Raw genomic sequence first — 144,179 nt, 5'->3', positions numbered from 1 at the left:
GTCCAAGATCTTGTCCACCTGGATGACGGCGTCCTCCAATGCCTCAGCGAGCTTCGCCGCGAGCACGACAAAGTCGCTCTTTGGGATGGCCAGAGGCTCGCCGAACCCGTCCCGGTAGAGGGTGTGGTGCGCCGAGCGAAGCCTGAGCTCAACATCAGGGAAGCCGACCAGCTCCGCGACCTTCTTCTTCTCGGTCGTGGCGAGGGCTTCCCCCTTGGCATCAAGAAGGGTCTTCCTCGAGGTGATCTCCTTCTCCTGCTCCTCCAAGCACGCCTCCTTCGCGCCCAGGCGAGTTTCCTTCTGGGACAACTCTTCTTCCCGGGCGGCGAGCTTGGTCTTGCGGGCCTCGAGTTCTTCCTCCCGCAGGCGAAGCTGCTCGGCTAGCCTGCCTTGTCCTTCTTGGAAGGCCTTCAGGCGAGCCTCCGCCTCTTCGCAGTGTTTGGCAGCCGTCGTGGCTCCTTCCATCGCCTCCTCATGCACAGCTAGAGAGGATTTAGCTTCCTTCAGCGCCTATTCGCGTGCAGCACGAGCGGCCTTGGACTCCTTCTCGCCCTCCGCCATCACGACCGCGACCTTGCCCAGGGCAGCAAAGGCCGTATTCAGGACACCCTGGACGTATACCGGAGTCCTCTGGATCTCCACTTGAGGAGCCTCTAGTGTTGTCGCAGGCGGTGTCGTCAGGGAGGCAGCGTCACGAGGGACAGGGGGCTCCGAAGGTTGCTCGGAGATTGCGAGCATTGGCGCATCAGCGGACTGAGGGCCCTCAAGAGCCTGCCCCTCAGGCAACGGCGCCGCCACGACAGCCTCAGGATGCTTCGGGGGCTCGGGGGGCTCGGCAACCAAGTCCTGAGAGGTAACCACGCGAGCCTCCCCTTCTTCATCGGTAGGCTGCAATGCGTTGGGGAGGGCCGACGGTGCGTCAGGAGTCGCCTTTGGCTTGACGCTCGCCTTCTTCCTCTTCGCCCCCGGCGAGACAACGTCCGTGGACATCAGGCAAAAAGGGAATCAGCCATGCGCGAACGATGGACGCGCGAGGCGTGCCAAGACAAGTCACTTACTCTTCGACGTCGACCCATCTCTTCTTCCTCTCCGCCCCAACGATGGCACGGGCGATAGGGCCCCCCATGGAGGGGGGCGAGCCTGGCGCCTCAGACTTCCCACCGGCGGAGGCAGGATGCGCCAAGGGCGACTTAGCCCCATGCTTCCGGGGAGCGAGCACGCACGTGGACCGCGTGGCGCGCGAGGCCGACGCGGGTCCCTTGGAGACTCCGGTCAGGCACGAGGAGATCACCGCAAAGACTTCGCCGGTGATCTCATCATCTTCAAGCTTGCGCAGAAGGACAGCCTTTGACGGGGGAGGAGCGCTCGCCGGGCAGTCTTCGACGGTCTTCTCCGAGTCCTCCCCACTGGAGGTGTCGTCCGATGACACCTCTACCGGACCAGAGCCCTCGGCCAGGAGGAGCCCCTGCTCATCGAAGACAGGCAGCGCGGCGATCAGATCGGACCGGTCGTCGAGACGGTACAACGACCCCCACAGCCTCGGGCATGTCACCAGCGTCATCGCCTGACAGGATCGCCACGACCCTGTTCAGCTCCTTAGTAGGAAGGTCCTGGGACCGGAGCTTGAGCTCGCCGTCACCAAGCTAGTAGTCCCACAGGGGCCTGGAATGGGCATGAAGGGGCGCCAGGCGTTGCGCTGCTTCCAGTTGCTCAACAATTACCAATTGTCTTGCAATGGCCCACCAGCGTGTGGGATCGCGGTAGTTTTTGAGGGTAGAGTATTCAACCCAAATTTGTTGGTTCGACACGACGGGAGTGAAAGGATATTCTCCAGTATTAGCAGTTGAGTTGTCGGCTCAACCACACCTGAAAGATTAGTATCTACAAGTAGGATATAAGCAGCAAAGGTAGTATGATAACAACGATGCTAGGAAAGAATCTGTTGATGGCAGATTATTCCTAACTGAAGTATCAATGGCGCCAGAAAAGTATTGTAGCAGGTAGTAGCAGAGTAACGAGTAACAACAGTAGCAAGGAACAGCAATAGTGACAGCAGTAGCAAGTAGCAGCAGTAGCAAGTAATAGCAGTAGCAAGTAACAGTAGTAGCATCAGTAGTGGAAGCAGCAGCAGGACAAAGCAAGTAACAGTAGCAGCAAGTAACAGTAGCAGCAACAGTAGTAACGGCAGAGCAAGTAACAGTGGCAGTGGGACAAACTCATAGGCAATGGATCGGTGATTTGTCGGATGACATTCATCATGCAACAGTTATAACATGGAGAGATATGTGGCTAGCTCCTGTTCGTCAATGTGATGTAGGCATGCATTGCGTGTGTAGTCATACGTGCTTAGGGAAAAGAACTTGCATGACATCTATTGTCCATCCCTCCCGTGGCAGCAGGGTCCAAATGGATACTACGGGATATTAAGGTTCTCCTTTTAATAAAGAACCGAACCAACGCATTAGCACTTGGTGAACACATGAACTCCTCAAACTATGGTCATCACCGGGAGTGGTTCCGGTTATTGTCACTCTGGGGTTGCCGGATCATAACACATAGTAGGTAAATACAACTTCAAGATCGGATCTAAAACACACATATATTGGTGACAACATAATAATTTCATATCTGAATTCATGGCACTCGGGCCCTAGTGACAAGCATTAAGCATGGCAAAGTAGTAGAAACATCAATCTCAGAACATAGTGGATACTAGGGATCAATCCCCGTCAAAACTAACTCGATTACATGATAGATCTCATCCTACTTATCACCGCCCAACGAGCCTATGAATAGATTACTCACGAATGATGAAGAGCTTCATGGAATTGGAGAGGGAAGAAGGTTGATGATGACGATGGCGACGATCTCCTTGATCCGAAGCCCAAAACGGACTCCAGATCTGCCCTCCAAGGTAAGAACGGGATGTGGCCGCGCCTCTGGATCGTGAAACGCGATGAACTCTTCTCTCCTGATTTTTTCCGGGACGAAAGGGAATAAATAGCGCTGGAATTGGGGGCGGCAGAGCCACGTGGGCCCCACAAGCCTGGTAGTCGCGGCCAGGGGGAGGCCGCGGCTACAGGGCTTGTGGCCCACTGGCCCGTCCCCTCCGGTGTATCTTTGCGCAGGTATTTTTCATATTTTCCAGAAATATTCTCCGTAAATTTTGAGGACGTTCCGAGAACTTTCATTTCTGCACAAAAACAACACCATGGCAAATCTGCTGAAAACAGCGTCAGTCCGGGTTAGTTCCATTCAAATCATGCAAATTAGTCCAAAACAAGGGCAAAAGAGTTTGGAAAAGTAATACGGTGGAGACGTATCAACTCCCCCAAGCTTAAAACCTTGCTTGTCCTCAAGCAACTCAGTTGACAAACTGAAAGAGAAAGAAAAACTTTGACAAACTCTGTTTGATCTTGTTGTTGCAACTACGTCTAACTCATAACCAGAATTTCAGCAAGATCACGAGTTAACCACATAAGCAAGTTACACATAGGTCTCACGGTAAACTAATATCAATGACATAATCAGCTAGCGAGCAAATAATAATGAGTTTCAGATACCAACAATTCAATCAAAACAAGCATGAAGCAATATGAATAGGTGGTATCTCGCTAGCTCTTTCTGAGACCGCAAAACATAAATGGAGAGCACTTTCAAAGATCAAGGGTTGACTAAACATTGTAATTCATAGCAACGAAGATCCAGTCATAGTCATACTCAATATCAATCAAAAGCAAAGCATAAAAATGACAGAGGTGCTCTCTAATTGGTGCTTATATAAGAAGAGGATTACTCAACAGGAAAATAAATAGACAGGTCCTTCGCAGAGGGAAGCATTGATTTGCAGAGGTGCCAGAGCTCAAGCTTTGAAAACAGAGATAATAATTTTGGGTGGCATGCTTTCACTGTCAACGCAATGACCAAGAGTTCTCAATATCTTCCATGCTACCCATACTATAGGCGGTTCCCAAACAGAAAAGTAAAGTTTTAACTCCCCCACCACCAATCAATCACACTCCACGGCTAGCCGAATCCTCGGGTACCGTCCATACTAACATCAATCCGGGGGGAGTCTTGTTTTATAGTTATGTTTTCGATTTAAGCGTGGAACTGGGCATTCCAATTACCGGCCCCTTTCTCTTCAATGACAGTGAATAAACACATGTCGAGGATAACACGCCTAACATGGAAGATACCAATAGCCCAGTGTCACCACATGAGCGGTTCGGGCATGCAAAACATATTATTTCTTGAAGGTTTAGAGAATGGCACATGCGAATTTACTTGGAACGACAAGTAGATACCGCAAATAGGTAGGTATGGTGGACTCTCATGGAAAAACTTTTGGGTTTATGGAAGTGAATGCACAAGCAGTATTCCGCTTAGTACAAGTGAAGGCTAGCAAAAGACTGGGAAACGACCAACTAGAGAGCGACAACAGTCATCAAGATGCAATGAGTCTGACTAACATTGAGTGCAAGCATGAGCAGGATATAAATCACCATGAACACGAACATCATAGAGGTTATGTTGATTTTGTTTCAACTAAATGCATGAACATGCGCCAAGTCAAGCCACTTGAATCATTCAAAGGAGAATACCATCCTATCATACTACATCATAGTCATCTCAAAATCTATGTTGGCATTCAAGACAAACCATTATAAGCTCCTAGATAATTAAGCATGGCATCAGAAACTATGATCTCTAAGTTGTCATTGCAAACATGGTTCTCTCTCAACAAAGCTGAATCTGGAACGACAAGCTAGTCATATTTACACAAAAAAAATAGATAGAGTTCATACCATCTTTTCCAGTCTCGATCGCTTCATCATATATCATCATTATTGCCTTTCACTTGCATGATCGAACGATGTGAACAATAATAAGAGTGCTCGTGCATTGGACTAAGCTAAATCTATAGGCAAACACAAAGGAGAAGACAAAGTAATATGGCTCTTTAAAAAATGAACACGTATGCATGCGAGAGCCACTAAACGGTGTAACCATGGTCTTCTACCTCAACTCAAAGAAAAAGAAAACTATTTACACGGGAAAGCTCCCAACAAGCAAAAGAAGAAAGGAAAATCTTTTTGGGTTTTCTCAAAAGGACACCAAACAAGAAAACAAGAAAACAAAAATAAACTAGCATGGATAATACAATGGCAAAGTGTAAACCCCGACTAACAAAGTGAAAGCATAAGCATGAATGTAAAGTTGGTGCAAACATGTACTCCCCCAAGCTTAGGCTTTTGGCCTAGCTTGGTCTACTCCCAAGGTGAGTAGTAACCGTCTGGAACCTCCGGAGTGGACTGAGGGTGCCACTGCTGTGCGAGCTCCTCCGGTTCCCACTGATAAACTGGTGCCTGGTACTCGACTGGTGGCTCAGGCGCGGGCACCTGTGGTTGGGCAAGGCCCCAATACGCGTAGATGTCCGAGGGCATAATAATGTACCTGCCTGCATAAAGGTTGAACAAAGAAGGAGCAGGCAAAGTAATAGTCTCTCAAGTACCCTGACTAAATACCAGGTTATAAATCATCCGTCTACTAGCATCTCTATCCAGAAAATCATGGCGAACCATGCTGTCATAATCCAGATATTTCTCAGGAAGAAGCATTTCTTCTTCCTCGTGAAGTCTAATAGGTATCTCAAAGTGTCTAGCAAGACGAGTAGCATAGATACCTCCATAGACGACACATTTGGAACGGTTTGTGTTCAACCGCTGAGCTACTATAGCACCTAGGCGATAAGTCCTATTGTTATAAAGGCCTTCACGCAAAACCGCAAGGTCTGGAGAGCTAAGTGATCCAGACTCCCCACGGCCAATCAAACATTTTCCCACAAATAATGAGAAGTAGCATAGGAAAATGTATGCTAGCAATTCTGGCGCGAGACACTCCTCTCTCCTCTCCGACAGCAATAGTATCTATGAAAGCCTCCAAGTCCCATGGACGAGGATCATGAATATCCCCAACATAAGGTAATTCGCACACATTGCAAAAATCCTATAGTGTCATGCACTGGGGGATATCGTATAACATGAACTCAACCATAGGAGGATTCTTCCTCGGATAAAAGTTGAAGCTTTGAACAAAAATATTGGTGAGGAGGAGGTATTGTGGGCACTTATCTTAAACGAACACGGTAAGACCTGCGTTCTCCACCAAGTAATAAAAGTCTTCATAAAGCCCAGCGGCGTGCAAAAATTCATCTCTTGGCCACTCGCACGCTTGAACTTCTGTGACTCGAGGAACCAGGTACTTGGGGTAGTTCTTCTCATCCTACTTGGGGTAACGGCTTGAAGAGCCTCTCAAGAACCTCCTCATCTTTTCCCTTTTATAACTCTGAAAAATTCTGAAATTTTTAGAGACTTCGAAAGAAAAGTGAGTAAGGATTAACCCAACCCGTAGCAACTACTCCTACTAGTGCCTAGAGACCGTATCACACGCTAAAACTACTTGGGACCAGCTAAAATCAACATTTCAAGCTCAAAAACAGGGTCACCAAGGTAGCAAGAATACGTGAAGGATAAAGCACTAGAGTAGAAACTAATTGGACCAATGGAGGAGTCACTTACCAAGGAGTAATTTACCCACAACGGTTTCGGAGAATGGTGCTTTGAGCAAGGAGATCGAAAATCACAGCCAAATGAGCAAGAACACGGGTTTGAGCTACGAAACGATTTTTTCTGGAGGTAGAAGAAGAGGATGGGAGCTAGAATGAGTGGAGGGGGTCCCTGTGGGCCCCACAAGCTTGGTAGCCGCGGCCAGGGGGAGGCCGCGGCTACAGGGCTTGTGGCCCACTGGTGTGGCCCCCAGGCCAGCTCTCAGTCCGAGTATTTTTCAAAAAATCCAGAAAAAATCATATTTGATTTTCAGGACCATCGGAGAACTTTTATTTTCGGGGTACTTTTCTCCCAGATGCTAAAACATAAAACAGGAAAAACTAAACTAAATCTATCATTTTTCTTCTAAGCAACACAAAGTGAAAGCTTAAAACAGAGGTATGTGACTCCTTGATTCATCCATTTCATGGTCATTGAAAGAAATCCATCAATGGGGTTGATCAAATCACCTCGACAAAACTTTTTTGAATCGCAAAAGGAAACGGAGAATTGTCGAATAGCCACTAAGTCACCTCAATGGGGACATGAATCTCCCCAACAAGCAAATCATACTTCATCTTAACATGAGGAATAGGCCATTCAAAGCTCCCAATAAGAATCGAGGAAGTTTTTTCGATAGCATTGATGCAATGTACTTGATATCGTTTCTTCGGAAAGTGCACTGTATGCTCATTACCCTTGACGTGGAAGGTGACATTGCCTTTGCTGCAATCTATAATAGCCCTTGTGGTGTTTAAGAATGGTCTTCCAAGAATGATCGCCATGGCAACATCCTCAGGAATATCCAGGATAACAAAGTCCGTCAAGATAGTAACGTTAGCAACCACAACGGGCACATCCTCGCAAATGCCGACAGGGTAAGCAGTTGATTTGTCGGCCATTTGCAGAGAGATTTCAATGGGTGTCAACTTATCCAGTTCAAGTCTATGATAAAGAGAGAGAGGCATAACACTAACACCGGCTCCAAGGTCACATAAGGCAGTTCTTACGTAGTTTCCTTTAATGGAGCAAGGTATAGTGGGCACTCCGGGATCACCAAGTTTCTTAGGAGTTCCACCTTTGAAAGTGTAATTGGCAAGCATGGTGGAGATCTCAAGATCTCGTATCTTCCGTTTATTGGTCACGATATCTTTCATGTACTTGGCATATGGAGACATTTTGAGCATATCAATTAACTGCATCTGTAGAAAGACGGGTCTCAACATTTCAATAAAGCGCTCAAAATCCTCATCATCCTTTTTCTTGGATGGCTTAGGAGGAAAGGGCATAGGTATCTGAACCCATGTCTCCCTTTCTTTACCATGCTTCCTAGCAGTGAAGTCATTCTTATCGTATCTCTTAGGTTGTGGGTTATCAGGATTAACCGTAGGTTCAATCTCCACATCCTTATCATTGCTAGGTTGAGCATTATTATGAACATCAATGTCCATATTGTCACCAGGTTCATGTTCATCACCAGATTGTGTTTCTGCATCACACGCAGAAATATCATTTGGTTCTTCAGGTGTGACAGTATTTGGTGAACTGACATGTAGGTTTCTATCATCCTTCTTCTTCTTCTTAGGATGACTGGGTGTAACAGCATTAATTCCTTGAGAATCTTGATCGATTCTCTTAGGATGGCCTTCAGGATACAAAGGTTCCTGAGTCATTTTGCCTCCTCTAGTAATGACTCTGACAGAGTTGTCATTTAATTAATTGAGCAAGTCATTCTGAGCTTTAAGTACTTGTTCTACCTGACTAGTAATTGATACGTTTCCATCGTATCTACTTTTCCAAACTCTTTTGCCCTTGTTTTGGACTCTAATTTGCATGATTCGAATGGAACTAACCTGGACTGACGTTGTTTTCAGCAGAATTGCCTTGGTGTTATTTTTGTGCAGAAATCAAAGTTCTCCAAACGTCCTGAAAATCTACGGGGAGCAGTTTTGGAAAATATAAAACATATCTGCGCCAAGTTCCACCTGAGGGGGTGGGCCAGTGGGCCACAAGCCCTGGCTCCGCCACCACCCCCCTGGTGGCGGTGGGCAGGCTTGTGGGGCCCACACGGCTCTGTCGCCCCCAACCTCAGGTCTATAAGTTCACTTTCGTCCCAGAAAAAATAAAAAAGAGAAGTTTTCGTCGCATTTACGATACGGAGCCGCCGCCACCACATGTTCTTCATCTCGAAGGCAGATCTGGAGTCCGTCTTGGGCTCCGGAAAGGGGAAATCGTCGCCATCGTCATCGTCAACCTTCTTCCCTCTCCAATTCCATGAAGCTCTTCGTCGTTCGTGAGTAATCTATTCATAGGCTCACTGGGCGGTGATGAGTAGGATGAGATCTATCATGTAACCGAGTTAGTTTTGATGGGGATCGATCCCTAGTATCCACTATGTTATGAGATTGATGTTGCTACTACTTTGCCATGCTTAATGCTTGTCACTAGGGCCCGAGTGCCATGATTTCAGATCTGAAATTATTATGTTGTCACCAATATATGTGTGTTTTAGATCTGATCTTGCAAGTTGTAGTTACCTACTATGTGTTATGATCCGGCAACCCCGGAGTGACAATAACTGGAACCACTCCCGGTGATGACCATAGTTTGAGGAGTTCATGTGTTCACCAAGTGCTAATACGTTGGTCCGGTTCTTTATTAAAAGGAGAACCTTAATATCCCGTAGTTTCCTTTTGGACCCCGCTGCCACGGGAGGGATGGACAATAGATGTCATGCAGGTTCTTTTCCCTAAGCACGTATGACGACACACGGAATGCATGCCTACATCAAATTGACGAACGGGAGCTAGCCACATATCTCTCCGTGTTATAACTGTTGCATGATGAATATCATCCAAACAAATCACCGACCCATTGCCTACAAGTTTGCTCTGCTGCTGCTACTACTGTTGCTACTATTGTTACTTGTCTTGTTGTGCTACTGCTACTACTGTTGTTACTGTTGTTACTTATCTTGCTCTGCTGCTGCTACTACTGTTGCTACTGCTGTTACTTGTCTTGCTCTGCTGTTGCTGCTACTATTGCTACTGTTCTTACATGTCTTGCTCTGCTACTACTGTTGCTACTACTGTCGCTTGCTACTGTTGCTACTTGCTACTGCTGTCACTACTGCTTTTCCTTGCCGCTGCTATCGCTCGTTACACCGCCGTTACTCGCTACTCTGTTGTTACTACTTTGCTTGCAGATACTAATCTTTCAGGTGTGGTTGAATCTGACAATTCAACTGCTAATACTTGATAGTATTCTCTCACCTCCCGTCGTGCGAATCAACAAATTTGGGTCGAATACTCTACCCTCGAAAACTGCTCTGATCCCATGCGCTTGTGGGCCGTCAACAACATTCTCCTAGTTTTGATTGTCGGGGAGTGCTAGCAGCATTCTTCTGGTGCCATTGCAAAGGGGAAGAACAGTTGGCATCAAGCATTTTTCTCGCGCCGTTGCTGGGGAGGTATTGCTATATTCTCTGAGTCCTTGGAATTTATATCTGTTGATCACTATGAAGAATCTGAAGGATCCGAAGACCAAAGTCTTGCCCTCAACTACGAGGGGAGGTAAGGAATTTCCATCTAGCTCTACACTTGATTCACCTTCAGTTATGAGTATGTTTGCGACATCACCTCGTGCTAGAAATCTTGATATGTCGCGTGTGCCTGATACTGCTAGAGATGCTATGCTTGATACTGCTTTGCCTGATGATGCTAGAGATGCTATTTTGCGTGATGATGCTATGCTTGATACTGCTAGAGATGCTACTTTGCCTGATGTTCCACTATGAGTGTTCCTTGATGCTCATATTGCTAGAGTTACTGCCAATGCTCGCGATGCTTCTGAAACTGCCGATACTATTGAGATAGAACCTGCTTTTGCTCCTGTTAGATCTAGCTCTCCTAGATATGAATTGCCTGATATACCTGAGGGTTACGTTATGGAGGGAGAGATAGCTGAGGATTTTCTTGCGTGTAAGGATGGCTATGACACTGAGAAATTACTTCTCAAGTGGAAGGAAAAATCTCGGGAAGCTAAGATGAAATATGACCCGAAGTTTGCCACTTCACCTATCTTTATCACCGATAAGGATTATGAATTCTGTGTCGATCCTGAGATAATCTCTCTAGTCGAATCTGATCCTTTTCACGGTTATGACTATGAGACGGTCATAGCCCATCTTGCCAAACTACACGATATAGACACCCTTTTCACTAATGAGGAGAAGATCCGCCACTACTATATCCTTAAGTTGTTTCCTTTCTCTCTAAAGGATGACGCTAAAGCCTGGTTCACCTCTCTTGCTCCTGGATGTGTGCGTAGTCCCCAGGAGATGGTCTATTACTTCGGTGAGAAATATTTCACTGCCCATAAGAAGCAAGCTGCCTTGCAGGAAATATACAACTTTGCTGAACTCCAAGAAGAGAGTCTTCCACAAGCCTTGGGGAGGCTCGTCCAGCTACAAAATGCTTTGCCCGATCACCCTCTTAAGAAGAATGAGATACTTGATATCCTCTATAACGGACTTACCGATGCCTCTAGAGACCACCTAGATAGTTGTGCCGGTTGTGTTTTTAGGGAACGAACTGTAGAACAAGCTGAGACCCTACTGAATAACATCTTGATCAATGATAATGCTTGGACTATTCCCGAACCACCTCCTAAGCCAACTCCAAAGAAAAGAGGTATTCTATTCGTCAGTCCCGAAGATATGCAAGAAGCCAATAAATCTATGCAAGAGAAAGGCATTAGATCTGAAGATGTCAAAAATCTACCACCTATCGAAGAGATCCATGGTCTCAATAACCCGATACAGGTAGTAGAAGTGAATTCTCTGCGTAGGTTTGATGAGAGTGATATTCCTTTTGATAAACATGCTAGCCTATGCTTTGATGAATTTGACAACTTTGTTGCCAAACAACAGAGTTTCAATGATTATGTTAGCAGACATTTGGAACAAAGTACTCGTATGCTTAGCCATTTAAGTGTTTGTGTAGACAGAAATGTCAATGATCTGAAGCTTCTCAGTAAACATGCATCTATGATTACTACGCAGGTAGAACAGGTACTTAAAGCTCAGAATGACCTGCTCAATGAATTAAATGACAACTCTATCAGAGTCATTACTAGAGGAGGCAAAATGAGTCAGGAACCTTTGTATCATGAAGGTCATCCTAAGAGAAGTGGTCAAGATTCTCAAGGAATCAATGCTGATACACCTAGTCATCCTAAGGAGAAGAAGAAGGATGTTAGAAACCTGCACGCCAGTTCACCAAATACCGTCACACCGGAAGAACCTAATGATATTTTTGCGTCTAATGCAGAAACACAATCTGGTGATGAACATGAACCTGGTGACAATATGGACAGTGATGTTCATAATAATACTCAACCTAGCAATGATGAGGATGTGGAGATTGAACCTATGGTTAATCCTGATAACCCACAACCTAAGAGATACGATAAGAATGACTTCACTGCTAGGAAGCGTGGTAAAGAAAGGGAGCCATGGGTTCAGAGACCTATGCCCTTTCCTCCTAAGCCATCCAAGAAAAAGGATGATGAGGATTTTGAGTGCTTCGTTGAGATGATAAGACCCATCTTTCTGCAGATGCGGTTAACTGATATGCTCAAGATGTCTCCGTATGCCAAGTACATGAAAGATATCGTGACCAATAAACGAAAGATACCAGATCTTGAGATCTCCACCATGCTTGCCAACTACACTTTCAAAGGTGGAACTCCTAAGAAACTTGGTGATCCCGGAGTGCCCACTATACCTTGCTCAATTAAAGGAAACCTACGTAAGAACTACCTTATGTGACCTTGGAGCCGGTGTTAGTGTTATGCCGCTTTCTCTTTATCGTAGACTTGAGTTGGATAAGTTGACACCCACTCAAATTTTTCTGCAAATGGCCGACAAGTCAACTGCTTTCCCTATCGGCTTTGCGAGGATGTGCCTGTTGTGGTTGCTAACACCACTATCTTAACATACTTTGTTATCTTGGATATTCCTGAGGACGATGCCATGGCTGTCATCCTCAGAAGACCCTTTTTAAACACTGTAGGGGTTGTTATAGATTGCAACAAAGGCAATGTCACTTTCCATGTCTACGGTAATGAGCACACGGTGCACTTTCCGAAGAAATGATATCAAGTACATTGCATCAATGCTATCAAAAAGACTTCATCGATTCTCATTCGGAGCTTTGAATGCCCTATTCCTCGTGTCAAGATGAAGTATGATTTGCTTGTTGGGGAGATACATATCCCCATTGAAGTGACTTAGTGGCTATTAGAAAATTCTCCGTTCTGTCTTGCGATTCGAGAAGGTTTTGTCATAAGGACTTGATCAACCCCATTTACGGATTTCTTTCGATGACCATGAAATGGATGAATCAAAGAGTCACACACCTCTGTTTTAAAGCTTTCATTTTCTTTTGCTTAGAAGAAAAATGATAGAATTAGTTTAGCTTTTCCTGTTTCCTGTTTTAGCGTCCCGGAGAAAAATACCTCGAAAATAAAAGTTCTCGGATGGTCCTGAAAATTTAGTATGATTTTTCTGGAATTTTTAAAAAATTCTAGGCCTCAGAGCTGGCCTGGGGGGCCAGACCAGTGGGCCACAAGCCCTGCCACCGCCACCCACCCCCGTGGTGGCGGAGTGCAAGCTTGTGGGGCCCACAGGCACCCCCTCCACTCATTCCAGCTCTCAGCCTCTTCTTTCACCTCCAGAAAAAACTGTTTCGCAGCTCAAACCCGCGTTCTTGCTCATTTGGCTGTGATTTTTGATCTCCTTGCTCAAAGCACCATTCTCCGAACCGTTTTGGGGAAATTACTCCTTGGTAAGTGACTCCTCCATTGGTCCAATTAGTTTTTGCTCTAGTGCTTTATCCTTCGCGTATTCTTGCTACCTTGGTGACCCTGTTCTTGAGCCAGAAATGTTGATTTTAGGTGGTCCCAAGTAGTTTTAGCATGTGATACGGTCTCTAGGCACTAGTAGGAGTAGTTGCTACAAGTTGGGTTAATACTTATTCACTTTTCTTTCGAAGTCTCTAAAAATTTCAGAATTTTTCAGAGCTAAAAAAGGGAAAAGATGAGGAGGTTCTTGAGAGGCTCTTCAAACCGTAACCCCGAGGAGGATGAGAAGAATCACACCAAGTACGTAGTCCCTCGAGTCACAGAAGTTCGAGCGTGTGAGTGGCCAAGTGATGATTTTTTGCACACCGCCGGACTTTATGAAGACTTTTATTACTTGGTGGAGAACGCAGGTCTTACTGCGTTCTTTAAAGATAAGTGCCCACAATACCTCCTCCTCACCAATATTTTCGTTCAAAGCTTCAACTTTTATCCGAGGAAGAATCCTCCCATGGTTGAGTTCATGATATACGATGTCCCCCAGTGCATGACGCTGCAGGACTTTTGCAATGTATGAAAATTACCTTATGTTGGGGATATCCGTGACCCTCGTCCACGGGACTTGGAGGATTTCATTGGTTCTATTGCTGTTGGAGAGGAGAGAGGAGTGTCTCGCGCTAGAATTGCTAGCATACATTTTCCTGTGCTTAGGTACTTCTCACTATTTGTGGGAAAATGTTTGATTGGCCGTGGGGAGGCTGGATCACTTAGTTCTCCAGACCTTGCGATTTTGCGCGAGGGCCTTTATAACGATAAGACTTATAGCTTGGGCGCTATAGTAGCTCAACGGTTGAACCTGAATCATTCTAAAGGTGTTCCCTATGGAGGTATCTATGCTACCCGTCTTGCCAGACACTTTGAGATACCCATTAGACTGGGAGAGGAAGGAGAGATGCTTCTCCCTGAGAAATATCTGGATTATGACAGCATGGTTCGCCATGATTTTCTGGATAGAGATGCTAGTAGACGAATGATTTATAACCTGGTGTTTAGTCAGGGTACTCGAGAGACTATTACTTTGCCTGCTCCTTCTTTGTTCGATCTTCATGCAGGCAGGTACACTATTATGCCCGCGGACATCTACGCATATTGGGGCTTGGCCCAACCACACGCGCCCGTGCCCGAGCCGCCAGTCGAGTACCAGACGCCAGTTTATCAGTGGGATCCAGAGGAGCTCACACAGCAGTGGCATCCACAGTCTGCTCCGGAGTATCCTGGAGCTGGTTATTTCCCACCTTAGGAGTAGACCAAGCTAGGCCAAAAGCCTGAGCTTGGGGGAGTACGTGTTCTCACTGACTTTACATTCATGCTTATGCTTTCACTTTGTTAGTCGGTGTTTACACTTTGCCACTGTATTATCCATGCTAGTTTTTTTTTCTTGTTTTCTTTTTTTGTCCTTTTGAGAAAACCCAAAAAGATTTTTCTTTCTTCTTTTGCTTGTTGGGAGCTTCCATGTGTAAATAGTTTTCTTTTTCTTTGTGTCAAGGTAGAAGATATTGGTTACAATGTTTATTGGTTCTTACATGCTTACCTGTTTAGCTTTCAAAGAGCCATATTAATTTGTCTTCTCCTTTGTGTTTACCTGCAGATTCAGCTTAGTCCAATGCACTTATTATCGTTCACATCGTTCGATCGTGCAAATGAAAGGCAACAATGATGATATATGATGAAGTGACTGAGACTGAAAAGCTGGTATGAACTCTATCTATTTTGTTTTTGTAAATATGACTAGCTTGTCGACCCAGATTTAGCTTTGTTGTGAGAGAACCATGTTTGCAATGACAACTTAGAGATCATAGTTTCTGATGCCATGCTTATTTAGCTGAGAGCTTATAATGGTTTGTCTTGAATGCCAACATAGATTTTGAGATGACTACGATGTAGTATGATAGGATGGTATTCTCCTTTGAATGTTTCAAGTAGCTTGACTTGGCGCATGTTCATGCATGTAGTTGAAACAAAATCAACATAGCCTCTATGATGTTCGTGTTCATGGTGATTTATACCCTGTTCATGCTTGCATTCAATGTTAGTCAAACTCAATGCATCTTGATGACTGTTGTCGCTCTCTAGTTGGTCGCTTCCCAGTCTTTTGCAAGCCTTCACTTGTACTAAGCAGGAATACTGTTTGTGCATCCACTTCCATAAACCCAAAAGTTTTTCCATGAGATTCCACCATACCTACCTATTTGCGGTATCTACTTGCCATTCCAAGTAAATTTGCATGTGCCATTCTCTAAACCTTCAAGAAATAATCTGTTTTGCATGCCCGAACCGCTCATCTGGTGACAGGGGGCTATTGGTATCTTCCATGCTAGGAATGTTGTCCTCGACATGTGTTTATTCACTGTCATTCACGAGAAAGGGGCCGGTAATTGGAATGCCCAGTTCCACGCTTCAATCGAAAACATAACTGTAAAACAAGACTCCCCCCGGATTGATGTTCGTATGGACGGTACCCGAGGATTCGTCTAGCCGTGGAGTGTGATTGATTGGTGGTGGGGGAGTTAAAACTTTACTTTTCTGTTTGGGAACCGCCTATAGCATGGGTAGCATGGAAGATATTGAGAACTCTTGGTCATTGCGTTGACAATGAAAGCATGCCACCCAAAATTATTATCTCTGTTTTCAAAGCTTGAGCTCTGGCACCTCTGCAAATCAATGCTTCCCTCTGCGAAGGGCCTGTCTATTTATTTTCCTATTGAGTAATCCTCTTCTTATATAAGCACCAATTAGAGAGCACCTCTGTCATTTTTATGCTTTGCTTTTGATTGATATTGAGTATGACTATGACTGGATCTTCGTTGCTATGAATTACAATGTTTAGTCAGCCCTTGATCTTTGAAAGTGCTCTGCATTTATGTTTTGCGGTCTCAGAAAGAGCTAGCGAGATAGCATCTATTCATATTGTTTCATGCTTGTTTTGATTGAAGTGTTTGGTATTTGAAACTCATTATTATTTGCTCGTTAGCTGATTATGCCATTGATATTAGTTTAACGTGAGACCTTTGTGTCATTTTCTTATGTGGTTAACTTGTGATCTTGCTGAAATTCTGGTTGTGAGTTAGACATAGTTGCAACAACAAGATCAAACATAGTTTGTCAAAGTTTTTCTTTCTCTCTCAGTTTGTCAACTGAGTTGCTTGAGGACAAACAAGGTTTTAAGCTTGGGGGAGTTGATACGTCTCCATCGTATCTACTTTTCCAAACTCTTTTGCCCTTGTTTTGGACTCTAATTTGCATGATTTGAATGGAACTAACCTGGACTAACGTTGTTTTCAGCAGAATTGCCTTGGTGTTATTTTTGTGCATAAATCAAAGTTCTCCAAACGTCCTGAAAATCTACGGGGAGCAGTTTTGGAAAATATAAAAATATCTGCGCCAAGTTCCACCTGAGGGGGTGGGCCAGTGGGCCACAAGCCCTGGCTCTGCCACCACCCCCTGGTGGCGGTGGGCAGGCTTGTGGGGCCCACACGGCTCTGCCGCCCCCAATCTCAGGTCTATAAGTTCACTTACGTCCGAGAAAAAATAAAAAGAGAAGTTTTCGTCGTGTTTACGATACGGAGCCGCCACCACCACCTGTTCTTCATATGGAAGGCAGATCTGGAGTCCGTCTTGGGCTCCGGAGAGGGGAAATCATCGCCATCGTCATCATCAACCTTCTTCCCTCTCCAATTCCATGAAGCTCTTCGTCGTTCGTGAGTAATCTATTCGTAGGCTCGCTGGGCGGTGATGAGTAGGATGAGATCTATCATGTAATCGAGTTAGTTTTGATGGGGATTGATCCCTGGTATCCACTATGTTCTAAGATTGATGTTGCTAGTACTTTGCCATGCTTAATGATTGTCACTAGGGCCCGAGTGCCATGATTTCAGATCTGAAATTATTATGTTGTCACCAATATATGTGTGTTTTAGATCCGATCTTGCAAGTTGTAGTTACCTACTATTTGTTATGATCCGGCAACCCCAGAGTGATAATAACCGGAACCACTCACGGTGATGACCATAGTTTGAGGAGTTCATGTGTTCACCAAGTGCTAATGCGTTGGTCCGATTCTTTATTAAAAGGAGAACCTTAATATCCCTTAGTTTCCTTTTGGACCCCGCTGCCACGGGAGGGATGGATAATAGATGTCATGCAAGTTCTTTTCCCTAAGCACGTATGACCACACATGGAATGCATGCCTACATCACATTGACGAACGGGAGCTAGCCACATATCTCTCCATGTTATAAATGTTGCATGATGAATATCATCCAAACAAATCATCGACCCATTGCCTATGAGTTTGCTCTGCTGCTACTACTACTGTTGCTACTGTTGTTACTTGTATTGCTCTGCTGCTGCTACTACTGTTGCTACTGTTGTTACTTGTCTTGCTCTGCTGCTGCTACTACTGTTGCTACTGCTGTTACTTGTCTTGCTCTGCTGCTACTATTGCTACTACTGTCGCTTGCTACTGTTGCTACTTGCTATTGCTGTCACTACTGCTTTTCCTTGCCGCTGCTATCGCTCGTTACACCGCCGTTACTCGCTACTTTGGTGTTACTACTTTGCTTGCAGATACTAATCTTTCAGGTGTGGTTGAATCTGACAATTCAACTGCTAATACTTGAGAGTATTCTCTCACCTCCCGTCGTGCGAATCAACAAATTTGGATCGAATACTCTACCCTCGAAAACTGCTGCGATCCCATGCGTTTGTGGGCCGTCAACAACATTCTCCTATTTTCGATTGCCGGGGAGTGCTAGCAGCATTCTTGTGGTGCCGTTGCAAAGGAGAAGAACAGTTGGCATCAGTAATCATAGAGGCATGTTTACTCAGAAGCTTGAGATCATTGACATTTCTGTCTACACAAGCACTTAAATGACTAAGCATACGAGTACTTTGTTCCAATTGTGTGCTAACATAATCATTGAAACTCTGTTGTTTGGCAACAAAGTTGTCAAATTCATCAAAGCATAGGCTAGCAGGTTTGTCAAAAGTAATATCACTCTCATTGAGTCTACGCAGAGAATTCACCTCTACTACTTGTATCAGGTTATCGAGACCATGGATCTCTTTGATAGGCGGTAGATTTTTGACTTCTTCAGATATAATGCCTTTCTCTTGCATAGATTTCTTGGCTTCTTGCATATCTTCGGGACTGAGGAATAGAATACCTCTTTTCTTAGGAGTTGGCTTAGGAGGTGGTTCGGGAATAGTCCAAGCATTATCGTTGATCAAGATGTTATTCAGTAGAATCTCAGCTTGTTCTATAGTTCGTTCCCTAAAAACACAACCAACACAACTATCTAGGTGGTCTCTAGAAGCATCGCTAAGTCTGTTATAGAAGATATCAAGTAACTCGTTCTTCTTAAGAGGGTGATTAGGCAAAGCATTCTGTAGCTGGATGAGCCTCCCCCAAGCTTGTGGGAGACTCTCTTCTTTGAGTTGAGCAAAGTTGTATATTTCCTGCAAGGCAGCTTGCTTCTTATGGGCAGGGAAATATATCTCACAGAAGTAATAGACCATATCCTGGGGACTACTCACACATCCAGGAGCAAGAGAAGTGAACCAGGCTTTAGCATCATCCTTTAGAGAGAAAGGAAACAGCTTAAGGATATATTAGTAGCGATCTTCTCCTCACTAGTGAAAAGGGTGGCTATATCATATAGTTTGGTAAGATGGGCTACGACCGTCTCAGACTCATAACCGTGGAAAGGATCAGATTCGACTAGAGATATTATCTCAGGGTCGATAGAGAATTCATAATCCTCATCGATGATAAAGATAGGTGAAGTGGCAAACTTCGGGTCGTATTTCATCCTAGCTTTCACAGATTTTTCCTTCCACTTGAGAAGTAATTTCTCAGCGTCATAGGCATCCTTACACGCAATAAAATCCTCAGCTATATCTCCCTCCATAACATAACCCTCGGGTATATCAGGCAATTCATATCTAGGAGAGCTAGATCTAGCAGGAGCAAAAGCAGGTTCTATCTCAATAGTATCGGCAGTTTCAGAAGCATCACGAGCATTGGCAGTAACTCTAGCAATATGAGCATCAAGGAATACCCCTAGTGGCATATCAGGCAAAGTAGTATCTCTAGCAGTATCAAGCATAGCACCATCACGCAAAATTGCATCTCTAGCATCATCAGGCAAAGCAGTATCAGGCATAGCATCATGGATAGCAGTATCAGGCATAGCATCTCTAGCAGTATCACGCATAGCATCTCTAGCAGTATCAGGCATAGTATCTCTAGCAGTATCAGCATAGTATCATCAAACATAGTAGCATCATAAACATCATCAATAGTAGTAGCATCTCTAGCATCATCTAGCACAGGCGACAGATCAAGATTTCTAGCACGAGGTGGTGTCGCAAACTTACTCATAACTAAAGGTGAATCAAGTGCAGAGCTAGATGGCAGTTCCTTACCTCCCCTCGTAGTTGAGGGCAAGACTTTTGTTCTTGGATCTTTCAGATTCTTCATAGTGATCAGTAGATATAAATCCCAAGTGACTCGGAGAATATAGCTATCCTCCCCGGCAACGGCGCCAGAAAATAGCTGCTTCCAGTTGCTCAACAATTAGCAATTGTCTTGCAATGGCCCACCAGCGTGTGGGATCGCGACAGTTTTCGAGGGTAGAGTATTCAACCCAAATTTGTTGGTTCGACACGATGGGAGTGAAAGGATATTCTCCAGTATTAGCAGTTGAGTTGTCGGCTCAACCACACCTAAAAGATTAGTATCTGCAAGCAGGATATAAGCACCAAAGGTAGTATGATAACAACGGTGCTAGGAAAGAATCTGTTGACGGTAGATTATTCCTAACTGAAGTATCAATGGCGCCAGAAAAGTATTGTAGCGGGTAGTAGCAGAGTAACGAGTAACAACAGTAGCAAGGAATAGGAATAGTGACAGCAGTAGCAAGTAGCAGCAGTAGCAAGTAGCAGCAGTAGCAAGTAACAGTAGTAGCAACAATAGTGGCAGCAGCAGGAGGACAAAGCAAGTAACAGTAGCAGCAACAGTAGTAACGGTAGAGCAGTGGCAGTGGGACAAACTCGTAGGCAATGGATCGGTGATTTGTCGGATGACATTCATCATGCAATAGTTATAACAGGGAGAGATATGTGGCTAGCTCCCGTTCGTCAATGTGATGTAGGCATGCATTCCGTGTGTAGTCATACGTGCTTAGGGAAAAGAACTTGCATGACATCTATTGTCCATCCCTCCCGTGGGATACTACGGGATATTAAGGTTCTCCTTTTAATAAAGAACCGGACCAATGCATTAACACTTGGTGAACACATGAACTCCTCAAACTATGGTCATCACTGGGAGTGGTTCCGGTTATTGTCACTCCGGGGTTCCGGATCATAACACATAGTAGGTAACTACAACTTGCAAGATCGAATCTAAAACACACATATATTGGTGACAACATAATAATTTCATATCTGAATTCATGGCACTCGGGCCCTAGTGACAAGCATTAAGCATGGCAAAGTAGCAGCAACATCAATCTTAGAACATAGTGGATACTAGGGATCAATCCCCGTCAAAACTAACTCGATTACATGATAGATCTCATCCTACTCATCACCGCCCAGCAAGCCTACGAATAGATTACTCATGAACAGTGAAGAGCTTCACGGAATTGGAGAGGGAAGAAGGTTGATGATGACGATGGCGACGATCTCCTTGATCCGGAGCCCAAAACGGACTCCAGATCTGTCCTCGACGGCAAGAACGGGATGTGGCAGCGCCTCTGGATCGTGAAACGCGATGAAATCTTCTCTCCTGATTTTTTCCAGGACGAAAGGGAATAAATAGCGCTGGAATTGGGGGCGGCAGAGCCACGTGGGCCCCACAAGCCTGGTAGCTGCGACCAGGGGGAGGCCGCGGCTACAGGGCTTGTGGCCCACTGGCCCGTCCCCTCCGGTGGATCTTTGCGCAGGTATTTTTCATATTTTCCAAAAATATTCTCCGTAAATTTTCAGGACGTTCCGAGAACTTTCATTTCTGCACAAAAACAACACCATGGCAAATCTGCTGAAAACAGTGTGAGTCTGGGTGAAAAGACGTGGATGTCGCCTAGAGGGGGGCGCTTTAAAATAATTATGGTTTAGGCTTGAACAAATGCGGAATAAAACTAACGTTTAATTTGTCAAGCACAAAACCTAAAACAACTAGGCTCACCTATGTGCACTAACAACTTATGCTAAGCAAGATAAACAACTAAGTGATAGCAAGATATATGATAATGAACAGTATGGCTATCACAAAGTAAAGTGCATAAGTAAAGGGTTCGGGTAAGAGATAACCGAGGCACGTGGAGACAATGATGTATCCCGAAGTTCACACCCTTGCGGATGCTAATCTCCGTTGGAGCAGTGTGGAGGCACAATGCTCCCCAAGATGCCACTAAGGCCACCGTAATCTCCTCACGCCATCGCACAATGCAAGATGTCGTGATTCCACTAAGGGACCCTTGAGGGCGGTCACCGAACACGTACAAATGGCAAACCTTGGGGGCGGTCACCGGTACCCGTACAAATTGCTCACGACAATCTCCACAACCTAATTGGAGACCCCGACGCTTGCCCGGAGCTTTACACGACAATGATTGAGCTCCGAGACACCACCAAGCTTCTAGGACGCCAAAGCATCCACGAAGAACAATATCTAGGGTACTAAGTACCAAAGGTAATAAGCTTCTCAAACTTCACTTCCACGAATCACCGTGGAGAACTCAAACCGGTGCAACTAATGCAATGGCAAGAACACACGAAGTGGACAAGTCCCTCACACTCAAATCTCTCCACAACAACAAAAGCTATGGAGAAATATGAGAGGAAGAACAAGGAGCTCACAAAGAACTCCAAGATCAAGATCCAACTGGTTCCCCTCACATAGAGGAGAAAGTGATTGGTGGAGATGTGGATCTATATCTCCTCTCTCTTTTCCCTCAAGAACAAGCAAGAATCATTGGAGGGGTTGAGAGTTAGCAAGCTCGAAGAAGGTCAACAATGGGGGAAGAACACGAGCTAAAGAGATGAGGTGCAATGGGGAAGAAGACCCCCTTTTATAGGTGGGGAAAATCCAACCGTTAAGCCTCACAGCCCGCACAGAGCGGTACTACCGCTCATGGAGCTAGATGACGATGATCTTGGCTTCCTCAAGATGGACCACCTTTCTTGATTGTGTTGGCTTGATGAAGACTATTTGATTGCTCCCCCATACACACTATGGGTGAGCCGCTCTTCAGCATATCTTCACAAGACCATTGCCACCACAATGGACGGCAAGCATCAAGCATGATATATTCGTGTTGATCCACTTGAACTTGCACACCGCAATCTTGATGACGATCACCACTTGACGTCACCCTTCATGGGTTGTATGAGATCTTACTTTTGACGCAAGCCCATGGAAGCACACCTAACCCCCACATAGAACTCTCACAAAGACCATGGGTTAGTACACAAACCCGTAATGGACAATGCTTACCATACCATGGGATCACTTGATCCTGCTTGGTACATCTTGTACGCTTTGTGTGTTGATCATCTTGGTTTACTCTTTGTCTGGGATCTTGATCAACCTTGTGTCTCTATGGCCATTCTTTGGATAATACCTTGAATACCATCTTGGTCATCATATAAACTCCTTGAACCCAACATATGGACTTCAAGAAGTGCCTATGGACAAATCCTATAAATATAACTTAAGGCAACCATTAGTCCATAGGAATTGTCATCAATTACCAAAACCACATATGGATATATATGTTCTAACACCGGGTTAGTTCCATTCAAATCATGCAAATTAGAGTCCAAAACAAGGGCAAAAGAGTTTGGAAAAGTAGATACGATGGAGACGTATCATGCGCCAAGAATTCCTTCACTATCATCCCACCGGCCAACATCTTGGCACTTATGTCGCGGGAGAAGCGCTCTAGGATGGGCACGTCCCAAGGGTCGGAGAGCTTTGCTGAGATCCACGCGGAAGTCTTCTCCGGCAGCCCCTTTGGCTCCTCCAGCCGAAGGTTGGCGTCCTTGAGTCTCATCAGAACCCAACTGTACCTGAAGTTTTCCACCTTCTTCTCGGCCTTCAGGAGCAAATTGCCGCTCTGGGCTGCTACGAAGGAGACGCATGCCGACAAATGGGCGCCGTCGTGCAGGCGCAGGCTAAAGAAATGGCGGAAGAGGGCTAATGAGGTACGCACGCCTACGAAGGCCTCACAGTAGAAAGCAAAGACGGATAGGAGCAAGATGGAGTTGGGATGGAGGTGAAGGGCATGGATCCCATAGTGGTTCAGGATGGCGGTGAAGAATGACGAGAAAGGCAGCACCAGCCCGGCGAAGATGCTATGGAGGAGGAAGGGGTATACCGCCTTCGACGCATGCCGCTTTGTTGTGGCGTCGGGCCAGATCAGGGTCCGCCCATGCTCGTTGGACTCTGTCGCAGTCCATGGGAGCACACGGGTAGTATCCACATCCTTGGAGAGGGCACACTCCAGGAGCAGAGGAGCCGGGGCAGGACCTTGCGTCTCTGTCTTCCGCTTGCCGACGGGCGCCATCGCTGAACCGACAAGGGAACGACGCGGTACTCGATCTGGGGGACACCAGTTGGAGCTGGAGACCGAGGAGGAAGAGCGAGTGCGGGAGAAAGGAAAGCAATAATGGACAGATGCAATGAGTCAGGTTCCAAATAACTCGGGTGAAGACAGAAGGCAAGGGAGACCCGACATCAGCCGCGTGACGCACCGGCCTGGCCCACGGGCATTTAGGGCCCGCGGCACTTCAGCCACCCCCAAGGCTTCGTCTAGAAGCCAGCCCGAGCATGCCTTGGGCCCGGGGGCTACTGTCGGCGTTCTAGGAATGGGGGTACCCAGACCTGCGTGGCTGTGGCCCAGGGCTGGCCCACTTCATCAAGCAAGCACCATCAGGCACGATACCACTCAAGGCAAGGTCCTCGCGAGGGGCCAAGCCTCGCGAGGAGGAACAACATCAAGACCTGCAGGGGGGCTCATCAGGACCCCTCCAGAGCGGCGGATATTCCAAGGCGAGGCCCAGCCTCAAGAGTCAAGGATGACACGGAGGAAGGACAAGCGAGCAGCAGACAGCGGAACGGAGCAGTTTCCCCGTTAGTGCAAAGGGGACAAGGACGTACCGGGGTTCCCAAGGCATCTTCCAAAGGTTTCCTTCCTGGTGCAACAAGTCCATCGCCGCCCGCCAGCAGGACAAACGTCATCCCTGGACCCGTCCCTGCAGCGCTGGCAGCCACTTTGCCGGCGAAGACCACCTTTGGACAGGGGAGCATGTTCCCGTGTTCCCCTTCAAAATTGGTTGTTGCGGGATCCCTTCCCGCTGAAACGATAAGGAAGAGGACCGGGGCCGCCACTATATATAGAGAGAGTGGGTTACTTTGTAGCGGCCCCAGATTGATTTATTCGCCCATTGGCTCCACACAAAGGCCACCCAGCTTCCGGAGGTCCTCGGATACTATACTAGCTCATCCACCAACCTCCACGAGAGGCAATCCACCAAAGCAGGAGTAGGGTATTACGCTTCTCAGCAGCCCGAACCTGGGTAAACTGTCGTGTTCCGTGTCTTCCTCACCATCGAGTGAGTTCTCTGCCATCCTCAGTGAGTAGCAAGTTAGGTGAGGCGAGCCCGCGAGAGATCTTCGTACAAACCCCTGAGTTCGAATCTTTAGGGTTTTGTGGAGCCCGAAATCCGACAAAAATAATACGGTGCATGAACAAATTACTGTCGAGCAAATGATAGAAAAGCAAATAATTATGAAGATATCCAAGGCAATGATTATGCATATAGGCATCATGTCCGTATCAAGTAGACTGAAACGATTATGCATCTACTACTATTACTCCACACATCGATCGACTCATGCGTGCATCTAGAGTATTAAGTTCATGAAGAACAGAGTAACGCATTAAGTAAGGTGACAAGATGTAGAGGGATAAACTCAAGAAATATGATGAAAACCCCATCTTTTCACCCTTGATGGCAACAATACAATACATGCCTCACTACCCCTACTATCACTGGGTGAGGTCACCGCAAGATTGAACCCAAAACTAAGCACTTCTCCCATTGCAAGAATTACCAATCTAGTTGGCCAAACCAAACAAATAATTCGAAGAGACTTGCAAATATATGAAATCATGCATATAAGAATTGAGAAGAGACTCAAATAATATTCATGGATAATCTGAACATAAACTCACAATTCATCAGATCTCGACAAACACACCGCAAAAGAGTATTACATTGGATAGATCTCCATGAAGATCATCAAGAACATGGTATTGAAGATCAAAGAGAGAGAAGAAGCCATCTAGCTACTAGCTATGGACCCGTGGGTCTGTGGTGAACTACTCACACATCATCGGGGGGCAATGGAGTTGATGTAGATGCCCTCCGCGACCAATTCCCTCTCCGGCGGATTACCAGAAAAGGCTCCCAGATTGGATCTCTCGGGAACACAGCTCCCGGTGGCATAAAAGTATTTTCATTGCTCTTTTTTGTGTTTCTGGGATATTTGGGATTTTATAAGTCAAGAATTAGGGTTAGGAGACCTGTAGGGGGCCACAAGCCAGGGGGCGTGGCCACCCCCCAGGGTGCGCCTTACAGGCTTGTGGCTTCGCGACAACTGCCTTGCCCCCTACTCCAAGTCTATTGCGTGTCTTGTGGTCCAAGAAAAATCTTTCCGAGGATTTTATTCCGTTTGGACTCCGTTTAATATTTCTTATCTATAATATGAAAAAACGTGGAAAAAACATAAACTGGCACTAGGCTCTAGATTAATAGATTAGTCCCAAAAATAATATAAAACAGCATATAAATGCATATAAAACATCCAAAACATATAATATAATAGCATGGAACAATCAAATAAATATGTTGGAGATGTATCAGCATCCTCAAACTTAATTCGTGCTCATCTTCGAGTAGGTAAATGATAAAAACAGAATTTTTGACGTGGAATGCTACCTAACATATTTATCCATGTAATATTCTCTAATGTGGCATGAATATTCAGATCCATAAGACTCAAAACAAAAGTCTATATTGGCATAAAAACAATAATACTTCAAGCATACTAATAAGGTAATTGCTTCCTTTCGAAATAGCATGGTCTTAGAAAGTTATCACTACAAAATCAGATGATCTGGCTATGCCTCATCTTCACCACACAAAGTATCTAAATCATGCACACCCCCGGTGAAAATCAAGCAATTGTTTCACACTTTTTATGTTCTCAAACCTTTTCAACTCTCACGCAATACATGAGCGCGAGCCATGGATATAGCACTATAGGTGGAATAGAATGTGGTGGAGGTTGCAAAAAGAAAGGAAGAAGATAGTCTCACATCAACTAGGCATATCAACGGGCTATGGAGATGCCCATCAATAGATATTAATGTGGGTGAGTAGGGATTGCCATGCAACAAATGCACTAAAGCTATAAGTGTATGAAAGCTCAAAAAGAAAACTCAGTGGTTGTGCAAAAGATGTGTACCACTAGTTTTGTGAAAGTGACAACATAGGAGACTCTCTATGAAGAAAATGGTGCTACTTTGAAGCACGAGTGTGGAAAAAGATAGTATTATTGTCCCTTCTCTATTTCTCTCATTTTATTTCTTTTCCCTTTTTCTCTCTTTTTCTCTTTTTTGGATGGGCTTATATGGCCTCTTTTATTTTTTATGGGCTTCGCTCGCCTCTTCTATTTTTTGTAAAGTCCGAAGACTCATCCCAACTTGTGAGGGAATCATAGCTTCCATCATCCTTTTTTTCACACGGGGCAATGCTCCAATAATGCAAAATCATCACACTTTTATTTACTTACAACTCAAAAGATTACAACTCGATAGCTAGAACAAAATACGACTCTATAAGAAATATGGAAGTGATGGTGCATGTCATAAAAACGAGACGGTGGTGTTGCATGGAAATATATCTCGGAATGGCTATGAAAATGTCATAATAGGTAGATATGGTGGCTGTTTTGAGGAAAATATATGGTGGCTGTTTTGAGGAAGGTTGGTTTAATGTACTGACGGAAGTTGTGCGGTACTAGAGAGGCTAGCAAAGGTGGAAGGGTGAGAGTGCGTATAATCCATGAACTCAACATTAGTCATAAAGAAGTCACATACTTATTACAAAAGCTTATTAGTTATTGAAGCAAAGTATTAGACGCATGCTCCTAGGGGAAGGGTTGGTAGGAGTTAACCATCGCGCGATCCCGACCTCCACACAAAGGTTGACAATCATTAAACAAGTCATGCTCCGACTTCATCACACAACGGTTTACCATACGTGCATGCTAGGGGAATCACAAGCTTCAACACAAGTATTTTTTCTAATTCACAATTACTTACTATCATGACTCTCATATCACCATCCTCACATCTCAAAACTATATGCAAGGAATCAAACTTCTCATCATATTCAGTGCACTTAATATGAAAGTTTTTATTATATCCCTCTTGGATGCCTATTATATTATGACTAAATTCATAACCTAAATCAATTACCATGTTTTTTAAATAATTCTCGAAATAATATAAGTGAAGTACGAGAGTTTAATAATTCCACAACACTGGCGTGCTCTAAAAGATATAAGTGAAGTACTAGAGCAATATTGCGTAGCTCAAAAGATATAAGTGAAGCATAAAGAGTATTATAATAAATTCACGATTCAGTGTGTGTATCTCTCTCAAAATATGTGTGCAGCAAGGATGATTATGGCAAACTAAAAATTAAAGACTCATATCATACAAGACGCTCCAAGCAAAACACGTATCATGTGGTGAATAAAAATATAGCCTCAAGTAAATTTACCGATGGATTGAAGACGAAAGAGGGGACGCCTTCCTGGGCATCCCCAAGCTTAGGCTCTTTGGTATCCTTGAATATGTCTTGGGGTGCCTTGGGCATCCACAATCTTAGGCTCGTGCCACTCCTTATTCCGTAGTCCATCAAATCTTTATCCAAAACTTGAAAACTTCACAACACAAAAGTTAACAGAAAACTCATGAGATCCGTTAGTATAAGAAAGATAAATCACCACTTAAGTACTATTTTGAACTCACTATTTATTTAGATTGATGTAATATTTACTGTATTATAACTTCTCCATGGTTCATACCCCCCGATACAACCCATAGATTCATCGAAATAAGTAAACAACACAAAGAAAACATAATCTGTCAAAAACAGAAGAATGTGTAGCAATCTATAAACTTCGAATACTTATGTAACTCTAAAACTTCTTAAAAATTAGGAAGACATGGGAAATTTATAAACCAATCTTTTGTAAAAAAATCAGATCAAAAGCACGTTCCAGTGAATATATAAAATTCCTGGACTGAGAGCGAAATTTTCTATTTTTCAACAAAATCAACTTGCAAGCACCATAAACCATCTGAAAGGTTTTACTTGGATCAAACACTAACTAAAACAATAAAACACAATTATTAAATAGGCAATAATACATGTAGCACAAAAAAAAGCAAAACAAATAAAATTGGGTTGCCTCCCAACAAGCGCTATTGTTTAACGCCCCTAGCTAGGCATAATGTAATAGATCTAGGTATTATCATCTTTGGTATGCAATCCATAGGTAGCTATCATATAGATTCATAAGTTAATCTTATTTTCTTTCTAGGAAAGTGCTACATGCCTTTCCTTAATGGGAATTTGAATCTAATATTAGATTGCTTCATGTCAATAATTGCACCAATCGTTCTAAGGAAGGGTCTACCAAGAATAATAGGACATGTGGGATTGCATTCTATATCAAGAACAATGAAATATACGGGCACATAATTCCTATTAACAACAATAAGAACATCATTAATCCTTCCCACAAGTTTCTTAATTGTGGAATCCGCTAGATGCAAATTTAGAGAACAATCATCAAATTCATGGAATCCTAACACATCACATAAAGATTTTGGAATTGTGGAAATGCTAGCACCCAATTCACACAAAGCATGGCACAAATAATATTTAATTTTAATTTTAATAGTAGGTTCCCACTCATCATAAAGTTTTCTATGTATAGAGACCTCCAACTCAAGTTTCTCTTCAAAAGATTTCATCATGGCATCCACAATATGTTTAGTAAAAGCCTTATTTTGACTATAAGCACGTGGATAATTTAACATGGATTGCAACAAGGAAACACAATCAATTAAAGAGCAACTATCGTAATTAAAACCCTTAAAATCCAAAAGAGTGGGCTCATTGCTATTTAAAGTTTTGACCTCTTCCATCCCACTTTTATCAATCTTATCACTAAGATCTATGAACTCCGAATCATTGGGACGCCTCTTAGCTAAAGTTGACTCATCTCCAGTCCCATATTTTCCAGGATTTATGCTAGAAAACAAAGATTCAATAGGTGTCATACAAATCACTTTTAGATCTTCATCAATATCATCACGAGAAAACACCTTTTCAAGCCATTCACGCTTAGCACGTATTCTAGCACTTATTTCTTTACACTCATCAATAGAAATTCTGATAGATTTTAAAGACTCATTAATATCATGATTGGGTGGAATAGATCTATTTTTTAAATAATCAATCTGAAGAGAAATTCTATCAACGTTCCTAGCCAAATCATCAATCTTGAGCAATTTTTCTTCAATCATAGCATTGAAACCTTTTTGAGAGCTAATGAATTCTTTAATATTATTCTCAAGATCAGAGGACATCTTATTATAATTTCCATAAGAATTGTTGTATGAATTACCATAATAATTAGAGGAATTACTAGGAAACGACCTAGGATTAAAATTACCTCTATACGCGTTATTACCAAAATTGTTCCTACCAACAAAATTCACATCCACAGATTCATTATTATTTTCAATCAAAGAAGACAAAGGCATATTATTGGGATCAATAGGATCACTCTTACTAGCAAACAATTTCATTAATTCATTCATCTTTCCACTCAAAGTATTTATTTCTTCCATAACATGCACTTTTAACTAGTAGGAGATCTTTCGGTACGCCAATGAGAGTAATTTGCCATACTATTATCTAGGAGTTTAGTAGCTTTTCCTAATCTGATTTACAAAAAAGTGCCATCCGTGGCTGAATCTAAAAGATTTCTAGAAGGAAAATTCAACCCCGCATAAAAAAATGTTTAATCATCCATAAGCTCAAACCATGCGCGGGGCAATTCATAATCATTAATTTCATCCTCTCCCAAGATTGTGCAACATGCTCATGATCAAGTTGCTTAAAATTCATTATATCGTTCCTAAGGGAGATAATCTTAGCGGGTGGAAAGTACTTGGAAATAAAAACATCTTTACACCTATTCCATGAATCAATACTATTTTTAGGTAAAGATGAAAACCAAGTTTTGGCACGATCTCGTAATGAGAAAGGAAATAGTTTTAGTTTAACAATTTCATTATCCACATCTTTCTTCTTTTGCATATCACACAACTCAACGAAAGTATTTAGATGGGATGCGGCAGCTTCACTAGGAAGGCTAGAAAATTGTTCTTTTATAACAAGATTGATTAAAGCGGCATTAATTTCACAAGATTCTGCACTAGTGGCGGGAGCAATCAGAGTACTAATAAAATCATTATTATTAGTAGTGGAAAAACACATAACTTTTGGTATTCTCTTGAGCCATCGTGACAAAGCAATCTAGCAGACAAGCAACACTACAGGAATCAGCTTCTTTGCCGTCTGCCATCACAGACGACAAAGACTAAATCCCGGATGGCAAAGACAAAACAACAGACGGCAAAGAATCTCACGGCCGGCAAAATTTCTGCGTCAGCCTACGACGGCATAGGACCTTCTTTGCCGTCTGTCCCCCCAAAGCGGACGGCAAAGCTCTTTGTCGTCAGCTTTCCTTAGGAGCAGCCGGCAAAGTGCTCGAGACGGCAGCCGACAAGCGTTGCCTCCATTAGGGGTTAACGGAGGCTTTGCCGTCTGCCTCCCCCTTATTCTTTGTCGTCTGCCTCCCCCTTATTCTTTGATGTCTGCTCCCCCTTACTCTTTGCCGTCTGCCTCCTCCTCCTCCCCCCTCCACTCTTTGTCGTCTGCCTCCTCCTCCCCCCCTCCTCTGTGCCCTCTTCTTTGCCGTTTGCCCACCCTGGAGGCAGACGGCAAAGAGCCTATATAGACACCCCAGGATGCACAGCTAGGTGCCATGTGGCACCTTTGCCATCTGCCAGCTGATGGCACAGGTCTTTGCCATCAGCTGGCAGATGGCAAAGAGCCCATATAGTACCTGTTTTTTTTTGTTTTATATTATTTGACAGCACACACACACACACACACACACACACACATATATATATATATATATATATTTGACATCACATTTATATAATTCACCACACATATATGATATATAGTTCACCACACATATACTTGCCAACACATATATATAATTCACCACACATATATGATATACATATAAATCAATGTACATCCCCATATATCGAAAGAACCAACATACGAAGTATTGCAATGTTTATCCATATATACATATACATATAGTTCGACATTGTTCATCAACTCAAATGAAACCTAGATGATATACATATAAAGTTCATCCATCGACATTGTTCAACTCCATTAATGCCAGCTTCCATGCATGTAGTATATCCAATCTGCAAAAATGTGAATAAGAAAGTCGGAAGAAAAACAAAATATGATGTTTTTCAGCTAATTATGCCATTTTTAGCGGAAAACAAGCTAAGAATATAATATTCATGAGCTAACCAAGGTTCTTATGCCATTTTGAGCTTATTATGGCATTTTGGAGCTAAATGGGTTAATTAAAGCAAGGATAATATGAAAGATGAGAAGAAAGAGGAGGAGGAGGAGAAGAAGAAGAAATCAAGAAGAAGGAGGAGAAGGAGGAGAAGGAGGAGGAGGAGAAGGACTAGAAGGTCCTTGGCCTTCTCCTTCTCCTCCTCCTCCTTCTTCTCTTCTTCTTCTTCTTCTTTCTTTTCATTTTTCCTATTTCTTCTCCTCTTCTCCTCTTGTTGGACCTAAATTACCTAATTATGTATTTTTGGAGATAAATGGGCTAATTATCCCATTTTAGAGGAAAACAAGCTAAGTATATAATATTCATGAGCTAACCAAGGTTCTTATGCCATTTTGAGCTTATTATGGTATTTTGGAGCTAAATGGGCTAATTATGTCATTGTTGTGGAAATTAAAGCAAGGATAATATGAAAGAGGAGAAGAAAGAGGAGGAGGAGGAGAAGAAGAAGAAATCAAGAAGAAGGAGGAGAAGGAGGAGGAGGAGAAGGACTAGAAGGTCCTTGGCCTTCTCCTTCTTCTCCTCCTCCTCCTTCTCCTTCTTCTCTTCTTCTTCTTCTTCTTCTTCTTTCTTTTCATTTTTCCTATTTCTTATCCTCTTCTCCTCTTGTTGGAGCTAAATTACCTAATTATGTCTTTTTGGAGCTAAATGGGTTAATCATCCCATTTTAGAGGAAAACAAGCTAAGTATATAATATTCATGAGCTAACCAAGGTTCTTATGTCATTTTGAGCTTATTATGGTATTTTGGAGCTAAATGGGCTAATTATGTCATTGTTGGGGAAATTAAATCAAGGATAGTACGAAAGAGGAGAATAAAGAGGAGGAGGAGAAGAAGAAGAAGAAATCAAGAAGAAGGAGGAGAAGGAGGAGAAGGAGGAGGAGGAGAAGGACTAGAAGGTCCTTGGCCTTCTCCTTCTCCTCCTCCTCCTTCTCCTTCTTCTCTTCTTCTTCTTCTTATTCTTCTTCTTCTTCTTTCTTTTCATTTTTCCTATTTCTTCTCCCCTTCTCCTCTTGTTGGAGCTAAATTACCTAATTATGTCTTTTTGGAGCTAAATGGGCTAATTATCCCATTTTAGAGGAAAACAAGCTAAGTATATAATATTCATGAGCTAACCAAGGTTCTTATGCCATTTTGAGCTTATTATGGTATTCCGGAGCTAAATGGGCTAATTATGTCATTGTTGGTGAAAGTAAAGCAAGGATAATATGAAAGAGGAGGAGAAAGAGGAGGAGGAGGAGAAGAAGAAATCAAGAAGAAGGAGGAGAACGACTAGAAGGTCCTTGGTCTTCTCCTTCTCCTCCTCCTCCTCCTCCTTCTCCTTCTCTTCTTCTTCTTCTTATTCTTTCTTTTAATTTTTCCTATTTCTTCTCCTTTTCTCCTCTTGTTGCAGCTAAATTACCTAATTATGTCTTTTTGGAGCTAAATGGGCTAATTATCCCATTTCATAGGAAAACAAGCTAAGTATATAATATTCATTAGCTAACCAAGGTTCTTATGCCATTTTGAGCTTATTATGGTAATTTGGAGCTAAATGGGCTAATTATGTCATTGTTGGGGAAATTAAAGCAAGGATAATATGAAAGAGGAGAAGAAAGAGGAGCAGGAGGAGAAGAACAAGAAATCAAGAAGAAGGAGGAGAAGGAGTAGAAGGAGGAGGACAAGGACTAGAAGGTCCTTGGCCTTCTCCTCCTCCTCCTCCTCCTCCTTCTCCTTCTCTTCTTCTTCTTCTTCTTCTTCTTCTTCTTCTTTCTTTTCATTTTTCCTATTTCTTCTCCTCTTCTCCTCTTGTTGGAGCTAAATTACCTAATTATGTCTTTTTGGAGCTAAATGGGCTAATTATCCCATTTTACAGGAAAACAAGCTAAGTATATAATATTCATGAGCTAACCAAGGTTCTTATGCCATTTTGAGCTTATTATGGTTTTTTGGAGATAAATGGGCTAATTATGTCATTGTTGGGGAAATTAAAGCAAGGATAATATGAAAGAGGAGAAGAAAGAGGAGGAGGAGAAGAAGAAGAGATCAAGAAGAAGGAGGAGAAGGAGGAGGAGGAGAAGGACTAGAAGGTCCTTGGCCTTCTCCTTCTCCTCCTCCTCCTCCTTCTCCTTCTTCTCTTATTCTTCTTCTTTCTTTTCATTTTTCATATTTCTTCTCCTCTTCTCCTCTTGTTGGACCTAAATTACCTAATTATGTCTTTTTGGAGCTAAATGGGCTAATTATCCCATTTTAGAGGAAAACAAGCTAAGTATATAATATTCATGAGCTAACCAAGGTTCTTATGCCATTTTGAGCTTATTATGGTATTTCGGAGCTAAATGGGCTAATTATGTCATTGTTGGGGAAATTAAAGCAAGGATAATATGAAAGAGGAGAAGAAAGAGGAGGAGGAGGAGAAGAAGAAGAAATCAAGAAGAAGGTGGAGAAGGAGGAGGAGGAGAAGGACTAGAAGGTCCTTGGCCTTCTCCTTCTCCTCCTCCTCCTCCTTCTCCTTCTTCTCTTCTTCTTCTTCTTCTTCTTCTTTCTTTTCATTTTTCCTATTTCTTCTCCTATTCTCCTCTTGTTGGAGCTAAATTACCTAATTATGTCTTTTTGGAGCTAAATGGGTTCATTATCCCATTTTAGAGGAAAACAAGCTAAGTATATAATATTCTTGAGCTAACCAAGGTTCTTATGTCATTTTGAGCTTATTATGGTATTTTGGAGCCAAATGGGCTAATTATGTCATTGTTGGGGAAATTAAAGCAAGGATAATATGAAAGAGGAGAATAAAGAGGAGGAGGAGAAGAAGAAGAAGAAATCAAGAAGGAGGAGGAGAAGGAGGAGAAGGAGGAGGAGGAGAAGGACTAGAAGGTCCTTGGCCTTCTCCTTCTCCTCCTCCTCCGTCTCATTCTTCTCTTCTTCTTCTTCTTATTCTTCTTCTTCTTCTTTCTTTTCATTTTTCCTATTTCTTCTCCCCTTCTCCTCTTGTTGGAGCTAAATTACCTAATTATGTCTTTTTGGAGCTAAATGGGCTAATTATTCCATTTTAGAGGAAAACAAGCTAAGTATATAATATTCATGAGCTAACCAAGGTTCTTATGCCATTTTGAGATTATTATGGTATTTTGGAGCTAAATGGGCTAATTATGTCATTGTTGGGGAAATTAAAGCAAGGATAATATGAAATAGGAAAAGAAAGAGGAGGAGGAGGAGAAGAAGAAATCAAGAAGAAGGAGGAGAAGGACTAGAAGGTCCTTGGCCTTCTCCTTCTCCTCCTCCTCCTCCTCCTTCTCCTTCTCTTCTTCTTCTTCTTCTTCTTTCTTTTAATTTTTCCTATTTCTTCTCCTTTTCTCCTCTTGTTGGAGCTAAATTACCTAATTATGTCTTTTTGGAGCTAAATGGGCTAATTATCCCATTTCATAGGAAAACAAGCTAAGTATATAATATTCATTAGCTAACCAAGGTTCTTATGCCATTTTGAGGTTATTATGGTAATTTGGAGTTAAATGGGCTAATTATGTCATTGTTGGGGAAATTAAAGCAAGGATAATATGAAAGAGGAGAAGAAAGAGGAGCAGGAGGAGAAGAACAAGAAATCAAGAAGAACGAGGAGAAGGAGGAGGACAAGGACTAGAAGGTCCTTGGCCTTCTCCTCCTCCTCCTCCTCCTCCTTCTCCTTCTTCTCTTCTTCTTCTTCTTCTTCTTTCTTTTCATTTTTCCTATTTCTTCTCCTCTTCTCTTCTTGTTGGAGCTAAATTACCTAATTATGTCTTTTTGGAGCTAAATGGGCTAATTATCCCATTTTAGAGGAAAACAAGCTAAGTATATAATATTCATGAGCTAACCAAGGTTCTTATGCCATTTTGAGCTTATTATGGTTTTTTGGAGCTAAATGGGCTAATTATGTCATTGTTGGGGAAATTAAAGCAAGGATAATATGAAAGAGGAGAAGAAAGAGGAGGAGGAGAAGAAGAAGAAGAGATCAAGAAGAAGGAGGAGAAGGAGGAGGAGGAGAAGGACTAGAAGGTCCTTGGCCTTCTCCTTCTCCTCCTCCTCCTCCTTCTCCTTCTTCTCTTCTTCTTCTTCTTTCTTTTCATTTTTCCTATTTCTTCTCCTCTTCTCCTCTTGTTGGAGATAAATTACCTAATTATGTCTTTTTGGAGCTAAATGGGCTAATTATCCCATTTTAGAGGAAAACAAGCTTAGTATATAATATTCATGAGCTAACCAAGGTTCTTATGCCATTTTGAGCTTATTATGGTTTTTTGGAGCTAAATGGGATAATTATGTCATTGTTGGGGAAATTAAAGCAAGGATAATATGAAAGAGGAGAAGAAAGAGGTGGAGGAGGAGAAGAAGAAGAAATCAAGAAGAAGGAGGAGAAGGAGGAGGAGTAGAAGGACTAGAAGGTCCTTGGCCTTCTCCTTCTCCTCCTCCTCCTCCTTCTCCTTCTTCTCTTCTTCTTCTTCTTCTTCTTCTTCTTTCTTTTCATTTTTCCTATTTCTTCTCCTATTCTCCTCTTGTTGTACCTAAATTACCTAATTATGTCTTTTTGGAGCTAAATGGGTTAATTATCCCATTTTAGAGGAAAACAAGCTAAGTATATAATATTCTTGAGCTAACCAAGGTTCTTATGTCATTTTGAGCTTATTATGGTATTTTGGAGCTAAATGGGCTAATTATGTCATTGTTGGGGAAATTAAAGCAAGGATAATATGAAAGAGGAGAATAAAGAGGAGGAGGAGAAGAAGAAGAAGAAATCAAGAAGGAGGAGGAGAAGGAGGAGAAGGAGGAGGAGGAGAAGGACTAGAAGGTCCTTGGCCTTCTCCTTCTCCTCCTCCTCCTTCTCCTTCTTCTCTTCTTCTTCTTCTTATTCTTCTTCTTCTTCTTTCTTTTCATTTTTCCTATTTCTTCTCCCCTTCTCCTCTTGTTGGAGCTAAATTACCTAATTATGTCTTTTTGGAGCTAAATGGGCTAATTATCCGTTTTAGAGGAAAACAAGCTAAGTATATAATATTCATGAGCTAACCAAGGTTCTTATGCCATTTTGAGCTTATTATGGTATTTTGGAGCTAAATTGGCTAATTATGTCATTTTTGGGGAAATTAAAGGAAGGATAATATGAAAGAGGAGAAGAAAGAGGACGAGGAGGAGAAGAATAAATCAAGAAGAAGGAGGAGAAGGACTAGAAGGTCCTTGGCCTTCTCCTTCTCCTCCTCCTCCTCCTTCTCCTTCTCTTCTTCTTCTTCTTCTTTCTTTCTTTTAATTTTTCCTATTTCTTCTCCTTTTCTCCTCTTGTTGGAGCTAAATTACCTAATTATGTCTTTTTGGAGCTAAATGGGCTAATTATCCCATTTCATAGGAAAACAAGCTAAGTATATAATATTCATTAGCTAACCAAGGTTCTTATGCCATTTTGAGCTTATTATGGTAATTTGGAGCTAAATGGGCTAATTATGTCATTTTTGGGGAAATTAACGCAAGGATAATATGAAAGAGGAGAAGAAAGAGGAGTAGGAGGAGAAGAACAAGAAATCAAGAAGAAGGAGGAGAAGGAGGAGGACAAGGACTACAAGGTCCTTGGCCTTCTCCTCCTCCTCCTCCTCCTCCTCCTTCTCCTTCTTCTTCTTCTTCTTTCTTTTCATTTTTCCTATTTCTTCTCCTCTTCTCCTCTTGTTGGAGCTAAATTACCTAGTTATGTCTTTTTGGAGCTAAATGGGCTAATTATCCCATTTTAGAGGAAAACAAGCTAAGTATATAATATTCATGAGCTAACCAAGGTTCTTATGCCATTTTGAGCTTATTATGGTATTTTGGAGCTAAATGGGCTAATTATGTCATTGTTGGGGAAATTAAAGCAAGGATAATATGAAAGAGGATAAGAAAGAGGAGGAGGAGAAGAAGAAGAAGAGATCAAGAAGAAGGAGGAGAAGGACGAGGAGGAGAAGGACTAGAAGGTCCTTGGCCTTCTCCTTCTCCTCCTCCTCCTCCTTCTCCTTCTTCTCTTCTTCTTCTTCTTTCTTTTCAATTTTCCTATTTATTCTCCTCTTCTCCTCTTGTTGGAGCTAAATTACCTAATTATGTCTTTTTGGAGCTAAATGGGCTAATTATCCCATTTTAGAGGAAAACAAGCTAAGTATATAATATTCATGAGCTAACCAAGGTTCTTATGCCATTTTGAGCTTATTATGGTATTTTGGAGCTAAATGGGCTAATTATGTCATTGTTGGGGAAATTAAAGCAAGGATAATATGAAAGAGAAGAAGAAAGAGGAGGAGGAGGAGAAGAAGAAGAAATCAAGAAGGAAGAGAAGGAGGAGGAGGAGAAGGACTAGAAGGTCCCTGGCCTTCTCCTCCTCCTCCTCCTCCTTCTCCTTCTTCTATTCTTCTTCTTCTTCTTCTTCTTCTTCTTCTTCTTTCTTTCTTTTTTTCATTTTTCCTATTTATTCTCCTCTTCTCCTCTTGTTGGAGCTAAATTACCTAACTATGTCTTTTTGGAGCTAAATGGGCTAATTATACCATTTTAGAGGAAAACAAGCTAAGTATATAATATTCTTGAGCTAACCAAGGTTCTTATGCCATTTTGAGCTTATTATGGCATTTTGGAGCTAAATGGGCTAATTATGTCATTGTTGGGGAAATTAAAGCAAGGATAATATGAAAGAGGAGAAGAAAGAGGAGGAGGAGGAGAAGAAGAATAAATCAAGAAGAAGGAGGAGGAGGAGGAGGAGGAGAAGGACTAGAAGGTCCTTGGCCTTCTCCTCCTTCTCCTCCTCCTCCTCCTCCTTCTCCTCCTTCTCCTTCTTCTCTTCTTCTTCTTCTTCTTTCTTTTCATTTTTCCTATTTCTTCTCGTCTTCTTGGAGCTAAATTACCTAATTATGTCTTTTTGGAGCTAAATGGGATAATTATCTCATTTTAGAGGAAAACAAACTAAGTATATAATATTCATGAGCTAACCAAGGTTCTTATGCCATTTTGAGGTTATTATGGCATTTTGGAGCTAAATGGGCTAATTATGTCTTTTTGGGGAAATTAAAGCAAGGATAATATGAAAGAGGAGAAGAGAAACTTACCGTAGTGGTCATCAAGGAGGATAAACACCACGGTTGCTCGCGGCGGCTTCGTTTGGAGACGGTTGCCCTAGAGAAGGGTCGTGCGATGCCGCTCTGGAGTTATTCTACAGAAAAGATATTTTGCAATGTCTCAGTTAGCATGATGACACTCAATTATTAATACTAGTTTAGAATGAAACTCACCGTGCCAATCAAAGAGAAGACGGGCATCGGCGGAGGGACCTGACCACTCTTCTCGCACAGACCCTGAAGAGTGGGTCGTATTAGTTAGTAATGAAACAGACATTACACACATGATTTGGCTAATGTGAAAAAAAACATACCACAAAAAGCTCGTACAGGGCCCATTGACCCGCCTCATTCCGGGCCCTCTCCTCCTCAATCAATCGTGCCGTGGTCTGGTCCCTCTCATCAAGAGCATCCTGAAGAGCAGCCTGGCTTGCCAATCTCTCTTTCTCAAGAGAAGCCTGGTTTGCCGCTCTCTCTTTCTGAAGAGCAGCCTGAAACACCATTCCTCGTTACCACAGTAATGATCTATGGTGACACACATAATGAAATGGATGAAAGTGTTCTTAGTCCGTACAACTAACCTCGATGGCAAGTTCGACTGGCCGTGGACGACGCGTTATCTCAGGACAGCTGCTCGACTGGCGCGCCTTGATCTCCGGAAGAGTGAGTGGACAACGTATTATCCGATCTCCAATGGCTATCGAGCCATGGGGCCTCCCGCCACCAGATATCATCACCAGCTCTGGATCCAAAGGTTCCTGGCTAGGGTTAAAGTCATCCCCTTTCGTAGCCTTCCCCGCGTCCCTGTATGCCACGAGCTTCTGGTGGGATGATATGTTGGTGAAGTTATTGGGATCATCCAGGTCAGACTCAGAGAATGCCTTCGCCTTCTTGTACGAGGCAGTATGGGTCATGCCATAAAGGTCGTACAAGTGTGGCATCTCTGTCATATTGTGATGCGCCTAAAAGAGAGGAACAAAATATTAGCATCAAGAATGAATTGCATGAATCATGAAGCAAATCACATACCCAGTTTCGTCCAAACTGAAGTAAGTTGGCGCTGCCTTGATGATGTGGCACACCAACCATTTGGCTACGCCGATCCTTCGCATTCTCGTGGACGGCTCGCCAGCTGCCTGTGCACCACTCATCAACCAACGCCTCCCAACAATCCATCTTATCTGCACACCATCTCGGGGGCACCTATAAGTTATTAGAAAGAATTTTCAGCGCTACGCCTATGAATGAAATCAAGAAAACTACGTAGAAGGACTTAAGAATAGGTAATTACCTTCATGTATTGCTCCTTCTTCAGAAACTTTCCGCTGCAATCCTTCTCCTGCTTCTTAATACCACGCGTGGCGTAGTAATCTCGAATAGCATGCCGCTGAGCCTCGTGGCGCAAGTTCTATAGTAACCGCCTACACTCGGCCTCGAGAACCCTGGCCGCCTCCTCCTCATATCCATCCTCACACCTATAGAAGGTCTGTAATCAAACGTGAAAACACCGATTAGTACAATAATTAGCTATACTGTTAATTATAGATTCTGTAAAAGGATAATTTACCCAAAAGCTCTTGATCACCATCTCGGCCCTCGTGTGGCACAAGACACCATCTATAATCTCCTCCGGCGGGGCCTGCGCAGCCTGGTAGTGCTCCTAGGAAAATCCTAGTGTAGGAACCTGACCCTCACCAGGCAACGTGTCAAACCCCGGGAAATTTGTCCGGCAAAGCACACCAAGGACGGAGTTCGGCCTGCGGACTCCAAGAGGCTGTACCCATCCCCTGCAGTATGATAAGGTCAACGCATTAGATATTTGAACAAACTTGAAGGAAAAAGCTAAAAAAAGAGTAAATTTACTTACCTATCTCTTCAGGTTTAATCACCGGCCTCTGCTCGCGGGTAGCCGACGCGACCGGGAGACGTGTACTACCATGCTTGTACACGGTGGCCCCGTCCACCTGCACATCGCCCTCACTATCCGTAAGCTCATCCCCGCCATCCCCGCCCCCTGAGCCACCCGGACCCTGGGTCCAATCCGGCAACTCGGTACGATCTGGCCAGGTCTCCCATCCGGGCCTCTCCACGTCGGGTGAAGCCTCCGGAACCGTAGTCTCCTCCGGCTGCTCCTGGGCCGAATGCACCTCGACCCGAGGCTGCTCCTTGACCGGAGTCTCATGGGACGAATGCCCGTCAACAACAGGCTCCTGGAACGGAGTCCCCGTAGCCTCCTCCGCAAACGGGTCGACCATACTAGTCCTATGCTCGGGTGAATGAGCTGGTGGTGGTGGCGAGGACGGCTCAACAGTCCTCCTGGATCTTCTGCGGCCACCACCTCTTCCTATACCCTTCCCCTTCTTCCCTACCCTACCAGCACCTCTCCTAGTGGGCAATGCCGTCGACGAAGAAGAACCCACGGGTGGTGTCGACAGACTGTCTGCCAAGGCTCTACGGAGAGATAGGGGTGGAAGGGAAGTACCACCCCTCGTGCGGGGCGCCTGGGAAGAACCCGTTGAGCGATCTGGACCAGCGCCCACCATCTTTCCACACTTGGTGACCTGCCATGATAAAGATTAAAATAAATTAGTACAACATAAAAAAATTGAATAACTGACATGAATAATAAAGATTAAAATATATATAATTTAAGTTGTGAATCTTACAAAATAACAATCATCATCAATAAATGCATCATCATCATCACTATCACGCATGTCTTCATGAATGACGTGCTCGTCGGGTTCAACGGCGTGAAGTTGTGAAAGGCCTTCCTTTAATCGTTGAAGCATTGACAGGTCATCTGCATCAGTAACCTCTACGAGTTCCAGGTCTTCTGGTTCCGGCTCAGGGCTGGAGTCGGATTCATTGTCGCTGTCTACTTCCATGTTCTTGGGTGAAGCACGGCGGTTCTTGAAACATTTCTTGGAAAGACGTGTTTCTTGGAAGAATTCTCCATCATATGTGTCTGGGTTAATGTGAGGTTCATAATCATGTTCATTTGGGAGAGGTGGTCTAACATGTGGCGGCACTTCATAAACAACATACCAACCTTCTAGATTCTTATCCGTTTGGCATGCCCACGGTAGATAGAAAACTTGGGTCGCGTGTTGAGCCGTAATATAGACATCGGGAACATCTAAATGGGTGTTTGGATTGATTTCGACTGGTCCTATATGTTCATGAGTCCTTCTAGTCTTTTTCGGCTGGAACCAATAACATTTGAAGACTACGACGTTCGGTGGGTTTTCACCATAGAATTGAAGTTCATAAATTGCTTCAACTCTTCCATAATACTCGATAACACCTTCGCCGATAGCAGAGACACCACAATTTGTAGATTTCTGGTCGGGCATAGATAGCTCTTTGCCAAAGGTACGAAAGAGATACCCGTTGATGTTGTATTTCTCAAATGAACGGACCTTATAGTCAAAACCATTAGCGACTTGTCTTAATTCGGCGTCCATAGACTCTGAATTAGCCTACAAGTTTAATACGAAACAGGTGTTGCATTAGCCGCAACTTAGACCAAGAATGAAATGGTCCATTATTGATAATTACCATTTGTTTGAACCAAGAGATGAAACCGGGATAGCCGCCTCCTGTCTTTGACAGAAGCTCATACTCTTCGACGGAATCATTTTCGATCACCGCTCCATCCGAGAATTTGACGACGTAACGGCTGTTTCAAATATCCGGGAATAAGAGCAGTTCAAATGAATTAGAAGTTACGGGAAAATGTGTCGAGAACTCACTTGATGTACGGCCGCACTTCTGTTAGGTTGTTGAAGATATACAACGAAATGTTCCGCCATTCTTCGACATCCAACGTTATTGGTTTTGAAGCACCGGCTGGTGCGAGCTTCCCTTTGAATAGGCTGAGGTTGGACCCACCTTTTTTAGGGTCTGCATCATTGTGCCGAGGCTTCGGATTATGCAAATGATGATTTTTGGCTTCGTAGTGTGCTGTCACAAAGTTTGCCACCTCTTCAGTAATGAATGCCTTAGCCATCGATGCTTCAATTCTACGCTTATTTTTACATTTAGCTCGAAGGGTCTTCTGCATCCTCTCAGTTGCATAGCACCAACGATCTTGCACGGTCCCACCCAATCTTGCCTCGGTAGGTAGATGTAAAATCAAATGCTCCATTGGATTAAAGAAGCCCGGTGGAAAGATCTTCTCTAACTTGCACAACAACTCCGGTGCAAACTCCTCCATGTCGTCTACCACGCCAGGCGACAATTCTTTCGCACAAAGAACACGGAAGAAATAGCTCAGCTCCGCCAGTACTAGCCATTCATCCTCAGGAATAAAGCCACGTAACATCACCGGCATTACCCGCTCTAGCCATATGTGCCAATCATGACTCTTGAGACCAAAGATTTTTAATTTTTCAAGACTCGCTCCCCTCTTTAGATTCGCTGCATACCCATCGGGGAACATCAAGTGCATTTTGACCCACAAGATAATTTCCCTCATAGCTGGCCTTCCAAGATTGAACCAGGCCTTTGGCTTCGACCACTTCTGCTTTCCTTTGCCTTCTCGCATGTTTTGTAATGGTCTATGACATAGTGTCTCTTGATCGAATCTAGCCTTATTATTATCCTTTGTCTTCCCATCTATGTCAAACAATGTACCAAAAATAGCCTCTCCGATATTCTTTTCAGTGTGCATCATGTCGATATTGTGTGGAAGAAGGAGGTCTTTGAAGTAAGGCAGATCCCAGAAGCATGGCTTGTGAGTCCAGGCGTGTTTTGAATTATACCCCTTGAAATACCCTGGACGCTCTGGATCAGGCTCGAGGGCGTTTAACTGATCCAGGATCTGTTGGCCTGTGAACGCAGGTGGTGCCAATTTTTTGACAACTTTACCTTTCGTAAAGTTCTTCTTGCCTTTTCTGAACCGATGGCCAGGATCCAGGAACTGTCTATGCAAGTCAAAGCAAGAATAGTTCCAACCCTCCTGCAACCAATGAAACTGAAGAGCTGCCTTGCATTGGGGGCACGAGAACCTTCCATGCACACACCATCCAGAGAATAGCGCATACGCTGGCAAGTCATGCATAGAGTACATGTACCACACATGCATTTTGAAGTTTTCTTTTCTAGCGGCATCATATGTCTTGACCCCATTATCACAAGCTTCTTCCAATTCATCCTTAAGCGGTTGCAGGTGCACATTCATATTCTTCCCTGGAATTATCAACGTCAGAAATATGTTCTTTCTTTGCATAATCTGCCCGGGAGGGAGATTGAGTGGAATGACAAATACAGACCAACAACTGTATTGGGTTGCCGTCATGCCGAAGGGACTAAAACCATCCGTGGCGGCGCAGACTCGAGGATTCCTTGGATCTGCCGCTTTATCCTGATGCAATCCATCGAAATGTTTCCATGCTTCCCCATCCGATGTGTGTACCATCATCTTATTCCCATCCGCATCTAGTTCGGTTCTTTTGCCCAATTTGTGCCATGTCATCTGTCTGGCTGTCTCTTCGACCATGAAAAGACGTTGAAGTCTTGGTACGATTGGCATATACCGAAGAACACTAACTGCGATTTTGGTCTGCCTCTTCTCACCCATACCGTTGTCTACCACAAGATACCTGCAAGACTCTCAATTGGGACAATAGTCCAAGTGTGCATACTCCTTCCTAAATAAGACACATCCTTTCTCACATGCATCTATCTTATCATAGGGCATCTTAAGTACACGAAGTATTTTGTCCGACTGGTACAGGTTTGCAGGCATGACATGGCCTTTGGGTAGGAAACGTCCAAATAGTGTCATTATCGCGTCGTAGCATTCTCTTCCCAAGTTGAACTGAGCCTTCAGAGCCATTACTTGTGCAATTGCATCCAGCTGACAGAGCTCAGTGTGCTCATGGAGAGGACGTTTTGAAGACTCCAACATTTCATAAAAGGCCTTTGCAGATTCCTCCATCTCATCTTCCGAATCGCGAGCATCATCAAAGTCTTGCACCATGTCTTCAATCCCGGTACCATGCTCGTCCGTGCGACGACGGACCACCTCAGGTCTTGTGCGTTGTATAGACTCACCATGAAATGTCCACACCATATAATTAGGCTTAAAACCCCTCCTCTGCAGGTGCTTAATCATTACAGCCTCTATCGTCTTTTTATAGTTGTCACATCCAGGACAGGGGCAATAGTTTCTTTCCTGGCCATTTGCGAATGCGGCTTTCACAAATTCCTTTGTTTTTACAAACCATTCTTTCGTCATCTCTTTCTAACTAGGGTGACCGGTATACATCCACGTACGATCACTCATCTTGCGTAGCTACTAAAGACAGAAGAAATATATTTATATATAATTTAGCATTTATATTCATAGGTTAATCAGGTTCGCCATTTTTATTAGGTCCAGGCAACCTGCACGCTAATAGGTAAAGATAGGTCCTAATCCCACCCAAGTATGTGTAGATTGGGTTCGTTTTCCCATGCTCTGCTCCGGATCCAACGCGAAATTTTGGCAGCACCTCCCCGCTGTTCTCCTGATACACGTCTCCGCAATAAACAGAGAGGATGTGCATCCGGAGAACAACAGGGAGGCACTGACGAAATTCCGCATCGGATCCAGAGCACAGCATATGGGAAAACGAACCCAATCTACACATACTCGGGCTGTCCATGGATAATGTTGGACAATTCGAAAGGATGGCGGTTATAAATATGCAAAGACCTGCATATTTATAGATGTCGCCCTTTCGAACGGGAGACGCATACTGGTCACGCATACTGATAAATTAATTGAATTACCTAAATCTAGAAAGTTTCATCCGGAAACCGAGCCACAGTAAATGAAGGGGCGGGGAGGAGATGAAATTTGTACTGACCCACGAATGCAGGGGCCGAGCTCGTACAACGCACGGGCAGGTCTTCGCACAGCAGATCTCACAGCGACGAGACAACTATCACATGTAAATCCACCCTATCAACACAAATATTCCAATTATGTCATATTAGAGGAAAACAAGCTAAGTATATGATATTCATGAGCTAACCAAGGTTCTTATGCCATTTTGAGGTTATTATGGCATTTTGGAGCTAAATGGGCCAATTATGTCATTGTTGGGGAAATTAAAGCAAGGATAATATGAAAGAGGAGAAGAAAGAGGAGGAGGAGGAGAAGAAGAAAAAATCAAAATGAAGGAGGAGAAGGAGGAGGAGGAGGAGAAGAAGGAGAAGGTATTTTTCTTCTCTTCTTCTCTTCTTCTTCTTCTTTGTTTCTTTTCATTTTTCCTATTTATTCTCCTCTTCTCCTCTTGTTGGAGATAAATTACCTAATTATGTCTTTTTGGAGCTATATGGGCTAATTATCCCATTTTAGAGGAAAACAAGCTAAGAATATAATATTCATGAGCTAACCAAGGTTCTTATGCCATTTTGAGCTTATTATGGTATTTTGGAGCTAAATGGGCTAATTATGTCATTGTTGGGGAAATTAAAGCAAGGATAATATGAAAGAGGAGAAGAAAGAGGAGAAGCAGGAGAAGGACGAGGAGGAGAAGGACTAGAAGGTCCTTGGCCTTCTCCTCCTCCTCCTCCTCCTCCTTCTCCTTCTCTTCTTCTTCTTCTTCTTCTTTCTTTTCATTTTCCTATTTCTTCCCCTCTTCTCCTCTTGTTGGAGCTAAATTACCTAATTATGTCTTTTTGGAGCTAAATGGGCTAATTATCCCATTTTAGAGGAAAACAAGCTAAGTATATAATATTCATGAGCTAACCAAGGTTCTTATGCCATTTTGAGCTTATTATGGTATTTTGGAGCTAAATGGGCTAATTATGTCAATGTTGGGGAAATTAAAGCAAGGATAATATGAAATAGGAGAAGGAAGAGGAGGAGGATGAGAATAAGAAGAAATCAAGAAGAAGGAGGAGAAGGAGGAGAAGGAGGAAGAGGAGAAGGACTATAAGGTCCTTGGCCTTCTCCTTCTCCTTCTCCTCCTCCTCCTCCTCCTCCTTCTCCTTCTTCTCTTCTTCTTCTTCTTCTTCTTTCTTTTCATTTTTCCTATTTCTTCTCCTCTTGTTGGAGCTAAATTATCTAATTATGTCTTTTTGGAGCTAAATGGGCTAATTATCCCATTTCAGAGGAAAACAAGCTAAGTATATAATATTCATGAGCTAACCAAGGTTCTTCTTATTATTATTATTATTTTCTTTTTTCCTCTTATTCTTCTCTTCCTCTCCTATTTTTCTTCTTCTTCTTCTCCTTCCCTTCCTTTTCCTTCTTCTTCTTTTCCTTCTTCTTCTTATTTTTTTCTTCTCCTTTCTCCTCCTTCTTCTTCTCCTTTCTCCTTCTTCTTCTTCTCCTTTCTCCTTCTTCTTCTTCTCCTTTCTCCTTCTTCTTCTTCTCTTTTTCTCCTTTATTAAACAGGAAACTAACCTAACTAAACCTAAACTAAAACTGAACCTAAACTAAACTAAAACTAAGCCAAAACCTCGGTAAAACATATGACTAATTAAACAAAAACTATTAAAAAAAGAAGAAAGAAAACTAACCGGGGGGAGGAGGGCCGCAGGGGGAGGAGGGCCGCAGGGGGAGGAGAGGCCGCAGGGGGAGGAGGAGAGGCCGCAGAGGGAGGAGGGTAGCAGGGGGAGGAGGGGACGGTGAGGGGCGCGAGGAGGGCGGCGGCGGTGGGGTGGGGCGCTAGGGTGGGGGTGGCATCGGCGGCGGCGGCGGTGGGGCAGGGTGCAGGGAGGCCGGTGTTGGGGTGGAGGAGAGGGCGCAGGGCGGGGTGGAGGAGGGTGCAGGGCGGCCGGGGAGGAGGAGGGGGCGTAGGGCGGCGGTGGAGGAGGGTGTAGGGCGGCCGGGGTGGAGGAGGGGGCGCAGGGAGGCGGTAGAGAGGGTCCAGGGAGGCCGGGGAGGAGGAGGGCGCAGGGCGGCCAGGGAGGAGGAGGGCATAGGGCGGCCCGGGAAGGAGGAGGGCGTAGGGCGGCCGGGGAAGGAGGGCGCAGAGTGGCGCAGGGAGGCTGGAGGAGGGCGCGGCGGCGGTAGTGGTGTCGGGGGTGAGAGAGAGGGGAGTCGGGGTGGCCGTTAGGGGGAGAGAGAAGCGCATGGGGGTGGGGCTAACGACCGTTAGGGGGGCACTGTCTTTGCCGTCCACCTCCCGATGGTAAAGAGCAGGCAGGCAGACGGCAAAGAAAGTGGTTGTTAGGGGGGAGAGAGGGGCTGCGGGGTGGGCCGCCCATGCTCTTTGCCGTGTGCCTGCATGCTCTTTGCCGTGAGCTGGTAGACGGCAAAGAGCTGGCTGATGGCAAATAGTACCTTTGGCATCAGCCTGCCCTTTGCCGTTTGGTTTCCACTAGCTGATGGCAAAGAGGGTCTTTGCCATCAGCGAGCAGACGGCAAAGAAGCAGCAGATGGCAAATAACTGTTTTCCAATAGTGCAAGCAAACAAAAAGACGAACGGAAAAAGGGCGAATAAAAAAAGGCAAATCTTTTTGGTATTTTATGAAAATCTTTTTAGAAGTGGGGGAGAGGAAAATGACAAATAAAGTAAAGGCAAGAGATGAGTTTGTGATGGGTACTTGGTGATCTTGCTATGTATCCTCCCCGTCAACAGCGCCAGAAATCCTTCTTGCTACCTCTTGAGTTAGCGTTGGTTTTCCCTTGAAGAGGAAAGGGTGATGCAGCAAAGTAGATAAGTATTTCCCTTGGTTTGTTGAGAACCAAGGTATCAATCCAGTAGTAGGAACAAACGAGACTCCAATAGTAGTACCTACACAAATAATCAAATACCTGCACCCAATGCAATAAAGGTGTTGTCAATCCCTTCAGAGTTATTTGCAAGGATGAGATCTGATAGAGATAGATATAAAATATTGATAGACCTCAAAGTAAAACTAAAGTAAATAAATTGTAGCAAAGTATTTTGGGTATTTTTGGTTTATAGATCTGAAAATATGATATGGAAAATAGCCCCATGGGCCATAGGTTTCACTAGAGGCTTATCTCATAAAGGAAAATAATACAGTGGGTGAACAAATTACTATCGAGTAATTGATAGAAAAGCAAATAATTATGAAGATATCCAAGGCAATGATTATGCATATAGGCATCACGTACGTGTCAAGTAGACCGAAACGATTCCGCATCTACTACTATTACTCCACACATCGACCGACTCCTGCATGCATCTAGAGTATTAAGTTCATGAAGAACATAGTAACACATTAAGTAAGATGACATGATGTAGAGGGATAAACTCAAACAATATGATGAAAACCCCGTCTATTTACCTTTGATGGCAACAACACAATACATGCCTTGCTACCCCTACTGTCACTAGGTGAGAACATCGCAAGATTGAACCCAAAACTAAGCACTTCTCCCATTGCAAGAATTACCAATCTAGTTGGCCAAACCAAACAAATAATTCGAAGAGACTTGAAAATATATGAAATCATGCATATAAGAATTCAGAAGAGACTCAAATAATATTCATGGATAATCTGAACATGAACTCACAATTCATGGGATCTCGACAAACACACAGCAAAAGAGTGTTACATCGGATAGATCTCCATGAAGATCATGAAGAACATGGTATTGAAGATTAAAGAGAAAGAAGAAGCCATCTAGCTAATAGCTATGGACCCGTAGGTCTGTGGTGAACTACTCACACATCACCGGAGGGGCAATGGAGTTGATGTAGATGCCCTCAGCAATCAATTCCCTCTCCAACAGATTACCAGAAAAGGCTCCCAGATTGGATCTCTCGGGAATAGAGGCTTCCAGCGGCGTAAAAGTATTTTCGTTGCTCTTTTTTTTGTGTTTCTGGAATATTTGGGATTTTATGGGCCAAGAATTAGGGCTAGGAGACCCGTAGGGGCCCCACAAGCTAGGGCGAATAAAAAAGGCAAATCTTTTTGGTATTTTATGAAAATCTTTTTAGAAGTGGGGGAGAGGAAAACGAGAGGAAAATGACAAATAAAGTAAAGGCAAGATATGAGTTTGTGATGGGTACTTGGTGATCTTGCTATGTATCCTCCCCGTCAACAGCGCTAGAAATCCTTCTTGCTACCTCTTGAGTTTGGGTTGGTTTTCCCTTAAAGAGGAAAGGGTGATGCAGCAAAGTAGATTAGTATTTCCCTTGGTTTGTTGAGAACCAAGGTATCAATCCAGTAGGAGGAACAAGTGAGACTCCAATAGTAGTACCTACACAAATAATCAAATACTTGCACCCAACGCTATAAAGGTGTTGTCAATCCCTTCAGAGTTATTTGCAAGGATGAGATCTGATAGAGATAGATATAAAATATTGATAGATCTCAAAGTAAAACTAAAGTAAATAAATCGCACCAAAGTATTTTGGGTATTTTTGGTTTATAGATTTGAAAATATGATATGGAAACTAGCCCCATGGGCCATAGGTTTCACTAGAGGCTTCTCTCATAAAGGAAAATAATACAATGGGTGAACAAATTACTATCGAGTAATTGATAGAAAATCAAATAATTATGAAGATATCCAAGGCAACGATTATGCATATAGGCATCACGTCCTCATCAAGTAGACCGAAACGATTCCGCATCTACTACTATTACTCCACACATCGACCGACTCCTGCTTGCATCTAGAGTATTAAGTTCATGAAAAACAGACTAACGCATTAAGTAAGATGACATGATGTAGAGGGATAAACTCAAACAATATGATGAAAACCCCGTCTTTTTACCCTTGATGGCAACAACACAATACATGCCTCGCTACCCCTACTGTCACTCGGTGAGAACATCGCAAGATTGAACCCAAAACTAAGCACTTCTCCCATTGCAAGAATTACCAATCTAGTTGGCCAAACCAAACAAATAATTTGAAGAGACTTGCAAATATATGAAATCATGCATATAAGAATTCAGAAGAGACTCAAATAATATTCATGGATAAACTGAACATGAACTCACAATTCATCGGATCTCGACAAACACACCGCAAAGGAGTATTACATCGGATAGATCTCCGTGAAGATCATGAAGAACGTGGTATTGAAGATCAAAGAGAAAGAAGAAGCCATCTAGCTAATAGCTATGGACCCGTAGGTCTGTGATGAACTACTCACACATCATCGGAGGGGCAATGGAGTTGATGTAGATGCCCTCCGCAATCAATTCCCTCTCCGACAGATTACCGGAAAAGGCTCCCATTGGATCTCTCGGGAATACAGGCTTCCAGCGACGTAAAAGTATTTTCGTTGCTCTTTTTTTGCGTTTCTGGAATATTTGGGATTTTATGGGCCAAGAATTAGGGCTAGGGGACCCGTAGGGGCCCCACAAGTCAGGGCGAATAAAAAAAGGCATATCTTTTTGGTATTTTATGAAAATCTTTTTAGAAGTGGGGGAGAGGAAAACGAGAGGAAAATGACAAATAAAGTAAAGGCAAGAGATGAGTTTGTGATGGGTACTTGGTGATCTTGCTATGTATCCTCCCCGTCAACAGCACCAGAAATCCTTCTTTCTACCTCTTGAGTTTGCGTTGGTTTTCCCTTGAAGAGGAAAGGGTGATGCAACAAAGTAGATAAGTAATTCCCTCGGTTTGTTGAGAACCAAGGTATCAATCCAGTAGGAGGAACAAGTGAGACTCCAATAGTAGTACCTACACAAATAATCAAATACCTGCACCCAACGCTATAAAGGTGTTGTCAATCCCTTCAGAGTTATTTGCAAGGATGAGATCTGATAGAGATAGATATAAAATATTGATAGATCTGAAAGTAAAACTAAAGTAAATAAATTGCAGCAAAGTATTTTGGGTATTTTTGGTTTATAGATCTGAAAATATGATATGGAAAATAGCCCCATGGGCCAAAGGTTTCACTATAGGCTTCTCTCATAAAGGAAAATAATACAGTGGTTGAACAAATTACTATCGAGTAATTGATAGAAAATCAAATAATTGTGAAGAAATCCAAGGCAATGATTATGCATATAGGCATCACGTCCGTATCAAGTAGACCGAAACGATTCCGCATCTACTACTATTACTCCACACATCGACCGACTTCTGCATGCATCTAGAGTATTAAGTTCATGAAGAACAGAGTAACGCATTAAGTAAGATGACATGATGTAGAGGGATAAACTCAAGCAATATGATGAAAACCCCGTCTTTTTACCCTTGATGGCAACAACACAATACATGCCTCGCTACCCCTACTGTCACTGGGTGAGAACACCTCAAGATTGAACCCAAAACTAAGCACTTCTCCCATTGCAAGAATTACCAATCTAGTTGGCCAAACCAAACAAATAATTCGAAGAGACTTGCAAATATATGAAATCATGCATATAAGAATCCAGAAGAGACTCAAATAATATTCATGGATAATCTGAACATGAACTCACAATTCATCGGATCTCGACAAACACACCGCAAAAGAGTATTACATCGGATAGATCTCCATGAAGATCATGAAGAACATGGTATTGAAGATCAAAGAGAAAGAAGAAGCCATCTAGCTAATAGCTATGGACCCATAGGTCTGTGGCGAACTACTCACACATCATCGGAGGGGCAATGGAGTTGATGTAGATGCCCTCCGCAATCAATTCCCTCTCCGACAGATTACCAGAAAAGGCTCCCAGATTGGATCTCTCGGGAAGAGGCTTCCAGCGGCGTAAAAGTATTTTCGTTTTTTTTGCGTTTCTGGAATATTTGGGATTTTATGGGCCAAGAATTAGGGTTAGGAGACCTGTAGGGGCCCCACAAGCCAGGGGGCGCGACCACCCCCGAGGGCGCGTCGTGCATGCTTGTGGCCTCCCGGTAACTGCCTTGCCCCCTACTCCAAGTCTATTGCATGTCTTGTGGTCCAAGAAAAATCTTTCCGGAGATTTTATTCCGTTTGGACTCCATTTAATATTCCTTATCTACAATATTCAAAAACGTGGAAAAAACAGAAACTGACACTAGGCTCTAGATTAATAGGTTAGTCCCAGAAATAATATAAACATCATATAAATGCATATAAAACAATTAAAACATATAATATAATAACATGGAACAATAAAAAATTATAGATACGTTGGAGATGTATCAGACTACAAGGCGCGACCGCAAGGTGAGCTGGGAAGTCACGCTTGGCTGCACTTCTGGAGGTGGAGGTCGACGGAGATGCGTCGTCGTTCAATCCTCGTCTCACCAGTGAAACATGGTGTTATTTAAGGAGAGCACAACAATTTCCAATAGAAGAGGGCCATGATTGCAAGCTTGAAAGAGGGCAAAGCAGTTTCCCAGTAGCGGAGGCGTCTGTCATTACCTCCCTAGCCCTCACGTGCACCTCTTCTGATTCGTAGCAAAATCTGGCACGCACTGGATTGGATCGGCTTGACCTGATCCGCTCCTCCGGTCGCTCAAATCGATCAGATGGATTCCATCCCACCCCTCAGCTCAGGTGGACGGATCCCTCTCCTCCGGTCGCTGGGATCCACCTGTAGAGTCGACTGATCCCTGGATGGAACCGGCCGCACCCGTAGAACCGTCGTTGTGCGGGTCGACCGCACCGACGCATGCGGCGCTCTCTCCTTTGTGCAGCTCGGCCACACCGACGCGTGCGACACTCCCTCATCTAGAATGGGAGGGATTGGATAGGAGTAGCGAGCGGATGAACCAGGCTGTCGGTTTTGCGAATGGATCACGTGGTCGTCCTGAATAGTGGCCTCCCACAAATTGGCTAGCGGAAGGCCCAATGCACCAGATGCCTTGGTTTCGGCCTCTAGAGCAGCTAGGGTTGGGCGTTGGGTTTATATGATTAATATAGTTCGGTTTATTCGGTTCTATATAATTTCGGTTTTGGAGGAATAGAAATCGAAATAATCATTCAAAATTTAGAAACCGAACCATATTAACCATAATATATCGGTTCGGTTTGTTCGGTTAACCGGAAAACCAAAATTCATGCACTTGTGAGTATAAGTGTAATGACTCAACAGCACTAACTTGGATTATATAATATGCAAAAAGAAAATCACAAGTTCTAGCAACCATAATATCATTCTATGGTTTATTCGGTGAAACAAACTAGTAACCATAATTAAGTAGAAAAAGCAAATGAAACGTGAAATGCATTATGTCGACAGAAATGTGTGATGCCTCCATACTCTTGCACTTTCGAAAAGAAGGTATTACATGGGGTATCCCATATATCGGTTTGTTCGGTCTATTCGGTTTCTCGGTACCAAAAACCAAACAAAAACAAAACACCGAACGACCTTAAAATTTCCCACTGAACCAAAAATCAAACCATCAAATAAACCGACAAATCGGGTTTGGTTTGGTTTTACGGTTTTCGATTTTATAATGCCCACCCCTAAGAGAAGTAGCCCAGAAGACGGACGGGCTAAATTCAATGGACGAACTAAATCCAGCGACATAAACTTCTAATTAACGAAATCCAATGGCCAGATTTATATAGATACGTTTCTGGCCATTGGATTGAGAGGACAGGGATAAAGTGTAGTTTTATTATCCTTAATATAATAATCGTATCTATATAAATATAGACTAGCAAAATGGCCCGTGCGTTGCCACGGAAGAAAAAAACATAATCTCCATTGATGGTGATTACATTATGTTCACATATCATTGCTTGATTTAGAAAATTTTGTGCACAAATGCAATAAAATGTTTCTTCTTTCATATTTATTCACAAGTTGAAGCAATCTTTACATTTTCAAAAAATATATATCATGGTTGTCAAAAATCTTGGTAACTCAAAGATTTATTCTGAATTTCAAGATTTTTTTAGAAAACATACAATAATAATTCGATCCATCCAACAGTTAATTCTTCAAAATTCACACAGGTATATTGTCACATACACTTAGAAGCATTAATGTTTAACTTCATACATTAGATCTTTCGTGAACAATTTTACAAATATGGAAACAATTTTAAAATCGAGATTTTTTTTTACAATTTACAAACATTTACTAAAAATCGTGAATATTTTTTATATTTTGACGCTTACATAAAGGTTTTATTACAAGACCACTGGAGGTCGTTTTATAATTTTTTTTAGTCTCTCACGTTAGGCGAAAAAAGATTTTCGTGTTTTATACAACGCTGAGCCCAACCAAATTGATACACCTTTTTATGGGTTAGTTTTGTACACAATTATGTTTATTCTCGTACCAGAATACTCGTTATGGTAATCACCGCTACGCTAAGTTAAGTCGAGGCACATCATTCATCGGTACAGCTCAAACAGGGTCCGTAAATGTAGTTTGCTCAGCCATAAAATATTATGTTGTGACGTCTTAAAGAATCAAATCGCGATGACCATCATATTTTTTTTTATGAAATCATTCAAAAAAAGATGAACATAATTTTTGATGTTGGAGGATTTTATTTTAAGTTCACAAACATTTTTTGAAACACATGAACTTTTTCTGAATAAACAAACATTTTTATGAATAAGTAATATATTTATTAAATTCATGGACATTGTTTTGGAATTTGCAAAAAAAATATAAGAATCCGGCGCTTTTTTTTAATCCTATTTTTAATTCAAAATAAAAATTCGTCAGCATTTTAATTCAAAATTCCTATTTTTTAGTATGCAAAAGTTTTTGTAATTCTAAATTATTTAAATTATAAAGAAGCAAAAATGGAACGGAAAATTTTAAATAAAAAAACTATCAAAACAGGCATTAGCTATTTTTAAAATTTTAAGACATTTTTTAAATGAATTAACATATTTTGAATTAGAAAGCATTTTGTTAAATGCCTTTAATAATTTTTAATACATAGAATTGTATTTGAGATCATTGACTTTTCTTATTGTACAAACATTTTTCTAAAATTGCAACATTTTATTGTATATGCGAGTATTTTTTACAAAACTCCGAGTAGTTTTTTTGAAGTCACAAACATTCTAATTTTTGAAATGTGTCGATTTATAATTTTCAGTTTATTAATATCTTAAAGATTATTTGAAGTTCTAAATTATTTAAAATAAAAAAATAAAACAGAACTGAAAATAAATAAATAAATAAATAAATGGAACTAAAAGCACGTGCCTGTGCATGGGCCGGCCCATACAGTGTGTTGGATATTCTCCCAGCGTGCACAACGTAATATAGGACGTTTTTACATGGGCCGGCTCAGTCCAAGATTTTTTGCTTTATGAAACGCTTTCTATTACTTACCGGTGGCATGGTGGGTAATTTATGCAAACTTTAGGGGTAATTTTCAAGACGGACGACCAGAAACCGTATTTGCTTTATTATTATAGTAAAAATACCCGTGCGTTGCAACGGGAAAAATAATAATAGGAAACATTTCTCGATGACAGGCCGACGGAACGCTCAGCCATTCCAGCGCGCATCGTTCAATTGTGTGCATCATACATCTCACGTGGTGCGCCCCTCGCTTAGAAACCACTCGTTTTGATGGTCCCACGTCCCTTGCAACCTACATTATCTGCTTTGAGTCGTCCTTCTTCACATATCTACTTTCTCAAAATACATCTCTCTTTCTTTCTAAAATAAGCCAAGGTTCATAGCAACGCATGATTCACGAATGACTGCAACCGGTGTTTGGGAAGGCTGCGACCGGCCATGAGACAGTGAGCATAGTGATTGCAGTATAGCGAGGATCGAGCAACACTCGTCCGAGGAAAAATTAACGTCACGGTTTTTGCTACATGCTTCAACCAACGTCAGAATTTGCTACAAACGGCATCGTGTACAACTTTCATCGACGTCATGTTTTACTGTCATGTTTTACTACAATGCACAACCGAGGTCACATTTTTGCTACAACCGATGTCACTCTTTGCTATAACCCTTTTAATTTTTGCTACATACTTTCAAGACTGAGGTGCGACCCCTCAACAATATCAATGACGTTTTTGTTGTAACTGTAGTAGAATTTTAATACGTCCGACAATAATTTTTGCTATATTCATTCATTTCGACGCAAAATGCGGCAACTTGCAACGGTGAGCTACAACCATGGGCGAGGATGACAACACTTTTTGTTGCAATCATTGTTTCTGTTTCCTATGACCAACAACGAAATTTGCTACCAAGGAAGGCGAGCAAGATTTGCGACCAGCGACTGCGCCGACGAGCGGCTCCAACGAGATACAGAAAGATGCATGCCAACTTAACTCTTCTCTCGGTTGCTGATAGCGTCGTTTGATTCTAAACATATTAAGCAACTCCATCAAAAACAATAAATTTGTAAGGACATGCATTCCAAATGCTCTACTTTGTGACCCACGGGCAAGTTCATTAGGTCTTAAAAATCATTATATTTTTTTAAAACAACATGAAATCAAAGTTAAGCCATTGGTTTACGTAAAGCTTGTATCAGCAACATTGTGCATTATTAAATACACTGGTAAATGTGCCCGTGCGTTGCTACGGGTGACGATGTAATTAAACGAATCGAACAAATGGTGAAGTTAAATGGGTGAATTAGAATGCATGAATAGTATCATGAGGTGACACTAAGACCTGCAAATTTTATTCAACGGGGAAAAAAACATTGCTCACCCCTAACCAATATATAAGTGTAGCTCAAGACCCATTTCCTATGTCCACATTTTTCTATTTGAACACGAAAACGGTGTTGTCACTTATTATTATCCTCTTTTCGATCCTTGCCAATGGTGGCTACCGTGTTCACCTGAACATGGTGAGTCTCAAGGCGATGAAGTCGACCATGACTATACACATGTCACTGAGTCACGCTAATGGAAGAAATAAGACTTTGAAAAACAATATCATCGAGCTAGAAGTGAGGCCCACCCTTCGCAGTTATCTCGTGCTTGAATGGAATGTAGGTATCAAAGAGTCAGTTGTTGATTGTGATGAGAACCTTTCTTGAGTTAAAATGGGGGACATCATTTACTAGGTGATAAACCGGGTACATATCCATAATGTTGAAAGGATGTTCTTAGTCGAAACCAAAGTGAGGAAATGAACAAAAATACCTCATCCCTGTCAAAGTTATCTCCACTATGCAGATCAAAGAGCACATATCGTGAGGCAAGTTCAAAGCATATGCATGCAAAGGACCACAGGTCGATAGATGTAGAATACTAGGAGCCCAGAAGGACCTCAGGACATCTGTATTACCTTGTTTGGATATCACTTGTGAACTGCTTGTACGTCCAACATGCATTTCTGAAGTCAACCAGCTTGCAGCCTAGTTCAGCTTCCATCGCCATCCTATTCCTAGTCCCTTTGTTGCCCCGCATATGCCCTCCTCCTCTCTTCCTGTCCCCATCCTGGCTAGGACTGCCCTCATTTGTTGTACTCAGATCTCCCTTATCATCTGATTCGTCTATGTCGGCGAATGCCACCGCCCATTACCTTCTGAAGTTGAAGCAACTACATGTTTGGCTTTCTTCCGGATCTTCTTGTGTTGGTTCCTGGTGACGCCACTACTCGTTGATGGTCGAGCAGGAGCCCTTGGAGGTGGCTCGATGTCCCTTGCAGCAGGCGACACCAGTGGCACACCTGACTTCCGAGGATCGTTTGAGGGGTCAATAGTGGACACGAGGAATATGTTTTCGGGCTTCAGGTCAGTGTGGATAATGGAAAGCTCGCGGTGGATGTGACATCCTCGACTTTTGCAACAGTAATTATTGTAATTAAGCTACAGTGATCAACCGCTAATGATGCCACGTCATCGAATTCCCATCTCAGACCCGCGTTGATTCGAGTCTGTCCGGATAAAAAATTTGAAAGCAAGGGAAAAATACTTTATAAGTTCATTACAAATATTAAGAAGGATATATATAAAAAAGGGAAGTATTAAAAATAATAATGATAAGATAAAGTATAATAAAAGAAAGTGTTTAAAAAGAAAAAAAATCAAATAGTAAAATAAATAATAAAAGAAAGAAAAGAAATTAGAAAGAAAAAAAATAAAAAAAAAAGAAGAAGCAACCTCCCACCCCCTTGCCGAGCTGGGCCAAAAGGCCCAGCTGGCCAACCCACCTCGCCCACCGGCCCAACCACCCAAACCCTAGAGCCCCTCCTGGGCGCCGCCACCTCTCCCTCCCCCCTCGCAACTCCCTCCCTCCCCTTGGCGCCGCCAACGCCCCCAGCCTCCCCCTCGTGGGGGGCCCCACCCCACCCCCATGACAGCGCCACCTCCCACACCTCCCTCTCGGTTCCCCCCCCCCACCCCCACGAGAGTCCCCACCCCCCACGCTCTCTCTCTCTCTCCCGTAACCCTCCCCTGCCGATCCCTCCTCCACCTCTCTCATCCCGTCGCCCCTCCCCTGCTACTCTCCCACCGGCGACCGCCCCCAGCGCCGGCTCGCCCGTGCCCCTCCTCTCCACCGCCTCCTCCTACACCGCCCCCCCCCCCCCCCCGTCGGTCCCCTCATCCTCCTCCCCGGCGGCCCCTCATCCTCCCGGCCGGCGAGCCGCCCCCCCCCACCTCGGCCCTCCATCCCGCCGGCCGCCCCCCCGGGAGCCCCGTCGGCCTTCTCCCGCTCGGTCCGGGAGGGACCGGGCAGGGAGACCGGCCTCCCTCGGCCCCTTCACCACGTCGGCGAGCCCCTCCCCCACCGGGCCTCCCCTACGCCTCTTCCTCGCCGGATCCGGCCGGTTCCCCCTCGCCGGCGCGTCATCACCATCATCACCGTCCCCTCCACCACCGGAACCACGCCGTCTCCACCGTCACCTTCGTGCGAACTCCGGCTTCATCGGGCCGTCTCGTCACCGTCGGTGAGCCCCTCCTCGGGCTCCTCCCACCATGTCGATCTCCTCGCCGTCCCGGTTCCGTTCCGGCAAACGGGACCTCGATCCGTCGGCGGTAGACTCCGGTAGGAGGATTTGAACTTTCGGTTCTTCTAGGTGGAGTTAGCTGAGAGTTGTTCTCGGTCTCTCTGTTAACAGAGAGAGAGATGAGTGTTGTGAGAGAAAAGAAATAAAAAAACAAAAACAAATGATGTATTAGATGCGTATGTATGTATGTATGTATGTGATGTGATGTATGTATTTGCGTATATGGATATTTAGAGGAATACGGTATTTACACGGTTAGGTATCTAATAAAAAAGATGAGTAAATGGCCTTAGGTCACTTACCGGTGGGGCCAATGCACCCGCTGTCTATGACAGGGAGGCCCCACGCGAGAGTTAATATAAATTATAAAAATAATGTTTTTCTTAAATAAATAAATAAATAGATATATTAGTTAAAATAATTAATTAACATAATTAGAGTATGACACGTGGGTCCCTCGTTGAATTAATCTGATTAATAAATAATTAATCTTAATAAAAACTTGTGCCTATGACGTTCGGGACCCGCAGGTCAGTTGACCGGTCAAATGTTGATGTCAGCATGACATCGCCATGATGTCATAATAGGATTTTACTAAATCTTTTAAATCTGATTTTAATTCTTAAATAATTAATAAAACTTTGTAAATTAATATTAAATAATCCATAAGTCAGATCAAAATATTTTCAACATGAAAGTTGATCAGCAGAACGAGACGAACCCGGATACACGCCCCGTTCGTCTGTCACGCGTCCCTAGCATAGCAAACATGGAACTTTTCCATCGTTTCCAGTATAACCGGTAGTAGCCCGAGACCCGGAAAATATCGTCAGATATTCTTCCGACCCGTCTATGACGGATGTTGTTGCGTTAGCTCATGTCTAGCCTGCATCTTTCCATGTCATGCTTTGTGTTGCATCGGTGCTATTATTTATTGTTTCTTCCCCTCTTCTTACCGGTAGACCCCGAGACTGACGCTGTTGCTGGGTACATCTACGACCCTGCCGATCAGTCCTTTGCCGCAGAGCAGCAAGGCAAGCAAACCCCCCTTGATCATTCCTATATCGCCTATGTCTTTCTTTCTACTGCTTGCATTAGTATTTTGCTACTGTTGTAGTTAGCTCCTATATCTGATGCATAGCCTGTTTTTGATGAACTGCTACTTTCAGTCCTGTACTTTTAATCTGCTTAGTATAGGTGGAGCAGTCATCCCCTCTGACCCCGTAGATCAGTTGCCCCGCTTGTTTTCAATTCTCGATCTCTGATCGACGAGCCAGACCCGACACAGCACATTCACCCCCCTTCGTTGTACGACGCTATAGGGATACTATCGGGTACCGAGGGTGACACCTCGCTAAGTACTCCTGATGATATCTCTGTAGTATAGCTAGTCGGTCGTGGTTATCGAGGGTGATTCCTCTTTCACCATTCCCGATGATGCCTCTGTCGTACAGCCCCTCAAGTGTGGGACCCCCGAGGGTGATTCCTCTAAGCCCACCTTGACGGGTACATCGTTCGGAATCCAACGAGGGTGATTCCTCGGATTCCCCCCGATGTTACAACCACACAGATACTCGACCATGTTACTGGGATCATGGGTGATTAGTTGTAAGACGGGTGGATTCCCGTGAGACTGTGTTGATGGCCTAATTAAAATGCTAATGGATTTGGGTATTTGATCTGGGTTGGTCGGAGACCTTTTCGCACTAACCGGCTACGCGGGAAGAATTATGGGTACTCGGCGTCGCGGTATCAGCCGAAGCTTTTCAGATGCCAGCAGTGTAGCGGCGCGCGCCCGAGTGGTCCCGAGATGCATCGCGCTTGTGATTAAGGGATGCTAGGACTGACGTCGGCCGCCCACGCCACGTGCAGGAGCGTGAAGGGGAAGTGGGCCCATGAACCCTTTGTGCTTAGGATTTAGACCGACGGGCTGGCCTCTCTGATTAGTCTTAGGTGGGGCTGCGACGTGTCGATATTCCGAGGCCGGGCAGGACCCAGAAAAGTATGTTCGGCCAGAGTGTTATCGAGCGTGACGGGACATGTGGTGCACCCCTGCAGGGATGAAAATTAACTATTCGGATAGCCGTGTCCACGGTTACAGGACGACTTGGAGCTGTGCCCCGATCTTTTACAACTACAATTGTTACTTAACTGGAATTAGTTTGCCGCGGGATTGCTTCCTCGCAGGGAGTCGAGGGAGGATCTTTAGGCGTGACCTCACTTTAATATTGCTGCAACAATATGACTATATTTGTGTTACCCCTGTTCTACTCTCGTCTATTGCTGCAAGACCCTGAAGATGCTAGTCTTCGATAGGACTAGGCCTTCTCTCTCTATTCTCGCATTGCTGCAGTCAGTCCACATATAACCCCCTTCTTTGATACTGATGCATAATTAGAATAGTTCTGATGTAAGACTTGCGAGTACTTTGGATGAGTACTCACCGCTGCTTTGCTTCCCCCTTGCCCCCTTGATCCGTTTGCTGCGACCAGATGATGAAGCCCAGGAGATGGAGGTCCCCGCCGCCGACGACTGCTACCCCGACGGTGCCTACTACTACGTGGAGGCCGCTGATGATCAGGAGTAATTAGGAGGTTCCCAGGCAGGAGGCCTCGCCTCGTTCGATCGTTGTATCTTTTGTGCTAGCCTTCTCTAAGGCACCCCATGTTTTATGTCTGTACTCAGATATTTGTTGCTTCCCCTGACTCGTGTGTTTATCGAGCTTTCGTATTCTAGCCCTCGAGGCCCCTGGCTTGTAATATGAAGCTGATGTTATTTTATTTGTGTCTACAGCTGTGTTGTGATATCCTCCCGTGAGTCCTTGGGTTTGATCGTACGCATTTGCGTGTTTGGTTAGCGTACGATTAAGCTGAGGGCGTCACAAGTTGGTATCAGAGCCAACTGCCTGTAGGTAGCCCCCTTTCCAACTCCTTGGCCGAAGTTGAGTCTAGTGTTTGAAAAACTTTACTAACACTGATGTTGTGGCTTACGGGCCCACATCTCAATTGGGTGGTATTAGTATATTTTACTCCTTTCCTATACTCTGGGCTCTACTTTCTCTTCTCTTTCGGGTCAAAGATTTTACTAACTCTAACATTAGGTTCTTGAATCACATCGATCCGGAGCGCTGGACTATCTACTCTTTTTCTCATGAATATGTATTACACACACTGTCATTGACATCCGTCAAATCTTATTTTCAGATGCGTCCCGCAAGACAGCACGTGCGCCTGACACATGCCACCGAGACGACTGGGTTCCCGGCCATTTTGGTCGATCTCCTGACCAGGCTGGGATATCGCTGGTACCCCGAGTACACTGTGTTCGAGGATTTCCGCGAGTACAACCAGTACCAGTACCAGGCTGAGGTTCGCATCTTCGACCAGAGGGGCGGCGAGACCCTCGAGCGCCACGTGTTCTGTGGTATTGGAGTGTCGGTCGAGATGGCCGTCCATGATGCGGCCTACATCGCCATCACCCGTCTCCGTGGAGCGTACCCTCACTTGGAGGAGAGCCCTTTCAGATACATCCCGCATGCTCCTGCTGGGGATGAGACTGGGTCTGATCTCACTGCCTACGCTTCTGACGTTCGGGAGCGCAACGATCGTTCCTACGTCGCTGTCTGCGCCCCCTACGTGACGCGTCGCTAGTACGCGCGGATTCTGGTGCAGTACACTGAGGCAATGGATCGTGCTTTCCGAGCTCTGACTGTGGAGTTGTATGCTACGCGCGCTCGTCTTTACGACGCGTTGACAGAGCTACAGCCATCACACTGTCCGAGGGTTCCACCTATGCGCATCCGCGAGCCGAGCAGGACAGAGCTACCATCAGCTCTCGAGTGGACTGATGTTGGGGGTAGAACCCCTGCACTTGGCCTCAGCTGCTCGACTGGATGCGGTACCCTCACCAGAGTCACAACGGGACACAGGGTCCTGTCCCTACCTTCTATCACCGCCAGCTACCAGGATTCGATCGTCCTCTCCGACGTTGATGTAGCCTTATTGCTACATCTCGTTGTGGTACTCTTCCACCGCGTGCCTGCGCGCCGCCTAGTGAGTCCAGGGTATCGTCAAATGCGTCCGGGCTATCGCCAAATTTCGAGTTTTTAATCGTTAGTCTGTAATCGAACCTATGTATGGGTGTGTATGTCGAACTCAACTACTATGGAGTATCTATCGCATTTCCCTTTCATTATGCCTGATTACTTCATGAATGCGTGCGATGCCTTTCAATTACTTTAAGCTAAACTACCCCTGCTAAATATTTAACAGGATGGTTAGACCAGTTGGCCGCCCGCGTGGCCCTGCCAACGATGCACCACCCCCGCCTCCTGAGTATATGGCGGGGATGATCCAACAGTTTGAGCTGAACCGCCAATTTATGCAAGGGCTCATGGATCAGTTCCAAAGGCCGAACGTGAACCAACCACAAGGCGTGACACTGCAAGACTTCTGCCGTCTCAACACTGCGATCTACCGCAGCTCAACTCAGCCTCTAGATGCTGATGACTGGCTCCGTGACATTTCCTATGAGCTAGAGTCTGCCAATGTGCCCCTGGCGAGCTATGTCAACTTTGCCGCCTACTTTCTGAAGGGTCTCGCTGCTCAATGGTGGGACAGCCACAGGCGCTCTCAGCCCGATGGAACTATCATCACTTGGGCAGAGTTCAAGGCTGCTTTCCGTGCTCGATACATTCCCCAGGGAGTCATGGACCGGAAGAAGCGTGAGTTCCGCAACTTGGTCCAGGGCAACAAGACTGTGGATGCTTATCAGCGGGAATTTCTGGAATTATCTCGCTATGCTGAAGAAGACATTGCGACTGATGCACGCAGGCAGGAGAAGTTCCGTGAAGGCCTCCACCCTGATATCAAGCTGACACTCCTCGTTCAGGACTATGCTGATTTCGCCACCCTCGTGAACAAGGCTATTCAGGTTGAGACTGGTCTGCAGGAATACAAAGATAGCAGCAAGCGCAACCGTGACATGGGCTCATCTTCGGGCTCGTCTGCACAGAAGCGGAAGATCTGGATTCCCAACAACATGTACCATGCACCTGCTCCTGCTCCGAGGGCGTCCTATGCTGCACCTCGCCTGCCTCCTCCACCACCTAGGCAGCCGAGGCTTCCAGCTCCACCGCCTCGAGTTCCTCCTTCCCGTCCTGAGGACGGGCTGTGCTTCAAGTGTGGTCGTCCAGGTCACCGTGCTAGAGACTGCAGGCAGAATCTGAATCAGCTGGCACTTCCCGCAACTGGCCATGGCAACAACCAGAACCGCAACTTCAACACTAAGCCTGCTTATGTTCATGGTCAGGCCAACAACATTGATATGGGTCAAGCTCAAGACCAGCCTGCTACCGTGATGGGTACACTTCTCGTTAACTCAGTACCTGCTTCTGTATTGTTTGATACAGGAGCATCGCATTCCTTTATGTCGGAAAATTTTGCATACATGCATGACATTAGGAGTGAAGAGATGAACATCCCGATAGTGGTACACACCCCTGGGGGCGAATGCCGAACCTCTGTGGTTTGCCCCCATGTTCCAGTTGAAATTGAAGGATTAGAATTCCTTGCCAACCGCATCCTACTAAAGTCATCCAACATTGATCTCATATTGGGGATGGACTGGTTGAAAGCTCATACGGCATCGATCGTTTGTGCCACCAAAACCGTCCACCTCCTACACCCTTCAGATGAACTAGTAAGCTACCATGCGCATCTCGTCCGTAATGCTGAGGCACGACTGTATGCTTTGAATGCATTAAATGCGTCGCCCCTGGAAGGGATTGAAAACATACCAGTGGTCCGAGAAATCCAAGATGTCTTTCCAGAAGAACTTCCAGGGATTCCCCCTGCTCGAGCTGTCGAGTTTGTCATTGACTTGGTACCCGGTACCACTCCTATTGCCAAGCGTCCTTATAAAATGCCACCACATGAACTCCTTGAACTTAAGCAAGAAATTGACAACTCGCTCCGTCTGGGTTTCATCCGTCCGAGTTCCTCTGCTTGGGGAGCACCTTCTCTCTTTGTTAAGAAGAAGGATGGGACAAATCGATTGGTTCAAGACTATCGTCCTATCAACCAGGCCACTATTCAGAACAAATATCCTCTCCCTCGGATAAATGATTTGTATGATCAACTTGCTGGTTCCACCGTTTTCTCTAAGCTCGACTTGAGATTGGGATACCACCAGATCCGTGTTCGCAAGGAGGATATTCCAAAGACCGCCTTTGTTACTCGATATGGATCATACGAGTACACCGTCATGTCCTTCGGCTTAACCAATGCACCGGCAACCTTCTCTCGATTGATGAATTATATATTCATGGACTACCTCGACAAATTTGTCGTGGTATATCTGGATGATATTCTGGTATTTTCGAAGAACAAAGAAGAGCATGCTGAACATCTTCATCTTGTACTGGATAAGCTTCGGGAGCATAAACTCTATGCGAAGTATTCCAAATGTGAGTTCTGGCTAGACGAAGTGACCTACCTTGGTCATGTGATTTCCAAGGATGGTATTGCGGTCAACCCCGAACGAATTCAAGCTATTCTTGACTGGACTCCTCCGAAGAATGTCAAGCAAGTCAGAAGTTTTCTCGGACTCGCCAGCTATTGCCGTCGATTCGTCGAGAACTTCTCCAAGATTGCGAAGCCCTTAACCAACCTGCTTCACAAAGGTGTTAAGTATGAATGGATTGATAAATGTCAGGAAAGTTTCCAAGCGCTCAAGGACAAACTGACGTCCGCTCCAGTACTTGCTCCTCCAGATACGAAAAGGGATTTCGTCATATACTGTGATGCTTCTCGTCAAGGAATAGTTTATGTCCTAATGCAGGATCGCAAGGTGATCGCTTATGCTTCACGTCAACTGCGTGCTCATGAAGAGAACTACCCAGTTCATGATCTCGAGCTTGCCGCAGTCATTCATGCATTGAAGGAATGGCACAATACCTTGTCGGTAATCGCTGTGAAATCTACACCGACCATCAAAGTCTGAAGTACTTGTTCACTCAACGGAGCTGAACCTGCGTCAGCAAAGATGGATGGAGCGTATAGCAGATATTGACTGTAGTATATCATATACCCCTGGCAAGGCTAATGTAATGGCTGATGCCTTAAGTCGCAAGTCATACTGCAACCACCTCCAGGTTCATCAGGTTCACGATCGTTTGCAAGAGGAATTCCGTAAGCTGAACCTCCACATTGTTCCTCAGGGTTACCTTGTTCCGCCTCCTGAAGAGTATCAAAAGATGAACCTCCGTGTTGTTAATCAGGGTTCCCTCAGTAACCTAGTGGTTGAACCAGATCTTGTGAGCTCCATAAAGAATATACAAAACTTTGACGATGATGTCGACAGGGTTAAGAGCTATATTGCAAAGGGTAAACCCTCCTTTTTCACTGTTGATGAAGGTGGCGCCTTGTATTTCAAGGGTTGCCTATTCGTCCCAAATAAGAAGGAAAATCTCAGGATGACTGGGAAGGTGATGGAAGAAGCTCACGGCACACCATTGTCTATTCACCCGGGTAGTACCAAGATGTACCAAGACATCCGGCAAAGATTCTGGTGGCCCAATATGAAACAAGACATTGCATGCTATGTGGCAGAATGTGATATATGCCGGCGTATCAAAGCAGAACACCAAAAGCCTGCTGGAACTCTGCAACCTATCTCTATTCCCGAGTGGAAATGGGACCACGTTGAAATGGACTTCGTCACTGGTTTTCCCAGATCTCAGAAAGGTAATGATGCTATTCTTGTCGTCATTGATCGACTGTCCAAAGTTGCACATTTCCTGGCCGTCAAAGAAACGATTAATGCTAGTCAACTGGCAGATCTTTATATGTCCAGAGTTGTTTCACTCCACGGTATTCCGTTGGTAATCAGTTCAGACCGTGGCAGTTTGTTCACTTCAAAATTCTGGGAAAGTTTTCAGAAGGCTATGGGGACTCATCTGTCCTTCAGCACGGCATTTCATCCTCAATCCCAGGGACAAGTTGAACGAGTCAACCAAATTCTCGAGGACATGCTTCGAGCTTGTGTCATTTCTTTCGTAAGAAATGGGAGGAATCTCTCCCGTATGCCGAGTTCTCTTACAACAATAGCTATCAAGCTAGTCTGAAGATGGCCCCTTTCGAAGTATTGTATGGGCGAAGGTGTCGAACTCCTCTGAATTGGTCAGAAACTGGGGAACGATCACTCTTCGGTCCGGATATTATTCAACATGCCGAAGATCAAGTCCGCATTATTCATGAGAATCTGAAGGCTGCTCAGTCTCGTCAGAAGAGTCAGTATGACCGTCATCATCAAGATATGGTCTATCAACCTGGCGAAAAGGCTTATCTTCGTGTCACACCAATGAGAGGTGCACACTGTTTCGGAATCAAGGGCAAGTTAGCTCCTCGTTATATTGGTCCTTTCACTGTTCTCGAAAGGCGTGGAAGAGTGGCTTATCAATTGGAACTGCCGGCGAACCTTTCTCAGGTTCACGATGTCTTCCATGTTTCTCAGCTCCGTCGCTGCTTCAAGGACCCTATTCTAGTAGTGGATCACGATATGCTTGAGCTACAACAAGACCTCTCTTATAAAGAGCATCCGGTCTGCATTCTCGACCAAGCTGAACGTAAGACTCGTCGCAAGGTCACTAAGTTCCTTAAGGTGCAGTGGTCAAATCACTCTCAAGATGAAGCCACTTGGGAACGCGAGGATCATCTTCGTGATGAATACCCCGAGCTCTTTCCCTCTACCTCTTAATTCTCGGGACGAGAATTCTTGTTAGTAGGGGAGAATTGTGACATCCTCGACTTTTGCAATAGTAATTATTGTAATTAAGCTACAGTGATCAACCGCTAATGATGCCACGTCATCGAATTCCCATCTCAGACCCGCATTGATTCGAGTCTGTCCGGATCAAAAATTTGAAAGCAAGGGAAAAATACTTTATAAGTTCATTACAAATATTAAGAAGGATATATATAAAAAAGGGAAGTATTAAAAATAATAATGATAAGATAAAGTATAATAAAAGAAAGTGTTTAAAAAGAAAAAAATCAAATAGTAAAATAAATAATAAAAGAAAGAAAAGAAATTAGAAAGAAAGAAAATAATAATAATAATAATAATAAAAGCAACCCCCCACCCCCTGGCCGAGCTGGGCCAAAAGACCCAGCTCGCCAACCCACCTCGCCCACCGACCCAACCACCCAAACCCTAGAGCCCCTCCTGGGCGCCGCCACCTCTCCCTCCCCCCTCGCTACTCCCTCCCTCCCCTGGGCGCCGCCAACGCCCCCAGCCTCCCCCTCGTGGGGGGCCCCACCCCACCCCCACGACAGCGCCACCTCCCACACCTCCCTCTCGGTTCCCCCCACCCCCACGAGAGCCCCCACCCCCCACGCTCTCTCTCTCTCCCGTAACCCTCCCCTGCCGATCCCTCCTCCACCTCTCTCATCCCGTCGCCCCTCCCCTGCTACTCTCCCACCGGCGACCGCCCCCAGCGCCGGCTCGCCCGTGCCCCTCCTCTCCACCGCCTCCTCCTACCCCGGGGGCCCCCCGTCGGTCCCCTCATCCTCCTCCCCCGGCGGCCCCTCATCCTCCCGGCCGGCGAGCCACCCCCCCACCTCGGCCCTCCATCCCGCCGGCCGCCCCCCCGGGAGCCCCGTCGGCCTTCTCCCGCTCGGTCCGGGAGGGACCGGGCAGGGAGACCGGCCTCCCTCGGCCCCTTCACCACGCCGGCGAGCCCCTCCCCCACCGGGCCTCCCCTACGCCTCTTCCTCGCCGGATCCGGCCGGTTCCCCCTCGTCGGCGCGTCATCACCATCATCACCGTCCCCTCCACCACCGGAACCACGTCGTCTCCACCGTCACCTTCGTGCGAACTCCGGCTTCATCGGGCCGTCTCGTCACCGTCGGTGAGCCCCTCCTCGGGCTCCTCCCACCATGTCGATCTCCTCGCCGTCCCGGTTCCGTTCCGGCAAACGGGACCTCGATCCGTCGGCGGTAGACTCCGGTAGGAGGATTTGAACTTTCGGTTCTTCTAGGTGGAGTTAGCTGAGAGTTGTTCTCGGTCTCTCTGTTAACAGAGAGAGAGATGAGTGTTGTGAGAGAAAAGAAATAAAAAAACAAAAACAAATGATGTATTAGATGCGTATGTATGTATGTATGTATGTGATGTGATGTATGTATTTGCGTATATGGATATTTAGAGGAATACGGTATTTACACGGTTAGGTATCTAATAAAAAAGATGAGTAAATGGCCTTAGGTCACTTACCGGTGGGGCCAATGCACCCGCTGTCTATGACAGGGAGGCCCCACGCGAGAGTTAATATAAATTATAAAAATAATGTTTTTCTTAAATAAATAAATAAATAGATATATTAGTTAAAATAATTAATTAACATAATTAGAGTATGACACGTGGGTCCCTCGTTGAATTAATCTGATTAATAAATAATTAATCTTAATAAAAACTTGTGCCTATGACGTTCGGGACCCGCAGGTCAGTTGACCGGTCAAATGTTGATGTCAGCATGACATCGCCATGATGTCATAATAGGATTTTACTAAATCTTTTAAATCTGATTTTAATTCTTAAATAATTAATAAAACTTTGTAAATTAATATTAAATAATCCATAAGTCAGATCAAAATATTTTCAACATGAAAGTTGATCAGCAGAACGAGACGAACCCGGATACACGGCCCGTTCGTCTGTCACGCGTCCCTAGCATAGCAAACATGGAACTTTTCCATTGTTTCCAGTATAACTGGTAGTAGCCCGAGACCCGGAAAATATCGTCAGATATTCTTCCGACCCGTCTATGACGGATGTTGTTGCGTTAGCTCATGTCTAGCCTGCATCTTTCCATGTCATGCTTTGTATTGCATCGGTGCTATTATTTATTGTTTCTTCCCCCTCTTCTTACCGGTAGACCCCGAGACTGACGCTGTTGCTGGGTACATCTACGACCCTGCCGATCAGTCCTTTGCCGCAGAGCAGCAAGGCAAGCAAACCCCCCTTGATCATTCCTATATCGCCTATGTCTTTCTTTCTACTGCTTGCATTAGTATTTTGCTATTGTTGTAGTTAGCTCCTATATCTGATGCATAGCCTGTTTTTTATGAACTGCTACTTTCAGTCCTGTACTTTTAATCTGCTTAGTATAGGTGGAGCAGTCATCCCCTCTGACCCCGTAGATCAGTTGCCCCGCTTGTTTTCAATTCTCGATCTCTGATCGACGAGCCAGACCCGACACAGCACATTCACCCCCCTTCGTTGTACGACGCTATAGGGATACTATCGGGTACCGAGGGTGACACCTCGCTAAGTACTCCTGATGATATCTCTGTAGTATAGCTAGTCGGTCGTGGTTATCGAGGGTGATTCCTCTTTCACCATTCCCGATGATGCCTCTGTCGTACAGCCCCTCAAGTGTGGGACCCCCGAGGGTGATTCCTCTAAGCCCACCTTGACGGGTACATCGTTCGGAATCCAACAAGGGTGATTCCTCGGATTCCCCCCGATGTTACAACCACACAGATACTCGACCATGTTACTGGGATCATGGGTGATTAGTTGTAAGACGGGTGGATTCCCGTGAGACTGTGTTGATGGCCTAATTAAAATGCTAATGGATTTGGGTATTTGATCTGGGTTGGTCGGAGACCTTTTCGCACTAACCGGCTACGCGGGAAGAATTATGGGTACTCGGCGTCGCGGTATCAGCCGAAGCTTTTCAGATGCCAGCAGTGTAGCGGCGCGCGCCCGAGTGGTCCCGAGATGCATCGCGCTTGTGATTAAGGGATGCTAGGACTGACGTCGGCCACCCACGCCACGTGCAGGAGCGTGAAGGGGAACTGGGCCCATGAACCCTTTGTGCTTAGGATTTAGACCGGCGGGCTGGCCTCTCTGATTAGTCTTAGGTGGGCTGCGACGTGTCGATATTCCGAGGCCGGGCAGGACCCAGAAAAGTATGTCCGGCCAGAGTGTTATCGAGCGTGACGGGACATGTGGTGCACCCGTGCAGGGATGAAAATTAACTATTCGGATAGCCGTGTCCACGGTTACAGGACGACTTGGAGCTGTGCCCCGATCTTTTACAACTACAATTGTTACTTAACTGGAATTAGTTTGCCGCGGGATTGCTTCCTCGCAGGGAGTCGAGGGAGGATCTTTAGGCGTGACCTCACTTTAATATTGCTGCAACAATATGACTATATTTGTGTTACCCCTGTTCTACTCTCGTCTATTGCTGCAAGACCCTGAAGATGCTAGTCTTCGATAGGACTAGGCCTTCTCTCTCTATTCTCGCATTGCTGCAGTCAGTCCACATATAACCCCCTTCTTTGATACTGATGCATAATTAGAATAGTTCTGATGTAAGACTTGCGAGTACTTTGGATGAGTACTCACCGCTGCTTTGCTTCCCCCTTGCCCCCTTGATCCGTTTGCTGCGACCAGATGATGAAGCCCAGGAGATGGAGGTCCCCGCCGCCGACGACTGCTACCCCGACGGTGCCTACTACTACGTGGAGGCCGCTGATGATCAGGAGTAATTAGGAGGTTCCCAGGCAGGAGGCCTCGCCTCGTTCGATCGTTGTATCTTTTGTGCTAGCCTTCTCTAAGGCACCCCATGTTTTATGTCTGTACTTAGATATTTGTTGCTTCCGCTGACTCGTGTGTTTATCGAGCTTTCGTATTCTAGCCCTCGAGGCCCCTGGCTTGTAATATGAAGCTAATGTTATTTTATTTGTGTCTAGAGTTGTGTTGTGATATCCTCCCGTGAGTCCTTGGGTTTGATCGTACGCATTTGCGTGTTTGGTTAGCGTACGAGGGCGTCACAGTGGAGGTAGTCAAGGCCAATGAGCACATGCCGGCATATCTCCTTAACCATTGGAAGCGGAATGCCACGATAGTCCATGTACTTTATTAGGGTGAGCAAGTTATCACCAAGAAACTCAAACACCATGCAGACATGGCTCCCATTGGGGCTTGTGTGCTTGAAGTGGTCAAGAAGTTAACAACACAAAGGGAGTCTTCAAGGTCACCGTCAGCAATCTGCCTCAAGATCTTGATCTCATCCATGGCAGCCTCCGAGTAGTGTTGTGCGCTCTTCTGCACCTTCAGGGCCACATACCTCTGCACAGATAACCAAGAGATTCAGAAACGCTGGACACGAGCAGCCTGAGCCTCTAGGTAAGCGACGTAAAACATCAAAATATCTCGTGAAGTGCAATAGGATTGACGGATAAAACAGTAATAATGAGAAATTGATTTAGAAGTTCTGCATATGAGCTCTCGGACAAAAGAGCGAACAGTTGGTGGGCAGGCACACAGCTACATCCAGATCAATATTTTTTCCTACATATCCTCGTCGCGAATCCTAGAGGCAGCGGGGTGATTTTAACAGGGGGTTTCACGGCGAGGCAAGGGGGTGGTGAGCACGTACAGAGTGGGCGGTGTCGCAGGCGAGCCAGGCGGTGGTGAAGTGGCCCCAACCGAGCTTGGACTGCATGACGTAGGCGCCCTGCTTGAAGTTGTCCCGGGGGCAGACGACGTGGTAGCTGCTGCGGCCGTAGTTCTCTGTGCCCTTGTCCTCAGAGGTGTAGACGTTGTTGTCCACGTCCCCGTACCCGTCCCCGTCGGCGGCGGCCGCCACCTTCGCCTCCTCCTCCGCGCGGTGCCGGCTCTCCGCCTCCTCCGCCCAGCGGCTCGCCCGCCGGAGCCTCGGCCATCGCGCGGGGGAGGCCCGGATTTGGGGCGGTGGCACATGGGGACGGAGGTGAGCATTGGAGGAGTTGGGGCCGGCGGCGCACGGCGCCGTGGCAGGGGGTGGTGGCGCGCTGGCGCTCGAGATGGGAGGTAAGGTCGTGGGTGGTCTGGTGTTTTTTTCTTGTCCCGCACATACCGATTCAGCTTCACTTATCAATTGGATTGCTGGTTAATTTTAGAAAACACCAAGGACTTTTTTTTAAATCACCGCGGTGGGTTTTCCGACGGAAGCGATAACCTTTTTATTATTAGGTAAAGATTCAGAAACATTTTCCATAGATGCTTTAATATTTTTCTACTTCATGGTGAACATTTTTCAAAATATATTTAGTTACGATGTCTAATTTTTTTAAAGTTTGGTATTTCTTTCATGTGGGATTAATATAAGTTTGCATATAGAAGATTTTTATAATTTAAATATTTAAAATATATCTAAATAAAGCCAAAATAAAAAACAAAGCAAACATAGAAAAAGAAACGGCTTCGAACTTGCATCCTACGGGGCGGAAGAGCAAGTAGCAAACCAGTTGATGTGGGCATGGACTTGTGTTTCAAAGAGGGACAGCTACCTCTTGACTCAAATGTAACGACCGACTTATAAAATGAAACGTTTTCTGCATTTGTCAATGGCATAGGGGGTAAATCATACGAAATACAAGGGTAAATTACATGACGGACGACAGAAGCACTAATTGCTTTATTAGTAGGTATACCAAAATGACCCGTGCGTTGCCACGGAAAAAAACATAATCTTTAACTATGGTGACCACATTATGTTCACATATCATCGCTTGATTTTGAATTTTTATGCACAAATGCAAGAAAATGTTTCTTTTTTTAATTTATTCACAAGTTGAAGCAATCTTTACATTTTCAAAAAATATATATCATGGTTGTCAAAAATCTTGATAACTCAAAGATTTATTCTAAATTTTAATATATTTTTTTAAAAACATACAATAATAATTCGATCCATCCAACAGTTAATTCTTTAAAATTCACACAGTTATATTGTCACAAAGATTTAGAAGCATTAATGTTTAACTACATACATTAGATCTTTCGTGAACAATTTTACAAATATGAGAACAATTCTAAAATCGAGAACATTTTTTACAATTTACAAACATTTACTAAAAATCGTGAATAATTTTTATATTTCGAACGGGTTTAAATATTTTCTTTTGAATTGGTGACCAATTCAAGAAAAGGCGAACAATTTTTTTTATGTTGGAGGATTTTTTATTTTAAATTCACAAACATTTTTCAAAACGCATGAAATTTTTCTAAATAAACAAACATTTTTATAAATCAGTAATATATTTATTAAATTCATGGACATTGTTATAAATCAGTAATATATTTATTAAATTCATGGACATTATGTTTTCGTCAGCATTTTATTTCAAAATTCCTATTTTTTAATATGCAAAAGTTTATGTAATTCTAAATTATTTAAATTAAAAATAAACAAAAATGGAATGGAAAATTTTAAATAAAAAAAAGAAACTATCAAAACAGGCATTAGCTATCTTTAAAATTTTAGGACATTTCTTAAATGCATTAACATATTTTCAATTAGAAAGCATTTTGTTAAATGCCTTTAATAATTTTGAATACATGGAATTGTATTTGAAATCATGGACTTTTCTTATTGTACAAATATTTTTCTAAAATTACAACATTTTATTGTATGTACGAGCATTTTATACAAAACTCCGGACAGTTTTTGAAGTCACAAACATTTTAGTTTTTAAATATGTTGATTTATAATTTTCAGTTTATTAAATTTTTAAAGATTATTTGAAGTTCTAAATTATTTAAAATAAAAAAATAAAGCGTAATATATGAGGTATTTACATGGGCCGGCCTAGTCCAGGATTTTTCGTTTTGTGAAACGTTTTCTATTACTTACCGGTGACATGATGGGTAATTTATGCAAACTTTAGGCATAATTTCAAGACGGACGACCAGAAACTCTATTTGCTTTATTATTAAGGATATATATATATATATATATACATACTAGTTGAGCGCCCGTGCGTTGCCACGGGACAACAAACTTATGTTGTTCACCGTTATTTCCAGCAGTTCGACCCAACCTTATCAGTTGTCTCGCCGCCATCGTAATAAATCCCTTGTCCCTCGTCATCGTCAACCAATGAAACATGGGTTCTATCACCCTAGCAACCCCTCTATTACAATCCCTCCACTGAAAGCGCCCATCAAGTAAAATATCATCATATACTTTCATGTCCTATACAGTGTATCACTAAAACAAAATACATGCGACTCATACTTAAATTTCAGTTGAACATAAACAAGTCAATAATAATTTATACCGGTACGTTCTTGATCAAAACTCATACAAGTTCAAGTATATTGTCCCCCAAATAAATGCTCAACATTGTTCTGTAACTATAAATTTAGGCACGGATGCACGTGCAACTCTATGAAACATCACAAAAAACGTGTGTCATCTTCTCTACTCTTTATTCCTATCGTATTCATGGGTACTGCTGATTGCTCTATTTTCTGAAGGCGCAAAACAGAAGATTGGCTCTGTCTTCTAAACCTGAGTGTGCAACAGAGGTTTCTATGTAGGACATTGTTAGTGAGTGTTTCTATGTAGGACATTGTTAGTGAGTGCAGTGAACCAACATGTGCACAGATAATTCTTTTAAAAAACACTTGCATAGAGAATAATCTGAAACTGGATTGTCGCTAGCTCATCACATGAATATTATTGTAAAATACATTATTGAAGCTTTTTTGTCTTGTAGCTATAATCTGTAGATTGCAAAACTTATTTAGGTTCAGCACTGAAGGTCAACAACAGAAGGGGAAATTAAGTTTATGCGGTAAGAAACAATGTTGTATATGCTTCAACATATGTGCTTGTTACAATCAATCATTGTACTGGAAGTTATTTCTTTCTGGCCATCAGCTCTTCTCATCTTCACACGAAAAAATATCTATCGAAATTGCATGATTTCGCCAAGTTCTGGAGGGCCACCGCTGCGACTGAAGCAATTCTGAAGAAGAGGACCTGGTTAAGGAAATAGGGTTCTTGCACGCACAATTCGCCAAATATAATCGATGGCCACATCACTGGTCTCAGTAGGCAGCAACGAAGGGAAGTTGCTTCCACGTGAAGAGAATAAACCGACAATCACACGAACAAGGAGCAGCGGTAAAAAGAATGCAGTGCCCAAGAACTCGTCACATGAATATTCTTCTAAGATATCCTCTTGAAGTTTTGCACTGAAGACTACAGGGCTACACACTTAATCAGCTTCAACACTAAAGATCAATGGTCCTGTTAAGTTCTGAAAATGCAAGAAAATCAGGTCTCTGCTTAAAGAAAAAATGCTGACAATATGCTTCGGCACATGTGTCTGTGACAATCAATCAATCATGGAACTGAAAGTAATTACGAAAAGAATCTCTGCCAGAATGGCATGGTTTTGCCAATCGTATCATTATCAGATGCCAGGCCTCAAGGGCCACCACTGAGACTGAAAGCAATTTTGAAAATGGTCGGTGAAGAAAATAATACGGCTATCAGAAGCACCAAAATGCAATGAGTGGTATTGTGAGTGGTCAGTACCACTGTACCTGTATCAGTAGACGGTAACAAAAGGAAAGTTGCTTCCATGTGAAGGGATGAGCTACCAACAAAGCAGCACATCGGGTCTCTGCAACTGCAAGCAGTACACTACAGGGAGCATGAGAAAAATAGATGAAACATTACATCCATTCCATGTACAGAAGTTCCAGAGACCACCATTAATGAAACCAAAACCCGTTTCTTTAAGCAGCAAAGTTAAGAGATTGGCAAGGGGTAGTAATATGTCCAATGGCAGGTGCAAAGTTCAGAGATTGGCAAAAACTGTGCCAACAGATATAATGCATTATCTGGATCCCAAAACAACCACGTCATTGCAATCTGCATATGATGCGATTATTCAAGATCCGTTTTCTGATATATTCATTTAGTTCAATGTGCAAATCCGGACACATACTTGGATTGGCCTACCGGAGCCGCCGGCGGGCGAGCAGAAGGAATCCGTGTCGCCCCTCTTCTTTTCTCTCCATCGCACCTCCTCTTTCTCCCTCGTATCTTCTTCCCAGGAGGCCGAGCCGCCATGGCCATGGAGCGCCGCAGCCGGCGGCCTCCACTACGCACCGCCGCGCTCGACCCTGATCTGATCCGCCTCGCCTCGTCGTCCGCTGTTTCCACGCCGTGTGATTTCGAAGGAGGCGGATGGACCCGATGCCGACGATCCGAACAACCCTTCCCGCTCCACCGAGTAGGCCACCAGCAGCTTCACCACATGCCGGTACCGCCTCCGGTACGTCGGGAACTTGGACATGCTCCTCACTATCCCCACCATCCTGCAAGCAACAACATCATCATCAAGAAGAAAAATAGCAACAATCTGATAGACATTACCAACAGAAACAACCACTAACATGTCAAACGAAACACTAAAACACAAATAAGCAGTTGCAGGAGACAACACAGCTTCTACTGATCGCCTGGATCTGCGCCATCCTCACGGGATCACGGGGTGTCTCGGCGCCGTTATCCCACACGTCTGCACCAGCAGTAGCAGAACTACTGCCAACGAAAAGAGTCGACCTCTCCAGGAACCTCACTTCCTGCTCAGTCATCTTCAGCACCTGCATCTGATCCTTGAGCACCAGCACGGGGTGGAAGAACCAGTCCAGCAGCAGGTCCTGCGCCCGGTTCTGCTGATCGACCTCCACGCCGTTGCCGAGAAGTAGCCCCGTGGAACCAGCCTTGATCGAGTGGAGGACGGTGCACATCATATCATAAGAAGGCAGTCCCAGGTTTATCGTCTCGTTGCCACTTTCTTTTGTTCTTAGCCACTCGGTCAGGTCAACACTGGTTATGACATTCAAATTCAGTAGGTCCCTCCCCTTTGCTCACATGACTTCATAACGTTTTCCCATATCTGCAGATCACAGAGAATGATTAGGAATTCATGCAGGACTTGACATTCAAGATGAAACACCATGTACACTGCGGTGCTGAAAAATATTTCAATCCACTGCCTCGCACGTACACCAAAGTTAAACCTAGTACATCTAATTATATGTTTCTGCTTCACATATACATCTCATGACATTCAAGTACACTAATTGTCCAGGCTCGTCTATGATCTATCCATTATATATTTGAGAGCAAAGCTAAAAGAAGCTTCCACTTTGCTCTGAGAGGATAGAGATTCCAACATTGATCAGAGAGGAAGATGAAGGAATGATACTACTTATTTGGGTTTGGTACAGATTATATGGATAGATATTAGGGAGCATACAGTTGTCCAACACCTTTTATAGGCAGAAGGTGCTGCCAACTTCTCATATCTTTGAATTAAAGTTTGTATCCTAATTGTGGCCACTGGCCAAGTCAGTAGCTACCCTACAATCTTGTAAGTTTAGAAGGCCAGCATTCCTTCTTTTATGTGTCTTTTGATCGGCACATCACGACATTACCTCATTCAAATCGAGCCCCCAAACCTAAGGAACAATAGATTCAGCAGCTATACTGTTCAACTATTCCTTCTGCTGTTATTTCATCCTTGCATATACAACACTTCCTCAGTTAGAGAGCTAGCTCGCCTAATCTAAGAGACCATGGACCCCAACAGCTAACACAATTTAATTTCTGATGGTACCATCTCATTTATGGCATTACTACCTCACTTGGGGCTAGCTCACACCTAATATACAAATCATGGATGCGAGAATAAAAATGTATAGATATGCACCAAAGAGGAAGCATGGATCGCAAAGCGTATCCATTGCCTTTTCTTCCCAGACATGTGAAGAACATTGATGGTACTGAAACAATGAATGCACTTGTTACCAAGTCTGAGTATTTTCCACAAATTTTCCTCAAAGAGGGAGCTCGAGCTGCATACATATAGTGACTATTCTTGGTATGAGACGGGGGTCTGGTAAGAAGTAAACATAGGTGACAAACGGACCTGGACCATTTTGACCTCTTGTATGGCCTCCCTGACGGATCTCGCCGGAATCAAAGTCGGAACCAACATTGCTGGTGCTTCACTGGATGAACCAGGCTGCTCACCTCCCCTAACAGAAACATTTGGCCGGACCGAGAACTCGGCGGAATCGGACAATTTCCTCTTCGGATAGGATGGCTTGGTGGAAAACACTTGCACCGTGAGGGATGAATAAAGGAGCACATAACAAAGTACAGTAAGCTACTACAGTACAACCCAAAGTTTTCAAAAACAGCTGAGGAGAACACTTTACTTTGGAAGAACAGTGCCTTCGCGAAGGTAAAGCCAGTCGTTGGTGTACTCGTCAAACTCGGCGACCATGGTCACCACGTACGAAGCCCCCCTCCGGAACGACTTCTGCTGCGACGTCATCCATTGATAATACCCCGTGCAGCCCTTGTATCACACAACTAATGGTTGGTGGTGTGGCATGCAATTAGGAGAATTGGTACCATGTTCAGCTCAAGGCTCTTGTTGTGAGCAGCCTCTCCCAATTAAATTACGCTGGCAAAATAATCCAAACGGGGGTAAGAAATTCAATCAACGATTTCGACATGAAAGGCAAAAATAAAAGCAACCACAAATCAAACAAATTCCTCGATCCATCCATTCAATCTTTTTTTTTTTGCGAGAACCATTAAATCTCCCTCTCGTCGGAAATAAATAAAAGGTAAAAGAAGAATAAAACAAGATAGCATCTCTCTTTCTTTCATGACAATGGCAGGAGGCATCCGGGATGAGCGCAGCAGCAAACAGCCTGACTTGAAATCGTCGCCTTATTCTAAAGGAAAATCTGTAATGCTCCTAACTTGAAAGTAAAAAATAAAGAGAGAGGTCCTGTTGTGTTGCGAGCAGACTCTCCCAATCACGCTGGAAAAAAAATTCGAAAAGGGGGCAAGAGATTAAGGCAACGCCGCTCGGCACCATCATCGCGAGATCTTATTTCCCGCCTCTCCGACGGGCTCCCGGCAGAGAGAAACCGCCAAATCCTCCAAAATATGCCGCCCTCCCGGGAGCAGCCCGCCGCCGCCGATGGCGGCATCGAGGAGAATGCGATGGCCATCCTCGACACCTTCGGCATCAAGGATTCCCGTGACCTCCACGACGACCGTACCCACCACTCCCCCCCCCCCCCCCCCCCCCCCCCCCCCAAGTTTCGTCCAACAGTCTGTAGGTCTCATTCCCCGTTCCACTTGCCTGCTGACCCCGGCGCTAACTCCGTTGCCTCATCAATCTACCCAGGAGCCGCTTTTTTGGAGGCCGTGCGCTCTGCCGGCCTGGCTGGCGACAAACCCTCGTCCCCCACTCGGTACGGAACTCATCGCTCATAAAGTAGATTAGTCTTTGTTCAGCACGACACTTGTACCAATCTGCGAATTATTCAGTGTGGAAAGCTCTATTTGAACATGGTGATACTCTCTTGATTCCTTTATCAGAGTTAATTCACTTGCTAATTGATATATGTTTTACTTTATTTTGTTGGGCAAATTTGATTGAATGATTCACCTTTCTGTGTTATCTCATAGGACGATCACTAGTCTGTTTGCTACTTAGAAAGATTAAGGAACTGATCTATATACTTCAATTCATATTCTGATTCCATTTCCGCATCATGATAGTGACACATGCACATATGCTTTCATTTTTCTCAGTTCAATCATATAATACTGCATCTGCACATGTTTCCGTCTTCTTATTCCTCATTTCAGTTTCAAGAGGAGGAGCAATATTTTTTAGCTCACTCATATTCGTAGATTGTTGTTCAATGAATGGGTGGGATGCAAAATGAAAGGGGGACAATAAGTTCAGTACCATCCCACTATTACAATGTGCCAACTAATAGGAAAGTCATGTCACAATTTATTATTACGGAAGTATTTAGTGATTTTGTTCACATCAGTGTCAACATCATATCGGAGTAACACCAAAATAAATAAGCCTGAAAATGAAGGAAGACTAAACACTAAAGTGTTGCTCCTCTTTCTTCAAATATATAATCTGGTATCTTCGTAATTGTGATGCACTGCAGTTTCATCTTCTATGAGTACTAGCATTCTAGTGGCAAGAAAGTCATCTTCCATCATTCCCCCTAGCCTTGTCTTAATGATCTTTGAACTGGAAAACACTCGTTCAACTTTTGGCATTGAAACCCATAGTAACAAGCAAACAAAGCATCTACCAATCAAGTGCATATGTGAATGTGCAAGTATGTTACAAACATTCTTATTCACTCTTCCACTGAATGAATATTTTGTGTAATCTTATGTGAGAAGTATTTGCTGAGTTTGACATTGGAATTATTTATGTAAATCTTTTACTTCTGGAAGGAGAATGTACGATGCTGTCTTTCAGATTCTTCAAAGCAGCACCTCTTTGGAGCTAACCATTGCAAGTTTCCATCTCTTAATGGAGCTGGGCAAGGTGAAATGTTCTCTACCCCTTTCTCTCTCCTTCTGCCACCTTCGTGCAAGTTGACATGTCCCTTGTCCCTCCATTTGTCTATCATGGTACTTCTGACAATGGGAAGATAGATTCTGGCCTGCTATGTTAGCCATTCTCATTCATATCTGTTAGCGAGAAAAGCCACTGATTTGGCAGTTTTTGTTTTGTTTTGTAGCATGACTATGTTATGACCGGTACGACGTACCAACGGAGGAGGCCCAATGGGCAGGGTTAGTTACGGGCTTAGCCCAAGTTATCTTAGCTATCTTAGAGTCCAAGTTATATTAGAGTCCAAGTTATCTAGGGTTTAGTGTGTTAGGAATAAGCAACTTGTATTCCCATGAGGCCATAGGCCGATATATATACACGTACAGGTGATGGACTATATGCAGGAAAACCCCTTATATATTGGGATAAATACAAAAGGGTACATGACTTGTATTATAACTCTAACACCCCCCCTCAAACTCATGGTGGATGAACAACACTGAGTTTGGAGAGATAAAAGCCATGTTGTGCTCTAGTCTGGGCCTTCGTCAGGAAATCCGCCAGCTGTAACTCGGAAGGCACATACTGAAGAGCAACAACCTGATCCTGCACAGCAGCGCGCACATAGAAAGCATCAACACCAATATGCTTGGTGAGCTCATGCTTCACAGGATCGCGCGCAATGCTAATAGCACCTGTACTGTCAGATAAGAGCAGAGTCGGTGTAGTGACAGAAACACCAAAATCCTGAAGTAACCACCGTAACCAAGTCACCTCTGCCGTCAAAAGAGCCATCGCTCGCAACTCAGCCTCTGCACTCGAACGGGAAACTGCAATCTGTTTCTTCGTCTTCCAGGCAATGAGAGAACCACCAAGAAAAACACAGTAAGCAGAAAGTGAACGGCGATCTGAAGGATCACTAGCCCACGTAGCATCCGAATAGGCCTGAAGCTGTAAAGAACTGGAGCGAGGAAAGAATAAACGATGAGAGATTGTGCCCCGAAGATATCGGAGAACACGGAGGAGATGACTATAGTGAACCGATGTGGGAGTAGAGACAAACTGACTCAGAATATGAACCGGATAAGAAATATCCGGACGAGTGACAGCTAGATAAACAAGACTGCCAACAAGATGACGATAGCGCGTCGGGTCAGGCAGGGGATCACCATCAGTAGCAGAGAGGTGAACATTGAGCTCCATAGGAGTCTCAACAATGCGCTCATCAGTAAGAGCAGCACGAGCAAGAAGATCCTGGATATACTTTTCCTGGGATATAAAAAAGCCATCAGAGGTAGAAGAGACTTCAATCCCAAGAAAGTAGCGAAGAGGTCCAAGATCAGACATAAGGAACTGCTCACTAAGACGAGCCTTGACAAAGGCAATATACTCAGGGTCATCCCCAGTGATGACCATGTCATCAACATAAAGAAGAAGAAGAGTCCGACCACGAGGAGAAAGGTGAATAAACAATGCTGGATCATGAACACTGGGTGAAAAACCAGCTGCAGTCACCACAGAGGCAAAACGCTCAAACCAGGCTCGGGGGGCTTGCTTAAGGCCATAGAGAGAGCGACGAAGACGGCATACCATGCCATCAGGAACAGAATACCCAGGTGGAGGCTGCATGTACACCTCCTCACGCAGCTCACCATTAAGAAAAGCATTCTTAACATCAAGCTGAGAGATAGACCAGTGGCGTGTAGAGGCCACGGCAAGAAGTGTACGAACAGTGGTCATATGAGCCACAGGAGCAAAAGTCTCGTCATAATCACGACCATGCTCCTGCTGAAAACCACGAGCCACAAGACGAGCTTTGTGACGCTCAAGAGAACCATCGGAGCGAGTCTTTACCTTGTAGACCCACTTACAAGTGATGGGACGGACTCCAGGAGGAAGGGAAACAAGATCCCACGTACCTGTGCGTTCAAGAGCAGCAATCTCCTCAGCCATCGCAAACTGCCATTCAGGATGAACAACAGCCTGATGATAAGTAGTTGGCTCAAGAACAGCAGCTCCAGCGGTGGAAAATCCTAAGCGATCAACAGGCGGACGAGGACGAGAACGCAAGCCATAAGTAGGCTGAGACGAGGATGACAGCACATCCAGAGAGGCATCCACAGTACGTGAACGACGAGTGTAACACTGAGGAAAAGATGGAACAATGGAAGGAGGAATCACTAAAGGAGAATCGAAGAGTGGCGAGTGGAGTCCGAGCTGTAGCGGGACCGCAGCGGGTCGCGTCGGGAGGAGTCGACGGCCTCCAGTCGTGACGTTGCCTGGAACCGCTGGGATCGGGACGGGCCGGGGCTTCGAGATCCAGTGGCGGGTGGAGTCCGAGCTGTAGCGGGACCGTGGCGGGTCGCGTCGGAGTCGGCGGCCTCCAGTCGTGACTTTGCCTGGAGCCGCCGGGATCGGGGCGGGCTGGGTGGGAACCACCGAACGCTGATGGGACGCGGGCTGGTGGGCCTCGATCTGACGAGGCAGGGAACCGATCGGGAGCAGCCTCGACGCGGGATGAGACGAGCAGGACGAGGACTGGTGTTGATCGGGAACCTACGACGAGGCGTGACGAACGAGACGAGGTGGGAAAATATTAGATCGGGAAGAGCACGAGTTGCGCGTGCAAAAAGAACCTAGGCTCTAATACCATGTTAGGAATAAGCAACTTGTATTCCCATGAGGCCATAGGCCGATATATATACACGTACAGGTGATGGACTATATGCAGGAAAACCCCTTATATATTGGGATAAATACAAAAGGGTACATGACTTGTATTATAACTCTAACATAGTGGAGGCTGTCCTCCTATATAAACACATGTACCCCTTCGATATTAAGCAGACAATAAACAGTATTTTGTTGTCGTCTTCCTCAGGAGACGGGAGCCCCAAACCCTAGCCGCCTCTCTCTCTCTCTCTCACGCTGCGACGGCGCCCAACCGCCGGCGCCGGCGTCCCCAACCTCGCAGCCCGCACTTCCACCCCTACAACCTACGTCCGAGACCTGGTAGAACCCTAGCCTCCACCAATTTGGTATCAGATAGCTTGGGTTCGATGAGTTTATCGGACCTTCCCACCACCACCGCCGCCACCATCACCGCCTTCCCCGCCACCTCGCAGCGGCCATCGTCGCCGCACCAGTCGCCGCCGCCGGCCACCTCCGGTACTACGGCCCTGGCAGCCGAAGCTGCCCCCGTCCTTTCCCCGGCGGGGATGTCCTCGGCGATCCACGACCTCACCATGGCGGTCTCCAACCTCCGAACCTTCCTCCAGGCTCCGTACGCGACCCTGCCACCACCACCCCCGCTGGCGGCGCCCCTCGCGCCACCGCCCCCGGCCACCGTCGCCTGCCGATCAACCAGGTCAGGTGTCCGCCGTTGCCGTCCCCGCTGCCGATGTGGCTCGACACGCCGACCTACACGACGGCGCCGCTCCAGCCGACGGTGTTGCAGCTGCCCGCCACCACCTTCGGGGGGTTCGGCGGGAGCTCCGTGGTGCCGCAACACCCTCCTTCCGCCGCGCTGGGTTGCCACGAGGGGGCCTACGCGGCCTCGCCGCACGTGCAGCAGCCGCCCCGCTTCACCAAGCTGGAGTTTTCCACCTATGACGGCACCGTTGACCCCCTGAACTGGCTCAATCAGTGCGATCAGTTTTTCAGGGGGCAACGGACCATGGCGTCCGACCGCACGTGGATCGCCTCCTACCACCTCCGTGGCACCGCACAAACGTGGTACTACGCCCTCGAGAAGGATGAGGGCGGGATGCCTCTGTGGGAGCGCTTTCGCGACCTGTGTCTCCTTCGGTTCGGCCCCCCATACGTGGGAGCCGCCTGGCCGAGCTCGGTCGCCTCCCCTTCACCACCTCGGTGCAGGACTTCGCCGACCGCTTCCAGACGTTGGCCTGCCATGCGCCTGACGTCACGGCTCGCCAACGCGCCGAGCTCTTCGTCGGCGGCCTTCCCGACCACATCCGCATCGACGTCGAGATGCGCGACCCCCAGGACCTGCAGACGGCCATGTACTACGCGCGCGCGTACGAGCAGCGCACCAACGCCCTGCAGTAGGTGTTCCCGGGCCGCGACACGCGTCCACCGACCTGCCCCGCCCCGGCGGCCGCCACCCCGCCACGCCCCACCTTGCCGGCCACTACTGCGGCTGCTCCCGCGCCGACACGCACCTTCTGGCGCTTGACGTCGGCCGAGCAGCTCGAGCGGCGCCGCAAGGGCTCGTGCTTCAACTGCGACGAGCCGTAAGCATCGGGTCATACGTGCGCCCGCCTGTTCTACTTGGAGACCGTCGACGACGCGGAGGTGGAGGTCTCACCGTGCTCGTGGACACGGGCTCGACGCACAACTTCCTGTCCGGAGATGCCATGCGCCGCCTCACACTCCAACCGGCGGGCTCGGAGAAGTTCAGCGTCACCGTCGCCAATGGGGACCGCCTTGCTTGCCAGGGCGTGGCGCGGTAGGTTCCCGTCCTCATCGGTGACGAGCCGTTCTCCATCAACTGCGTCGGCATCGACCTGGGCTGCTACGACTTCATCCCCGACGTCGACTTCCTATCCACTCCCGGCCCCATCCTTTGGGACCTCGATGTGCTGTCCCTCATCTTCTAGCGCGAGGGCGGCCGCACTGGACGAGGCGCATCCCCTCCTGGCCGACCTCCTGCAGCAGCACAACGACATCTTCGACGAGCCACAGGGCCTCCCTCCTGCGCGGCCCTGTGACCTCCGCATCCACCTGCTACCGGACACGGCGCCTGTCGCCGTGCGCCCGTACCGGTACCCTCAGCTGCAGAAAGACGAGCTCGAGCGTCAGGTGGCGGTCATGCTCGCGTAGGGCATCATCCGGATTTCGACATCGCCGTTCTCCGCCCCGGTGCTCCTTGTGCGCAAGCCCGACGACACATGGTGCTTCTGCATCGACTACCGCGCCCTTAACGCCCTGACGTCCAAGGACAAGTTCCCCATCCCCGTCGTGGATGAGCTCTTGGACGAGCTCCATGGAGCGCGCTTCTTCACCAAGCTCGACCTTCGCTCGGGCTACCATCAGGTGCGCCTGCACCCTGACGACATCGAGAAGACGGCGTTCCGCACTCACCATGGCCACTTCGAGTTCCTGGTGATGCCGTTCGGCCTCTCCAACGCGCCGGCGACCTTCCAAGCCCTGATGAACGACGTGCTCAGCCCATACTTGCGCTGCTTTGTGCTTGTTTTCTTTGATGACATTCTTATCTACAGTGCATCTTGGGAGGAGCACCTACAACATGTGGCCATCATCTTCAACGAGCTTCGAGCGCATCGTCTTCACCTCAAGCACTCAAAGTGCTCGTTTGGCACGACCTTCGTCGCGTACCTGGGGCACGTCATCTCGGCGGACGGGATAGCGATGGACGCAGACAAGGTCACCGCCGTCGCCGCGTGGCTGACCCCGCGGTCACCGCGGGCGCTCCGCGGCTTCTTGGGCCTCGCCGGCTACTACCGGAAGTACATCCAGGACTTCGGCCTCATCGCCGCGCCACTGACGCGTCTCCTTCGACGCGACGCCTTCTCCTAGGACGAGGAGGCGACTACGGCATTCGAGGCTCTCCAGCGGGCGCTCACGATGGGACCCGTCCTCCAGATGCCGGACTTCGATATGCCGTTCGTGGTGGACTGTGATGCCTCTGGCATCGGCTTCGGCGCCGTCCTCCACCAGGGCGAGGGACCGCTCACCTTCTTCAGCCGTCCCTTTGCCGCTCGCCATCACAAGCTCGCGGCATACGAGCGTGAGCTTATTGGGCTGGTTCAGGCGGTGCGCCACTGACGGCCTTATCTTTGGGGCCGGTCGTTCTGTGCGCGCACGGACCACTACAAGCCTCAAGTTCTCGCTGGACCAACGCCTCTCCACCGTTCCGCAGCACCAGTGGATCAGCAAGCTCTTCGGCTTCGACTTCACCGTCGAGTACCGCCCCGGCCGTCTCAACACGGTCGCCGACGCCTTGTCCCGCCGCGACACTGAGGATATCGCGGACGACGTCGCCACGGCTGGCACTATCATGTGCATCCGCTCCGGGCCATCTTTCGCCTTCATCGACGACATTCGCCGGGCAACTTCGACGGCCGCGGACGCGCAGGGCCTGCTCCAGCGCCTTGACGCCGGCGAGCTGGCAGCGCCCTGGCGCTTGGACGAGGGGTTGCTCCTCCATGGCCGCCGCATCTTCGTGCTCGACCATGGCGACCTGTGTTGGCTTTTCGCCCTCAGGATCGAACACACGATCACCCAGCGCTCACGCAAACACCGGGACCAGAACACACGCACGCGAACGCAGCAACACGAAGATGGCCAGAGGCACGTGTCGTGCCTCGTAATAATCTCTTTATTGCTTTTCACATTTTTCTGATGTTACAAAACTGAGCGTATACACGCATATATATATGCCTCAACCTAGCCCTACCACTAACAAACCGACTCAACCTGGACTTTCAAATACAATACGGACACACACCTAAAAAACCTACCAGGACACGGACTACTACTCTTGCCTAAGCAAAACTTACTAAGACTAGGGCTAGCACTCCTATCCGGACACAACATGCAAGACTCCAATAATGTTTGGATTACCCAACATTCACCCCCTAATCTAAACATCAACTTGTTGGCTTGGAACCAACACATCCTGGATTACCAGTCCACGCCGTCACATCTTAGCGTGCTACATGCAGACTAAACACATAGCCTCTCATGCAGGAACTCAACTTAACTGGTGCGCATCCATCTTCATGTTGGCCCTCGTCTTCCCGCCGAGACACACTAACGACTCAGACACAAACAAAAAAAACTAAAGACACGACTCTTTTTTTGTTTTTTTCCCCGCAGCTTCTTCATCAAAGCAACCCTGGGCCGTCATCCACGTCAACTTTAGCTAGTTGCAGAATCTCGTGCTCCTTCTTTGCCTCCTTCCGCGGATTAGGACACTCTCGAGAATAGTGTCCATAGTCCTGACAATTGTAGCAACGAACTTTAGATTTGTCGAACTTCCGGTACTTCTGCTTATTATGCAAGAACATCAACTGCTCCTCTTCTTGGTCGCGTTCACGTCCCTTCAACGTCAACTCATAGGTCTTTAGCCGCCCGATCACCTCCATCACCGACATCTTCGTCACATCGCCCCACTGCTCGATGGTGCCAACAATCGGTAAAAACTTGTCGGGAACGGCTCGTAGTAATTTCTCCACAACTGCGATGTCTTCCATCTTTGATCCGAGAGCTCGCATCTCATTCACTAGGGAGGTTAGTTTTAACGCAAATTCACCAACCCCTTCTGACGCCTTCATGCTCATTCTCTCGAACTCCCTCCTTAGAGCTTGAACACGTGCCTTCTTGACACGATCATCTCCAGCATGCATCTCCTTGAGCGCTTGCCAAGCTTCCTTTGCCGTCTCTTTCTCCGATATGGACATGAAAACAGCATCAGACACACCTTGGGCTATGATGGCGAAAGCTTCTTGGTCCTTTGTCTCTTCGACCGTGCCTTCACCTTCCACCGCTGCCCAAACACCACGCGCACGCATGAAGATCTTCATCTTCGCAGCCCACACCCCATAATTGTCACCATCAAGCATGGGGTACTGGATGGTCACACCACCACCACTCGCCTTCGAAGTCGACATGATCTTCTTCTTAGATTTTCCGTCGTCCGTGACACAACTTGACGGCGACGACAGCTCCACCATGACACAACTAGACAGCGAAGCTTCCACACCTTGCTCTGATACCAATTGTTGGCTTTTCGCCCTCAGGATCGAACACACGATCACCCAGCGCTCACGCAAACACCGGGACCAGAACACACGCACGCGAACGCAGCAACACGAAGATGGCTAGAGGCACGTGTCGTGCCTCGTAATAATCTCTTTATTGCTTTTCACGTTTTTCTGATGTTACAAAACCGAGCGTATACACGCATATATATATGCCTCAACCTAGCCCTACGACTAACAAACCGACTCAACCTGGACTTTCAAATACAATACGGACACACACCTAAAAAACCTACCAGGACACGGACTACTACTCTTGCCTAAGCAAAACTTACTAAGACTAGGGCTAGCACTCCTATTCGGACACAACATGCAAGACTCCAATAATGTTTGGATTACCCAACAACCTGCGCCACCAGGTGCTGACCTTGGCGCACTCTGTAGGGCACGAGGGCGTGCAGAAGACTCTCCATCGTCTCCGTGCTGATTTTTACATCCCCGGTGATGGCGCGCTGGTCCGCGACTGGGTGCGGTCGTGCGTGGCGTGCCAGCGGAACAAGACGGAGACACTACGACCTGCGGGTCTACTGCAGCCGCTGGACGTACCCTCCCAGGTGTGGGCGGATATTTCCATGGACTTCATCGAGGGCCTTCCCAAGGTGGGCGGCAAGTCCGTCATCCTCACGGTGGTTGACCGCTTCTCCAAGTACGCGCACTTCATCGCCCTGGGTCATCCATATATAGCCGCCTCCATGGCGCGGGCCTTCTTCGACGACATCATCCGCCTCCACGGTTTTCCTTCGTCCATCGTCAGCGATCGTGATCCCGTGTTCACGAGACATGTCTGGCGGGATCTCTTTCGGCTGGCGGGCGTGAAGCTCCGCATGAGCACGGCGTTCCACCCTCAGACGGACGGCCAATCCGAGGTGGTCAACAAGGTGATCGCCATGTACCTGCGCTGTGTTACTGGTGATCGTCCACGAGCTTGGATGGACTGGTTGGCGTGGGTGGAGTACTGCTACAACACCTCCTATCACTCCGCCCTGCGCACCACGCCTTTCGAGGTGGTCTACGGGCGCCCACCTCCGGCGATGCTCCCTTACGAGCCTGGGACGGCTCGGTCTGAGACGGCGGGCGACTTACTCCGCACCCGCGATGACATTCTGGCTGAGGCGCGCCAGCGTCTTCTCCAAGCACAACAGCTGGCCCGGAAGTACTACGATGCTCATCATCGCGAGGCGGAGTTCGCGGTGGGCGATTGGGTGTGGCTGCGCCTCCTCCACAGGACCACGCAGTCTCTGGACCCGCGCTCCAAGCGCAAATTGGGACCTCACTACGCCGGTCCCTTTCGTGTGCTGGAGCGTGTCGGCACACTCGCATACCGCTTGGAGCTGCCAGCTGGTTCTCGCCTCCACGACGTCTTCCATGTCGGCTTACTAAAGGCCTACTGCGGGGACCCTCCTGCGGCGACGCCGGCCCTTCCTCCTACTTTCGATGGCCGCCTCCTTCCAGCTCCCGCGCAGGTGGCGAAGGTGCTGCAGGCGCAGCAGCGTCGCGGCATCTGGCATGTCTTGGTACAGTGGGCCGGCCTGCCAGAGGAGGAAGCGACTTGGGAGAAGCTCGACGATTTCCGCCAGCAGTTTCCAGATGTTCAGCTCGAGGACGAGCTGTTTGAGAAGGCGGGGAGAGATGTTATGACCGGTACAACGTACCAACGGAGGAGGCCCAATGGGCAGGGTTAGTTACGGGCTTAGCCCAAGTTATCTTAGCTATCTTAGACTCCAAGTTATATTAGAGTCCAAGTTATCTAGGGTTTAGTGGAGGCCGTCCTCCTATATAAACACATGTACCCCTTCGATATTAAGCAGACAATAAACAGTATTCTGTTGTCGTCTCCCTCAGGAGACGGGAGCCCCAAACCCTAGCCGCCTCTCTCTCTCTCTCTCTCTCTCACGCCGCGCGCCGGCGCCCCCAACCTCGCAGCCCGCACTTCCACCCCTACAACCTACGCCCGAGATCTGGTAGAACCCTAGCCTCTACCAGACTAATATTCACTTAACTACCCAAGCATTGCTCCTTTTGTGGTTTATGGGAGCTCCATTTTATCATTACTATACTACACTGATATACCACTAAATTGTAACATGTAAAAACGTATATGCTGTTAAGTTAGTATATTGTCATTTCATGGTTCATCTCATTTTGTGTGCTTTTGATGTTAACTTGCAGCAATATCCAAGAGTATATTTGACAAATTCTGGTTCCCGTCAAGCTCTAGTTACAGTTAACGAGGTAAAAGGATGACCTAATGTATTAGATGTTTTTTCAACAAACTATGTACTGTTGTATGTTTTATACTTCTATTGGATTTAAAGATCTAACATGCATAAGTAATTTCCCATTTCCAGTCATGGTCACCATTTCTCCTTGGCAATAATGTAGCTTCTGGTGAGATTGGGAGAAACACCAGTCGCTCAGATCACCTCTTTGATTCTTTGGTAAGCTGGTATTAGTGTGCTACATTATTTTCTTATGGTGTATTCGTATTTGCAAATTCTGTTTTCCCGCTTATGAACATATTCGTCTTGAGTTTTCCTGCTCTTATTGGACGAAGAAGCATATCCTCACTGTATGTTCTTGGGGCCTGTGTATTTTAGCTTATATGCCTTTACAAGTTTTCTTTTACTTTGTTCTTTTCCCCTAGCCACTTGATTACTTGAGTTCCTTGAAGACTACTTTTTGCTGTTGTATTATATGTTGGTAAATATTTCAAGTGGGAATTACGGACTATCTTTTGGATGTTAAAGACTATTTTGCAATACTTATTATTGTAATATTTGGCTTCCTCATTTTTCTGTGTCATGAAGTATCTGATTCAGTTTGACCCTTCTTTAGAGATTTTCTTTGTTGACCGAGGCCATGGTTGAAGCATCGAATGCCACAGGTGCTCATAATGGGCTTAAGGTAAATCCCTGATAGTTTCTAACTACAGAGAATGTTGAAAAAGTCCACTTCTCAAACTTAAACTCCCACAAGTGTCCACTTTTAAGTCACAAACTCAACTGTCCGAGTTGCGACTTGAACTATCCCGTCCATTTTTCAATCTCAGGTGGTTTCAGTTGACGCAGATGCTACATGTACGCACATCAGTACCATGTCACTACCATGTCATTTAACAGATCAGTTCAAGTTGAATGGATCGATGAGTCTAGGTTAAACCACCGAAAGAGGCTTACCCGTGACCCACTTATCCTCCCAGAATCTAGATTTGCCATTCCCCACGCTAAATGATCCAAACTGAACAAATTATCCTTAACTTTCATGAGGCCCTTCCAAAAGTGAAAGTCCGTTGGTTTAGCTTTAATCGCCATGAATGATTTTTGCCCTACTTCATAGGAGCGACCGCTAAATTCCATCCTTGCTTAGCAGCTTAAACAACCATTTACTCATAAGTACATATTTTATGAATCCTTAGGCCACCCTGGTCTTTAAGGGTACATAAAAATTCCCATCGTGCTAAACCATCCTTTCTCTTGTACTGATCTAACTGCCAAAAGAATCAAGAAGAATAATAATCTAGTCTCTTCAGACCCCCCCTGGGGATCTCCAAAAAGACATCATAAAGATGGGGAGACCACTCATCACAGAATTAATTTGTCAAGACCGGCCGTCCACAATTGGAAAGATTCTTGGTTGCCAACTACTAAGACGCTTCTGATTCGATTGCCTTCCAGTCTCGGTTTCGAAGTTTTTGCTTTCCTTTTGAGAGTGCCTGTTGGCTGTTGTGAAGTTTACAGTAATTTATCGGAATACCAAGGTAATTAAATGGGAATGGACGCAGCCTACCACCAAAAACTTGTGTATACTCTAGTTCATGCTCCTTAGCCTTTTCAAAATTGTATAATTCTCTTTTGTTGACGTTATAGCTTCTCAAACACAGTTAGGATAAGCTTCATATTGCCGGCTTTAGCCAACTCATCGACATATTGTAGAATAGACAACCTGTCATCTACTAGGTGAGGAATGAAGCCACTAATCTGCCCATCCTCCGTAGCTCTATTAATAATAATTGCCAACACGTTCGCCAGTCGGCATAATGTTACAGAGAATGGGCGAAAGAGGATCCCCTTGTCTAAATCCTTTCCTGGATTGAAAGCGTGCTTCTGGAGAAAAATCCTGCTTTGTTGTCTCCAAAATGGCAACAGAAAAGGTTGTGTTCTTTAACTAAGTCTGAAACGTGACTATGTTTAGCCAGGTTCCCAAAACTCTTGCTATTCTAAAAAATGCCACTCATTTCTTAATATTCTTTCATTTTGAGAATCGCCAAGGTAAATGATACCTAATAAAGATAACCTGAGGGTGTACCTTAAATTAGGAAGGATCACACAATGAGTTTTTCTGTTCTAGTATCGCATTCCTTGGCAGTACTATAGAAACTTTGCATCTATAATATACATTTCTTTGTTTTGAGATTTGAAACTTGTTGTGTTCTGTAATTTAGCATATAGAGAACATGGTGCTGTTCCAATATCTCGTTTGCACACTTGAGGCTGATTTTGTACCTCGTCATATTGCATATAAAGGTAAAAGTACCTGTGAACTTAACTGTTTAGCATTCCTGTGTATAAGAGAAGATATTCTCAAACATTCTTATGATTTTGTTGCAGAGTCATTAGACTGGGTGATTATCAGGGAATCTGTTTTAAATGTGCTTCTGGTACGACCTACCTACGTCTGTACTTTATACAAAGTAGCTTAGCTTTCTGGGCTAAAATTTTCTTTGGTGTTTCTTTGCCTCGTCATATTTTGTTGAAGTTAAGGTTTTACCATTGACATGGTCACAATTACGTGAAAGTATTGCAATGTCTGCGTTATTTTATGACATTTTTGTAATCCCTAATATTCATTAACAGGGATCGCGAAAACTGGTATTCAAAATGTTTGTCAAGAACTGCATATCCCTTCTGAACCAACACCAGCGGGAAGTCGAAGATGACGTATCTTATAAATCAGCATCTGATTTAGATTCTTCCTTAACCTTTTCATCGCTTGAGTTTGAAAGAGAGGCGCTCACATCTGTGAAAAAACTTTTCATTATGGTGAGCTATATCATAGTGTTTTTTATCATACACAGATTGTGTGAAGTGCAGATGCTAACTTTTTTTTTTAGGTTATAAACCTTGACTTGATTAGGAAAGAAGCAGATAAATTGGGCCTGACTTCAAGAGCTGATGGTCTCAGGTTTGGTTCTGAGTTTCATTTGCTTAAGAATGTTACCATTGTACCTGACATTTCATTTCCTTCTCTGTAGGAATCCTATCCTGGAAGTTATTCTAGAGGAGCTAACTTATAACCAAATCTACTTATCCCCATTTCTTTTGGTAACTGCATACCACTGCATCCTTCTGGCCTCTTACTCATTTGTCATGTATATCTTAATGTTATCATAATGTTGAACTTGTACGAGAAACTGAATTGGTGGCTCATTTAAAGCTTGTTGCAAACCCACTCATAAGTTCCTAGTAAAGCTTGTCTGAATGCTTACCAATTTTCACTTTATTACTTGTAGTTCGCCTGATGCCAGCTAAAGATAGCAAATAAAGACCATATACTAAATTCGAATAGCTGACTTGACTTGAAATCTAATACTCTGCTGTTCTGCTAATTTATCAATCAGTAATCTGCACATGTGCTGGATTTTTCCCAGGAAAAGGAAATGTGCACAGCCCTTAAGCATTTGCGAAATACATTGCTGAGATAGAAGAACTAGATAATGCCCCGACACGTTGCTGTGGGAAACTTGCTAAAAGAATGCATGAAAGTTGCTACAAAAAAATCTATAACTAATGGAAAGGAAATGTAATCTTAAAAAAAATGTATAAAAAGAGGGGAAAATGGTTGCAGTTAAAAGATTGTCATTTCTAACAAACATGTGAATGTTAACTACATGGGTATGGTATATGCGACCAACACATACATAGGCAATACGAAATCTAATGCAAAAAATAACTTATGAGTAACATGCATGAATTGATGATGTGATGCTTGCATGCATAGACTAATGCAAAAAAACAATGTAATTTATGACTTGCATGCATAACTTGTTAAGTGGCATAGCTGCATGTCTAGGAAAAATAGCTAGTGGGTTAATCTTAAAAATTAAAAAAATAAAACATGTATAAAAAGAGGAAAAAATGATTGCAGTTAAAAAATTGTCATTTCTAACAAACATGTGAATGTTATCTACATAGGTATGGTGCAAGCGACCAACACATATATAGGCAATACGAAATCTAATGCAAAAAATAACTTATGAGTAACATGTATGAATTGATGATGTGATGCTTGCATGCATAGACTAATGCAAAAAAACAATGTAATTTATGACTTGCATGCATAACTTGTTAAGTGGCATAGCTGCATGTCTAGGAAAAAATAGCTAGTGGGTGGTAGCTATTTAGAAATAGAAGATAAGATGTCTCCGTAGCTTATAGTAACTGCACGGTCAAGCATAATGCCAGTTAAATTAGCTTTCGTTGTTACACATATAGAATTAATTTTCCTATTCCCTGTGTGATGTCCCTGTTGTATAGGGGGATTCCTGTTATTTTCTCCGAGACCATGCAGGAGAGCTGCATGTATCAGTAATAAGATAAAAGGAGGTCTACAATGCCATTTGAAAGGTATGACCCAAAGAAAAGACACAACCCAGAAAAAGGGAAACACACAGCGACCTAGGCAACCTGAAACACAATCGTCCTCAACAGGCCACCCCAAGAAACCCTAGTAAACCTAGACATAATGCAAAGTAAGAATTACAAGTACAACCTGTAAGGGATGGGAAGTGTTAGGAAAGCAACTTGTATTCCGATGAGACCATAGGCCGATATATATATATATATATATATATATATATATATATATATACTCCCTTCGTCCCAAAATAAGTGTCTTGAGCTTAGTATAACTTTGTACTAGAGCTAGTACAAAGTTAAGACAGTTATTTTGGGACGGAGGGAGTATATATATATATATATGTACAGGTGGTGGACTATATGCAGGAAACACCTTATATATTGGGATAAATACAAAAGGGTACATGGCTATATTATATATATTCTAACACCCCCCCTCAAACTCATGGTGGATGAACAACACTGAGTTTGGAGAGATAGAAGCCATGCCGCGCTTTAGTCTGGGCCTTCGTCAGAAAATCCGCCAACTGTAACTCGGAAGGCACATATTGAAGAGCAATAACCTGATCCTGCACACCAGCGCGCACATAGAAAGCATTAACACCAATATGCTTGGTGAGCTCATGCTTCACAGGATCACGCGCAATGCTAATAGCACCTGTACTGTCAGATAAGAGCAGAGTCGGTGTAGTGATAGAAACACCAAAATCCTGAAGTAACCACCGTAACCAAGTCACCTCTGCCGTTAAAAGAGCCATCGCTTGCAACTCAGCCTCTGCACTCGAACGGGAAACTGCAATTTGTTTCTTCGTCTTCCAGGCAATGAGAGAACCACCAAGAAAAACACAGTAAGCAAAAAGTGAACGGCGATCTGAAGGATCACTAGCCCACGTAGCATCCAAATAGGCCTGAAGCTGTAAAGAACTGGAGCGTGGAAAGAAGAGACGGTGAGAGATCGTGCCCCGAAGATATCGGAGAACACAAAGGAGATGACTATAGTGAACCGATGTGGGAGCGGAGACGAACTGACTCACTATGTGAATTTGGTAACTGAATCTGCTTGTCAAGACGACAACCCTGACACTCTAACGAGACATCTCCTGAGACAGACCCCAGAAGACCTTGACGAACTAAAGACGACAAACGAGAACCACACAGATGACCAAGTCGATGATGCCACTGCTGGAAGGAACCAGTAGCGGAGGCGACTGAAGCGGAGGAACTGGCGATAGTGGTGGCAGCGGAAGGAACATGAAGCCAGTCCAACTCCCAAAGACCCTTAGAATCATGACGGCGAGGGCCAGCCCCAACCAGAGTGTGCGTGCGACGGTCTTGGACAGAACAAGAGTCAACGTCAAGAATGAAGCGACAACCAGAATCAGTAAGTTGACCAGCAGAAAACAGATTCATGGTAAGTCGAGGAACATGAGCAACATCAGGAACAGAATAAGGAGTGGGAAGATTGCCTCTACTAACGACAGAAAGACGAGTACCATCGGCAGTGAGGACATGAACAGGAGAATCAAGCGATCGAAGAGATGACAGAGTGGAAGAATGAGAAGACATATGAAAAGAAGCTCCAGGGTCCAGAACCCATGGGGATGTACCTGATTGTGTAGAGGGTGGTTGCTCAGTGCGGGAAGCATCAGTCAGAGAACCAGCAGTACCCGTCGAGGAAGAACCTGAAGCCGTGAGCAGACGCTTAAGTCTCAAAATATCCTGCTCAGTCAAAGCGATGGCTGAAGCTGTCGAGGTAGATGACGAAGTCCCTGAAGAGGATGATCGCACCTTGCGCAGATGTTTCCTCTTCGTGTAGCACTGGGACTCAATATGACCATCATTGTTGCAGTAGCCACAATGTGGACGGGGGCGACCTGAGCCTCCAGAAGGAGTGGGCAAGAGCGGTAGAGCACTCGAGCGAGAATGGGTCGGTGCAACAGGTGGCGTAGAAGGAGCCCGAGCAGCGAGCACAGAGGGAACCTCCAGCAAACCAACACCACGTAAGCGAGTCTCCTCAGCATGAATCTCAGAAAGCGCCTCCATGAGAGAAATACGGCCACGAGCAAACTAATGAGCACGACGGGGCTCAAACTCCTTACGGAGCCGAGACAGGAACTCGTAGACGCGATGAAACTCCAAATTGGCCTGGACAGCCTGGCAACAGGGGCAAGTACGACAACCAGCACTGCGGAGAGAATCAAGCTGGCGCCAGATAGCAGAACTTTGTGCATAGAAGTCATCAACAGTAGAGTCACCCTGCTGAAGAGCATGCTCCTGACGGACCACAGAGAGGTATAAGGCATCACCAGAGGGCTCATAGCGTTGACGAAGACGGGTCCACATCTCAAATACAGTAGGAAGACCTAGAAACTCAGAAGCAAACTGAGGCAGAACACTAGCAGTGAGAACAACTGCAACACGAGCATCATCATCAAGCCACTAGGTGTAAACAGACAGAGCACCATGATATGTCTGAAGAGCTTCCTCATAAGCCAAAACCTTCTGATCATAAGCACGATCAACAGCCTCATCAGCAAGCTTAGCCGCATCCTTGACGGTCTGATTAGCATCCGCAGGAAGAACCGGTGGAGTCGGCGGAGTAGGGGCCACCAGAGGAAACGGACGTGGTGGACAACATACCTCGCCAGAAAGAACACCCCAGAGACGGATGCCACGCATGTGAATGCGCATGAAGCCAGTGAATCGGTGTAGTTAGTACCATCGAAGATCACCGGACAGCAAGGGACATCAACATAGCCCGATGTAGTAGACTTTTTTTTTTTGGAGGTCAATGACCAGGGAAAACCAGATCCGATCGGGAGTGCTCAAACCAGGCGTAGTACGGAGCGCGATCTGGAGAACAACCGGGGGAGAACCCCGATCTGATCTGGAGGAGCAGTGGTATGATCCGGGGATCCGATCTGGAGGAGCAGTGGTAGGATCCGGCGGCCGGAGTGGAGGGCGGCCGGAGTAGAGCAGCGCGACAACGGCGGCGGCAGAGGACCTGCGAGAGATGGTGATCCGCGACGGAGGACATGAGCGGACGTGAGCCGCGAGATCTGGGAGAACCAGCATAAGACGAGGGCCAGACGGGAGCGGATCCAGCGGGAATCAGCAGTGATCGAGGTGGGAGCGAGTCCAGCGGAAGTCAGCTGCGGCCGACGGGAGCGGACGTGATCTGACGAGATGCGAACGGAACTCCACCAGAGAACGACGGGGGCAGACGAGATGCCGATTGGATCGGGAAGAGCACGAGTTGCGCGTGCAAAAAAAAGAACCTAGGCTCTAATACCATGTTAGAAAAGCAACTTGTATTCCCATGAGGCCATAGGCCGATATATATACATGTACAGGTGGTGGACGATAAATACAAAAGGGTACATGGCTATATTATATATACTCTAACAGGAAGCAGTCATCCACCATGGGAGTTTGCAGCAACAGCCAAAGCACCGCACATCCGGCTATGACCACGGCAACTCTTGTACAAGCATCACGGAGGCAGCAGCAACTAGCCCCTAGTGACGACCGACCTCCACTTGCATGAGCATTAGGTTGACCAGGGGCAAATGAACCTGGTGTGAAGAATGGCCAATGCAGCCACTCCAACCACGACGCCTCCAAGGACCGTCACCAGCCTGTCCAGCCCGTCAAGACTACCGATGACTAGCCATGGAACCGAACGGATAGAAAAAGAGAGCCGGCAGTGGCGAGGGTTTGGTGAGGTGGGAGAACGGCCATTGGTTTGGGAAGAGGTTGAGGCTGTGAGGGTTTGCTTCATGGGATTACAAGTTACCCTAACATTGGTCGTGTTATTTATGAGAGCCCCCCTTTTAAATTCCACTGAATCTATACAAATCAGCTAAAGGTGACTGACTAGATTTAAGGTCTCAGTAGAGATCTGGTATGCATATTACTGACTACCTTGATTGCTTTGCTTCATGATTAGTACTCAAACTTGCACAAGAATGTCTTAGTAATACCCATGATTGTACTTTCCAAATTCCTAACTTTTGCTCCTTGTAAAGCAATCAAACCAAGACCTATGATGGTTAAGCAGCTACTATGTTAGTGTTTTGGGTCTTCATGTGGTTTTGCAGGTAAAAGGGTGTTCTGGGCCAGCTGTACGGTGGAAACTGAAACTTGTATTTTTTGTTTGGGGCCATTTTTATGGAATAGCTGTGCTGTAGCTGGCTATACACTAATAGAAACAGCACCACTATTGGGTGCAATAGCTGCCATAGCTTTATTAGCGGAACTCCATGCTTAGCTGTGATAGATATCTATTTAGAAAATTACTTGGCAACTAAACTGTTTGCCAATGATTAGGCACATGGTGTAGTTTACCAGCTTCTTTTTTTGGTGAAGTGCGAACTTTGGAGTTTGGACCATCGCTGATGGGTTACCTCAAGTGTTTAATAACTGTTTGGACACAAGTTAGATATCTGGTGCCATTTAGATAAGATACTTGCACCTTGAACTCTTATCCGATGAATGCTATATGATTTTTTTATTTGGAAATGAAAACAAAGGGATCAAAGCTATTTAGATATCAGAACCTGTACGTAGAATTTTGTTTCTGTTTGCTGCTCATTTTCTTGGTACTCATTGATATTAATGATTTTGTTTATCAACCGCAACAGGCCTTCACGGAGTGGAAGTGGAAATTGCAGATTATCCTGCAGTACTTCTCAAGATATCAAGTTAAGGTATGCTAAATTTGCTTTATAATCACCTGATTCCTAGCATGCAAATGCCTTCTGTGCAACTAAAGAAATGCCCCTTTGGAGACAGTGATTGGTGTTTCAGTATACAGCAAAAGTCTGACAATTGTGGTATCAACTGTTGCTCTCCAGCTGATACAAATTTTCTTGCCTCTTAGATAGGCTCTCCTAAATGTTCCACCCCCATCATGTCTTCATTGGCATTATCTGGACTGGTTTGCTTTATTAATTACATAGGCCTTGAATATGTACCTATAGTTTCAAACTGAGTTCTGAAATAAATAGAACATCATTTAAGAATTTCTACAAGTTTAATCTGACTGACAGAATCACCTTGAATTCGGCCACAACGAGAATGAATTCCAATGCTGAAACAACAATATTGGCTCTCACAGCTTAGGCTATCATTTGCAGGCTTATTGCAGCACTTAGATCATCTCAAACACACTTGATTTTAAAATGACATCACAATAGCAAACTTTATGCTAAATAGACATCACAAGAGCAAACTTAGTGGTAACTAACATTCTTGAGGAATATTCCATTGTAAGTTTGATTTAAAATGACACAAAGCACCTCTCTTCCCTGCCTCCTGTTAGGAAATATGCAACTTGTATTTCCAGGAGGCCATAGGCCAATATATATACATGTACATGTGTGTAATATGTAGAAAACCCCTTATACAATAGGGTAAATACGGAAGGTTACATGGCTACATATATAGTACTCTAAAACCCCCCTCAAACTCATGGTGGATTAACAACACTGAGTTTGGAGAGATAGAAGCCATGCTGTGCTCTAGTCTGGGCATTCGTCAGAAAATCCGCCAACTGTAACTCGGAAGACACATACTGAAGAGCAATAACCTGATCCTGCACACCAGTGCGCACATTGAAAGCATCAACACCAATATGCTTAGTGAGCTCATGCTTCACAGGATCGCGCGCAATGCTAATAGCACCTGTACTGTTAGATAAGAGCAGAGTAGGTGTAGTGACAGAAACACCAAAATCCTGAAGTAACCATCGTAACCAAGTCACCTCTGTCGTCAAAAGAGAAATAGCTCGCAACTCAGCCTCTGCAATCGAATGGGAAACTGTGGTCTGTTTCTTCGTCTTCCAGGCAATGAGAGAACCATCAAGAAAAACAAAGTAAGCAGAAAGTGAACAGCGATCTGAAGGATCACTAGCCCACGTAGCATCCGAATAGGCCTGAAGCTGTAAAGAACTGGAGCGAGGAAAGAATAGACGGTGAGAGATCGTGCCCCGAAGATATCAGAGAACACGAAGGAGGTGACTATAGTGAACCGAGGTGGGAGCGGAGACAAACTGACTCAGAATATGAACCGGATAAGAGATATCCGGACGAGTGACAGCTAGATAGACAAGACTGCCAACAAGATGACGATAACACGTCGGATCAGGCAGGGGGTCACCATCAGTATCACAGAGGTGAACATTGAGCTCCATGGGAGTCTCAACAATGCGCTTGTCAGTAAGAGCAGCACGAGCAAGAAGATCCTGGATATACTTTTCCTGGGATATAAAAAAGCCATCAGAGGTAGAAGAGACTTCAATCCCAAGAAAGTAGCGAAGAGGTCCAAGATCGGACATAAGAAACTGCTCACTAAGACGAGCCTTTACAAAGGCAATATAATCGGGGTCATCACCAGTGATGATCATGTCATCAACATAGAGAAGAAGAAGAGTCCGACCACGAGGAGAAAGGTGGACAAACAACGCCGGATCATGAGCACTTGCTGAAAAACCAGCGGCAGTCACCACAGAGGCAAAACGCTCAAACCAGGCGCGGGGGGCTTGCTTAAGGCCATAGAGAGAGCGACGAAGACGACATACCATGCCATCAGGAGCAGAATACCCAGGTGGTGGCTGCATGTACACCTCCTCACGCAGCTCACCATTAAGAAAGGCATTCTTAACATCAAGATGAGAGACAGACCAGTGGCGTGCAGAGGCCACGACAAGAAGTGTTCCTCTGAAAGCCACGAGCCACAAGATGAGCTTTGTAAAGCCACGAGCCACAAGAAGAAGAGCCCGACCACGAGGAGAATAGTGGTCATATGGGCCACAGGAGCAAAAGTCTCGTCGTAATCATGACCATGTTCCTCTGAAAGCCACGAGCCACAAGACGAGCTTTGTAACGCTCAAGAGAACCATCGGAGCGAGTCTTAACCTTGTAGACCCACTTACAAGTGATGGGACGGACACAGGGAGGAAGAGAAACAAGATCTCATGTACCAGTGCGTTCAAGAGCAGTAATCTCCTCTGCCATCGCAAATTGCCATTCAGGATGAACAACAACCTGACGATAAGAAGTTGGCTCAAGAACAGCAGCACCAACGGTGGGAAATCCAAGGCGATCAACAGGCGGACGAGGACGAGGGCGCAAGCCATAGGTAGGCTGAGGCGAGGAGGACGACACATCCGCAGAGGCATCCACATTACGTGAACGACGAGTGAAATATTGTGGAAAAGATGGAAGAATACAAGGAGGAATCGCTGAGGTAGAATCGGGGGGTGGAGACGAAGAAGTCACCGGAGATGAAGGTGCAGAATCCGGTGACATGCTAGGTCAGGAAACCGTGGGAGATGGTGGCGGCAAATCGGTAAGAGGTGGAGAAGTAGAGGTAGCAGAACGAATAGACAAAGGCTCGTTGGGGGTGATAGGTGTGTCAGGAAAAGTGAGGAAAGAGATATCCTCCACTGAAAAGGTTGAGGAAGATGGACGCGGGTAGAAGGGACGAGACTCATCAAAAGTCACAATACCGAGAAATACGCACCCGACGACCGATAGGATCCCAACAACGATAGCCCTTATGCTCATCACTATAGCTTAAGAAGACACACTCAACAGACTGAGTGGTCAGTTTGGTGCGTTCGCGAGGGGCAAGAAGAACATAACAAACACAACCAAACAAACGAAGCCCGAGTAATCGGGAGAACGATCGAAGAGACGTTCGAAAGGAACGTCACCCTGCAAGGCAGCGGATGGCTGAAGGTTGATGAGATAGGTGGAAGTGGAGACAACCTCATCCCAAAAGTGAGGAAGAGAGGCGGCGATCATCATCGCACGAGCCGTCTCAAGAAGGTGACGATGCTTGCGCTCAGCCACGCCTCTGAGCATGAGCACCAGGACAAGAGAACCGAGCAAGAGTACCCTGCTCAGCAAGAAATCCACGCAACATCTTGGAGATATACTCTCCAGTAGAGTTAGCACGGAATACACGAATAGGCGTGGAGAACTGAGTGTGAACCATGGCAGCAAAATGCTTATAGATAGATAAAACCTCACTACAAGCGGTCATGAAATAAATCCACGTGTGTCGAGAAAAATCATCTATAAAGATGATATAGTAGCGATGGCCTCCCTTGGAAGCAAAGGGAGCTGGACCCAGACATCAGAGTGAATAAGGTCAAAAGGACGCTGAGACACAGTCTCGCTATGAGGATAAGGTAATTGAACCTGTTTACCAAGCCGGCAACCCTGATAGTCTAAAGACACACCATCGGAGGGATCCAAGAAGACCACGTCAAACTAAGGATGAGAGACGAGAGCCACATAAGTGACCAAGGCGATGATGCCACTGCTGAAAAGAGCTGGTAGACAAGGCAACCGAGGTGGAGAGACTGGCTGCAGTGGCAGCGGATGGAAGGTGAAGCCAGTCAAGCTCCCAGAGACCCTGAGAGTCACGGCGCCGGGGGCTAGCACCAAGAAGAGCACCAGTGTGACGGTCCAGAACAGAACATGAGTCAAAGTCGAGAATGACCCTGCAACCAGAGTCAACAGTCTGACCACCAGAAATGAGTTGCATGGTAAGTCGAGAAACATGAGCAACATCGGGAACATGAAAGGATGAAGTGTTAAGAGTGCCTCGACCAGTAACCGGGAGAGAAGTACCATCAGCAGTAAGAACACGAATAGGGAGAGAAGTACCATCAGCAGTAAGAACACGAATAGGAGAGTCTAGAAGTCGAGTAGAGGACAGAGTTGATGAATCACGAGTCATATGAAAAGATGCTCCAGTATCAAGAATCCATGGAGATGTACCTGCTTGTGTAGAAGGTGGTCTCACAATGCCAGAAGAGTCCGTAGCAGAACCAACAGAACCTGTCAAGGAAGAACCAGAAGCTGGAGCTATCAGACATCAAAATCGCACAATCTCCTGCTCAGTCAGAGGCGCACCTGAAGATGTCGATGTAGATGCACCCGACAACCGAGAGTCGGAGGCAATCAGCAGAGCGCGAAGTCGTGCAATCTCCTCCTCGATGAAGTACACAGGTGAAGTAGACGACGTAGTGGCACCGGGAGAGAAGTGGCCACCTCCACCGGTGGAAGCCGTGAAGTGTGGCGATGTAGCATGACCAGTATCATCTACAAAGGCCGGTGGTGAAGACGAGGCCGTATGCAGACAAGCACCAAGCGCCAAGGGAAGACGCGTGTGCGAAGCACGGTCGATGGAGTCATATGCACCAGCATAACCAATGAAAGTCGCGAGAGGTGTCGGGGAAGAGCGATATACACCGGCGAAAGTCGCGAGAGGGGTCGGTGTATAGCGACAATCATCATATGTGGAGCTCGCAGGAGGAGTAGAGCTACATGCACAACTTGTGGTAGACGCCGAAGGGAACGACAGTAAGGTCGAACGAGCATCAAGCATCGAGGAACGGCCTAGATGCGAGATGGAAGTAGTAAAGAAAGCACTGTCAGGAGTCACCGGGCAGCAAGGGACATGCAAACCCGACGAAAAGATCTCTTCTCTCTCTCTCTCTCTTTAGGACGTGCACCCAACAGCCTTATCCAGAATCAGAAGCGGACAGGGCGCTCTCGATCCAGAGAAGCGAGCGATGATAGAGGAGCGAGACCACAACAGCAGTGGCGGGATCCGGCGAGTGGCGGCGAGATCAGCAGCGGGTGGGGAGCGTGGCAGACCAGCACAGGCGGCGGCGAGCTCCAGCGAGGGCGGCGGCCGGCTGTTGCGGAAATCGACGGCATGACGGGACAACTTGAGCGGAAGATGACGGGGCAGGGCGATCCGATCCAGGCTTGAGCGATGACAGCCGTGCTAGTGCTCGATCGAGGACCAGAGAAGAGCTCGATCCAGAGGGCGGTTGCGAGCGGGACCTGGAGAGCACGACCGACGGCTTTGAGCGGGACCTCCGGAGCGGGGCAACGTCGTCGATCTACACGATCAGGGAGGAGAGGAGCGGTGGGTTGACCAGCTGCTAGGATGGGTAGAAGAAAAAAGCAGAGGCGGCCAGCGACGGATCAATCGCACGAGTTGCGGCGTGTAAAAAATTGACCTAGCTCTAATACCATGTTAGGAAATATGCAACTTGTATTTCGAGGTGGCCTACTAATATGCCAAAAACCCCTTATACAATAGGATAAATACGGAAGGTTACATGGCTACATATATAGTACTCTAACACCTCCATCTCTTATCAACCAGTGACGTCCATTACCCAGTTCCCTAGGCTGTATGCAACTATGCATGTTTAGCTCCACCCTCAACCATGCATATGGTACAGTACCATTTTACAAATCTTCTGATCTTTTCTATGTTATTTGAAAGTCTAGCATGATTGAATTATTTGTCCTCCAGACAAGAATCTTAGGAGTGTTACTGACCTGTACTAACAATTGTTTTTGGACACGTTGATAGAAGCTACAAGAACTACAGTCTAGATGTCAATTAGAAAAGGATGTCAAGTAGTACTGTTTGGTCTTTGTAGGCAACTTTTCCCACCAACTACACACATAGAATTCTTATTTGTAGTAGCATTTTTGAGAGATAGATATCAAAATGCCAACTAATAGGTGCAGATGTATGTCACAAACTAACGTAATATTTATGAACTCACTTTTCTGTGTGCATAGAATTAAAATGACCAGAGATAATTATTAGATGTTAATATTGACATGCTAATTGGTGGATTGTCCTTGTTATCTCTTCTACCTGAGAGCTTTCATGTAAGTTCAGTGATTGAAGCAAAATCATGGATGCTATTGCCGCCTTTTTTGTTGTTCATAGCCTGCAGTCCGTACTCGGAGGTCAGATAATTCTCAACAAGATTTGACAGTGGAAAGTGCTCTGAGTATGTTTTCAACAGAAGCAAGCGCAAAGGCCATGGTTAAGATGATGTGTCCAGAAGTTGCTCAGCTTCTCTTAGCACATGCATACCAGGTTAGGGCATTAATTGCTTGCTCCTTATTTTCTATAAAAAAATCTCTTGTCTAGATTTTGGACAGAGGCGACTACATATTTGATTTGACCCAGAAAAGTATGATTTGACCCGAGAAACAGTGATATGGAATAATATAGACGCATACACATCTCCAGAATATAGTTTCTAAGGCGATACTCCTTGGTAGATAGGCAGTAAGCGTATGTGTCTTCAACTCTAGCTTTTTTGTGCTAATGCTTTCAGAAAAATGTATGGCCATCTTTGCACTGTACTGTATATTGCCTGATTATTTGTCAGTCAGGTTGAGAGCATAAATGCATCATTCATCCATCAGCCCATCCATTGATCCAGTATGATTGCTTAGATCCAGCCGGGTATACCTTGCAGTTAGCTTGATACTATCTAGATCACATTCTTTTTCTCTTTGTTTAATTGAAGAGCATAATACTATTGTTATTAAGAAACTTGAACAGGCGGCATTGTAGATCTGTCTTCCATGTTCCCATCCTGATGTTTTTCTGATATTCTTCCATTTACAGCATTTACTTCTTGGTTATAATTTTGACAATTATAAAAGCTTTCAGGTCTGCCTATCCCTTGATGGTGATTCTAGCAAAGCTATTGATGCAGCAAAAATGATGGGAGCGTCTCTTCTCGAGATATCTTGCAAGTTTGTGTCCGCTTTCCAGAATCTGAGAAAAATCAACACGTGAGTATTCTGAGCTGTCAGGACTCAGGAGATGAATGTCTGATGGTACTGTCGCTGCATGTCAGGCAGCCGTATCAGACTATCAGGCTGGTCGTAATGGGAATACCATAGCTATTATCGTGCATGCCAACTAAGCAATTTTGATGAGATGACATAGAATTAAATGAAGAAAGAGAGGGTTGAGTATCATATCATGATACCGTATCATATTAAATGTTGTGCTACTATGTGTCATGCATGACAATAAATGACATATCATATGATACTAACATATGATACTATGCATTACGGGTATAGTATCATACACTAGTATCATATGCATGATACTAGTATATGATACTCCCCATTACAACAAGCCTCAGTACGGATCTGCCAACAAATTCACTAAGTTCCCTGTGCATTTAATTTCTGTATACCGTTTTGCAGGAGCATTCAGATTTCACAGTTTGAGAAAGAAGCTTTGTTCACTGCAGCAACGCTGACAAGTAAACTGCAGAACGAGTGAAGATTGGAGACTTGGAAGTATTCATTTTAGATTTTGAAGACTTGGAAGCGATGGGATCAAATGGTTTATCTTAAGAGAACGATAGTATCTGTCTCATCTATTGTACGACAAAATATGTTACCTGTGTATATATATGTTTTGGCATCTGGGTTGCTCATCTCAGGGTGGATATCAAATTCACTAGTTTACCGTTCGGCAAATGTACTAAAGGCGTGATGTAGTTGGTAACCAAGAAAATCAGCAGGGTGTATCAGAAGAGGCTTTTTTTTTGTGAAACGAAGAGGCTGAAATTTAGGGCTTAGTTGTTAGAGCAATTTTAGCAGATCCTGTATATGGTACTGCAAAACGAGGGTTCCACCTAAATTTTGGGGGAACTTAAAGGTCTCGATAGAATAGATCTGCTATAAAAATGTATTGCAAAATTTAAAACTAGTTTGCGCTACAAAGTTCAACCCAACCGGAGTTCATACATAGATTAAAACATAGATCAAACTAGAAATTTAAACCTAGGGAAGGCTAGCTCAATTGCCGGGGTAGAATGCCTCCACGACTTTGGTAAGCATGGGCGTAGGTGTGGTTCTCCTTTGTGGTGGCAAGCCTGTTGCTGGCGCCTTCTCCGGTCGCCACTGCATGCTGTGTGGCGAGTAGCTCCTGATCGGCCTATCGATACCTCTTGATGTGTCAGAAAAGCACCTCGTGGAGCTCGCTGAAGCTGGCCTAAGCTGTTGCTATGCGTCGCGTTCATGCGCCTGCTTGGAATGCCATGGCTCGACGATTGACGCGGCGACGACCCACCACGACTGCCATGCCTGCGAGCACCTTCGGCCATGGATCCGTGAGAAAGGGGAAGAAACACGCGACTAATTGCTTGCAGCAGAAAGGGCGCCTGACTGGGCCGGGCCAGTTTATTTTTATCTAAAAAAATCGGATAACTTCCTTTTTGCTTTTTTTTTATGTTTCTTTTTTTTGCTTATTTTCCCTCCTTTTTTGGCTCGTTTTTCTTTCGGTTTTCCTTTTTTCTTTTTTTTATCAAAACGAACGAACATTGAATTTCTCAATCATTTTTTGGAAACATGAATGTTTTTTAAATCAGAGAACAAATTTGAAAGCGCGAACAATTTTTTAAAGCATGAATAGTTTTTGAATCTTGAGAATGAATTTAAAACCAAGAATTTTTTTGAAAAATCCTGAACAAATTTGGGACCACGAACAATTTTTTAAAGCATAAACATTTTTTGAATTTTGAGAACAAAATTTTAAAACGGAGAACAATTTTGGAAACCCTGAATAAAGTTGGAAGCATGAACAATTTTTCAAAAGCACTAACATTTTTTGAATCTTGAGAACAAATTTCGAAAATGAGAACAATTTTGAAAAATACTGAACAAATTCATAAACATGAATAATTTTTGAAAACAAGAACATTTTGTAATCTTGAGAACAAATTTTAAAAAACAATATTTTTTTTGAAAAACATTTAAAAAATAAAGAACATTTTTAAAAAATCCAGAATAATTTTTCAAAATCCAGAACATTTTTCTGAAAAGCAATTTTTTTTTCCAAATTGAAGGGCAATTTTTGAAAATCTAGAATTTTTTGAAAATCGAAAACTGTTTTTAGAAAAGGAAAAAAGATTTTTTGAATTTGAAGAACATTTTTGAAATTCTAGAACATTTTGGAAAATCCATAACATTTTTTGAAGATCGGAAGATTTTTCTAAAGAGATATTTTTTTCCAGTTTGAAGAATAATTTTGAAAATTCCAAACAGTTTTTGAAAATCTGGAACATTTTTTGAAAATCCAGAACATTTTTCGAAATAGAAACAGAAAAAAAAATAAAAAAAATCATGTTCAGAAAACCAGCTAGAAGTTTTCCATAAACGAAAAAACCCGGCTCGGAACATGTACAAGTTTCCCAAAACTGTGGGCCTTGGAATAGTTAAATGGCGGGCCCACTTCCGAACCATGGCTGGGTGCGTGTACGAACGCCGACTATTTGACGCAGCGCGCACCAAATAGGGTTTCCCCCCTAAAACACCCCTGACCCTGTACATATAGCGTCAAGCGAACGGATTTGTAGCCCACTTGTAATTTTTATACGAGCCGATGGACTTTTAGCAAACCTGTCCGGACAGAAAAAAAAATGTGAAAAATGTAAAACCGCTGAAATTATATGGGCCAACGAGGATATGGTTGGTGTGCTAGAGTTGCTCTTAGCCCTAAGAGCAAAGCTAATCTTCTACTCACTCCGTTTCAAAATAAGTGTCTTAATCTTAGTATAACTTTATACTAGAGCTAGTACAAAGTTAAGACATTTATTTTGGGACGGAGGGAGTACCTCTACATAGCTGATCTACTATTTCTCTCCCACATGTAAGTATGTAAGTATGTCACCTTCCCACAACATGCATGAAAAAGGTCCATCAGAATATGCAACCATGCATAGGAAAAAACCCATATCAACATGCAAAAATGTATGGGCATTCTTCATTCTATTATGCTATTTATTTAATAAACATTTTAAAACTATACAATGATAATACAGAAGAAATCATATGTATTTTTCATTTTAATTTTCACATTATTTCTTCATATTCATGTTCATACAATAAATCTCATTGATATATAGTGCACAACATTCATGCGACAAAGTGCACGGTAACTTCTAGTAAATATTATAGCCAACAACTAGCTATACAAGATTGTCTATGTCATTTAGAGCGAGCGTCATTAATCACTCATATAATAGAGTTGGTTATAAATTTAACTACTAGGTTATTAGCATTTTTTGCGTTTTCTAGATTTCACTTTTCTCGCATTTACCCTTTTTATCTACATTATCCACCAGCATGTGTAGGTATTGACTTATGCATGAGAGTCCGCACCTTTCCTTTTTTCCTTGTTTCTTTCTTTCACAGAGGCAAACATGCTTATAACTCTTATTATACTTGATCTAAAGTGATTTTCACCGTTCTAACCAAGGAGAGTACTAAAAATCAATGACAAATTGATGAAGCTTTGACATGAAGTCGCATCTCTCGCTTCTGAGTTGGGGTCACATGTGAAGCAAGTAAAACACTCTAAGTGGTTATTGTCTAGAGTTCTAAAAGACCCCCCCCCCCACACACACACCCATCGAGTCCTTCGTTTGAGTTCGTAGGTGTTTTCTGTTGATCTCCTCTCTCCAATGTTGCATTCTCACATGATTTAGGGGTAGTTTGACAATGGCCTTGCTGACTGCGAGTGTTTTCTCTTGTATGTTTTTTTGTATCTAGGGAGGTGTGTGTGTGTGAATAGGCTACTAAAATAACCTAGAGTTTTTTTCCTAAGTTTTAATTGTTGACAATTTTCAGGTTAGTTAGTGGCGGCTAATACGTTCTACACGTGTAAATATACAAAGGGTAAAGTCAGCGGAAACATAAACTTGCACAAGGACTAAGCTTAGGGGAATGCAAACACAAGGAGTCCCGATGGTGTTTCCCGTGGTTCGGATAGTTGGATCTATCCTACTCCGTGTCGGTGTATGCTTCAAATCACGAAGATTCTAGTCCACTTGGATCTTGGTTGCAAGGTCCACAAATGACACCACCCACAAAGGTCCACAAAAGAGCAACCACACATCCCACCATGGCTTACAACCACAAAGGTCCAACCTGAGTCATGGTATATCTTCACGAAGTAGACGATCTCTAAGAGCATACAAACTTCTTGTTCCTTGAGATCACGACGTATCTCAAGCAAACCTAGTCGATCTAGAAGTAGTAAGATTGAGGTTGATTGGTGATGAATCCCTTTGCTCTCCTACTTTGGAAGATAAATCTTTGGATCGAGGAGTTTCAAGTGGTAAACAAGGAGGGGATTAGTGATCAAAGGTTTGGCTTGAAAGTTGGATTAGAAACATCTTCAAACCCAACTCAAGGATATGTAGTTCTCTCTCAAAATTTGTGATTAAAATAAATTATTTTGAGTGAATTGGTGATATAGGTGGGGGTATATATAGCTAGACCCAAAAATATGATCGCTGCACATATTTTGCTTAGTTTTTAGGCTATGTGTGATCAGTTTGGAAGCTCGAACTAAACTAAAGGATGAAACTTGCAAATAGCTCGAAGGGTACGATTAAAAGTCATTCAAAGCCTCCCACTGGCATTCGCTGAGCTGCACACACTAGTGGACACCATTAAGATTTTTCCTATTAAGTGGACTGGAATATCATTGTAATGGTCACGGGAGTGCATTAGTTGTTGCTATGAATTGAGGTCTCATGTAGGTTCGGAAGGACCTAGGATTCAACAACAACTATCTTTGGAATTGTGAAAGAGCATGGTGCCCTAATGTGTGGTTTTGGTAATTGATGACATTCTCTGTGGACTAATGGTTGCCTTGAGTTATATTCGAAGGATTTGTCCATTGCATTTCTTGGAGTCTATTTTTTGGTTTCAAGGAGTTTATGTGATGACCAAGGTGGTATTCAAGGATTTATCCAAAGATTGGTTATGTGAGAGTTGAGCCTATTGCAAGCATGTCTTGAAGTAGAGGATTCTCCAAACATTCATGTTTACCTTCAATACATCATCATTGTGAAGAGAGCATAAAATACAAGGTTGATCAAGAAATAAGTACAAAGAGTTGATTAAAGTTGATCAACACACAAAGTGAAAGTGCGTTAAGTCGACTAGAGGGGAGGGGGGTGAATAGGCGATTTTTACAAATTCATCACTGAGGAAATTCCTAGTGAGGAAAGTCCTTAGTCATGAACCGAGTGCAGCGGAAATAGTACTAAGACAGAAGTGCAAAACAAACTACAACAAAGTACTCAGCGTGAATGGATCAGTTCAGTTTGCAAAGGACACAAATACAAGATAAGCAGGTGATGAATAACTCAAGTGAAGAATTTGAGGTGAGGAAATTGGAGAAAGTCTTCAGTCAAATTCTTCAAACAGTACAGGTGAAAGTCTTCAACATGCAATTGATGAAATGAAAGTAGTTGAAGAAATAGAACGAGTAGCTCGATGAAGACAGTGGTTGATGACCTAGTTCCAACTGCTATGACAGTCGTACGTCTGGTTTGGAGCGACTAGGTATTGAAACCTAAGGACACATCGTCCTGGGATACACAGTCCCTACCGTATTCTCCTGGAGCTAAGGACACACAGTCCTCGCCCAACACTCGTGGTAAGTCTTTAGGGCAGACTTCCAAACCCTCACAAACTCGGTCACCCGACGATCCACAATTGACTGCTGGATGCTCTAGACCATGACGTCTAACCGTCTAGAGGATGCACAGTCCTGAAAGGTAACGGGCCTTGGTTCCACACAGGAACAAACTCTTCAGTGATGCCCAATCACTTGGGTTTTGGGTTTGGTTTGGGTGTTTGGGGGTTTTCCTCACTTGATGATTTTCACAAGTCCTCAAGGAATTGGGTTTCTCTAAATGACAAGTGCCAGTTTCTCGCAGAGCAGCCAACTAGCTAATGGTTGTAGGGGGTGGCTATTTATAGCCTGGGAGCATCCCAACATGATTTGACATAAATGCCCTTAATGATAAGACCGTTGGGTTGATAAGCTTTGGGACACGTGGCGCGCGGCGCGGCAACGGTCGGAACTTTCAACTGTGAAAGTCCTCATGTCTCTCATATTCCTCACTCGAGGATCTGGTAGCTATAGGTTTGAGTTGAGCATCATGAGGAAATTCATTCCATAGTTTTTCCTCGACCCCCTTTAACGGTATGGTGTTCCTATGGCTCAAGAATGGAGAAAATGAAACAAAAAGAGTAAGTCTTCAAGCTTCAAAGTCTTCAGAGCATTTTCTTCAGGACACACTGAATTCCCCATCTTCAATATCTTCATGAGGAATATCAATTTCTTCGCAATTTCTTCACGATCAAAGTCTTCAAGGAATGGCCAAAGTCTTCAAGGAATGACCAAAGTCTTCACTTGAAGACATTCATTTTTAGGGGTCGATATTCATCGAATAACTCAAACTCCTCAGCGATATAGAGCGTGTGTACACTCACAAACATATCTGTGTCTTAACCTATAAGTCTTCAATTTGCCAAAATCACTAAGGGGCACTAGATGCACTTATAATCTCCCCCTTTTTGGTGGTTGACAAACAAGTTAAGTTTTCAAACAAGATAAAAATATGAAGTGTAAGTTTTCAAACAAGAGTTTGAGGAATTTGATTGCAAGATATAGAGAAACTCCCCATGAAGATGTGCATGTTTGAGGAATTTTCTGTGGACAACAAATGCACATTGATGATTAATATCATGGTGATCTCCCCGTATATATTGTCATTCATGCATGCATTTGACATATAGAATGAGGAATTTGAAATGCATGATGAAAGATGGTGACTCACGAATTTCAGCATTCATGCATTTAATTAACTTGAGGAATAAGCATGCAAGAAAAAACGTTCGAAAAAGCATCAGACCACCATTAGGCTGAAGTTACAACTCATTACAGCAAAAACTTGAGAAGAGTGAGAGTTTGTAACTTAATAAAATTTATAATAGCCCATAAGTAGACCCGCTTGAAGACCAACTCAGATTTCTCCACCTTTGTCATCAAGTGACGAAAAGGGACAGAAACTGAGGACTAACGCCCTTGAGGAATTTCAACTTATTGTTGGAGCGCCAGCGTGCTTCGGGTCAGTCAGCGGTGTTGGGCCGACAGCCGTGTCAGCAACTTCTTCATCTTCATCAGTAGTGAGATATGAAGAAAAATGAACTGTCCTCCAAGTCAGGGACTGGGATCTTCTTGAATTTCTTCTTTGGTGGCCATGACCAGTCAAAGTTCTGGATGAACTCCATTTCCTCCAGTTCATTAGGAGTCTTGATGTGTGATAGTGTGGCCCATGTGCGGTCAAATACCTCATGAAGATAGTAGTGATTTTCTTCACGGCATTCTGAGTTGCATTGAGGGTTTTCACAATGGAGCCAAACTGACGCTTTAACCATTTATGGTTCCGATCCACTTTCTGATGAAGACCTAGGAGAATCTCTCGGTTAGTCATCACGCGTGGATTTGTAGGACTTGGTGGTTTTGCTCTCCCATCAGATTCTTGTGTTGCAGTGTTATCATATGATGAATATGATGCGGGCTTGTGAAATTGACCATCTAGTGGGCGGTTTCCTTCATCAATCACAGACTTGCCCTTTCCCTCAATTGGTTCAAATGTTTTCTTGATGACTTTGAGAGGAGGCATATAACTAAGGTGATTCTGATAATCAGCTAGGTAATGGATACCAGATCTGTCTCTGATGAATCTCATAAGCCATGGCGCATATATCTTGAGCTCATGTGGTGACATAGCATTGTTGGCCAATCTCCTCATGAAGAAGTCATGAAGATTTGTGGGAGTACCATGGATAATGTGGAATAACATATTATTCATGATCCTCACAACATCTTCTTCAGAGTCATGTCCTTTGATAGGAGCGAAGGAATATGACAAGATTCTGTAAAGTGTCCTTGGCACATACTTTAATTCCTTGACGAGGAATTTGGTCCTTGGAGGTTGTCCAGGTGCTAAGGGCTTCATGAGGACTTCCATCATGTGGTTTGGCAGCTCCCTTTCATCATACAAGCATCTTGCACCTTGTGAGGGAATTGGGACTGGCAGAGAACGAAGCAATTTAGTGGACGGAGCTTTGAAGTGTGTGCTTTCTGTCATCAAGTGAAAGACCCATGTATTGACGTCATTGGGTTCACCAGAGATGTGCAGAGTGGCATATAACTGAAATATGAGCTATGTGTTCCAATCAAAGATTCCAGTGCAAAATTGAAGCAGACCAGCATTTTGAAGAACACTCAATACTGGTATGAAGCAGTCAATCTCTTCCATATCAGGGTGAGTAATATGGGTGTGGTGGAAGATTTTCCTCTTGTCAACTAGTACTGCAGCATAATAGTTGCGTTGGGATCTGGTCCACAACTTCTTGTGCCTGATGCGAAGCTTGTCATAAGGGTTTTTCACCAATGAAGAAATGATGTTCATCATAGAACAATTCCTTCTGAAACTTTGGCCTCTTGGATTATGGCTGACATGGCTTGGGTTGAAGATTTTTGTGAGGATTCTCATTAGCCCGAGGAGGTTGTGCCACCACAATAGCAGACTCAGGATTTGTAACTGGTGGTTCCTCATTATTTGCTTCATTTTGTGCCGGAGCAGAGTCATCGGGCACATTTTTTTTTCAGCATTGTTCTTGTCATCAGCTGATGCAGCTGATTCAGTTGCAGGTTCAAACTTGGCTGGGGTGCTCTTTTCTTTAGAGCCAGTTAAGACTTCAGTGGCGACAGGTGATTCTGGGATTTGATGAATTGGGGGCACCAGTGGTGAGTTTGGATGGGCATGTTCCCAAAATTCATCATGGATCACTGACGTGTTGCATCCAATGTCCACATCATCCTCCTCCCTTTCTTCAGCAGTCATCTCAGGGTTCTGAGGAGGAGTTGAGGTGTGAGGAATTTCATCAACTTGAATTTCTTCATTAACTGGGGTGGATGCAGCATACTTGTTTTCATCCATTTCCTCATCTCTATCTCGGATGACATGTTCTTCACCACATGGAACTATCATATACGATGGTGCTACGCTGAGAGGTGGTACATCAATTGGAGCTGATGATGTAGGCAAAGTCTTCAGGCGTTTTGGCTTTGATGACTTTGAAGTTGATGATGCTTTTCTCTTCTTGGCCTCTTTCTCAACAACTTTAGTTTTCTTCACTTTTGTTGCAGAAGGTAGTGGGTATTTCTTCACCTTTCAAGACATTGGTGAAGGAGCACTTTCATCAGGCATTGCATATGTGGTTGCAGGCCTGGCAGAGTCTTCAACAGATGCATCAACTGTAGTTGTAGCAACAGTTTCATCAGCAATAGTTTCAATAGCAGCAAGTTCATCAGTTGTGGGTTCGTCATTTTCATCAGGCATGTCGATAGTGCAGCTGGCTTGAGGATTTGAAGGAGGCGCTGAGACTGCAACCCTTTTGTCGTGCTCATCAATTGCATCAGAAGTGGCCTTAATGAACCTCACTTTGAAGCCTTTGCTATCAGCTTGAAGACTTGTATACTTGTGAGTGAGGGTTCTCAGCTGAGCCTGTGTGGAGACAAGTTGATCTGGCGTCAGACTTAGAAGATTTTGTCGCAAAAACTTCTCCTTCTAATCCTTTTCTTTCTGAGCTTGCTGGGCCTTCCACTTTTCCTCATTGATGAATGAGGTGACCATATGACTGAGTCCAGGTGGAAGATGTAAGTCATCAACTGGGGGGTTGGGATCAATGTACCACTGATCAATGAAATTCAGCATAACTTTTGGATCCAAAGCTAGAGGAATTGTGGAACGCTTTGCTTTCGCAACTCTTTCTTGCTTGTTTCTGATAATGGCTTGTAGAGTTTCTTCATCATATTCACCACTTTCCTCTAATGCAGAGGGAATGTTGACGATGACCTTTTTAGGACTGGGCCTAGTTCCTTTTCCAGTAGTAGTTTTTGTCTTCAAAATCCCATTTGAGGATTTTGGGGCATAACTCGAGGGAATTGATGTCCCTATTGTTTGCTTACTGAGCTGAAGCTGCAGAGAAGATGATGACTTTGCTGCAGTTGAGGATTTTGCAGTAGCGGTTGCTTCAGTTTGACGATTTTGCTGTTTGGAGAGCGCTATTGAGGACTTTGGTTTTATACCAGGTTTCTTCATCAGTGCCTTTTTGGAAGGTAGTTCTATAGCAGAAGCCTCAGCAACAGAGGAGGAGGCAGCAACATCTGCAACAACAGAATCAGCATTGAACTTATCTACTGCATCTTTGGCGTTTTTCCTCATTTTTTGCCAAATACTTGGCCTTTTCATCAGGGTAGTCTTTAGTGGTGACTACACTTGAAGGTTCTACAGTTTGTTATTGCTCCAGAGGAGGTCCGAGGCAAGGAGGCTTGACAACAAACTTTTTTGCATACTTGGGAGTGACGTATCGGTAGTTTTTCCATTCCTGAATCTATCTCCTCCCAATCTTTTGAAGCCTTATTTTGCGCTTCACAACCGGTTCTTTCCCATACACTTCTTCATCAGGTGTGCAATAATCAGCATATATTTCATTTGAAATATCAAGAGCAGTGTTCTGTTCCAGCTTCTTGCCACCTTTCTGTTGTATGTTATCTTCCATTTTCTTCAGGTGAGGTTTTTGCTGAGGAATTTGAATTCTTGATGAATCTGAGGACACATGAATATTTTCTTCAAGGAACGCTGCAAATGAGTTATGTTGATGAGAACCTAGATATTCATCAGCTGACATTTTGTACCTATGAACAGAGTATAGGTGCGGAGAATTTGGAGAGGTCATATGCATTCTCAGATTTGAGGAATTTTAAAAATAACTCAAGTTGAGGAATTTGACCAATATAGTGGTGAGGAATTTGACTAAGCATTCTGATCCTAGGTTCGAGAGTTGTGCAGATTCGAAAATTTGCACAATTGAGGAATCCCGTGAAGAATTTAGCGGCTTAGAGAAATTCATCAAGTGTTCTAGACATGGGTGTGTTCATCTGAAGGATTTTGTGAGGAATAACAGATTTCACAGATTGACAGAAAAAAATGAATCAATAGGGGCAGTAAAATTAGATTTTAATTACCCTGTGTGAAGAACACGACGAACTGAGGTAGAAGGAGTTGAAGCTCATCAGTTCAGATCTTCAGTGCCCTAACTTGGCGACTGAAATCAGCTACGGCGACAACGACAAAAGATGTTCAGCAGTCGGCGTGAGTCCGACAACGACAAAGTTGAGGTAGCGAAGCTCTTCTTCACCGGCGATGAAGAGATCCAGCGGCAACGCTAGGGTTGAGCTTGAGTGGGGGAAGTGAAAGCGAGAGGAAGAGTTTAACCTGACCGGGGGGGGGGGGGGTGAGGGTAAGGTCCTATTTATAGCTCAGGTGAAAACGGTCCAAAGCAAGTTGTTTTGACAGAACTGCCCCTACCCTTTCCTCTCCACATGACACGTGCTACCCAAGCACGAAGCGGTGGAGATAGTGGTTATCCTATCGTGAGTAGTGGGTGCAGTTATAACTGTAACGGCAGAAAAATTGAAGTTTGAAATATTTGATGATTTTGTTGCAAAGTCATGAGCTGAATGGAACTCACTGAGGACTTTGAACAAGTGTCAATTAGAACGCATATGAAGGATTGGGAATATATCGGGTTGAGCTTAGCATAGAGGGGAGTTGAGTCCGATCACATTCACTTAGATAAAAGAAACCAACTTCAAAGCAGAGCCATAAGTGAATGCTGTTGAGGACATTGAAAGCTCATATATATATAGTTAGTGAAGACAATGAGAAAATTTTGAAGACTTTGAAAATTTGAGGACTTTGCTAAAAGCCTCAGTTTTGAAGAATTTCATCTTTTGAAGAATTTCAAAGTTTGGTGGTGGCGTTACCCACCATATAAGAATGATGATTTCACGCACCACGTACAATTGTCGTAGGGCCCTGAGAATCAAATTCTTCATTAATTTCTTCACACTTAGAGTGTTATTCTTCATGGTTTGAAGAAAAACGTTTCTTCGTGTGTTGCACATCTAAGTCGTCAATTTTGCATAAGTGTTAGGATGTGTGCATTTTTACAAGACATTCGAAGATTCTAGGATATTTAGCTCACACCGCAACTTGCAAAACCTTTTATCATCGAAGGGCTTAGTGAAGATATCTGCTAGCTGGCATCAGTCTTCACGTGGTCGATGATGATATTGCCCTTGAGTACATGATCACGAAGAAAATGATGATGAATATGGAAGTGCTTGGTCTTCAAGTGTTGTACTTGGTTTTAGGCAAACTTGATTGCACTCTCATTATCACAGTAGAGGGGCACATTCTTCAAGTTGATGTCGTAGTCCTTGAGGGTTTGCTTCATCCAAAGCAGTTGAGCACAACAAGATCCAGCAGCAATGTATTCAGCTTCAGTAGTGGAGAGTGATACTGCATCTTTGAGGACTAGCACACTAAGGAGAGTCCGAGGAAATGACATGTGCCTGGCATTGACTTACGATCCACATGGTCACCAACATAATTAGAAATAGAATATCCAACGAGGTGAAGATTTGAGCCCTTGGGGTACCATAATCCAAGCGTTGGTGTGTGAGCTAGATATCGAAGAATTTATTTCATAGCCTTATGGTGTGATTCCTTGGGGTTTGCTTGGAAACGCACACATGCAAAGACTAAGCATAATATCTAGGCTAGATGCACATAGGTACAATAAAGATCCAATCATAGAACGATATACCTGCTGGTCGAAGTCTATACCATTTTCATCAGTGGAGAGGTGACCATTGGTAGGCATAGGAATCTTGATGCCTCTGCATTCATTCATGTCAAATTTCTTCAGGACATCCTTGAGGTATTTCTCCTGAGAGTTGAAGATGCCATTGCGTGTTGACAAATTTGAAGACCTGGGAAGAATTTCAGCTCCTCCATCATAGACATTTGATATTCATCACTCATCATGTAGGCAAATTCATCACTGTAACGTTTGTCAGTACAACCAAAGATAATATCGTCCACATATATTTGGCACACAAATAGTTCATTGTCATAGGATTTTGTGAAAAGAGTAGGGTGAAGTGATCCGGGTTTGAAGCCTTTCTTCATGAGAAATTCCTTCAATGTAGTATACCATGCCCGAGGGGCTTGTTTGAGGCCATAGAATGCCTTTTTGAGTCTGAAGACTTTGTGTGGATGCTTCGGGTCTTCAAAACCTGGGGGTTGAGAAACATATACTTCTTCCTCAAGCTTACCATTGAGGAATGCACTTTTCACATCCATTTAATAGAGAGTCATATTGTGATGATTAGCATAAGCAAGCAGTATACGAATAGCTTCAAGTCTAGCAACCGGTGCAAAAGTTTCATCAATGTCAATTCCTTCAACCTGTGTGTAGCCTTGGGCTACAAGTAGTGCCTTCTTACTCACTACCTGACCATCCTCATCTTGCTTGTTTCGGTAGATCCACTTTGTGCCAATGATATTGTGCTTGCGAGGATCAGGTCGCTTGACGAGTTCCCACACGTCATTTAGCTTGAACTGAAGAAGTTCATCTTGGATGGCTTGAATCCACTCACGTTCCAAGAAGGCTTCACAACTTTCGAGGGTTCTGTGATAGACGCAAAGGACAAATGCCCACAAAAGTTAGCTAAATGTGAGGCTTTTGAGCAAGTGAGTGGACCTCGCACGTCGATGTATTCAATGATTTTGTCAATTTCCACTTCATTTGCAATCCTCAGATGCGTAGGTTGATGACTTTGGATAGGCTGAGGAATTTGATCTTGAGCATTTTCCTGAGGTGCACCCGTATCTATTTCATCATTGTTGGGGATGTATTCTTCAACTATAGGTTGTTCCTTAGTAGGAATGATATCTTCAGTAGCCTTGTGCTTGAGAGCTTCCTCAGGAGTTAGTTTATCTGGCACCGGAGGCAGTTGCTCTCTTTATGAGCCATTAGTTTCATCGCACCGCACATCTACCGTTTCAACAACCTTGTTGTGATAGGTGTTGAAGACTCTGTAGGTGTGCGATACCTTTCCGTAACCAAGCATGAAACCTTCATGTGCTTTAGGTGCAAACTTTAAGCTACGGCAAGGATCTCTAATCCATCATCTTGCACCGAAGACTTTGAAATAACTTACATTGGGTTTCTTGTCACTTAGGAGTTCGTATGAAGTTTTCTTGAGGAATTTGTGAAGATATACCCTTTTGATGATGTGGCAAGGAGTATTGTTGCTCCAGTCCAGAAGCATCGAGGAGTCTGATATTCTCAAGCATAGTCCGTGCCATTTCAACCAGAGTCCTGTTCTTGCGCTCAACGACGACATTCTGTTGAGGAGTATAAGGAGCAGACAATTCACGAGGAATACCAAGTTCATCAAGATAATCATCAAGGCCAGCATCCTTGAATTCTGTCCTATTGTCACTCCTGATGTATTTGATCTTGACGCCGAAGTTTGTTGAGGCCCTTGAGGAAAATCGTTTGAAGACTTCCTGCACTTAAGTTTTATACAGAATGATCTGCACCCAAGTATATCTAGAATAATCATTAGCGATGATAAAGTCATATAGAGATGCTGCATTGGTTAGAGTAGCATAATGAGCAGGTCCAAAGAGATCCATATGAAGCAATTCAAACGGACGAGTAGTAGTCATGATGGTCTTTGAGGGGTGTTTGGATCTGGTCATCTTTCCACACTCACAAGCACCGTAGAGATGGTCCTTGAGGAATTTGACAGTTTCGATGCCAATGACATGCTTCTTCTTCGCCAATGTGTGCAAACTCCTCATGCCTGCGTGACCAAGTCGTCGATGCCATAGCCAGCCTTCTGAGGTTTTTGCTACTAGACACTTGGCTGGTTGAGGACTTGTAGAGAAACTAACAATATACAAGTCTCTTCTCCTAAAGCCTTCAAGGACTTTGGATCTGTCAGATTCCATGATGACTACACATCTATATTTTCCAAAGATGACAATAATATCAAGATCACAAAGCATTGAGACTGACATGAGGTTAAACCCAAGGCATTCGACAAGCATGACTTTGTCCATGTGCCGATCCTTAGAGATAACCACTTTACCAAGTCCCGATACCTTGCTTTTACCTTTGTCAGCGTAGGTGATATGCTTCAATGGTGATTGAGTTAGTGGGATATTCATCAATAAGCTTTTATCACCAGTCATGTGATTTGCACACCCACTCTGAAGAACCCACTCTGTGTTCTTGGGTTGATCATCCTATAGATGGATTAGTAATGCTTACCAACTCATATGCTTCAGATTGAACAATATGATATCAATTTCATCAGATTTGATTTTCATCACAAAAATAGATTTGAGGATATAATGAGGAGGAGTGAAATGATGGGTCATTTGATCATGATTTAGCTTGCGTCCTATCTAGCAATTCCCTTAGGTCTCCAGCAAATTCTTCAGATGATGACTTTCATTTGGAGACCTGATGTGGAGAAGTGATTAGTTTGATTTCTTCACCACCCACATCTGAAGGGGTGGTAAAGAGTTCAGCATCCTGCAAGCACCATGTGAGAATGGATGCATTGAAGCTAATGCACTTATTTTCACAGTAGGGGGGGTTAGATTACTCATATGAATAGGCCGAGACATTCTTTGAGGACTTATGAACATAGTGATTTTAGGAATAGTGCACATATTCACGTCCCTTGTAGTTTCCCTACATATCAGAAGCATTAGTGCGAGTACGATCATAGTTTTGACCATTTGAGGAAATTGATCCTTGTGAAGACTTTGGTCCACCTGAGGAATTTGATCTAGGGTTCATGTTCTTCACAGGTGGTGTCATGATGACATTCACTTGAAGACTTTCCAAGCAGCTTTTGGGAGCCAAGATTTTCCTCAGGGGTGGTCCATTCTCGCAGTTAGTTCCAACATATCGAGCAAATACTTCACCAACTTTATTTTTGAATAGTTTATAGTTAGAGTCAAATGACTCACGTGAGGAATAATATATTTCACAAGCAAAGCCTGTTAGAGTGGATGGATCAACGGGAGGTCCTTTTGCAGCAACCCATGAGGTTTTGGGGTACTCCTCAGGTTTCTAGTATGATCCGTTGATGTTCAACTTCCTCTCGAAGGCAATGCCCTCTTTCCTCGGGTTCCTGTTCAGAATCTTCTTTTTCAACACATTGCAAAGGGTTTGATGCCCTTTGAGACTTTGTATATGCTTGTAACATACAATTCCTTCAATCCTGCATTTTCATGAGTAACATTTGTGGTTTCTTCAGGTGAAGAATTTGATACCACAAGAATAGTTGAAGAATTTGTAGCGATAGAAGCATTTTAGGATTCAGGCGAAGAATTAGCAGTTTCACGTTTGATGCATTTCAGGCATGGTGGAATGAATTCTTCCCGAGCGGAACTAATCTGTTAAGCAAGTAATGAATCATTTTTTCATTCTAAGATCATCATAGGACATTCTCAACTTCTCAAGATCAAGCTTCCTTTGAAGAAATTCATAGGATAGCTTCTCATGATTAGCCATGAGTGTAACATGACGATCTTGAAGACTATCAAACCTAGACTAAAGACTTTGTTCAGTGAGGATTTGAGTCCTATTCATTTCACCATTCAACACATCATCGCTTTTGTCTAGCAGTTTCTGAAGCTTTTCAATAGCACTTTGTTGCTTAGTAGCAATGTTGGCAAGTTTATAGTAAATAGATTTTTGATATTCATCAGGTTCAGAGTCACTAGAATCAGAGGAGGATGAGTGGCTTGTTACCTTTGAACCTTTTGCCACGAAGCAATAGGTGGGAGCAAAGTCATCATCATAGTCATTAGTGTTGTTGATGTTGTCATTTTCTTCAAGGTTGAAGATGGACTTGCTCACGAATGTAGTAGCCAGTGCAAGAATTTCCACACCATATTCAGACTCCACTTTAGAACCTTCCTCTTCCTCAAATTCCCCAGATTCTTCTACAGAATCCATTTCCTTGCCAATAAGTGCCCGAGCCTTTGTGAAGCTGGTCTTCTTGTGTGATGAGGACTTTGAAGATGAAGATTTTGAGGATTTCTTATTTTTCTTTGAGTCGTCAAAACTTTCATCCTTGTACTTTTTCTTCTTTGATTCCTTCACCTAGCGAGGACAATCAGCATTGTAGTGACCAGATTTCTTGCATTTATGGCATGTTCTCTTCTTGTAGTCCTCAGATGAAGATTCCGATTTCCTCATATCTCTTCTTGAAGACTTTCTGAATTGGCTTGCTTTGTAAACTTCTGGGATTTCCTCACGAGGATAGCAAGTTCCTGACCAAGTTCTTTAGGATCACCAAGACTGCAGTCAGACTCTTCTTCTTCAGATGAGGAAACAACTTTTGCCTTCAGTGCACGAGGTCTTGAGTAGTTTGGTCCATAAAGTTCTCTCTTCTCTTCTTGTTGGAATTCATGAGTATTGAGTCTCTCGAGTATATCAGCTGGATCAAGCATCTTGTAGTCTCTTCTTTCTTGAATCATCATAACCAGTGTATCAAACGATGGATCAAGACATCATAGCAGTTTCTTCACCACTTCATGGTCTGTGATGTCTCTAGCTCCCACAGCTTGCAGTTCATTTGAGATTTCAGTGAGGCGATCAAAGGTATCTTGGCAGCTTTCATTGTCAAGTCTCTTGAAGCGGTTGAAGAGATTGCAAAGAACATCAACTCGAGAGTCACGCTGTGTGGAGACTCCCTCATTGACTTTGGGCATCGTGTCCCAGATAAGCTTTCTAGAGCCCAAAGCACTCACTCTCCCATACCGACCTTTTCTCAGATGGCCACAAATGATATTCTTCGCTTGTGAGTGAGTTTCTTGAATTTCTTCACATCATCGGGAGAAATTGTTTCGGAAACAAAGGGGACACCTTTTTCCACAATGTACCAGAGGTCGTTGTCAATTGCTTGGAGATGCATTTTCATCTTGGTCTTCCAGTAGGGGAAGTCCTTTCCTTCGAAGTAGGACATCCCGCAGTAACCTTGATCATACATGCAGTCGACATAACTAAACTCCACACGGTTAAACCAAAATCACACAGAACAAGGGAGTACCTTGCTCTGATACGAATTGAAAGTGCATTAAGTCGACTAGAGGGGGGGGGTGAATAGGCGATTTTTACAAATTCATCATTGAGGAAATTCCTAGTGAGGAAAGTCCTCAGTCATGAATCGAGTGCAGCGGAAATAGTACTGACAGAAGTGTAAAACAAGCTACAACAAAGCACTGAGCGTGAATGAATCAGTTTGGTTTGCACATGACACAAATACAGGATAAGCGGGTGATGAATAACTCAAGTGAAGAATTTGAGGTGAGGAAATTAGAGAAAGTCTTCAGTCAAATTCTTCAAACAGTACAGGTGAAAGTCTTCAACATGCAATTGATGAAATGAAAGAAGTTGAATAAATAGAACCAGTAGCTCGATAAAGACAGTGGTTGATGACCTAGTTCCAACTGCTGTGATAGTCGTATGTCTGGTTTGGAGCAGCTAGGTATTGAAACCTAAGGACACACAGTCTTGGGACACTCAGTCCCTATTGTATTCTCCTTGAGCTAAGGACACACAGTCCTCGCCCAACACTCATGGTAAGTCTTCAGGGCAGACTTCCAAACCCTCACAAACTCGGTCACCCGACGATCCACAATTGACTGCTGGATGCTCTAGACCATGACGCCTAACCGTGTGGAGGATGCACAATCCTCAAAGGTAACATGCATTGGTTCCACAGATGAACAAACTCTTTAGTGATGCTCAATCACTTTGGTTTTGGGTTTGGTTTGGGTGTTTGGGGTTTTTCCTCGCTTGATGTTTTTCACTCAAAGTCCTCGAGGAATTGGGTTGCTCTAAATGACAAGTGTCAGTTTCTTGCGGAGCAGCCAACTAGCCAGTGGTTTTAGGGGGTGCCTATTTATAGCCTGGGAGCATCCCAACATGATATGACATAAATTCCCTTAATGAGATGACCGTTGGGTGGATAAGCTTTGGGACAGGTGGCGTGCGGCGCGGCAATGGTCAAAACTTTCAACTGCGAAAGTCCTCATGTCTCTCATATTCCTCACTGGAGGATCTGGTAGGTGTTGGTTTGAGTTGAGCATCATGAGGAAATTCATTCCATAGTTTTACCTCGACCCCCTTTAACAGTATGGTGTTCCTATGACTCAAGAATGAAGAAAATGAAACAGAGAGAGTAAGTTCAAGCTTCAAAGTCTTCATAGCATTTTCTTCAGGACACACCAAATTCCTCATCTTCAACATCTTCATGAGGAATATCAATTTCTTCGCGATCAAAGTCTTCAAGGAATGACCAATGTCTTCACTTGAAGACATTCATTTTTAGGGGTCGATATTCATCGAATAACTCAAACTCCTCAGCGACTTATAGAGCCTGTGTACACTCACAAACATATCAGTCTCTTAACCTATAAGTCTTCAATTCACCAAAATCACTAAGGGGCACTAGATGCACTTACACAAAGTGTCGAAGATGTATCGTGTGGGATCAAGTGATCACACGATATGGTAAGCATTGTCCATTGTGATTTCTGCACTAACCCATGATCTATTTGTGTGGTAGTTCTATGAGGGGTTAGGTATTTTTCCATGGGCATGCATGAAAAGGATCCCATACAACCCATGGAGGTTGACATCAAGTGGTGATCTTCATCAAGGTTGCGGTGTGCAAGTTCAAGTGAAGCATCATGAAGAAATCACATGCTTGAAGCTTGCCATCCATTATGTTGATAATGGGCATATGAAGATATGCCGAAGAGTGGCTCACCCATAGTGGAGTATGAGGGAGAAATCTACCAGTCCTCATCAAGCCGTCACAATCAAGAAAGGTGGTCCATATTGAGGAGTAAAATATCGTCATCATCTAGCTCAAGTGGACTATGTGCAAGGCAAAGATTTATTGTTGATATGTTTTCTAGTTTACCGTTCTCATGATGTTAGTTTGGTATCATGGTGTTAGCTAGGAACTGGTTTGTTTGGTAGTTGCTGAGGACTTTGCAGCCATATTTGGAGATGACTAAGGAATTTCCTGTGAGGAATGTGCAGTTGAGGACTTCGACTTGATGGATGATTTCTTCACCAAAGCTCGCTTCACAACATTTTCAGTGCAAGAGGCCTCAGCAGCAGCGGAGGAGGCAGCATCAGGTGCATCAACAAATTCCACATTGAATCTTCTCATGACATCTTTTGCAGTTTTCTGCAGTTTAGCCTTTTGCTTTGCTCATTCTACAAGGTAGACTTCACCAGTAGCCAGGCTTGTGGGATCAACAACTTGTTGAATACCCAAAGGAGGTCTTGGTCCTGGAGGCTTCAAAGCAAATTTCTTCATGTATTTTGGAGTCACATACCTGTACTCCTTCCATTCCCTCGCCAATCTCCTTTCTATTTTCTGCAAGCGCGTCTTGCGCTTTTCCTTTGTCTCCTTTCCATATATTTCTTCATCTGGGGTGCAATATTCATCATAGATGTCTTTAGGTATCTGAAAGGCAGTGTTGGGCTCAGGCTTCTTTCCACCCTTCTATTGTTTCTTCTCATCAACCATTTTCTTCACTTGAGGAATTTGAACTTTTGAGGAATCTGATGAGGTGTGCATTTTTTTTCAAAAATGCTGCAAATGAGTTAAGTTGATGAGAACCTAGAGATTCGCCAGCAGACATTTTGTAAGTGTGAACAAAGTATAGGTGCAAAGAATTTGAAGAGGTCATATGCATTCTTAGAAGATTTTGAAAAATGACTCAAGTTGAGGAAATTGACTAATACCATTTTGAAGAATTTCACTAAGTGTTCTTGTCTTGAGTTCCAGAGTTGTGCAGATCAAAAAATTCACACAATTGAGGAATCTCTTTAAGAATAGTGTAACCTAGTGAAATTTATCAAAAGCACGGGAAGTGTTCATATGATGACTTTGCTGAGGAATAACACTTTCTGAAGATTTTACGGACATACAAAGATCTAAAAGGGCTGTAAAATTAGATTTTAATTACCCTTGCCAAAGAACACAAAGAACACGACGAACAAAACGAAGTGGAGTAGAAGCTCGTTGGTACAGATCTTCAGCACCATAACTTGGCGGCTGAAGACAACTACGGCGACGATGGAGGGAGGATATCCGCGACCATCATGAGTATGATGACAAGGAGGTCGAGGCATTGAAGCTCTTCCTCACTGGTGATGATGACTTCAAGTGGCGACACTAGGTCTGGGATTCGAGCGGTAAGAAGTGGATCGAGAGGAAGAAAGTGACTGAGGAGTGAGAGTGGGGTATTTATCGCCCAGGTGAAAGCGGTCTGGCCAGAAGCTTTCAGACCAAACTATCCCTGACTCTTCCTCTCCGCTCAACATGTGGCACTCACGCATTAAGCGGTGGAGTTAGTGGAGATCATACTTATACAATCGTGGGTAGTGGGAGCGGTTTGAGAGGTAACGACCTATTTTTTTTTAAAAAAAATTGAGGACTTTGTTCCTAAATTATTGAGCTGGCAAGGACTCATTGAAGACTTTGAACAATTTTCAAATAGAACGCATATGAAGAACTTGAGAACAGACTGGGTTGAGCTTAGCATCGAGGGGAACATGTCTCATCACATTCACTTAGAAGAAAAATCAACATGAAGACTTAGCAATAAGTGAATGCTGTTGAGGATAATGTATAGTTAATCAAGAACTCATGTTGAAAAGTTTGAAGAATTTGAACTTTGTGAGGAATTCCCAAATTTGAGGAATTTGAAAAATCTAAAGAATTTGAAGGTGTTAAGAATTTGCAAATATCTCAACTTTGAAGAATTTCAACTTGGATTGGTGGCGGACCCACCGTATAAGAATGATGATTTCAGACATCGCGTACAATTGTCGTAGGGTCTTGAGAGTCAAATTCTTCATTAATTTCTTCACACTCAGAGTGTTATTCTTCATTGATTGAAGAAAAACGTTACTTCGTGTGTTGCACATCTAAGTCATCAATGCATAAGTGTTAGGATGTGTGTCCTTTCACAAAATATTCGAAGATTCTAACATATTTAACTCACACCGCAACTTGCAAAATCTCTTTTCATCCAAAGGCTTAGTGAAGATATCTTCCAGTTGTTCTTCAGTCTTCACGTGGTCGAGGGAGATGTTCCCATGAGTACATGATCACAAAGAAAATGATGAAGAATCTAGATGTGCTTGGTCTTCGAGTGTTGTATTGGGTTGTTTGCAATCTTGATTGCACTCTCATTGTTGCAGTAGAGTGGCACATTATTCATGTTGATGTCGTAGTCCTTGAGGGTTTGCTTCATCCACTGTAGTTAAGCACACCACGAACCAACATAAATATACTCAGCTTCAACAACAATATACTTTGCTTCTTCAAGGACCAACAAATTAAGGATTATATGAGGAAATGGCAGGTGCCTGATGTTGACTTACGATCCACACGGTCGCTGACATAGTCAGAGTCATAATATCCAATGAGATGAAGATTTGAGCCCTTGGGGTACCATAATCCAAGTGTTGGTGTGTGAGCTAGATACCGAAGAATATGCTTCACAACCTTATGGTGTGATTCCTTCGGTGTTGCTTGGAAATGGGCACACATGCAAACACTAATCATAATATCTGGCCTAGATGCACATATGTACAATAAAGTGCCAATCATGGAGCGATATACCAGTTGATCAAAATATTTACCATTTTTGTCAGTACAGAGGTGACCATTTGTAGGCATTGGAATTTTGACGACTTATCATTCATGCATGCCGAATTTCTTCAGGACATCCTTGAGGGTTTTTTCTTGAGAAATGAAGATGCCATTGCGTTGTTGACGAATTTGTAGTCCTAGGAAGAATTTTATTCACCCATCATGTAGGAAAATTCGTCACTGTAACATTTGTCAGTACAACCAAAGATAATATCGTCCACATATATTTGACACACAAATTTTTCATTGTCATAGGATTTTGTGAAAAGAGTAGGATCAAGTGAACCGGGTTTGAAGCCTTTCTTAATGAGGAATTCCTTCAATGTGTCGAACCACGCCCGAGGGGCTTACGTGAGGCCATAGAGAGCCTTGTTCAATATGAAGACTTTCTCGGGATGCTTTGGGTCTTTAAAACCTAGGGGCTGAGCAACATATACTTCTTCCTCAATTTTACTATTGAGGAATGCACTTTTCACATCCATTTGATACAAGGTGATATTGTGATGGTTAGCAAAAGCAAGCAATATATGAATATATTCAAGTATAGCAACAAGTGCAAAAGTTTCATCAAAGTCATTTCCTTCAACCTGTGTGTAGCATTGTGCTACAAGTCGTGCCTTGTTCCTCACTACCTGACCATCTTTGTCTTGCTTGTTTTGGTAGATCCACTTGGTACCGATGACATTGTGCTTGCGAGAATCAGGCCGCTTGACAAGTTCCCACACATTGTCAAGCTTGAATTGATAGGTTTCTTCTTGCATTGCTTGAATCCACTCAGGTTCCATGAAGGCTTCTGTCGGTGCACAAAAGACCAGGGTCTCCAGTGCCCCGGACTAGTGCGCGGACACCACCAGCCCCCTCCACAGCGGCAAGGCGCGTCGCTGGAGCATAGGGCGGAAGCAAGGCTCGAAGCCCATCAAGTGCAGACTGCAAGCCCCCCCAGCAAGCGCCCGCTTGTTGGGAATGAAGAAGAGACCCCGACAGGAGCTCCCTGCCGGGAAGATAGACACTAACAAGGCGAGACCCTCCCGCCAGGGAAGAAGGACTGAGCCCCGGCAAGCCATCCTTGCCGGGAAGATTGACAAGGCCTCGGCAGGCCATCACCTCCCTGCCGAGGGGAACAAGAAGAGCCCCCGACAAGGTAACCCTGCCCGGGAGGAAATGAAGACCCGAAGAGAGGCGCGGGCCCACGGCGCCTTCGCGTCGTGTGAACGCCTCCACCGACGAACATGCCACCGCTGATGCATGGACCACGCCTCCGCCCACACGCCAACGCAACACCCCGAAGTTGCCACGTGTGGGTACGTGTCCAACCCCCCTCACAAGGTCAGGAAGTCTATCAAAGCATTTAATGTACCAAAGTAACACTATGGCGGGCGATCGGCACTGTTCCACTCGTGAACCCACCGTTCACCCACTGAGCCACTGTGGTGACCCCTTCGCCTATAAAAGGAGGCCCGAGGCTCAATAGAAAGGACTTTTGACTTTTTGACCAATCGAAAGGCTGTAAGAGGGACAGATCTACAGTGAACTAAAACAAATAACTAAAAGCATGCAGGAGTAGGGTTTTACGCACAACGCGGCCCGAACCTGGGTAAAAACGACCTTGCCGGGCCCTGACTGTTGGTTCTGCTCTTGCCGCGACCCCTATCCCCGCCAAACCAGCGAAAGGGGACCATTGAGTCCCCCATAGGTGTCGATCCTTTCACCAACATCTTTGGCGTGTCACGTAGGGGAGAAGAGGGTCGCGTCAACCTGATCTAGTGGTCAGCGGCCGAATTTCTTCATAAGCACCACCGCCATGGCTCCCAAGAGGAGGAGCGCGATGGCGGCCGAGACACCCACGCCCAGTGCACCTGCCACGACGTGCGCAAGAGGGGGCACGAGCGCGGGAGAGGAATGTGGAGCCCCGGAACTCCCACAACATTCCGAAGATCAGACGCGGGCGAGCCGGAACGTCCAAGGACGGAGTTGCGTGGCCAACAGGCGGCGCGGCTACCTCTAGGAACACTGGAGGGCCCGCGGCGACGCCTACGCCGCGGCCTTCCCAGGCCATGCACGACGGACGGCCCTGGGATGGCGATCCTTCACCACCGCAATTATGAACCACTGGTCCTCAAACCCAGGACACTCATGGGAGACAGACGCGCACCGCGGCGGGGAAGGGCGGCGCCCGCTCACGTGACCACGGAGGAGCCCCTTCTAGCACTGCCAGGAGCAAGAGCCCCTCGCGTTCCACCCACATGTTGCCTCCCCCTCGAAGGCGGAAGCGTTGAAGCACGCGCAACTACTCCTAGATTTTCCTCCGTCAGCGAACAAGCTCAAGGAATGGAGGACCACCATACAGAGCCTCATCGCCTTCGCCAACGGAGATGGCCCAGAACAGACGGAGACGTCAAAATGACCCTCCAACATGCCTTCCCACGACCGCGCAGAGGAGGGAAGGGATGCTGCCGCCACAGTGCATTCCCCGCCGAGGCGGAGGCAACAGGTCGTTGTCTCCGACGACTCCACCGGATCCTTCGACCCGCGCACCCGTCATGATCAGCGTCACGTCCTGCGAGAGAGACGCAAGGAAGATGCTAGGACTCTCATTGAGCGGCGGTGGGAAACACGCCGCAGTCCGACAAGCGAGCTCAGACCGTCGCGGACACAGCGTCCTCGGGGTACCCCGGCACCCTGCCCTATAAAGTGGGTTGCCCGACCTTCACCCCCGAGCTCCGGCGAGTCTAGTGGCCGAGCTCCGTACTTTCAAGCCGGAGATCCCCGAGAAGTACGATGACTAGACACATCCGTCCCAGTTCCTCAGCATCTACACCATCCCGGTGCAGGCTGCTGGGGGCCGGGACAACAAGATACTCGCCAATTACTTCCCGTTGGTGCTTTAGCCCAACGTGATGTCGTGGCTGATGCATCTGCCCAAGAACTCCATATCCTCTGGGAAGGACCTGTGCTAGGATTTCGTCGGCGCCTTTACTGGCGGCCACCGTGCCCCTGGCCAGGAGAGCGACTTGCACATCATCCCCTAGAAGGAGGGAGAAACTCTGGGCAAGTACATCCAGAGATTTAGTCGCATTCAGCACAACATCCTAGATGTCCACCCAGCCGCCGTCATCAGCGCCTTTCACCAGAACATGCGCAACAGGAAGATGCGGGAGGAACTGGCGATGAACAAGATCCGTGACGTCACCGAGCTCTACGCTCTGGACGACAAATGCGCGCGGGCAGAGGAGGGGAGGAGGCTTCCTGGCGAAGGCGCCAGTGCAGAAGCCGACTCCGAAGACGATGACACTAACCCTCCGTCGAGGAAGGGGAAGAAGCGCAACAAGAAGAGAAAGAGCAAGGCCGTGTTTGCCGTCGAGAGTTCCGGCTACGTCGATGCCGCCAAGAAGGCTAAGGCGGAGACCCCCGGTAGTGCCGCCGGGTGTGACTCCTGCCATGCCTTGGCGGCCGCTGACAAGCCGGATGGCTCCGGAAAATAGTAGTGCAAGATCCACCGCACCAAGGGCCACGACCTCCAGGACTGCTGCCAAGTCGAGGAACTCGCCGAAAAGCAGAAGGTTGAGTACGAGAGGCGCGACAAGGAGAAGGCCCGAGACGGTGCGGAGGGGTCCGGCAGGAAGAAGGGTGGCCGTGGAGGTTACCCCGGCAAGGCTTGAAACAATCAGGAGGCGCGTACACGACGACAAGACAAGGGGGAAGATGAGGATGAAGGCGCCCCAGAAGACGACTCCAGCGACCATGAGTTTCAGAGGACCACTGATATGACGTGCCTCGATGGAGGCGCGTCGCTACACTCATCCCACTGCCAACTGAAAAAGTGGACGAGAGAAGTGAGCGCGTCCGAGCCCTCCGTCGGGGTCTATAAGCCCCTGAAATGGTCGAGCACACCCATCATCTTCGACTCCGAGGATCACCCTGACCGAGTTACTGTGGTTGGGTGCTTTCCATTGTTGGTTTCCCCAACAATCCTTAACCTCAGGGTGATGAAGATGTTGGTGGATGGAGGGTCCGGTCTGAACCTCATCTCCCCCGACGTCATCCGGAGGCTGCAAATCCCAGACGAGGATCTTGAGGAAACGGTAGCGTTTCAGGGGATCAACCCTGGGAAGATCCAACCAAAGGGAAAGATCACACAGCCGGTAACCTTCGGCAGCGACAAGAACTACCAGACCGAGAAGGTCGTCTTCGACGTCGCCGACAACCCATTCACCAACAGTGGGATCCTCGGGCGCCCCGCATTGACCAAGTTCATGGCGGCATCACACTACACCTACAATACGTTGAAGATGCCCGGTCCCATCGGCGTCATCAACGTCAACGCCGACAAGAAGGACACGCTTGTTTGCACCAACCGCCTCTACCGGGAGGCCATCGCAGCGTCGGCCGACAAGATGCCTGGTCCCATCGGCGTCATCAACGTCAACGCCGACAAGAAGGACGCGCTTGTTTGCACCAACCGCCTCTACCGGGAGGCCGTCGCAGCGTCGACCAAGAAGGTACCCACCAAGGAGGACGGTATGGGTGGGACTTTCACCATAAGTTCCACCCTAGACAGCAAATAGGAAAACACACTCATCGCCTTCCTGCGGGTGAATCTCGATGTGTTTGCCTGGAAACCATCAGATATCCCCGACGTTCCCAGGAAGGTGATTGAGCACCACCTAGCCGTGTGCCCTCATGCGCGTCCGGTCAAGCAGAAGGTGAGGAAACAAGCTCTAGAGCGGCAAGAGTTCATTGCCGAGGAAATCAAGAAGCTAGAAGCAGCAAGCCTAGTTAGGGGGGGTCATCCATCCTATGTGGTTGGCCAATCAAGTCGTGTTGTGCAAGGCGAACGGGAAGTGGCGGCTATGTATCAATTTCACCGATGTCAATAAAGCTTTCCCAAAGGACCCTTTCCCCTTACCGCGCATCGACGATATTGTGGACTCCACTGCTGGCTGTGATCTATTGTCCTTCCTCGACGCCTACTCGGGATATCACCAGATTTTCATGGCCGAGGAAGATGAAGAGAAGACCGCGTCCATTACCCCGTGCGGCACGTACTGCTTCGTGAGAATGCCTTTTGGGTTGAAAAACGCCGGATCCACGTTCGCGAGGGTGATCCAAATCGGTTTTGAGCCCCAGCTCCACATAAACTTGGAAGCCTATATGGATGACATAGTGGTCAAAACCAAGGACAGGCAACGCTCATACAAGATCTGGAGGAAACGTTCGCCAACCTATGCAAGATCAACCTGAAGCTCAACCCCGAAAAGTGCATCTTCGGTGTCCCATTTGGCAAGCTTCTCGGGTTCTTCGTGTCCTAGCGAGGGATCGAAGCTAATCCCGACAAGATCAAGGCCATCGAACAGATCGAGGCACCGAAACGCGTCAAGGATGTACGACGCCTAGCCGGTTGCGTCGCTGCTTTGAGAAGATTCATCTCCAAGTCCACTGAGCGTGCCTTGCCCTTTTTCAAAATCTTGAAGAAGGCAGGGCCCATGCAGTGGACCCCGGAGGCAGAAGCGGCGTTGCAAGACCTGAAGAAGTATCTTTCCACCGCACTAACCCTGGTCGCGCCTAGGCCACAAGAGCCCCTGCTCGTGTACCTGGCCGCAACCAACCAAGTGGTTAGCACCGCTTTGGTGGCACAGAGGGAAGAGGTTGAAGCTACGCCGACAGAGGCTACACCGTTAGGAGAAACATAGCCAATCAGTGAGACAAGATCCCCAACAGAGGAGGGGACCGGCGATGCCAGATCGCCGCCATCCGACGAGCCAACGCGGAATAAGAAAGTGGTGCAGCGCCCCATCTATTTTGTCAGCTCGCTCCTACAGGGAGCGCAGTCGAGATACTCGGGGGTGAAAAAATTGCTCTTCGGCCTCCTCATGGCCTCGAGGAAGCCGCGCCATTACTTCCAAGCACATGAGGTCACCGTCGTCACCCGTTTCCCACTATAGAGGGTTCTCTGGAACCCTGATGCCACTGGAAGGATAGTGGAATGGGCATTGGAGTTATCCATTTTCGGCCTGAAGTTTTAGAGCACATCAACCATCCAGAGAAGGGCCCTGGTGGAGTTCATTGCTGAGTGGACTCCAACAGCCGACGACGAGATTCAAGAATCAGCCCTCCCGGGCAAAGAAGCAAGCCAATAATGGACCATGTACTTTGACGGTGCGTTCTCCATCCAAGGGGCACGGGTAGGCGTGTCGCTTGTTGCCCCCACTGGAGAATACCTCAAGTATGTGGTGCAGATGCACTTCCCCCGGGAGCAGTCGACCAACAATACTACCGAGTATGAGCGGCTCCTCGCCGGTCTCAGGATCGCGACAGACCTTGGAATCAGAAGGTTGGTCATCAAAGGAGACTCGTAGCTGGTCTTACGGAAAGTCAACAAGGACTACCAGAACTCGCTGATGGAGGCGTACATCAAAGAAGTGAGGAAGCTGGAAGAGCGCTTCAACGGTCTACAGGGAGAGCACATCCCCCGTGCCGAAAATACCATTGCCGATGACCTGTCGAAGCATGCAGCCCTTAAGTTACCTGTGGAACCAGGGATTTTCATGCTACGGCTCACCCAACCATCCGTGACGACATCGGCCCGGCAAGAGAAGAGAAGGAAGTTGAACTCCGGTGAATACTTCGCAGCAGACCTGCGAGAAAATTCTGGTAAGGGATCTGCCGAGGAGAGATTGCCGGGGAAGACCTCCAGCCTACCGGGGGGGGGATACCACCCCGGCGGAAGACATGCCTTTGGTCCTTGCCGTCGAGCCACGCGCTCCGGCATGGGCACATCAAATCGTCCAGTACCTTCAGACTTGGGACCTGCCCGAATAGCAGGAAGAAGCAGAAAGAGTAGCCCGTCAGTCCAACACATATAAGTTCATCGACGACACTCTATACAGAAGACGACTGAACGAAGTGAAATTGAAGTGCATCCCCCAAGACGAAGGCCTGGAGCTGTTGGCCGAGATACACGGAGGCATATGTGGTTCCCACATAGGGTCAAGAGCGCTTGTCGGCAAAGCATTCTGGCAAGGTTTCTTTTGGCCCATAGCTCTCCAGGATGCAACGACACTAGTAACCAAGTGTGAAGCGTGTTGGTTCCATTCAAAGAAAGCTCATCAACCAGCTCAAGCACTTTAGACAATCCCTCTCTCCTGTCCGTTTTCGGTCTGGGGGATCGATATACTCGGCCCCTTTCCCCACGCTGCTGGGGGCTTTGAGTACTTGTACGTAGCAATCGACAAGTTTACAAAGTGGCCGAAAGTGGAGCCAGTGAGGAAGGTGACTACGCAGTCAGCCATTAAGTTCTTCAAAGGGATAGTTTGCCGTTTTGGTGTCCCAAACAGAATCATCACGAACAACGACACCCAATTCACAAGCCGCGCCTTCATGCAGTACGCCCAAGATCTCAGAAGCCGAATATGCTTTGCTTCCGTTGCCCACACAAGGATCAACGGTCAAGCTGAAAGGGCAAATGCTGAAGTGCTGCGAGGACTAAAAACAAGAACTTTTGACAAGCTACACGAACATGGAAGGAGCTGGATTGACGAGTTGTCGGCGGTTCTTTGGTCGATCAGAACGACGCCAAATCGATCCATCGGCCAGACACCCTTCTCCCTGGTCTACGGGGCGGAGGCATTTCTTCCCATAGAACTCATTTACGGATCACCTCGGGTGCTCGCTCACGACAAGCTCGAGCAAGAGCAACAATGCCAAGACGATGCTGTGCTCCTCGAGGAAAACCGACTTCAGGCAGCTGTGTGAGCCTCTCGCTACCAGCAAGCCCTGCCCTGCTACCATAGCCGCAAGGTGCGAGCCCGAAGTCTTGAGGAAGGCAACCTTGTACTTTGGCACATTCAGTCGGCCAAGAACTCAAACAAGTTGACGCCAAAGTGGGAAGTCCCATATCGGGTAGTGCGAGTCACCACTCGTGGCGTAGTCCGGCTGGAGACAGAGGATGGAATTCCGGTGAGTAACTCCTAGAACATCGAACATCTTCGCAAGTTCTACCCGTAGGGAGAGGCCACCGGGTACACCGGAGACCACCTTTTGTAAAAGTCTTGCCGATGTTGCATGTAATCCTGTGTACAAAGCCAGGAAAAGACCCTGAGCGCAGTCAAATAAAGTTTAGCGTCAAGCATCATCTAGATTTCTCATGATTAAGATCATGCATGCATATAATCTAGGGTTCGATGTAGCGCATAAACTGACAAACACCAAGAAATCTATATCTATTTTCTCTTCTTTCTTACCGCAAAGAACAGGCTTTCCTCCGTGCACAAGTTTGCCCGGGGGAAGGAGAAGAGGAGGTAGCATACAACATGCAGAACAGGAACAAGCCCGGAGTCAAAAGGAGAGTCGCGGTCCAAGTGATAGGTGACAAAGGCTCCGAATAAACTCCTGGCTCAAGGTATAGCTCCTTACCAGCGCCTTCAAAACTCTTATATGGAAAACTTGTGTGCCGAAGAGCCTAGCCGTGAATGCCCTGAATACTATCTAGAAGCGCGCCTGTCGACTAGCGGCCTCTAATGTCCGCCTCATTGAAAAGGGGCGTGCTCGATTATGCGAAGGCAAAACGCGAAGGCGGCAAGGCGCCTCCCCGGTGGTGACGACCCCGACAAGGAAGCCATGGCCTATCTCACATGGCATCCCCGACAAGATTTGCCAGCGGAAATACAACACAAGGATAAACCATACAAAGAAAAGGCGACTGAAAGGAGATCACGCCAGATCGAGAAAAAGAACAAGTATATTACAAACGCTGATAAGCGCATTTTAAGCTTAAAAGTGTCCATGAGTTTAAAATTGCAAGGACAGGGATACGCGAAGCCGTTAATCCCGGTGGGAGCCTTGCACCCTCTTAACTCGGTCCACCTTGTTGATGATGGGCATGATGAGCTCTTCGAGCGCCTTGAGGTCTACGTCCTCCGGTATGCGCCCAAGGGTGAAGCTCATGCCGGGGTTTCGGTACGCCAGCTTGGTGAGCACCTTCAAGAGAGCACCTCGGCAGAGCTTGCGGGACTCGTCCGCGAGGCGCGCCGACTCGCCGGCCTGGCGCTGCTTCAAAGCGTCCTCCACGCCTTTGAAGAACAAGGTCAACCAGGCGCTATGAGACACCGTCGGGTCTGAAGGGTAGACGAAGCCCTGGATGCCCATGACAGACATCTGCAGTCAACCCTTCCGGCCATGTCGACGAGGTGCTTAGTCCATAACTCGACGTCACACGCATAAGCTGCGCGGGCTGCGGAAACGGACTTGAGCTCGTCAGCCAGGGCCTCCTCGTGAGCTCGTCAGCCAGGGCCTCCTCGCGAGCTCGTCAGCCAGGGCCTCCTCGCGAGCTCGTCAGCCAGGGCCTCCTCACGAGCTCGACTGTCTTGGAGAGCTTGCTCCGTTGAGGCCAGTTTCCCTTGCAGCGCGGTGGCAGCGTTGTTGGCGGAAAGGAGCTTGGTGGAGGTGTCGGAGGTTGCAGCTTGAGCCTTTGTCAGACTAGAGAGGGTCTCCTCCCTCTCGGTCCTGAGCCCCGAGGCCTCCTTTTTGAGCTCGGCAACGTTCGCTTCCAGCTCCCTCACCCATGTGGCGAGCTCCTCCTTGGCTTGTTCGGCGGCGACGACCCTGTCCGCCATCTTCTTCAGCTCCGCGGCGAAGTCGGAGGCCTGGGCGGCAAGGGCATTCTTGTGCTGCTCCACCAACTCTTGGGTACGCTACACCATGAGACGATCAACCTCTTCGTCTTTTGCACGAAGGCACACCTTGAGCGCCTCCTCGCGGCCAGCAATGTCCTCCTCCGCTACGTCGAGGCTGATACAGAGGGAGTTGAGGCGACGTCTTCGGCGGCCTGGCGAATTTTCGCCTCCTCCTCCTGCTTCTGGATGTCATAAGATTTTAGGAGGAGCTCCTCCCTCTCGGTCTTCAAACGAGCGTGCTCCTCCTGAAGCTCCTGGAAGGCTTTGGCGAGTTGTTCTTCCGCCTGATCGACACACCGCTGAAACGCCTCCTCCCTCACTTCGAAAACCGCTAAACGGGAGTCCAGTTTCTCCTTTTGGGCGCGATAGAGGGCCTGGAGCCGGCTCAAGTTGTTCTCCATGGACAAAAAGAGCTGCTCCTCGCCGAGCTTGCTACCTCTGGCCTCCAACCCGGTGACGGACTCGAGCCCGTCGGCAGTGGAGACCTCTCCATCAAGGGCCACTCCCACCACGATCTCGCTGACGCGAGTCATCCCCGGCGGGCTAATAAATTGCCATTTGCCTGCGCAGATGTACTCGCCGGAAGGAGGGGCCGCTAAGGAAGAAGGATGGTCTCCTCCGACTCCCTCGTTGATGAGCGGGGGGTCCGCGTCTCGTGCGGCCTCCTCCGCGGCTGCAACAGAAAAACCGCCATCATGCCCTTCAGGCTCTTTGGTAGTCTCCTCCATCGGGCTCTTAGCGGTTGAGTCCCGCGCCTCCGCCGCGGTCTCCCCGATAGTTGTTGGAAATATGCCCTAGAGGCAACGATAAATAGTTATTATTATATTTCCTATTTAAAGATAATCGTTTATTATCAATGCTATAATTGTATTGAATGAAAACATAGATACATGTGTGGATACATAGACAAAACAATGTCCCTAGCAAGCCTCTAGTTGGCTAGCCAGTTGATCAAGGATAGTCAAGGTTTTCTGGCTATGTGCAAGTGTTGTCACTTGATAACTGGATCACATCATTAGGAGAATCATGTGATGGACTAGACCCAAACTATGAACGTAGCATATTGATCGTGTCGTTTTATTGCTATTGTTTTCTGCGTGTCAAGTATTTATTCCTATGACCATGAGATCATATAACTCACTGGCACCGGACGAATACCTTGTGTGCATAAAACGTCACAACGTAATTGGGTGACTATAAAGGTGCTCTACAGGTATCTCCGAAGGTATCCGTTGAGTTAGTATGGATCAAGACTGGGATTTGTCACTCCGTGTGAGGGAGAGGTATCTCGGGGCCCACTCGGTAATACAACATCGCACACAAGCCTTGCAAGCAATGTGACTAAGTGTAAGTCCCGGGATCTTGTACTGTGGAACAAGTAAAGAGACTTGCCGGTAACGAGATTGAAATAGGTATGCGGATACCGACGATCGAATCTCGGGCAAGTAACATACCGAAGGACAAAGGAAATGACATACGGGATTATATGAATCCTTGACACTGAGGTTCAACTGATAAGATCTTCGGAGAATATGTAGGATCCAATATGGGCATCCAGGTCTCGCTATTGGATATTGACCGAGGAGTGCCTCAGGGCATGTCTACATAGTTCTCGAACCCGCAGGGTCTGCACACTTAAGGTTCGGCGATGTATTAGTATAGTTGAGTTATATGTGTGGTTACCGAATGTTGTTCGGAGTCCCGGATGAGATCACGGACGTCACGAGGGTTTCCAGAATGGTCCGGAAACGAAGATTGATATATAGGATGGTTTCATTTGGTTACCGGAAACTTTCGGGCAATTCCGGCAGTGTACCGGGAGTGACGAATGGGTTCCGGGAGTTCACCGGGAGGGGCCCACCCACCCGGGAGTGAGCTCAAGGTCATAGGGTGGCGCCACAAGTCCCTAGTGGGTTGGCGGAGTCAGTCCAAGGGGCCCATGGCGCCACTTATGGAAATACCAAAAAGAAAAGAAAAAGAATAGGAAAAAGGGCAGGAGTAGATCATCACCACCACCGGAGCGCCGTCACGCTGTCGGAGAACTCATCTACTTCTCCGTCTTGCTTGCTGGATCAAGAAGGCCGAGATCATCGTTGAGCTGTATGTGTGCTGAACGCGGAGATGCCGTCCGTTCGGCACTAGATCGGAACAGATCGTGGGACGGATCGCGGGACGGTTCGTGGGGCGGATCGAGGGACGTGACTACGTTCCACTACATCAACCGCATTTCTTAACTCTCCTTGTTGTGCAATCTACAACGGTACGTAGATCCAAATCTCCTCTCGTAGATGGACATCACCATGATAGGTCTTCGTGTGCGTAGGAAATTTTTTGTTTCGCATGCAACGTTCCCCAACAGTGGCATCATGAGCTAGGTTCATGCGTAGATGTTATCTCAAGTAGAACACAAAGGGTTTTGTGGACGGTAATGTTCGATTTGCTACCCTCCTTAGTCTTTTCTCGATTCGGCGGTATTGTTGGATTGAAGCGGCCCGGACCGACATTATTCGTACGCTTACGAAAGACTGGTTTCATCGATTTACATGCAACCTCGTTGCATTAAGATGACTGGCGGGTGTCGGTTTCTTCAACTTTAGTTGAATTGGTTTTGACCGAGGCGGTCCTTGGAGAGGTTAAATAGCAATTTGGACATCTCCGTTGTGGTTTTTGCGTAAGTAAGATGCGATCATACTAGATACCCATAGTAGCCACGTAAAACGTGCAACAACAAATTAGAGGTCGTCTAACTTGTTTTTGCAGGGTATGCTTGTGATATGATATGGCCAATGACGTGATGTGATATATTGGATGTATGAGATGATCATGTTGTAATAGTTAATATCAACTCGCACATCGATGGTACGACAACCGGCAGGAGCCATAGGGTTGTCTTTAAACTAACGTTTGTGTTTGCAGATGCATTTACTATATTGCTAGGACGTATCTTTAGTAGTAATAGCATAAGTAACACGACAACCCTGATGGCGACACGTTGATGGAGATCATGATGATGGAGATCATGGTGTGGCACCGGTGACAAGAAGATCCTGCCAGTGCTTTGGTGATGGAGATCAAGAAGCACATGATGATGGCCATATCATGTCACTTATGAATTGCATGTGATGTCAATCCTTTTATGCACCTTATTTTGCTTAGAATGAAGGTAGCATTATGAGGTGATCTCTCACTAAAATTTCAAGACGAAATTGTGTTCTCCCCGACTGTGCACCGTTGCTACAAT

General features: G+C 45.2%; 1 protein-coding gene and 2 pseudogenes across 1 annotated transcript; 1 reads left to right on the top strand and 2 right to left on the bottom strand.

Annotated features, from left to right (window-relative positions):
* Positions 1-53,807: 53,807 nt before the first annotated feature.
* On the bottom strand, positions 53,808-73,933 carry LOC123405463 (annotated as a pseudogene).
* Positions 73,934-78,151: 4,218 nt separating this feature from the next.
* LOC123405461 lies at positions 78,152-80,398 on the bottom strand (annotated as a pseudogene).
* A 485-nt stretch (positions 80,399-80,883) lies between these two features.
* On the top strand, positions 80,884-109,341 carry LOC123401352 (negative regulator of systemic acquired resistance SNI1). Its single transcript, XM_045095137.1, has 15 exons — positions 80,884-81,136; positions 81,269-81,335; positions 82,354-82,447; positions 92,431-92,493; positions 92,610-92,699; positions 93,097-93,165; positions 94,703-94,784; positions 94,869-94,918; positions 95,115-95,300; positions 95,372-95,442; positions 95,513-95,582; positions 101,540-101,605; positions 107,673-107,825; positions 108,411-108,535; positions 108,962-109,341. Exons 1-15 carry the CDS (start codon positions 81,025-81,027, stop codon positions 109,038-109,040), a joined length of 1,377 nt encoding a protein of 458 aa, XP_044951072.1. The 5' UTR covers positions 80,884-81,024; the 3' UTR covers positions 109,041-109,341.
* Positions 109,342-144,179: the final 34,838 nt, after the last annotated feature.

This window comes from Hordeum vulgare, chromosome 6H, assembly GCF_904849725.1.
Source record: "Hordeum vulgare subsp. vulgare chromosome 6H, MorexV3_pseudomolecules_assembly, whole genome shotgun sequence".
Lineage (NCBI taxonomy): Eukaryota > Viridiplantae > Streptophyta > Magnoliopsida > Poales > Poaceae > Hordeum > Hordeum vulgare.
The sequence above is the reverse complement of the archived record's forward strand: the minus strand, read 5'-3'. Positions and strand labels throughout refer to the sequence as shown.

Bases quoted from the DNA above. Each gene is read 5' to 3' on its own strand.
- LOC123401352 (XM_045095137.1), top strand. From the start codon at position 81,025: ATGCCGCCCTCCCGGGAGCAGCCCGCCGCCGCCGATGGCGGCATCGAG. The intron at 92,494-92,609 runs GTAAAAGGATGA...TCCCATTTCCAG, and splicing joins CTCTAGTTACAGTTAACGAG to TCATGGTCACCATTTCTCCT. The intron at 92,700-93,096 runs GTAAGCTGGTAT...ACCCTTCTTTAG, and splicing joins ATCACCTCTTTGATTCTTTG to AGATTTTCTTTGTTGACCGA.